The sequence below is a fragment of the Platichthys flesus genome, chromosome 1, assembly GCF_949316205.1.
Source record: "Platichthys flesus chromosome 1, fPlaFle2.1, whole genome shotgun sequence".
NCBI classification, from domain to species: domain Eukaryota; kingdom Metazoa; phylum Chordata; class Actinopteri; order Pleuronectiformes; family Pleuronectidae; genus Platichthys; species Platichthys flesus.
In genome coordinates this window covers 27,973,194-28,092,715 of record NC_084945.1, presented here as the reverse complement: position 1 = coordinate 28,092,715, position 119,522 = coordinate 27,973,194, and the positions used below count along the sequence as shown (strand labels likewise).

The window sequence follows — 119,522 nt, the reverse complement described above, 5'->3', positions numbered from 1 at the left end:
GTATAGCACTTAGTAGTTTTGCTCTATTTTTGAAGAAATTCTACTTTCTTGATTCTTGTTGTTCTTGGTTTGGACCCTCGGCTACCCTTGAATGGACTTATTATTAGTCGCTTTGGATAAAAGAGTCAGCTTAATGAAATGTAATGGAATGGAATATGGCCCACTGTATTGTACTTCTCAGTTTAGACACTAAGTGTCGCCCAACTCGACGCGATTGAGGCGCACTGTTAACAGTCTTCTCCAGGGCAGGGGGGCGTGGCGGCGTGAGTGGCCCAGACCTTCGTATTTTTTTCTGCATGTGGCCCTCGGGATAAAAAGTTTGGACACCCCTGGTATAAATCTTTCACTTTGCAACAGTCTAAAGACATCATAGGAATATGTGACCACTGACACTGCTACATTAAAACAAACTGACAAGGATGGGTGGAGTTAATTATTAAGTCACAAAGAAGTGCTTAAGCTTAACCCTTGGGTTGATCTGAAATTTCCGTGGAAATACAACACATGGAAATGGTCAGAAATTTCCAATTAATTAAAAATGGAGAACTTCCTGTTTGGTCTAGCATATCAATCCGGGAGTTTTACGTCCGTAATGAAATGAATGTGGTGATATGGCTGCTCTTTGGGGGACGCTATTCACTTATTTTGAATTTCTCCAAAATACGCAGCCGCATTTTGGTGAGTTTTCGAGCAGGTTCAAGCCATCAAAAATGGGATTAATTTTCCTGATTAACCAAACAAGCAATAGGGCAGACATTGGGCCCACAGCTTTGATATATCACTATAGGTCTATACCTTGACCTATAAGTAGCACATTATTCAGCAACATGATTGGATCTCAAGGCTATTTCGTGAAAATGGATAGACAGGTTGTATTTTAAGGTCAATGGTAAATGGGATGTGATCCTTCCTATTGAGAATATGTCAGGAATTTATGGCTTAAGTTCTTCTCTCAATCCAGTGCAATACCACATAAGTGAATTGCATTCAGCTTGGAACGTCAATGGCTGCCTAATCAAGAAAGTGATCCCAATTTGAATATTCAAAATTGTTTAATGGTCATTTTACAAAATAAAAAACCAGCCCTGGTAAATGTACGTTCAACAGAAGAAATTCACAACATAAAAAAAAACAAAAAAAATTTCTTTCATGGTTTTCAGGAGCCATTAACATGGGGCTCTTGAACCATATCTTCATCATCCTCCTCTGGATTTCTCTCAGTCATCTGCTCTCCAGCATCTCCTTCCACGTGTGTTTCCATCTGTTCAGTGTCTTCCTCTTCTTCCTCCTCCTCCTCTTCTTCCACAATTTCACCTGAACCTGATTTAACAAACAAAAATCAAAATGCAATGATAAACAAATCAAATCAATTGGGTAAGGCTGTAGTTATACCAGGTTTTAAACCAATGCTATTGTTTGCAGATACTAAAGTGACAAACCTATAATATCCAAATAACTTCTATGGTACTGCAGGTGAATCAATGACATTTGAAATTAAATGGCTTGGATGCGAGGCAATATTTCACTAATAAATCAAAAGCACACAGCTTCAAGCTGCTTGCAGTGGTCTGTATGCAACCCTGCCATGATGCTTTGTTATTAGAGGAGCAGTTGGTTAACGTCGCTGCTAAACGCAGGTTCAATCCAGTGCATTGGGTCTTCAAAGAGGGTGATGCCCTTTAAATCATGAGAAAATATGGGAATATCAAGCCACAAAAAAAATTAATTGCTAGCATGCTAACGGTGAAGTTTTTTTAAAACCGTTGTGTAAAAACAATTACCATAATACATTGAAATTATATTAATTACCGGACAGTACAGGAACGAGCTAAATGAAGGGGAAGGGCTAGGCCAAGGGGTGAAATGGGATTGGGCTTTACTCCACACTAGGTGTTGTAGTGATCAGTTCCTGCAGCAGGACATTTTGTGGAAATGAACCAGTTTCTTCATGGCAACAAAACATGTAAGCCAATGGAACTGAGCATCTCCGTGATGTTCTCTTAAAAGCTTAACAACAACAGAGCTCAATGACACAGAGGATTGATGCCGGGGTCAGACTATATGATATCATCTTGGAAACAAATGCATTTTTTATCCCATGTAATGAATCATGTTTAAATCGGAAGTCAGTTGCAAGCACTTCCCAACTGGCAACGAAAGTATGCAAACATATGACTAGCAGTATGTAGTCCGTCATACCATTCGGGCACGACACAGAAAAATGTATGTCAATAATCTCCTTATCTGACACAGTGATCATTGAAACAGGTACAAGTATCTGTCCCCAGTCGTCTTGTTTAAATTTTACACTGACCTTGTCTTAGATCTCGGCCCGGGATCTGTCCCGCCTGAAGCATCCCTTTCAACCTCTCCACCTCGGCCAGTGATGAGGCATTGGCGATGGCGTTCTGAAATACAAACAGATTCATGTTAAGCTTGAAATTAGCCGACAAATACTGTTCACCCCTTTAAATCCTGGAATTTCCCTGTAGAATATTTATTCTATGACAGGGTCAGGCCAATAATACATTTGTTCAATCAATAAAAATCTGCTTTTGATATCTTGACAACCCAAAAACTCGTCAACAGTTTCAAATGAACAAAGTGAACCTTGACAGCTTCCACATCTGCTTGAGAAGGCCCCGTCTTCTTCTTCTCAGGTTGCACAGCCACTCCAGGAGTGAATCTGAAAGTAACACACCTCGTTTAGACAATGTGCACAAACACAGCATCTCTGACCTCTCAACCAGTGTAGTCAATCTGAAGTGTAGTGTCTTTTCTTAAGTCAAATAAACTGATACATTGTCCAAAGACAGCAGTCCTGAGCAGCACTGTGGTAAACGCTACTGGCTTAAGGTTTATATGGTCGGGCCAATTAATATATTTAATCACCACCGCAGAGGGGTTTGTGTTTGGTCCACTTGCTGGAGCAAATTTTGTTTAAAGTTAGCCTGAACAGCTTAACATAGCCAGAGGGGAACAAATTAAGCAGATTCCTCCAATTCCTGTATGTTTGTCAATCACTATGTATTCTGAAGTACACAGACATCCAAGTTGTGACAGTGTTTTTTATTGATAAGTTAACCAATTCCACCTGCCAGGATCCAGCGGTTCTGAGGAGCTGCTGTCTTATGTGGACTTTTATCTTACGTTTTCGTTCGCTTGGCAATATCCTTTGCAAGCTGAGCACCTCGTTTGCCTTTGAACATTTTCTCCGCCTCCTGGCGCTCCTATGATGATATCACACAGTTTAAGTGAAAACCCTTGTTAATCACACACTGAGCTTTGATCCAAGGGGGGACAAGGCCAGGCAAGAAAAAACACCATTCACCACAAGTCATTATTTTTATCCAGTGCGAAGTTTAACAGTTAACCAGTCTGTACTTTTTAGCCTCCATCCCCATTACTGTAATAGTCACTGAGGACTGGTCAACAGCTTAATGTCCCACATTACATAACATTTACAATCTGGACTTTTAAGAATATGCACAATATACCCGCTCACTTGCACTTACCTTAAGCTTTACCTTCTGGAAGTCAAGCACACGGATTTGGGGAATTTTGCTGATAACATAGAGCCTGTAATGCTTCTTGTTGGTCACTGGATTCCTTAACAGGCTGGAATTTCAGTGATTATTAACATGTACAATGATAAGGCAGTGCACAAAAAGTATAAGAGTTGAGTACTTATGGTTCATACCTGAGGAGGGACAAGGTCTTCACTGAGGCTAGAGGGTCCAAGTCACCCTTAAAAAGTAAATAATGACATTACAACAAACAAAAAACACCACAGGTATGTCTCAGCCCTGCCTCCCAGCACTTCATTTTTATTTCACTTCACCTAAAAATTGAGGCAGAGTTAACAAATTAATTAGAAAACGTATAAAAGGAGAGATTCATTTTAGGCCATTGGTCCAGACGAGTGACATTTTACACGAAATACCACTTAAACAAAAAAAACTAAGCCCTTTAACCCATTAAAACATCATTAAAATACATCTACACTTTGGAGCCTGTGGTTTTGTTGAATAACTTTAGCTTTCAGAAAAATGATCCCCATGGAAGTAACAAAATACAAGAATATCAAAATGTGGAAGAGTTCAAATTTTTCTAGCATTTCAGCGTATATGTTGCAATCAACGTTTTAATTTCAAATACAAAAGGTTGAGTTGGTTCGGTTGCAGTAAATGCTGTTGAAATGTACTTACCAGCTCCTGAATGTTGTTATTTGTGAGAACCAGTTCAGACAGACTCGGCAGCGCATGCTCGAGATTCTCCCCTACACGACTGGAGAAAGCATTGTATAAAGGGTATACAAGGAGAGTGGTCAATATGATTATTCAAGATTAACATGTTTTGTTTTATACAAGGATTCAACCGTAACTTACCAAATCCTGTTGTTGTTCATTAACAGTGTTTTCAGTCTTTTGAGCAGAGGGAAACCATCCATTTTTCTGACTTCATTGTCAGAGAAGTCAATAGTGTCAAACTGGTCCAGAGTTGCCCCGAGATTTTCGAGCACTGGGATTTTATAACCTATAGAGAAAAAGAAAATGGCATCAAATTGTATCCATAAAGATCAAAGATCAATGAGCTATGATAAATGTCGACTGCATCGATACAGTGATAGAACAATTGATTTAGGACTTCTGCTATGTTCATTGTTTTAGCAATGTCCCACCGCTGCATCATTATATTCAGCGCTGCTTCAGAATCAGGACAAAAGTAACTACTATACATTTTAAAGAACTTTCTAAATAAATACAGAGTTCATGTATGTCTGAGTGTGTTAACTGATGAAAAAGCAGCCATTTGGAGTAACATAGAAAATTGTGGATGTGATACATTGAAATGCATCAATACATTGTTATGAATCGATTCATGAGGCTAGTTAAGATGCACACCTCTAATTCAAATGCTCAACACATTTTAAAGTTTGCACAGGACTGTTTTGAGTATAACATGTTCACTCTCAAGCCCGAATATAAGTGGGTGTGTCTAAACCAGGGTCACATTAATAGGAAGTCTGAAAACAGTGTTTATATAATATATTCTAAAAAACGTATAGTATCCTCTCATGGCAAGTGTTTGTAATGAGAACCCTTGGAAACGTTTCAATGAGACAGTGCTTTACAGACGGTCCCTGGCGTCAGCACTCATTCCAACATTTCCCCACAAGCTCCATGCATTTGGTGGAGGCCATGTAGGAGAGCTATGCTAACACTAGCAGGCCCAGTACCGCGATAACGTTACACGGACCACCTGATGGAAACCTCATGTAACTTAGCTGCTTCATAGAACTCCCCGTGGATACCGGTGCTAGATTTTACCGGTGCTTTAGCTCACAGACCCGATTATCTGCTTTAGTGGAGGAGTTGCTCTCAGTCACTGAGCAATTGCTATGCTACTGCTAACAGTCACACGGTAAACAGTAACGTAACTCAGCCGAACAGTAAATACTCTGCTGCTCACGTCACACAGTGCAAACCCCAACCAACTCAGTTTTTGAATGGAGCGCGGGCCTGCATTTAGCCAAACGAAGCTAAGCTAACTAGGTAGCGATGAAGAAAGTTTAGCTAACCTCGTAAATCCAGCTCTCTGTCTCTCACAGGGTTGGTATACTGAGCGGCCTGCTCAATCAGCTCCGCGGATAACTTCACCATGTCGAGGGATGCAACGCACGTTAAGAACTTCGGATTTCTGCAACCAAACTGCGCACACGCTGTTGACCGGAACAAAGCCTGGGAGCTTTTCTTAATAGTGATTTGTCCTTCCGGTTCGAGGCTTCGAAGCGCGTATCGAGGGTGACTGATACAGGAAATGGTTCGCGGGTTTGGCGTGCGAATCCAAATATAAGGGGCAGCGAAACGCCCCCACCTCACATTTTGTGTACTTGGGACTTTATTCCTTTTTGGTTCGAAAAAACAAAAGCACCCGTCCCGTATTGAGCTGAAAAGGGGCGCTCTTTGACCTGTATTACTCTGAGATTAAATTATGACTGAATCTATTTTAACTTTCGGTGACAAGACGAGACGAAAATGATGGTGGTTGACTCAGTCACAATTTTTTTTTAAAACATCATCGTATTAGGCCGTCATGAAGTACCAGGAGCGGGCGAGTGAGTGAGTGTGTGTGTGTGTGTTACAACTTTATTAACATCACACACACTGTATCAGCAAACAAACACAACCATGGACAAGTTTCTGATTGTAAAAGTCAGGCAACCGATGCGCCAGTTGCGAAGAAGCCAAAGCTTTGCAAATATGACGAGAGCTATTTGCAGTTTGGTTTCACCGTCACTGGCACGACTGAGCAACGTCCTCAGTGTGTCTTGTGTGTCTAGATGCTGGCAAATGACAGCACCTCATGAGTCATTGAGTTCAGTCTCTTCATCGATGCAGAGTCCACATCGTGATGCATCTAAGAATCGAGACATTTTCAGACCTCTAGTGTGGAACGTGGTGAAACTGAACCCTTTCAGGACCCTAAAAAAAAAGTAGAAAACTTGCTCTGCCAGAGTGTCTCTTTTGGCTCAATTTGCTGGTCCCAAGCCCGGATAAAGGAGGAGGGTTGGACGTAGAGCTAGCAATGCCGCCCCACTTAACAGTGCGACGCACATGATCCTGCAGCGTATGGGGTGCCGTAAAGCAGCTCACGCTGAAAATAACAGCAACATTTTGTCACATTTAGCTTCAAACCATGTTTAAAAAACTGGTGTGAATTTTTGAGAGTCACTTTTTTGCACATTTACAACAATATTTGTCAACTTAGAGATATTTTAAATATTTAAATCCAAATGTTAAATGTTACACTTAAATGTTAAATGTTGAATCTAAATACTAAATTTAAATCTAAATCTAAATGTTAAATCTAAATTTAAATGTTAAATTTAAATTTAAAACTAAATGTTAAATCTAAATGTTAAATCTAAATCTAAATGTTAAATCTAAATCTAAATCTAAATGTTAAATCTAAATCTAAATGTTAAATCTAAATCTAAATGTTAAATCTAAATGTTTCGGGTGAAACTTAATATTTAACTAATATGCAAATTCAAATGCCGGAAACAGGAAGTAACAAAATAAAAGCTTGAAGAGGTCAGAGTTGCCTCTTCAAGAGCCTCATCTTTCTCCAGATAAACAGGGCTGAGCAAACAAAGATAAACAGGGACAACAAAAAATTCAGCAGAAAGCCCATAGAGAGCGAGAGAGCGAGAGAGACTTATATCAGAGGTTCATAATGTAAATAGACCAACATCTACACTGTATTTCTATGAAGCCAAAACAAAATCTTACACAAATTCTGCCACATTATAAGGAAACAATTGTCTCGGGTCCCCTGCCTGGCCTTGATTACACTCTCTCGAGTGCTACTCTCTGTCTCCTGACATCTGGCCTCACCGTCTTTCGGTGGTGAAGGCACTGTACTTCCCACTGCATAAAGAGAGGAGGTCAAAGGGAAATATTTTTGTAATGATGTTAATCTCATTTTATCTAAGTGCAACTTAACCCTTATTCCATCTTTCTAAGTGTGTTTCCTTTAAAAGGCAGCCTTTAGGATTTAGGGTGAAGCAAAACTGAATGAGATGAGCTAGGTTTGAGAGTTGCCTCTCCCTTTCAGTACAAATGACTGAATTGTGCTACTAAGCTCAGTCTACACCTCTTATTGTGACTTGTAGGTAGATGAATCAAGACATCTAATCCAAAAACAGTTTAGAGGTTGCTTACAGTGATCCAATTTAGGCTGACAAAACAAGAAAAAAACAACAACTGGTGCTTAAATTCTGTCAGGTTGGAATTTAACCTTAAACTTTGGTCACACTACATGACTTTCAAAGTCTTAAGATCACTGTACTGTTCACACTACACGACTGTCTTGTATTCAGGGGTGTTGTGAGCAGAGGAGCAGAGGGCAACCATAGCACAGTGCCCGGGAGCCAAGTACAGATTTGACAAGTGTTTTAACCTACTTCTTCTTTGACGCGGTCAGTATTAATTACGTTGACGAAAAAACTATGACGAAATATATTCGTTAACGACCCTTTTTCCATGAGGAAGAAGAGACGAAGACGTAACGAAAACGAATCTCTGAAAATAAAAAATTATGACTAAATTTATTTTAACTTTCGTTGACGAGACGAGACGAGACGAAAATGTTGGTGGTTGACTAAGTCACAATAAATTTTAAAACATCATCGTATCAGGCCGTCACGAAGTATCAGGAGCGGGCGAGTGAGTGTGTGTGTCTGTGTGTGTGTGTGTGTGTGTGTGTGTGTGTGTGCCCTCCCAGATAGCGCTCCGGTCCCTAGCTCCGCCCCCCGCCCCGCGCACTCGCTCAGAGAGACACAGTGAAAGCAGAGCTTGTTCACGTGGAGCAGCCTCTCAGTGACTGACTGCTTCTTAACTATGACTTGTTAACTAACCCTGGTCTCAGCTGATGAGAGATCAGCATCAGCTTCTTGATCAGCGCAGAAGCTGCAGTTGGTTTCTACCAAGCTGCAGTTTCAGTGTTCGCCTGGAGTCTGACCTGCTCTCCCTTTTTGTTTTCACATTAAAATTAAATATATATTTTTAAGCTATTAGGCTGCAGCTATATGTTTTTATAGAAAAGGAGTTTAATGTGGCTATTAAATGTGACTAAAACTAGACTAGAATGGAATTAGTTTTCGTCGACTAAAACTAGACTAAAACTAAGAAGGATAAAAATTACTAAATGTGACTAAAAGTAATATGCATTTTCGTCAAAAGACTAAGACTAAATCAAAAATAGCTGCCAAAATTAACACTTGACGCGGTGGACTTTCTTGCAGTCTGTCATTTTCATTCCCTTGACTGATGAGCTCACTTTCACTAAATTACATGATGTTATGGACAAAAGAGGGGAAAATATATATATATCAGTAATTGGAAACAAAGTACTTAACATTTCTAATTACCCATATCTGAATTTTGGGATGAGCTGAATTAGAACAGATACTTTTTTTAATAAATAAAATATAAAGTCATTGCAGTGAGAAAAACATGACAGATCAGTCAAAGTGCGCCCCCTTGTGGCTGGCTATAGTGGCTACAGGTCATAAGTCCTTCATAAAAGTGACACTAAAAACTCAAAGTTCTCTTCAAATAAAGTTTCTCCAAACATGTATTTTATGTAGTTAATATCACGATAATCCATGTCCAAGAGTCCATTTCCCCGGATAAGATTTATTCGTTATTTGCCACTATAAACACAGTCTGACCTCCTCCAGCTTTTATTTTGTTACTTCCTGTTACCGGCATTTGAATTTGCATGTTAGCAAAATATTTAGTTTCACCCGAAACATTTAGATTTAACATTTAGATTTAGATTTAGATTTAACATATAGATTTAGATTTAACATTTAGATCTAACATTTAGATTTAAATTTAAATTTAACATTTAAATTTAGATTTAACATTTAGATTTAACATTTAGATTTCAATTTAAATTTAACATTTAAATTTAGATTTAACATTTAGATTTAAATTTAAATTTAACATTTAAGTGTAACATTTAATATTTGGATTTAAATATTTAAAATATCTCTAAGTTGACAAATATTGTTGTAAATGTGCTAAAAAGTGACTCTCAAAAATTCACACCAGTTTTTTAAACATGGTTTGATGCTAAATGTGACAAAATGTTGCTGTTATTTTCAGCGTGACCTGCTATACAAACGGCACCCCATAGCAGCGCACATATTCCTGCGGCGCAGATCATCCTGTGCTGCAGATCATCGTGCAGCTCACATTATCCTGCGGCGCACATCGTCCTGCGGCGCACATCATCACCGCACATCATTGTTCAGCATATCATCCTGCGGCAGATATCATCATCACAGCACATCGTCCTCCGGCGCACATCATCGTGCAGAGCACATCATCCTACAGCGCGCATCATCCTGCGGTGCACATGTACATCATCCTGCGGCGCACATCATCCTGCAGCATATCATCATCACCGCACATCATCTTCCGGCGCACATCATCCTGCAGCGCACATCATCACCGCACATCATCCTGCGCACATCATCACCGCACATCATCCTGCGCACATCATCTTGCGGCACATCATCACCGCACATCATCGTGCTGCGCACATCATCCTGCGGTGCACATCATCACCGAACATCATCCTGCAGCGCATATCATCCTGGGGCGCACATTGGTGCACATTGTCCTGCGGTGCACATCTTCCTGCGGCGCACATCGTCATGCGGCGCACATCATGCTGCTGCGCATATCTTCATCACCACACATCATGGTGGGGCGTGCATCATCCTGCACCGAGCATCATCCTGCAGCGCACATCATCTTGTGGTGCACCTCATCCTGCTGCGCACATCATCAGCGCACATCATCGTGTGGTGCACATCATCCTGCGGTGCAAATCTTGCGGCGCACATCATCCTGCTGCGAACATCATCCTGCACCGCACATCCTCACTGCACCGCACATCATCGTGGGGCGCACATAATCGTGGGGTGGAGATCATCCTGCAGCGCACGACATTAACCTGCGGTGCACATCATCTTGGGCACACATCATTACCGCACATCATCCTGGGGCGTACATCAGCGCACATCATCTTGTGGCGCACTTCATCTTGCAGCGCACTTCATCTTGCAGCGCACGTCATCGTGCGGCGCACATAAAAGGAGGAGGGTTGGGCCTAGAGCTAGAAGTTCCACCCCACATAACAGCCTTTTGATTAAATTAGATATTCTAACATTTAACAATACAGGAAAAAATCGATTTATGTATGTTGGTCTAGAAACAGCATTAAAGTCATTTTAAAGTTATTTTGAGAAGTGATGGCTTATTTCAATGGCAAGATAAAAAAAAAGAATTAACAGAAGAATACCGAAGAGTATTGCATTCACTTTTATTTTTTATTTTTTGGGGCTTTTGTCTCGGAATTTCCGGGAAAAAAATATCCCAGAAAAACAGAAAAAATCTTCCTGCGGTGCACATCGTCATGCGGCGCACATCATCCTGCTGCGCATATCTTCATCACCACACATCATGGTGGGGCGCACATCATCCTGCACCGAACATCATCCTGCAGCGCACATCATCTTGTGGCGCACTTCATCCTGCCGCGCACATCATCAGCGCACATCATCGTGTGGTGCACATCATCCTGCGGTGCAAATCTTGCGGCGCACATCATCCTGCTGCGAACATCATCCTGCAGCGCACATCCTCACTGCACCGCACATCATCGTGGGGCGCACATAATCGTGGGGTGTTGATCATCCTGCAGTGCACAGCACATCATCCTGCGGTGCACATCATCTTGGGCACACATAATCACCGCACATCATCCTGGGGCGTACATCAGCGCACATCATCTTGTGGCGCACTTCATCTTGCAGCGCACGTCATCTTGGCGCACGTCATCGTGCGGCGCACATAAAAGGAGGAGGGTTGGGCCTAGAGCTAGAAGTTCCACCCCACATAACAGCCTTTTGATTAAATTAGATATTCTAACATTTAACAATACAGGAAAAAATCGATTTAAGTATGTGGGTCTAGATACAGCATTAAATTCATTTTAAAGTTATTTTGAGAAGTGATGGCCTATTTTAATGGCAAGATAAAAAAAAAGAATTAACAGAAGAATACCGAAGAGTATTGCGTTCACTTTTATTTTTTATTTTTTGGGGCTTTTGTCTCGGAATTTCCGGGAAAAAAATATCCCAGAAAAACAGAAAAAATCTTCCTGCGGCGCACATCGTCATGCGGCGCACATCATCCTGCTGCGCATATCATCATCACCACACATCATGGTGGGGCGCACATCATCCTGCACCGAACATCATCCTGCAGCGCACATCATCTTGTGGCGCACTTCATCCTGCCGCGCACATCATCAGCGCACATTATCGTGTGGTGCACATCATCGTGGGGCGCAGATCATCCTGCAGCGCACAGCACATCATCCTGCGGTGCACATCATCCTGTGGTGCACATAATCCTGGGGCGCACATCATCTTGTGGTGCACATCATCTTGGGCACACATCATCACCGCACATCATCCTGGGGCGTACATCAGCGCACATCATCTTGTGGCGCACTTCATCTTGCAGCGCACGTCATCTTGGCGCACGTCATCGTGCGGCGCACATAAAAAGAGGAGGGTTGGGCCTAGAGCTAGAAGTTCCACCCCACATAACAGCCTTTTGATTAAATTAGATATTCTAACATTTAACAATACAGGAAAAAATCGATTTATGTATGTGGGTCTAGATACAGCATTAAAGTCATTTTACAGTTATTTTGAGAAGTGATGGCCTATTTCAATGGCAAGATAAAAATCTATCTATTGTTTTATATTAATGTATACAGTTTTATGTTAAGCAAGACAGGTTTCTGTTTAAGAAAGATTCTTATTTTATTCAGCTAATGAATTAGTTTATTATTAAAGTGTATTGCTGGATAATAATTTGTTATCCACGTGTTCATGTCACTCAAAAATATGAATCTAATTCAATTCAGGGTCAAATAGTTAAAAAATTGTTTCACTCACAAAAAAAGGGGCTAAAAGAATTTTCCACGCCAGGAAGGGTAAAGGCAATGGGGTCGGCTGGCCCTGTCAATGAGGTGTCCCTTATTTATTTTAAAGGGAGTTGGCAACCCTAAAAACATCATTCATTCATTTATTCAATTCAAAGCTAAACAGACCAAAGCAATGGTGTCATTATAATAACTCTGACTGTTTTATATTTATTGTCCACTTTATGGCGCAGTAGCGGAATTGAAGCACCATGATACTGCCATGAGTGAACCAATTGGATGGAAAGCTTCATTTCGCCATCCAACATGGTCTCAAGAAACGGTTCGCACCGGTGTGATACGAACCACTGCGAGGGCTGTGTGGCGCCACCTATCGCACTGGAGTGTATAACACCAAGAGTGCTAGTGGAGTTTATGCTCGAAAGAAAGAAAGAAAGAAAGAAAGAAAGAAAGAAAGAAAGAAAGATCCTAATTTTGTGGTTAGGTGCACTGGAATTGAGACCCATCACTTCTTGAACTGGTTTGACCTGCTCTACCCAATGCACAAAATATATAACCCTTTACCTCTTCTGTGTGCACTGATCAACTGTTTGAAGTTAATTTAAGAACGACTTTGTCAGAATTTTTCGATGTATAATCCTACTACTACATGCTCATTGTTTTGGTCTTCTGATCCATCTGTGAAAATATTTAGGGAACTAGATGTAGCTGGAGGTCATTGGCCACCACTCACTGGATTGCTCTGCTGTTTTGGCTCTTGGTTCTTTTGATTTCGATGATGAAACTTTGAAAGACACTGTTTTTAAATAGTTAGCTGTATCTATTTACCTTCAATTACTTTTTCCCTTGGTTTGTATAATTTTGAATGATCTTGTTTTGATTTTTATTATACATTTTCACGTTATTAATTTGCTTATTTGCATTTTCTTGGATTTGGTTTCTATTGTTATGTAATTTTAATTTATGTTGATTTTGGCTGCACCAATTAAGGCCAGCACCTTGGCCAGTTTTGAAATCTCTCTTCTCCTTGTCGAACCGGTGCTGTGTGCCTAAGGCGACGACCAATCCATGGTGGTGGTGTTTTCCTCACGATCCCTTTTTCTGTTGGTCTGCAGTGTCAAGGGTTCATTTATGGGCCGCTCACATTTTTGGTTCCCTGCCACCCTGGTAAGCCCCAGCCCTGTTCTCATTACCCTGCCTAAGTGCTAATTTTATTTCACTAATTTTATCTGTAATTAATCCTGGTGTTACATTTAAGAGGTTAAGCTACTGTTGAATTGGTAAATATTTTGATAAATAAAGTTATTTTATTTTTCAGCTTAAGCCACGCCCCAGTTAGCGTTGTTGCAACAAATGGTCATCCTTACTAACGCTACATATAGTTCTTTAAATAATCTTGTCTGTCGACATCTTTCCTCTCTCTTAAACCTCCACCAGAGAATAGTGTTTGCTCCCTGCAGAACAAACCATCTTCCGGAGTATAGTCTTCTGAACAGGTAAGTCAAGTATAATGTTTGTTTCCACCTGTGCTTTTCCAGAATTCTATTTGAAATAAGTTCAGACTTACTCTGGTTTCTCACTCTTAGAGTCATCCTCCCTGCTCAGCACCCCTCCTTCTAATCAAATAGCAGCACCCAGCATCGCCCAGAGCTATCACTCAAACCTGATACACACTGATAACACCTCATACTCAGCCTTATCTCTGCTGCACGCCAACTTCAACCATACCTGTTGCTTCTGTGTACTGTGCAAACACAATAATCTGTTGGTATTAAACCGTTGGGTTAGTGGGGTGGCTTACAAACACGTTTTTTCCTGGTTTCTGCATTTCTTCTTGTCGTCACCACTGAACAACAAAACAATTTTTGGTGAGGCAAACAATTAATTGATTTGAAGCAGTTCTGCTCTAAGTTGGTAGGCACCACTGAGTCACACCTCTAAAACAACTGAAACCACATACAGTGTTATCTCTGCCACGGTGCTGAATGGAAAGTGTTACTCATACAACAACTGCAGCAAAGGGAAGATTCTTGCTCATATGGATGGACAGTAACTAAGAACTTACTAAGTATTGTCCTCAATGGCAATTCTGAAATACTTGTATAGTACTTGAGAATTTTGTTTCGTCGTTTCCATATAATGTCATTCAGTTATATTAATATTTCTTGGCTGTAGCTCAACAACATGTTTTGTTTGCCTCTTCCACTAACATGTCCAATCCCATGGCGCAAAATTTCGTTCTGCTCTCCGTAATGCTCCATGGCTGAAACCAGTAAAGCACGCATAACACTCTTTAAATACTACTGCCTCTATATGTTTGCACCTGTTATCATTTACGCAATAATTTTTAGTAGACCACCTGCAAAACGCCCACAAACCAAACTTGTAATCTGTTATAATGCAAATGTGATTTAGTATTTTTATTTGGGATCTTAGGTGATCAGGCCCTTAGAGATCACTTTTTTGGTATCAGGTTCAACTGTCAGAAGGGACTGAAGTTCATCATGAGAATTATAAGTTCAAAGTGTAAAATATTTCCTGTGACATAGATCCTGAATTGCCGATATCTGAAAAAATCCGTTCTTTGATGGTATAGCAAGACCTTTCCTCCTATAAATTGAAAAACAACAGCATCTCATTGTGGAGGGAGAAACGCATGATTTTAACAAATGGGGCATAAAGTAGAGGTGTTTGGTAAATTGAACACTTTCTTTATTTGATACCATAACTTTGGTATTATAACAATTTTTTTTTTTTTTTTGTTATAAATCCAAACTCTTCAAATGACCTGAGAGTTTATTCGCAGCATGCAGTAGCGCTGGAAGGGTATTGCCACTAATGTTTATATCTAAGGCTATATATCTGACCCAAACTGTTCATGCCCCAAACTCCTATCTTTATTGTTAAGAGTTCTGTCAGACACAGAGAGAAACTCAAATTTAAAATCCCAACACCAACCATGGTAGGGAATTGACCTCAGGTAAACACAGTCCCCATAAATCTTTAGATTTACAAAGATAAAAAACATGATGATTGAATCCAATTCTTTAAAGAAGCCTTTGGCCAAATAATAGGTATTAACAGGGAAAGTATTCGCCGGTATTCAGAATCAAGTTTATTAATCATAACTCTATGGTTCAGTTTTTAAAGAATGTCTGATTGCATAGGAATAGTTCTTCCCAGGTAATTTACATAGTCAGTATTTGAAGCGGAAGTATAAAGAGAAACTCAGGATCTCATTCAGAGGCATGAATTCACTTTTCTGCCAATTTATAGTATGACCTGATAGCTTCCAATATTTTTGTTAAGGTCTAGAAGTGGTGGGACAGATTCCTCAGACCATGAGAGAAATAAAACTGATTCGGTGAACTCAGTCTACTTTATTTCATTGGCCAAAGTGATCAGCTCCCGAAAGTTTAGGCAACAGATCTTATGCGGTGGGGGAGGCCTTCTCGATCTTGTCTGGTAGACTTTAACAAATTATTCGCCGACGCCTTTACGGATACAAAAGCGATCATTTCCTATCTAAATCCAGCAGATTGGAGGAGCTTTGTTACAAGCATGACCTAGCACATGGCCCTCTCAGTAGTGCCCACCATCACATTTTTTTGTGACCGGATATCTTTCTATACACGTTTTCATCATCTGTATCATGATCCCTGCTTATCCCTTATTCACCTGCTGCAATGCTCCTCTCCCTTTCATCAATCCTTGGTCATGCATGTTATGTGTTTGAAAAGCCAATTCAAAAAACATTTATCAGTTGATATGGCAAATTCAGGTTTCTTTCTCACATTTTCACAACATTTAACCATTATCTCAGTGCAAAAAGCCAATTGTAACCTGAAGTACCCGGTTTGTTCCATCCAACACCTCACACCAAACCTTAACTCACACAATGAGTTTATACTTTTCCGTTTACCTGACCAGTTAAAGTCTCTAACTATTTTATCATGAAAGATAAGTCTGGATGATATAAAGGGCTGTTTCCTCTGGAACTTAATATGTACAAATGATTTAGGCTTAAGCGCTGTATATTAATTTTAGCAAATATTTGCTGTGTCACCTCAGACAGATTAAAAATTACATACAAGTGCCTCCAAAATGATCCAGGTCAAACCACAGGAGCAGGTTACTTGTGATTGAGCCCAAATCACCCGAGTCTCAGGCCAGTTATCACTGTTGGTTAAGGGAGGCGAGCACAGTCCAAACACACTCTGTCTTCTATGTGTTGTCAGGCTGACTCAGAAAATCTAAATATTGAGCAATTTCTTCACATTACACTCAAGTCGGAGCCGACTCGACCTCTGAACACACAGAGGTTTTGATCACATGCCTTTTTCCAAAAGCCCCATGAGATGATACGGTTCTCTCATCATATTATCTGTTACCAGATTCACTCAACATGACCTTATATTCATTACATTTCAAAAGTGCATGGAGGTGTATCCTACACACCCAAGACTATCCCTTCATGAAAAAGGACAAACTGTGTTAGTTGTCCTTGAACGACTCCAAGTTTAACAGAGAACAACAGAGACTGTTATCCCTCTGGAATGAAATGTTTCATTCCATGCAATTACAAGTGCTTTTCACACCTACTGAATGTATGTCAGTAAAATCAGTTAAAGCCATAGGGATTTATGTAATATATCATAGCAGAGAGTAACAGTGATACACTCACTTGCTCTTCTGGTCAAAACATTTTTAGCTCATATGATTTACTTATAAGCAGGCCACCCGCTGGAAAATGTGACCACAGTGTATATCACCTCTTGCCCAAATATAAAGCTGTGAAAAGAGAGAAACCACATCACCAAGCAAATACAGGTGTGGTCTGACATTTCAAGAGAATATCTCAGGCTTTGAGGAAACGGATCGAGACCTTTTGTCTAAAACATGAAAATATGTCTGAAATATGAAAATACACGTCTGAACCATGAAAATATTCCATAATAATAACTCATGGGTTTCAAAACATTTGAAGTCTGCTTTCTGCTCTGGTAACATGGAGTGACTGTATAGAAAAAGAAGAGAGTTTAGGGGGAAATTATTTGAGGCAAAAACTGATTTAAAGAACAGAATAGAGGATGAACTTTTAACTGGTAATATAACTAGACAGCTACACACACACAAATGCAGACGAATGTCCTGTGTGTGACTGTGCCTTTAGGAGGGTGTGGGACACTCATGGGCAGAACCAACATTGACTGATAAGTCAGTAAATAACATTCAAACCTTTTTTGATGACATGAATCACTGCCATAGATTTGACAGCATTGATGATAGGACAGAATGTTGACGAATTGTTTAAAAACCTCCCCGTAGAGACATTAGTAGTTATTACAGAAGACAAAAGTCTTCTTAAACCAAAACCAAATAAGACCACGGGCTAAGACAACCTTAAATTGTGTTACTCAATTAAAAGAGATGAGACATGTCCTTGGTGGGCCTTCTTCATAAAACCCACTCTGTCTGTGAAGCTGCCTGTGAAGTCCACAAAACGTATGTAGATGGATAAACTCCCATGAACAGTCATCTTGGAAAAGAATGGAGTTGGTCTAGTGTTCATCATTCAGCTCCTGGTGGCTCTGCATCCGCTATGTTCATTTTATTGTGAATATATCAATAATTTGATAAACTTCCTTGAGCAGTTTCAGTTTACAGTAAGTTTGTGGTGGTTTTAGAGAGAGGATTTTTAAAACATCGGCGCTGGTCCTTATGCAAAACTTAGACACTTCTAGTGTTTAGTTGTAGAGGTAACTCTGTCAGTCTCTCCTGGAAACAGTTTATAAGAGAGATCCCATCCCTTGGGCAAGATACTGAACCCTGAATTGTCCCTCATAAAATAATTGCTACCAGTACAGCGGTCATCAAGAGCAGAAAAGCTCTATATACAAACAGACTATTTACCATTTACCATCTTGCTTAAAGACACTGTCTGTAACATGAGGATCCAGAGCTGCATTTGCCTTTCAGTTTTACTCTGTCACAGTCTCCGTCAGAAAACTTGTAGAATAGAGGAATCATCAAGATCCATGTCTCTCATCACAGAGCTCAGCTCATCTGTCATCCTGCTCACACTTCTGCTATGATCGCCTATATCACCTAGTTCACAGATTGATGTTGATGCCCCCTGAACTTTCCTCTAGCAAAACCACCAGGCCAATGTTTCCACTAGTACGCCACAGGCTTGCTCCTGCTCTTTGTTATGGGGGCCCTCTCCCACATGTTTCTAAGTCAGCTCTCACTGTTCTCATATTTTGTTCATGTTTTGTGCTCTGAAGCATTTTGAACCTGTGGTGCAGTGTTTTCAAATGCCAGAGCGTCCCAACTATGGTTTGTTTTAAGGTTTTAACTTTATTCCACTCAATCAGCCCCTCAGTCATTTCCTTAAATGGCTTTTCTAGTCTTGATGACCACTCAAGTGCTTTACAGCACAGTTAGCCATTTACCCATTCTCACGCACAATCATACAGTGCATCTATTAGCACCACTTTTTTTGCTATGAGGGGCAATTCGGGGTTCAGCATCTTGCCCGAGGACACTCGATACTCAATACCATATTGCTACTATATATCATTTTATACAATAATATTGTCTTTTGCACACTCTGTCTACATATTCTTACACTCATAGTATATTATATTATCTATTGTATAGTCAAATACTTATATTTATACCTCTACTATATATCATATCATATTATATCATACTCTTTGTATATTCTTTGTATATATAAGTCTATATACACATATTTATACATGGGTACATGTTATTATTATTATTATATTTACTATTATTATTATATATACTGTTGCTGCCATTACTACTATATACTGCTATTATATTGGTATAATTACTATCATATATAAATATAATATGTTATATTATATGATATACTATATATTTTGTACTATTTTTATATACTGTCTAACAATAACATTACCATCATATCATCAGTACGATTACCATCATCTTGCCACTGCACCTTATCTACCTATTTATCTTGTGTTTCTGTTTTTATTCTTTCTACCTACCTCAATATTTTTTATTTTTTTATTTTATTCTACTGTATTGTATTTTATTGTATTCAAATATACCGGCTGCTATGACGACTTAATTTACCTTCGGGGATGAATAAAGTAATCTATCTATCTATCTATCTATCTTATGAACTGTTGTCATGCGTGTGATTTCTCTGCTTTGAAATCCACAGGACTTTTGTGGCTAATGACGGCTTATGATTAGTGCTGCGGTGTCTATGGCTACACCCAATGAGCGTTACGCACACTGCAGACTCACGTCGGCTGGCCCACTATCTCATTTTGGTGGACGTTAAACAATACTAATGGATCTGTTATGAAGTGAAGTGAATTTAAGAAATGTCTGCTCACCATTCATGTGAGTCACTGTTAATTTGAGCTATCGTTAGAGATGACTGCTGGTGATAAGAGAACAAAAGACCTGAACACACCTTGGATCGTTTAAAGCTTTTATCGATTGAGTCAAAATATAACAAAGCAAAGCTAACAAAAACACTCCAATTATATGTAATTGTTTGCTAGTTTGCTTTCTTTTGTATTTTGTGAAGCACTTTGTAACTGTGTTTTGCAAGGTTCCATTTAAATAAAGCTTTTAACTAGATATAAATAAAGAAAATTGTTATTATTATTACTGGTCAATGTAGTATGAGGTATTTTTTCTTTATTTTGCAGAAAATTTAAAGGACCAAATTAAAGCATGGTTAATGTTTCACAAAACAAATATATAAAACAAACAGTAATATTTAGGGATATATTTTGGAAGACCCACAAATTGTAAAATATAAATACAGTTTCTGTAAATTGATAATCAAACCCTTGCTTTTGGATTTGATCACATAAATTAAGTATTTGAAACTGCATTTGTGCAGAATTTTTTATTTTATTTTCCGTTTCATTATGTATTATGAATGTAAACAAAACGTTATGCATCTGTACGATCAACAACACATCAGAAGTAACAAGAGAGAAAAAACACCAATGTAGCGTGTCATCATTGACCTTCAGGAGCCTATTTGTGTGCATCACAGACGTGAGGTGAGCGTCTCTTTTCACGCTCAGTTACCTTCATACCAGGTGTGAGTGAAGGAATGGTCCGCAGCCAAAGGGCAGGACCAGCCTTCATGAATCACCAAGTAAAGCTAAGAAGAGGCCACTCCCTCACCTGCCTCACAAAGATCCCAACCCACGGTATAAAGACCTGGACCTCCCTCCCATCAGCCTCAGTGTTCCTGTGGAGAAGCAAATGGCTATAACGAACAAGTGGTTGCTATGGCTGACGCTGTCTGCCATCGCCGCCGCCTTGCACAGCGGTACTTACATTACACTCCATTAGGAAGCCTGGGAAATACAACACATTGGACGGATCAACAATTTAATTGTTCAAATATTGTTAGAGTAAAGTGTTTTAATGGTGTTTTATATTTGATCATTGATTACTGAACAAATATTTTTTTTCTCTCAACAGAGGCAGAGTCTAGGGTGAACGTGTTCTCTTCCATGTCCCAGATGCCTGGAAAAATAAAAGGTGAACTTGTTGCTGTGAACTATTTCAAATTGTGAGCATTCCATCACATTAAGACAAAGATCTTACTTAGTATTTGTGGCATCACGTCCTGATTTTTCATTCTAGGTGTGAGTCCCATCCACAATGGCCAGGTTTGCAGTACATGGGGAAACTTCCACTTCAAGACCTTTGATGGGGACGTGTTCCAGTTGCCCACCACCTGCAACTACGTCCTGACCTCATCATGCAGGAGCAGCTACAGCGACTTCAACATCCAGATAAGAAGAGAGGAGATTGCCAGCTATCCCGTCATCAAGCACATCATGATGAAGCTGGAAGGTTCAGTGGTGGAGCTCTCAAACGGTTCAGTTGTCGTTGATGGGAAAGAGTGAGTTAAAAACACTATGTCTGCATAAATTAATGCATCAGACTGCATTGTAAATATTTGATAGTATATCATAATCTATTCAATGGGGGGAAAAAACAGTACGTTATCTGATCAATCTGTTAAGTAGTTTATTAAACCGTATTATTATTTGGAATATTGGAAGCAAACATCTTTATGCTTTGTGATTCATCCTGAACTTGAGACCTGCCTCAAGCCTGAAGTGATAATAATTAGAACAGTATAGCCAGAAACTAAACTATATTTCTCTAGAGGATGTCTACTACCACTTAATGCGTTTACAGTATACCTTCCCACACAGTTGCTGTAGATACAACTAATAGATCCACACACTCTCCATATGGCTCTTTGAATAAAAGAGCCAAAAGACGCTTAGAAAAACCTAAGGTCCAAAATAATCGATGTTTCTTCTTTTCTTACTTCCTGCAGAGCCAGTTTACCGTTCAGTCACTCAGGAGTGTTTATTGAAAAAACACCTACCCACATCAAAATCAAAGCAAATTTGGGATTGTTTGCTACCTGGAATGAGGAGGACTCTTTTCTGGTAAGATTATTTGACTGCACAGAAATAACTCTATGTGTAAAAACAGATCAGTTACAACATTTAAACCATATGCCTGATATTATGGAAATCTATATTTATAAAATCAACAACTAGTATTATAAACAACTCGTTGCTTCTATGTGCAGCACATTTTTTAGTGATACAAAGCCATTGGGGAGAGTTTTGGGTTCATCTGCAGGCCAAGTTGTCTTGAAGTCTATTGTCATGTTCCCCAAACCATTCCTGAATCAGTTCTTGCAGAGTGACAGGACCCAAGGGATACATCACATGTCAAAGTAACATCCCAATCAATAACAGATTCCAAGGTTTCCAAGCAGAACTTTGCCCAGAGCTTCACATTACCTCAGCAGGCTTTCCTTCTTCCCATGGAGCACCCAGCTGCCATTTCTTCCCATGCTAAAGGCTGCACATGCACCCAGCCGTGTATACTCGACCACACCAGCCAGCCATTGATCCCTGTGCACATCAGGTGCCCAGGACCTTGTTGCTGGTTAACTGGCTCTGGTCCCTTGGACCAGTTTTGGTTGAGACTGACCACTGTACACCAGGAACTTTCCACAAGATACATCCTTTTGGAGATGCTCTGATCCAGCTGTCCAACCGACACATCTAGCTTCTTGTCGACTTGCTCAGATCATTGCTCATCTATCCTGCTTCCAACGCAACAACTTAAAGAAATTACTGCCCACACTGCCCAATAAAGCCCAACCCTTAACAGGTGCCATTGTAAGATCAACTAATCATCAGGTATTATTTTTGCGGGTTTCAGTGTGTTTGCGTGTGTGTATCTGTGTTTGTATTATTTACTTGTATTTTATTTGTGTATGTTTTAATCTGTACTGGTGTGTGTGTTTGCTTTTGTCCTCTCAGGTGGAGCTAGAAGAGAAATACAGGAACCAAACGTGTGGTCTCTGTGGAGACTTTAATGGGATCCAGCTATACAACGAGTTCTACAGTCACGGTACGCTCTGACACATTTGAACATGTTGGCCAGTGTAGTCGTGGCCACAATCGTAAACTGTGATATTCTCCTGACAGATGTAAAAATTTCCCCTATGGATTTTGCCAACTTCTGGAAAATGGACGGTCCAACTGAGAGCTGCTCCGACTACTCACAGGAACCAATAAAGAGCTGCAAGGACATGGTGAGGAAAAAATATATATTTATGGCAATCAAGTCATTCTAAACAAAATTAGACTTTTATCACTGTTGTACCATGGCCTTGCCCCTTCATTGCTTTGCCTCCTCTGCGTCCTTCCCTGTCTGTCCTGCAGAAACCTCTGTGTGAGCAGATCCTCACGGGGCCAGCCTTCAACAGCTGTCACAGTCTGCTGGACGTTGACGCCTTCACCTCGGCCTGCACCACTGACCTCTGCCAATGCGGCAACGGCACAGATGAACGCGCAGACCCTTTCTGCCTGTGTAACACCGTGTCAGAGTTCTCCAGACAGTGCGTCCATGCTGGTGGAAAGCCCAACAACTGGAGGGCCAAAGAGCTCTGCTGTGAGTGCACTCATCACACACACACACACACACACATCCAGACACACACACATACACACACACATACACACACATACACACACATACACACACTTTGATTGCACTTTCAGTTAGTGAGGATTGTACATCACGCATATTTTAAACAACGCAATCCAAAATGTTGCTCAATATGAAAGCAACACACCCTGAACGTTCAAAGCCTAAAATGCATCATCTTGGGTTTGAATATAACATCCACATAGTACATTTTTAAAATATAGATATAAAACACTGTGTAAATTTTTGATATATTGTTCAGTTCATTCAAAACCTGTTTTTTTCCAATGTATGTATCTATGTATGTAGTGTCTTTGAGCCTAATAAAATGTAATACGAATAATGACAATAATAAGGATAATGGTATATAGTCTGTATCTAAGACAAATGTATTCAACACCAGGCAGCAACTACAAAACATCTTACTGATGGGATCTACTTCTTGTCACTGTTAGACTGTGGAATACTGGGAAAAAAACAGTGTCTACACATTTATTTCACATTCACTTCCTAGCAGCTCATTCATGGAACACTGGGGTCAGAAAGGGTGTACTGATTCATGAGGTCAACCCCAGCCCTGCTTAAAGTTGAGGAGAGCATACCTCAGACATGTGGGCAGGTCGTTTAAGGGCAGGAACAAGGCTGCAGCCATGTGAATGTTATCTGAGAGGTTATGTAAATCAAGTGGTGAGAAAGAATCTGGTGTATTCACAGGGAAGTCATGTCCTCTCAATATGGAGTACAAGGAGTGTGGCAGTCCCTGTGCTGATACCTGCTCCAACCCAGAGGCCAGCCACACCTGTGACAACCACTGTGTCGATGGATGCTTCTGCCCTGCAGGTACAGCAGAGTGACACATGATCACACACACACTCACATACACAAACACACTCAATTTGCTTTAACAAAGTAATGCATTGATCACTTTCAGGCATGGTGCTGGATGATTTAAACAAAAAAGGTTGTGTTCAACTGAGCAAGTGCTCCTGCAGCTACAACAACAAAATCTACGGACCTGGAGAGTCCTACTCCAGTAACTGCAAAAAATGGTATGATACAATATGCATGTGTGTGTGTGTGTGTGTTTTTAAAGGCCTTATAGACTGTATTCCAGGGTAGTGCCAACTAGTTTAGCAAATTAATTATTTCTAACTTTACACCAGCAGTTAAGATTAAGCTATGTTGTTCTGACAGTGTTTGTGCGAGTGGTGAGTGGACGTGTAAGGAGGAGAACTGCCCAGGAACCTGCTCTGTGGAGGGCGGAGCTCACGTCAACACCTTCGATGGAAAAGTCTACACCTTCCATGGGGACTGCTCCTACACTCTGGCTAAGGTAGTATTCACACACAAACACACACATACAAAAGCCTAAACAGCTGAAATCGTCATAGGCAGATGGTTCCATAAAGAGATGTAAATATTAAAATCAAGAGAGCGCAGGTTCATATGTCAACTCTGTACCATCCCATTTAATCACTTAATTTAAATATTAAAAAAGGCAAAGGGATTGACCACATTTATTGAAAGGGCTATAACAACTAATACAACTAAATTTAGATTAGGTGGCATGGTGGTTAGCACTGTTCACACCTTGTTTGTGTGGGTCTTCTCTGGCTTCCTCCCACGTGCAAAGACATGCAGATTGGGGCTAGGTTAACTGTCTAAATTGACTATAGGTGTAACTGTGAGTGTGACATTTTTTTTTGTCTCCGTATGTTGACCCTGTCGTTTCCGAACAAGAAGTTTGCCGGTTCAAATCCCACTCTTCCCAATCTACACTTATCTTGCCAAGTGTCCTTGGCAAGATACTCAACCCTTAGAAAATGGCCCCTCATAAATGTTGAGTGTACTAATTGTAAGTCGCTTTGGACAATAGCGTCAGCCAAATGACATGTAATGTAATGTGTTATTAAATAAGAGGAAGTTAATAAGCTTGTGTTTGTGTTTAACAATGAGACAAATTAGTCAAAGGAATTGTAGATGGTTTTACTTTGAACTACTAGGCTAATTGAAACAGTGAAATACAGAGGAACCACTTACTTCATAAATATTACCCACTTTTCTTCTGATCATAATCCTTTCCCTACCTCCTATTATTACTAAAAGTAATATTTATACATATACTAATAGTATCACAACTTTTACTATTATTACCACAACTACTACTATTAATTGTATACGGTATCAAAATCAAATCAAATCAAAGTTTATTGTCACATGCACCAATGACAGCGTCATCGGAGCAGTGAAATTCTTATGACATGGCAGGCAAACATCTACGCAGTAGGCGACTTTACAAAATGAAAAATAACATACTATGTAACATGACATATAACATAATATTGTAACATATAACATATAACACAGTCAAGTGAATATTAAATTAAGTAATATGAATATATGTATAACATATAACATAGTCAAATTAAAGTCAAAGTCAAATGAAGCAGCAGTTTACAGGGTGAAGGAGTGGGGAATATTAAATAAAATAATATAAATATATGTATAACATATAACATTATAGGTATATTAATGTTGCTGGTATTGCTGGCACAAATACATCCACCATCACTTTTCTTTAATGGCATTTGGTTTCCTTTGCATGTTGTTTGAGTTCAGAAGTTGAACAGCAGCTTTTTATCTGTTCAGGACTGCAATGGAACCCAGTTTGTGGTACAGGGAGAACTGGCACAGTGCGGACTGACTGACAGTGAAACCTGCCTCAAGTCTGTTACTCTAGGACTGTCCGGAGCGACAAATGTGAGTATGACACACACACACACACACACACACAAACACACACTCACACAATCTTGTAACAAGGTTGAGTTTGATCACTCATCAGTCAATGTCATGTTTACATGAATTATATTTATCAAAGTTGTGTATTGTTGCATGACTTGTTTGTTTTGTTGTTTTTAATAGCCTGTAGACAGACCCAAAATATGAATGTTTTCATAACATTTTGTTTCCTTTCATATTAAGGTGATCACCATCCAGCCCAGTGGCAAGGTCTTTGTGAACGGCATCTACGCTCAGTTACCATTTTCTGCTGGTGAGAGACTCCTCTGATCTGTAACCACCTCCGACATGTTTAAATAACACACAGCATCACTTAGTGTGGTGTATATAGAGCTTAGTTATTTGATTCTTTAAAGTAAAGCAGTTCGTGAGAACACTAAATCTGCCACACAGTGGTTGGAGCTGTCATTATAATTTTGTTTATGTGCTGCTTGTTTACTCACACACACTGTACAGAGCTAAAGTCACTGGGTGCTGCAGGGCCCTGCTGGGGACAGAGATGACATGATAGGACACACACACAATAGTGTATGTGTGTCCTATCAGTCTTTACTCTCCAAGAAAAGTCTATCTATTGTAAATTTAATATTTAGAAAATAATTGTAATGAAATTAATTTACAATCATATTATTCCCGTTTCTGCAGTATCTGATTTCAATAATCATCCAGTGGCTGTTTCTACACAGTTGCCCCAAACAGCTTGATTGTTTTATATTCAGATATAATGAGAGAATGAAAAAAACAATATTTTGAATATCTAATATTCTCTAACTGCAAATTGTATTTGTCACTAGCCAAATTGGCATACGCATATGGCAGTTTTCCACCCTTATAACTGATCCTGTCCCTTTCTCTGTACATGTAGTCGGAATCTCGGCCTTCAGAGCATCTTCTTTCTACCTGCTGATCCAAACTTCTGTGGGCATTCTGCTGGAAGTGCAGCTCCAGCCAATCATGCAGCTCTACATTAGAGTGGGCAGTGACTACATGGACAAGACCTGTGGTATGTGCATCGAAACAATCAGAATGTGATCTCAGACTGGAAACACTCTACAGAAATGAGTTATGTCTTTAATGAATCCTGTTATTGCATATGTATAAATGTAAAAGGAAAAACACAAGACAAGTAACACAAGCAGCTCGTTCAGCCTTTAAAGTTTGTATTACAACATAAGCAGCAACAGATATATCCATTAGGGGAAAAAAGGAAGGCATACATGCACATTCTCTACTTCTAATAAAAATGCAATCAAGAGTGGGTGTAAAGACAGAAAGGATTGTGACATAGGTTATTCAACCCTGTAGAGCTAGTTTCCTTAATAAATTCATTCAGTATTTCTCTTCTCCAAAAGGTTAGGGGAGCTTATTTACTGTTAAAACCTTAGACTGTGTGTTCAATCAGTTTAATATAAAGTCTTATTTATGGTGGCAGTTACATTTGGAAACTTTGATCTTATTAGTTGAATTCATTACTCCCTCTGGGTTGTGATGAACAAAACTCTTTTATTAGGACATACAACTCTAAATATCCTAATATGCAGGTCTATATGCTTCCTTTTATTATCGGACCATAGTTGATATGGTGCGACATATAAATATAAATATATATATATAAGACTGCTATATATATATATATATATATATATTTATATATATATATACAGATATCAGCCTAATTGTCATCTAATTGTCATCTTTAATGATAAGGATCAGTGGTATCAGAGCTGCAAGTTATCGATGATGTTTCTACTGTTGTTGCTTTAAATGAATTGGTTTTAATGCCAAAACGGCTTATTGCTTTTATTGTGAAGAAGTTCATTGGAATGTAATGTGTTGACCACTGAGTTAGCAGAGCTTCTTTGATGGTTCAGGTGAACAAATTTTACTATTTTAGATATTTACATTTATAATTTTTTTTTAATCACTCTGTGAGAAAGAAGAGGAATCTTCGACAGTAAGGCATACAAATTATGAAGCTGTAGTGACTTGATCACATAAATAATTGTATCATAAAATGAAGGCTTAGGTGATGTAGTTAACATGATAGTGTCTGCCTGCAGGTCTGTGTGGGAACTTCAACAATAACCAAGCTGATGACTTCCTGAAGCTCAGTGGTGTTCCAGAATCCACAGCAGCTGGATTTGTCAACAGCTGGAAGACACATGGCAGTTGTAAAGATATTAAGAGGAGCTTTGACAACCCCTGCAGTCTTAGTCTGGAAAATGGTAGGTCTGACTCTTTTTGATTGTCTGTCAGCACGTTGGTTTCATCAGGATGACTTATTTTTGTCTTGTTTGTCGCTGACAGAGAAATACGCTGTGTACTGGTGCTCCATGCTGAGTGATCCTCAGGGAGTGTTTGCCCCATGCCACCAAGAGATCAGTCCTGACTCTTACAAAGAGGTCAGGTCTCACAGCTACGACTTTTACTCATGTCTGTCTTCCTCGACCAGACCAGTCACCTCACACTGCTCTTTCTTTATTTTGTCCTCTCACAGAACTGCATGTATGACAGCTGTAACTGTGAGAAAAGCGAAGAGTGCATGTGTGCTGCAGTCTCTTCTTATGTGCATGCCTGTGCATCTGCAGGGATCAAGATCAATGGCTGGAGGAAGACCATCTGTGGTGAGGAGTGGGGAGCGATGAACTGACCTATAGGGCTGCACAATTCTGGTTGAAAGGAGAATCACTGTTTGTTTTTCCACTCATACCTGATCTCACCACGCTTTCCTCCATTAGAGTCCATTTTATGTTCACATGCTTTGTTTCTTTACTATTACCTATTTTAAAGGACACAATGCTTTTTCAGTACATGCAGCTCAAATAAAGCTGTCTGTATAAAGCTGTCTGTACAAAGTTGCTCACGAGGACATGATTGAATAAATGTCTTTTTGTTTGTGCGGAATTGAAAATATCAGGGTCTAGTCTATTTGCAGAAGGAGCTTTAAAGACTCCTTCTACGTTGCTATGCAAATCATTTTTTAAACCCTGTACAGACCTGGCATCAACATCTGTCCTGAGAGGTCTGATCACATATAGACAGCTTTGAAAAGGTGTGATGGCACAACATGATCTGAAGTGTATTCACTTGTGTACACTTTGGATCAGATCACAGATCACACAGATGTTAATAGCAGGTGGGAGCATGGTAAGACAGTCAGGCATATTGTTGTATTGATCAGAGGATGGGGCATAACATTTTCCTTCTTTATAGCATGTCACACCAGATAGCCCTTGAGAAGTTTTCTTCTGTTCTTCAAACCTCTGTTAAAGCAGTCTGATTATCTGCAGGGTTCCTGTCTTAATTTTATAAATGTTGAAACATTCAGTAAGTTATAATATCAAAAGCAAGCAGAAGTTGAACCAGCAACCAAATAATTAAATTAAATTCCTCTAAACTCTGGTCCAGAGTGATTACAGGCAGTAAGAAAAGCACTGAAAGTACTCTGTAAGTCCACTAGAGAGCAGCATGCTATCATTGTTGATCAAAGGGCTTACGTCTTATTATCTCTCACACACAGATACACACAGACACACACACACACACACACACACACACACACACACAGATAAGTACACACCCACACACAAACAGTATGTTTATACATAAAAACACTCCATAGTTGCCGATGTGTTTAATTTACACCAAATCGGTCTTGTTGAATCTGCAGCACATACCAGTGCAGACTAAATCAAAAACACAGGGCCACATTTTGATAACAAAAGTGTACAGGAAAGTGTGGAGTGCTGATACCCGATGTTGATATTTATAGAAGTAAACACATAAAAATCATCTCCTGTAGGAAATCATGCTGTTGCCTTGGTCCTGCAGGGTGGCCCCACATGAAACCACAAATACAAATAAAATGCTGCTGTACCACTATACCAAAAATACTTTGTTTTTCACTGATCCTGTGCTTTGTCCTCCTCAGGGAAATACGCCAGCTCCTGCCCGAGCAGCATGGTCTACTCCTACAACATCACGGCCAGCAGTCGCACCTGCCGCTGCCTCAGCACCACAGATCTCAGCTGCCACATCTCCTTCCCCCCCATTGACGGCTGTATCTGTGCAGAGGGAACCTACCTGGATGACTTTGGGAAATGTGTCCCATCTAAGGCCTGTCCCTGTTACGACCAAGGCTCGGTGGTGTCTCCTGGAGAGGTGGTCAGCAAGGATGGAGTCATGTGGTATGAAAATTACATATTTCACTAGTTTTTCCCAGATAAGCAAAAATAGCAGGTTCAGGAAGTGTCAGTGACAGACATAGTGATGAAATTACAACATTGGTCAAGAAATTTCATATAACTGCATGATGAAGGTTCCGCATTGGAGGTTGCTCGATCAAAAATAATTGGTGTGAGGTATTCAGAGGTGGTGTTTTAACCAGTTTTACTGACTTTACAGACCCCTTCAGTTATCTTCTCTTTATCAGAAAAGCATCTGCTGATTTGCTCTCTGAGTGAAGTGATCAATGTTGAAGTGCCTGCTGTTAAAAATATCATCTTAATGATCACAGAGAGGAGGTGAGAAGAAAACAGATAAAAGTCTGAAAGCTGCTGACACTAGGCTGAAAACTGACTTAATGACGGACTTTTTGAGCAGATTTAGGCTATTTTGCATTGAAAATAGTTGTTTTTAAAGCAGTTGCACAATAGCTTTGTATTACCTCAAATTCCCTAATTGGTCATACATGGTCGAATCGCACACAATGTGAGTATTAACATATATGTATATTTGTTGTAATTTCTACACTAGCACCTGTAAGAAGGGCAAACTCAGCTGCATTGGAGAAATACAATCAGGTAAGTTACATGAAAGGAATCAGGGTTAGGGTTAGAAATGCACTTCACTTTAGAAATACAGTAAATTAATTTCAGACTTGTCTTTTCTCAGGAACCTGTGCTCCTCCCATGGTGTTCTTCAACTGCTCTGCTAATGGTCCCGCTGCAAAAGGAACTGAGTGTGAGATGAGCTGCAACACATTAGACATGGCCTGTGTGAGTCACCTGTTCCCCACCATAAAGGATTTATTTACATGCGAGCACAGATAAATAGTTTATACTGGTTGTAAGACATTGTCTCTGCTGGAGCAGAAATGAAAGCTGACTGTGGACTGTACATTTGAACTTTCCTTTCCAGATGACCACAGGATGTGTCTCTGGCTGCATGTGTCCACCTGGGTTGGTATCTGATGGTAAAGGACACTGCATCAAGCCAGAGGCCTGTCTCTGTGATCACAATGGGATCTCCTACCAGCCTGGAGAGACCACCAGGGTGGACTGCAACACCTGGTAAGTGAATCACAAGTAGATTGAGACACTGACGCTAGAAAGCCGTGACAGGTTTCCCCCTGTGACATGTAAACACAAAAAGGCCATTTATAATCGTGATTCCATCTGTTGTGTATCTGCTCACAGCACTTGTAAAGACAGAAAGTGGATCTGTACAACCGATCAGTGTGATGGGACTTGCTCTGTGTATGGTGCTGGACACTACATGACCTTCGATCAGAAGCGCTTCACCTTTGATGGCAACTGTGAATACGTTCTCACTCAGGTATGACTGTGCCAGAAAAACAGCTGAAAATCAGAAAGATAGATGTATGACGAATGAGCTGTCACTAAAGGGGATTAGTATGTTGAGCAGAATCAAAGGGAAGACATTCTCTCAAATGTCCTTGCTTGATTTTGTGTGTGTATAGTAATACATCATTATTATCAACTCCAAAATCCAAAACAAACATTCATTCAACTTGGTTGCCACTGGCGTGGAGCAGGTATGCTCTGTCAGAAACGTTATCCTTGCTTTATGTACATATGTACAGCTAGAGGCTGATAATATTCTTTGGCTTGAAGCAGTTATTACCTCCGCCAGGGAGGTTGTAGCCTGTCATTCTGTTTGCAGCATTACGCAAACATTAGGGCCCAGATTAATAGAAATCATTAAACATCAGTGGGCGAATCCAGGAATTGACTGTTGGGCATTGGCAGTCGATGCACTCTTCAAAGTGCCCATGTAGATTTTATATACATTTTATTAAAAATGAAAATGAAATATAAGGGTGAACATCAGGAATAAAGAGATAATGTACTTATTTGTGTGTGTGCCTGTGTGGGTGTCCCCTTCCTCAGGACTACTGTGGAAGCGCTCAGAGTAATGGAACTTTCAGAGTGATCACTGAGAATGTTCCGTGTGGAACCACAGGAACCACCTGCTCTAAGACCATCAAGATCTTTCTGGAGGTAAACAATAAGAAAAAAAAACATTAAAAAGCTCTGTTGTTCTCCGCCACTTTCAGTTGTGGGTCCCATCAGCACTTATAGGCTCTCCTGATGTTCCTGTACACATTCCCATGCAGCCACTTTGTTAAGTCTCTCAGTCGCATTGTAGAAAATTTCATTTTACACCCAGCTACTGTGTGCTGGACAGTCTCAGTGTTATCTTTGCACAGCTTGCCCTTTGAGTCTTGTCTCCTGTAGCAGCCTTTATTGATTTAGTTCTTAGGAGTTCTTGAGCTGCCTCTATGATGTCGTTCATGTCACCCACTTCCTCTATCTGTCAACAGTGTTTCCCAATATTTATCTCGACTATGGCTGCCCGCCATATTCTAATTTGTCTTGCCACAGTTTCATAATAAATCGAAAAATGTTTAATGTCTTGTCATAATAATGTGGAGCCTGCTCTTTTTTTGCAACATTAGGTTTTTCTTCTCCTATACTTCTCATAATAGCATATAACATATCTAACTTGGTGCTGAACTTTGGGTGGAACCCTCCATGCAATTTGATTTTTGTGTCTTGAGCTTGGAGTCATCTACCTTCTCCTGTGGCCTGCTTACTATTCCAAGTGGGTAACAGATGACTAAACAGGCTTACAGGTTGAGACATTGGGTCATATTCCTATCATTGAGCTGGCTTCTTAGCACCTGTCTTTCCCTTTGGAGGTGTTTAGTTTTGACTGATCTTGTGTTCTCATGTGGGACACCCAGATACTTGTAGATGTATATATTATCCTCTATGTTATCCGAACCTATTGTAACTTCAGCACTTCACTCCTGGTCACATCCTACTGCTTTATACTTTATGTATTATGTAATACATAATATGCTACTACTTGATGTTACGGTTGCCTAGGAATCGCTATGTCTATCACAACTGCCTTTGTCTGCTGTTTGATGAACCACCAGAACGTCCAGTAGGTTAGACATCACCAGTTTATCAGTCTTGATCTGGAAGTTATAGCCCATACTCAGCAGGGATGTTCCGGTACAGCCACTCCCTGTCTCCATCTTACACTACAAAATATTGTGTTGATTTAATTCTACAAGGATAAAATGTCAACACACACACACACACACACTTACCAATAATCCTTGCCTTATATTTTGTGCAGAGTGCAGAACTGATTCTTACAGAAGGAAACTACAGGTTGCTTTCAAGTGGAAATGAAGAGGCCACTCCATTCCGTTATAGCACTATGGGTAACTACCTCGTAATTGAAGCCAACAATGGACTCATTCTCATGTGGGACAGGAAAACCACCTTGTTCATCAAGCTCAGCCCAAAATATAAGGTAACCTCGGTGTAAATGAACCAAGGCTATGGTCGAAATGTGAAAAAACATGAGCTTTGTTTGTGTTTAACAACATGAGATAATGAGCTCTTCTTTTTTCAGGGTCGGGTGTGTGGGCTTTGTGGCAGCTATGACAACAATGCAAATAACGACTTCACTACAAGGTGCCATGCAATGGTTGTCAGCCCACTGGTGTTTGGCAACAGCTGGAAGGATTTACCAAGCTGCCCAGATGCTCCGAGTATTAACAGCCCCTGCACAGACAACCCATACAGACAGTCGTGGGCCAAGAAACAGTGCAGCATCATACAGAGTGACGTCTTCTCCACCTGCCATTCTATTGTAAGTTGTTGTTTACATAATCTTTGGCAATCCATAGCACAACTTCTCTGAGCCACATGATATTCTAACACTAAAGAAGGCTTTGCACCCCCATGTGGCAGAACACGTGCATAGGAGAGCGAGGAGTAGATCAAAATCTATGAAAAGAGCTCCCGCACACTGTTCAATTTGCAATCAGTGATTAATTAGATACTAGACCTTCATCAGGCAAATATCTTGTGCTAATGAACAGCCATTCTAAATAGGGAGTGGCCACAGGTCAGCCACCAAATCACATTCATTATAAATGGGTAAAACTGCAAAGATGTATTTATGGCAAGTACAAAATTAACTGTAATAAAACACATAACGCATCATCATCTCAATGAATATGATCAGGCCTCACAAAATAACCATTGTCATAGAAAAACAGAAAATATTCAACATTTATACATCAAACCAGAGTCCTCCTTCATGCCCATCTCAACATGTCAAAGCAATCAAACCATAAAAAAACACACCAAAAGACATCCCATGTGTCATCAATTCATACACATAAATGCATACAATATATTAAATGGACACAATGACAGATCTCATTTGTTTAAAAAACGCTGATAATATGTGTACATATTCATAGGCATCCACAAATGTCTGAAGCTGTGCAAGGAAATGCACAGATTAATCCAAAGCACCTGGTACACTTTTTTACGTTATATGCTAATATAGTGTCGCACAGGAAAGTTAGAGAGGTTTTAGTAGAGACCACCACTAAACTGAGAGAAGAAGAAAAAGAACAACATTAGGTAGCAGTATTCACCCTGGAGTTTACCAGCATTATGGATTAAAACAAAACTTATCATGACCAAACATCAGAGGAAAGATGTGAATTATGTTTGTTGCTCTCAGATGGGATCTTTGTTTTTTGCTGTTGTTTGCCTGCTGGTTTCATTGAGTGTTGGTCGTAGAAAGATGGCAAAGATACTGTTGCAATCTGTGTTGTCGGCTTGTATTTTAAGCAGTAGTATGTTCATTGGTACCCGCTTTGTGTGTTTGCTCGATGTGCATTATATTTGAATTGTGTCTGGTTTTGGGGGATATTGCTGTCATGGGCGCTCAGCTGAGCTCCCACATGTAAAAAAAAAAGGTCTGGCATGTCCATACTTCAAAACTTGATTTTGTATATTACCTTGTTGATTAGGGTTCCAAGAGAACTGGGCAAATTGTGAATGATAAACATAAACCACTTTGATCCAACTCTGTGTGAACTTGCACAACACTGACTAAACCAGCTACATACAGTAAATGCAGTAGAATAAAAACTAGATTATTTGCATGTCAACAAACGGAAGTGCAACCTTTCCTCCATTTTGTGTCGTAGAGTTACTCTTTACTAAACACTAAACTGAACTCACCAAATGTATCAACACACTTTGCAGGTGGATCCTACACCATACTATGAAGCATGTGTATTCGACTCATGTGCTTGTGACACTGGTGGAGACTGCGAGTGTTTCTGCACTGCTGTGGCTGCGTATGCTGAATCGTGTAATCAAGCTGGTGTCTGTCTACGATGGAGAACCCCTAAAATCTGCCGTAAGTAACGAGGATGAGAGATTTCTTGGTGAGCTAATTTTCAATTCGAATTATGTTTACTTTAGTTAATTTCACATAACACAAAACTAGCTAAATAATCACATCAAAATGATTGTCATGACATTTTCAATGTTGTGATTTCATACTAAAGTACCATGTCTGTCAAGTACAAAGGTAAATATAAGGCTATGTACACCAACACATCAAGGCCATCAGATCCAGCCTGACAAATGCGCAAACTGGATTCGTTGTTTCTCTTTTTCAGCTCTCTTCTGTGATTACTACAATCCCCCTGGTGAATGTGAATGGCACTATATGCCTTGTGGTTCTCCTTGTATGAAAACCTGCCGGAACCCTTCAGGCAGCTGCTCCACACAGATACCTCCTCTTGAAGGTACAAGATAAGGATTTTATAACTTGACCTCATCTGTTAATGAAATTTATTAGCAAGATTGACAATTGATAACATCAGTACATTTTACCGTTACATAACATAATTTCCTTAATAATATCAATCATTCCACCACAATTCAATGGGTAAATGAAATTCTAACCACTTTCAAATGGTGCTATTCCTGGTTTAAAAAAAATGCCATAAAGTACCCTCTCTTGCAATGTATGAATAGATGTTGTTTTTTTCAATTAGGTTGCTATCCCAAGTGTCCCACTGCTCAGCCATACTTTGATGAGGATACAATGACGTGTGTCGTAAAAGAACAATGTGGTTGCTATGATAAAGAGGGGAAACACTATGATAACGGTGACAAAGTTCCAACAACCAAAAACTGTTATACATGGTAGGTTTTGCATATCTTCCATGGGCTAACCGATGCAATGTAATGTTGTGGGATTTTCAAATACAAATTAAACACAATAATCTAATCTGACTTTATGTTTTTCTCTCTTTAAGTACATGCAGTTCAATGACCATCATATGTCGATACGATACTGAAGGTAAGCAAAGACTTGGAGTGATCATTGGTTTAAAAAACGTGTATGTGAGGTCAAAATGTCAATTAACGATCTCCTCTTTTCACAGCCTGTAGTTGCACATATCATGGAAACAAATATCCCTTTGGCAAAACAATCTATAACACAACAGATGGACATGGTAACTGCATGACAGCAGTATGTGGTACAAATGGCACCATTGACAAGGAGTCTTACCCATGCCCAGTACCAGCCATAACTACACAATTGCCCACTGTGACTTCAACTACAATTAGTCAGTCTCCAACCACATTTGTTTTTACATCAACCACACCAGGTATGTATGGTCCAGGTAAACATTTTTCGATTTTAAGACATACAGTAATCAGCTATATAACGCAAGATTTATTACTTAATCATTGTCCGTTTTATGTGTGTTTACAGAACCAGTTACAGTCACTTGTAATCCTTGTGTATGGTCGCCATGGTATGATTCCAGCTTCCCCACACTGGGAACTCCAGGAGGAGACGACGAAACTTATGAAAAGATTAGAAGGGCTGGAAACAAGATATGTGATAAGCCAAGTCAAATCGAATGCAGAGCTGAGAAATTTCCTAATGTCCCAATTAACAATGTGGGACAGATTGTGGAATGTAATATAGCTAAGGGGCTGATGTGTAGAAATGAAGACCAGTCTGGGCCATTGGCCCTGTGCTTTAACTACCAAGTCAGAGTTCTGTGTTGTGATTATAGTGTATGTCCAACAAAGCCTGCTCCACATCCAACCTCAACCGAAAATCCCACAACAAAACATGTTACAGGGGAACCTTGTCAGGAAACATGCTTCTGGTCAAAATGGATAAGCTCGGACTATCCTGATCATGGTCCACAGGGTGGGGACAATGAAACCATCAAGCACATCATCAAGAAGGGATACAACATCTGTGAGAATCCAGTGGAAGTGGAGTGTCGGGTATTTCACTATGAATCAATGCCCCTTGAGCAATTAGGGCAAAATGTAACTTGCAATAACAAAGTAGGACTCCTGTGTAAGAACAGCTTACAGTATCCCCCCATATGTTTAAATTATGAAATAAAAGTAAAATGTTGCAAGACAGTACAATGCGACACAACGCTGAATCCAACAAGTACTATGTTCCAAACCTTACCAACTGTAGCATCAACTACTACAACTAAAATGCCCCTAAAAACAACTAAAAAAACTACAACTCATCCACCTATAACTAATACTTTAAGAACAACACCTACTACCAAAACTGAAACCACAACAACCGAGAAACCTACAACCTCTACTAAATCCACCCCTACTACTACAACTGAAACCACAACTCAGCCAAAAACAACTACTACTACGACCACCAACCCTACCACTACAACTAAAACAACAACTCAGCCAAAAACAACTACTACTACGACCACCAACCCTACTACTACGACTGAAACAACAACTCAGCCAAAAACAACTACTACAACGACTACCAACCCTACTACTACAGCTGAAACAACTCAGCCAAAAACAACTACTACTACGACCACCACCCCTACTACTACAACTGAAACCACAACTCAGCCAATAACAACTACTACTACGACCACCACCCCTACAATTACAACTGAAACAACAACTCTGCCAATTACAACAACTCCTTCAAACACCACTGAAACAACTACCACCACCCAGGCACCTACAGCTGGACCATGCCCTGGGGGACATGATTTGAAATGTGGTTGGTCAAAGTGGATCAATCTTGGTGAGCCCACACCAGGCCCTAGTGGTGGGGATGATGAATCCATCCAGAAAATAATCTCTGCTGGTTATCACATTTGCTCAGCTCCAGAAGAAGTCCAGTGCAGAGCCATTATTTACCCACATCTTGCCATCTCCAATGTTGGGCAGGCTGTGACTTGCAATAAGAGTGTGGGTCTTATATGCAACAACAAACAACAAGGACTTCAGCAAGAGTGTTTTGATTATGAGATTAAATTCAAATGTTGTGAGTGTCAAACATCTTCTACTGTCAAACCAAGTACTATACCGGCTACTACTTCAACCACAACACCTACTACCACAACTGCGACAACAACTCACTCACCAACAACTACTACTGCAACCACAACCCCTACTACCACCACTGAAACGACAACAACAACTCAGCCAAAAACAAATACTTCAACCACAACAGAAACAACTACCACCACCCAGGCACCTACAGCTGGACCATGCCCTGGGGGACATGATATGGAATGTGGTTGGTCAAAGTGGATCAATCTTGGTGAGCCCACACCAGGCCCTAGTGGTGGGGATGATGAATCCATCCAGAAATTAATCTCTGCTGGTTATCACATTTGCTCAGCTCCAGAAGAAGTCCAGTGCAGAGCCATTATTTACCCACATCTTGCCATCTCCAATGTGGGACAGGCTGTGACTTGCAATAAGAAAGTGGGTCTTATATGCAATAACAAACAACAAGGACTTCAGCAAGAGTGTTTTGATTATGAGATTAAATTCAAATGTTGTGACTGTCCAACATCTTCTACTGTCAAACCAAGTACTATACCTGCTACTACTTCAACCACAACACCTACTACCACAACTGCGACAACGACTCACTCACCAACAACTACTACTACAACCACAACACCTACTACCACTACTGAAATGACAACAGCAACACAGCCACAAACAACTACTTCAACCACAACAGAAACAACTACCACCACCCAGGCACCTACAACTGGACCATGCCCTGGGGGACATGATATGAAATGTGTTTGGTCAAAGTGGATAAATCTTGGTGAGCCCACACCAGGCCCTAGTGGTGGGGATGATGAATCCATCCAGAAAATAATCTCTGCTGGTTATCACATTTGCTCAGCTCCAGAAGAAGTCCAGTGCAGAGCCATTATTTACCCACATCTTGCCATCTCCAATGTGGGACAGGCTGTGACTTGCAATAAGAATGTGGGTCTTATATGCAACAACAAACAACAAGGACTTCAGCAAGAGTGTTTTGATTATGAGATTAAATTCAAATGTTGTGACTGTCCAACATCTTCTACTGTCAAACCAAGTACTATACCTGCTACTACTTCCACCACAACACCTACTACCACAACTGCGACAACAACTCACTCACCAACAACTACTACTACAACCACAACCCCTACTACCACAACTGAAACAACAACAGCAACACAGCCACAAACAACTACTTCAACCACCACAGAAACAACTACCACCACCCTGGCACCTACAACTGGACCATGCCCTGGGGGACATGATATAAAATGTGTTTGGTCAAAGTGGATCAATCTTGGTGAGCCCACATCAGGCCCTAGTGGTGGGGATGATGAATCCATCCAGAAAATAATCTCTGCTGGTTATCACATTTGCTCAGCTCCAGAAGAAGTCCAGTGCAGAGCCATTATTTACCAACATCTTGCCATCTCCAATGTGGGACAGGCTGTAACTTGCAATAAGAGTGTGGGTCTTATATGCAACAACAAACAACAAGGACTTCAGCAAGAGTGTTTTGATTATGAGATTAAATTCAAATGTTGTGACTGTCCAACATCTTCTACTGTCAAACCAAGTACTATACCTGCTACTACTTCCACCACAACACCTACTACCACAACTGCGACAACAACTCACTCACCAACAACTACTACTACAACCACAACCCCTACTACCACCACTGAAACGACAACAACAACTAAGCCACAAACAACTACTTCAACCACAACAGAAACAACTACCACCACCCAGGCACCTACAGCTGGATCATGCCCTGGGGGACATGAAATGGAATGTGGTTGGTCAAAGTGGATCAATCTTGGTGAGCCCACATCAGGCCCTAGTGGTGGGGATGATGAATCCATCCAGAAAGTAATCTCTGCTGGTTATCACATTTGCTCAGCTCCAGAAGAAGTCCAGTGCCGGGCCATTATTTACCCACATCTTGACATATCTAATGTGGGACAGGCTGTGACTTGCAATAAGAATGTGGGTCTTATATGCAATAACAAACAACAAGGACTTCAGCAAGAGTGTTTTGATTATGTGATTAAATTCAAATGTTGTGAGTGTCCAACATCTTCTACTGTCCACCCAAGTACTATACCTGCTACTACTTCAACCACAACACCTATTACCACAACTGCGCCAACGACTCACTCACCAACAACTACTACTACAACCACAACCCCTACTACCATCACTGAAACAACAACAACAACTCAGCCACAAATAACTACTTCAACCACAACAGAAACAACTACCACCACCCAGGTACCTACAGCTGGACCATGCCCTGGGGGACATGATATGGAATGTGGTTGGTCAAAGTGGATCAATCTTGGTGAGCCCACACCAGGCCCTAGTGGTGGGGATGATGAATCCATCCAGAAATTAATCTCTGTTGGTTATCACATTTGCTCAGCTCCAGAAGAAGTCCAGTGCCGAGCCATTATTTACCCACATCTTGACATATCTAATGTGGGACAGGCTGTGACTTGCAATAAGAATGTGGGTCTTATATGCAATAACAAACAACAAGGACTTCAGCAAGAGTGTTTTGATTATGAGATTAAATTCAAATGTTGTGAGTGTCCAAAATCTTCTACTGTCAAACCAAGTACCATACCTGCTACTACATCAACCACAACACCTACTACCACAACAGCGACAACGACTCACTCACCAACAATTACTATTACAACCACAACCCCTACTACCACCACTGAAACGACAACAAAAACTCAGCCACAAACAACTACTTCAACCACAACAGAAACAACTACCACCACCCTGGCACCTACAGCTGGACCATGCCCTGGGGGACATGATATGGAATGTGGTTGGTCAAAGTGGATCAATCTTGGTGGGCCCACACCAGGCCCTAGTGGTGGGGATGATGAATCCATCCAGAAAATAATCTCTGCTGGTTATCACATTTGCTCAGCTCCAGAAGAAGTCCAGTGTCGAGCCATTATTTACCCACATCTTGCCATCTCCAATGTGGGACAGGCTGTGACTTGCAATAAGAATGTGGGTCTTATATGTAACAACAAACAACAAGGACTTCAGCAAGAGTGTTTTGATTATGAGATTAAATTCAAATGTTGTGAGTGTCCAACATCTTCTACTTTCAAACCAAGTACTATACCTGCTACTACTTCAACCACAACACCTACTACCACAACTGCGACAACAACTCACTCACCAACAACTACTACTACAACCACAATCCCTACTACCACTACTGAAACGACAACAGCAACACAGCCACAAATAACTACTTCAACCACAACAGAAACAACTCCCACCACCCAGGCACCTACAGCTGGACCATGCCCTGGGGGACATGATATGGAATGTGGTTGGTCAAAGTGGATCAATCTTGGTGAGCCCACACCAGGCCCTAGTGGTGGGGATGATGAATCCATCCAGAAAATAATCTCTGTTGGTTATCACATTTGCTCAGCTCCAGAAGAAGTCCAGTGCCGGGCCATTATTTACCCACATCTTGACATATCTAATGTGGGACAGGCTGTGACTTGCAATAAGAATGTGGGTCTTATATGCAATAACAAACAACAAGGACTTCAGCAAGAGTGTTTTGATTATGAGATTAAATTCAAATGTTGTGAGTGTCCAACATCTTCTACTGTCAAACCAAGTACTATACCTGCTACTACTTCAACCACAACACCTACTTCCACAACTGCGACAACGACTCACTCACCAACAACTACTACTACAACCACAACCCCTACTACCACCACTGAAATGACAACAACAACTCAGCCACAAACAACTACTTCAACCACAACAGAAACAACTACCACCACCCAGGCACCTACAGCTGGACCATGCCCTGGGGGACATGATATGGAATGCGGTTGGTCAAAGTGGATCAATCTTGGTGGGCCCACACCAGGCCCTAGTGGTGGGGATGATGAATCCATCCAGAAAGTAATCTCTGCTGGTTATCACATTTGCTCAGCTCCAGAAGAAGTCCAGTGCCGGGCCATTATTTACCCACATCTTGACATATCTAATGTGGGACAGGCTGTGATTTGCAATAAGAATGTGGGTCTTATATGCAATAACAAACAACAAGGACTTCAGCAAGAGTGTTTTGATTATGAGATTAAATTCAAATGTTGTGAGTGTCCAACATCTTCTACTGTCAAACCAAGTACTATACCTGCTACTACTTCAACCACAACACTTATTACCATAACTGCGCCAACGACTCACTCACCAACAACTACTACTACAACCACAACCCCTACTACCATCACTGAAACAACAACAAAAACTCAGCCACAAATAACTACTTCAACCACAACAGAAACAACTACCACCACCCAGGCACCTACAGCTGGACCATGCCCTGGGGGACATGATATGGAATGTGGTTGGTCAAAGTGGATCAATCTTGGTGAGCCCACACCAGGCCCTAGTGGTGGGGATGATGAATCCATCCAGAAAATAATCTCTGCTGGTTATCACATTTGCTCAGCTCCAGAAGAAGTTCAGTGCCGAGCCATTATTTACCCACATCTTGCCATCTCCAATGTGGGACAGGCTGTGACTTGCAATAAGAATGTGGGTCTTATATGTAACAACAAACAACAAGGACTTCAGCAAGAGTGTTTTGATTATGAGATTAAATTCAAATGTTGTGAGTGTCCAACATCTTCTACTTTCAAACCAAGTACTATACCTGCTACTACTTCAACCACAACACCTACTACCACAACTGCGACAACAACTCACTCACCAACAACTACTACTACAACCACAATCCCTACTACCACTACTGAAACGACAACAGCAACACAGCCACAAATAACTACTTCAACCACAACAGAAACAACTACCACCACCCTGGCACCTACAGCTGGACCATGCCCTGGGGGACATGATATGGAATGTGGTTGGTCAAAGTGGATCAATCTTGGTGGGCCCACACCAGGCCCTAGTGGTGGGGATGATGAATCCATCCAGAAAATAATCTCTGCTGGTTATCACATTTGCTCAGCTCCAGAAGAAGTCCAGTGCCGAGCCATTATTTACCCACATCTTGCCATCTCCAATGTGGGACAGGCTGTGACTTGCAATAAGAATGTGGGTCTTATATGTAACAACAAACAACAAGGACTTCAGCAAGAGTGTTTTGATTATGAGATTAAATTCAAATGTTGTGAGTGTCCAACATCTTCTACTTTCAAACCAAGTACTATACCTGCTACTACTTCAACCAAAACACCTACTACCACAACAGCGACAACGACTCACTCACCAACAATTACTATTACAACCACAACCCCTACTACCACCACTGAAACAACGACAAAAACTCAGCCACAAACAACTACTTCAACCACAACAGAAACAACTACCACCACCCTGGCACCTACAGCTGGACCATGCCCTGGGGGACATGATATGGAATGTGGTTGGTCAAAGTGGATCAATCTTGGTGAGCCCACACCAGGCCCTAGTGGTGGGGATGATGAATCCATCCAGAAAATAATCTCTGCTGGTTATCACATTTGCTCAGCTCCAGAAGAAGTCCAGTGCAGAGCCATCATTTACCCACATCTTGACATATCTAATGTGGGACAGGCTGTGACTTGCAATAAGAATGTGGGTCTTATATGCAATAACAAACAACAAGGACTTCAGCAAGAGTGTTTTGATTATGAGATTAAATTCAAATGTTGTGAGTGTCCAACATCTTCTACTGTCAAACCAAGTACTATACCTGCTACTACTTCAACCACAACACCTACTACCACAACTGCGACAATGACTCACTCACCAACAACTACTACTACAACCACAACCCCTACTACCACCACTGAAACGACAACAACAACTCAGCCACAAACAACTACTTCAACCACAACAGAAACAACTACCACCACCCAGGCACCTACAGCTGGACCATGCCCTGGGGGACATGATATGGAATGTGGTTGGTCAAAGTGGATCAATCTTGGTGGGCCCACACCAGGCCCTAGTGGTGGGGATGATGAATCCATCCAGAAAGTTATCTCTGCTGGTTATCACATTTGCTCAGCTCCAGAAGAAGTCCAGTGCCGGGCCATTATTTACCCACATCTTGACATATCTAATGTGGGACAGGCTTTGACTTGCAATAAGAATGTGGGTCTTATATGCAATAACAAACAACAAGGACTTCAGCAAGAGTGTTTTGATTATGAGATTAAATTCAAATGTTGTGAGTGTCCAACATCTTCTACTGTCAAACCAAGTACTATACCTGCTACTACTTCAACCACAACACCTACTACCACAACTGCGACAACGACTCACTCACCAACAACTACTACTACAACCACAACCCCTTCTACCATCACTGAAACAACAACAAAAACTCAGCCACAAATAACTACTTCAACCACAACAGAAACAACTACCACCACCCAGGCACCTACAGCTGGACCATGCCCTGGGGGACATGATATGGAATGTGGTTGGTCAAAGTGGATCAATCTTGGTGAGCCCACACCAGGCCCTAGTGGTGGGGATGATGAATCCATCCAGAAAATAATCTCTGCTGGTTATCACATTTGCTCAGCTCCAGAAGAAGTCCAGTGCCGAGCCATTATTTACCCACATCTTGCCATCTCCAATGTGGGACAGGCTGTGATTTGCAATAAGAATGTGGGTCTTATATGTAACAACAAACAACAAGGACTTCAGCAAGAGTGTTTTGATTATGAGATTAAATTCAAATGTTGTGAGTGTCCAACATCTTCTACTTTCAAACCAAGTACTATACCTGCTACTACTTCAACCACAACACCTACTACCACAACTGCGACAACAACTCACTCACCAACAACTACTACTACAACCACAATCCCTACTACCACTACTGAAACGACAACAGCAACACAGCCACAAATAACTACTTCAACCACAACAGAAACAACTACCACCACCCTGGCACCTACAGCTGGACCATGCCCTGGGGGACATGATATGGAATGTGGTTGGTCAAAGTGGATCAATCTTGAGGGGCCCACACCAGGCCCTAGTGGTGGGGATGATGAATCCATCCAGAAAATAATCTCTGCTGGTTATCACATTTGCTCAGCTCCAGAAGAAGTCCAGTGCCGAGCCATTATTTACCCACATCTTGCCATCTCCAATGTGGGACAGGCTGTGACTTGCAATAAGAATGTGGGTCTTATATGTAACAACAAACAACAAGGACTTCAGCAAGAGTGTTTTGATTATGAGATTAAATTCAAATGTTGTGAGTGTCCAACATCTTCTACTTTCAAACCAAGTACTATACCTGCTACTACTTCAACCACAACACCTACTACCACAACAGCGACAACGACTCACTCACCAACAATTACTATTACAACCACAACCCCTACTACCACCACTGAAACAACGACAAAAACTCAGCCACAAACAACTACTTCAACCACAACAGAAACAACTACCACCACCCTGGCACCTACAGCTGGACCATGCCCTGGGGGACATGATATGGAATGTGGTTGGTCAAAGTGGATCAATCTTGGTGGGCCCACACCAGGCCCTAGTGGTGGGGATGATGAATCCATCCAGAAAGTAATCTCTGCTGGTTATCACATTTGCTCAGCTCCAGAAGAAGTCCAGTGCCGGGCCATTATTTACCCACATCTTGACATATCTAATGTGGGACAGGCTGTGACTTGCAATAAGAATGTGGGTCTTATATGCAATAACAAACAACAAGGACTTCAGCAAGAGTGTTTTGATTATGAGATTAAATTCAAATGTTGTGAGTGTCCAACATCTTCTACTGTCAAACCAAGTACTATACCTCCTACTACTTCAACCACAACACCTACTACCACAACAGCGACAACGACTCATTCACCAACAACTACTATTACAACCACAACCCCTACTACCGCCACTGAAACGACGACAAAAACTCAGCCACAAACAACTACTTCAACCACAACAGAAACAACTACCACCACCCAGGCACCTACAGCTGGACCATGCCCTGGGGGACATGATATGGAATGTGGTTGGTCAAAGTGGATCAATCTTGGTGAGCCCACACCAGGCCCTAGTGGTGGGGATGATGAATCCATCCAAAAAATAATCTCTGCTGGTTATCACATTTGCTCAGCTCCAGAAGAAGTCCAGTGCCGAGCTATTATTTACCCACATCTTGCCATCTCCAATGTGGGACAGGCTGTGACTTGCAATAAGAAAGTGGGTCTTTTATGCAATAACAAACAACAAGGACTTCAGCAAGAGTGTTTTGATTATGAGATTAAATTAAAATGTTGTGAGTGTCCAACATCTTCTACTGTCAAACCAAGTACTATACCTGCTACTACTTCAACCACAACACCTACTACCACAACTGCGACAACAACTCACTCACCAACAACTACTACTACGACCACAACAGAAACAACTACCACCACCCAGGCACCTACAACAGGACCTACTTCAGAAACACCTACTCCAATTGCGTTGACAGGAAGAACTCAACCAGTTACACTACCAGTTACACTGCCACTGATTTGCCATTGCTTTCATAATGGTAAAAAGTTCAGCATAGGTAAGTTCTAACTACAGGCACACCTTTTCCAACTTTGTATTTCATTTGAGAAATATTGATCGTATACACCATTGTGATTTCTACCATACATTTTGGCTTATTGCTTTGATTTATTAACAAACCTAATTTTGGTATAAAGCTTTTTTCATAACCCTTAATCTTGAAGAAATGACTTGAACTAATACAAATCTATTTGGAAATTAATTAGACTGACTCTGGTCGTCCTGTTTAATAATGAAATCAAGACAATCTGAAAGATCTAAGATTTTATTTTGGGCATTTTTATGCTTTTTTTTTTATTGATAGTGTAGAGAGACAGAGTTGAAATGGGGCAGAGAGGGGAGTGACATGCAGAGAACGACCGCGGGCTGGAATCGAACCCGGGTCCGCTGCTGGCCTAGGCCCATGGGGGGGACGCCCTACCAACTGAGCTAAGGGCGCCCCCCTGAAAGATCTAAGATAAAAGGAAGTCGAGTGGCTTCTATGACCTGTCTTGATATGTAATAAACTGACTCTCTGGTTGAACTTGACCATGTAAAGGCATGAGACATACACTGAACATATTTCCCTGAAGAGAGAAGAAAATGCTAATTTCTGATTCAGTTGCTCTGGACTTTCCAGAGCCTTTCTTGCCAGCACCCTAGTAAAGTGTCAGAATGAGCCTGTATGAGAAAAACATAAGCAAAATGTCAAGAAAATCCACAGTTAGTGAGAGGGTGTGTTATACACAAGAAAAATGCCAATGTTGATTACTTCCACAACAGAATTTATATGTTATATCCTGCCTTTTGCATACTCTACCTAGACACACAGTCTGGTGTGTCAATGCCTTGAAACCATTGACAAGACATTTTCCACATTTTGGTCTGAAATTGTCATATGCAGGTTTTACTGTACTTTTTTCGCCTTTGGTGTTGGATACATATAAGTGCTTTTGGTTGATCTGGAAACACAATTGATCTTTTTACTATTTCAGACAGACAACTAACATCTGAAATGCTTATTAAAGCAGCAAAGCACAGTTAAGAGTTTTCGCATAGGCGGCGACCTCATCACTTCCCCGGATATGATTACATAGAGATGTGTAGTAAAGAGAAATGGTTTTTTACCCTCCTGTTAGTCTGTAGATGGATGCTAGGGTGGTGAATTGACTGGCAGCCACTTAAGGCAGCAGAGTTATTGAAAGGCCAAAGGAGAGATGGGAACATTTCCATATTGTGAGGGTGTATATGGTTGTGTATGGAAGATTTTGAAGAATGTCAAGCGTAAAGGAGTGCAGCTTAACTGCCTGAAGAAGCTTGACATTTGTGACATCCTGGAATCGCTTGTTTCTTGTCTTTGTATTTACTTTGTACTTAATCTTGAGGCACAATTTTTTCTTTTTTGGGAAGTGTTACTGTTATATTTGATCCCAGCTGTTCATTTACAAGGAGCATTTTAAAAGCACAAGTGTCTTCATATTAGTGATATATAAATAGTGTTAAGCTCCTTATCTGCCATTGTGCTGATATACAGTGTATGTTTACTGTATATCAGTATATTCAGTATATCCCTGTGTGTTATGCATGTTTAACTCTTGCTTTCAAATACCCGACAGACCGTTTTCAGGAATATTCTTGTGCCTCATTTGCAGGTTCTATAGTCTACAATGAGACAGACCATGATGGCTACTGTTACCTGGGGTACTGCGATGAGAACTGTCATGTAGTGCAGAAACATTACAAGTGTGATCCATCACCGAATTGCAATGACGAAACTCCGCCAAGACAGGTGATTCTTTATTTCCATTGTGTTCTTATACTTTTTTTAATGCATTTGTTGAACTGCTATAAGCATCAATACATTATTTTGTATTCTATAGGAATACCAGTCCCTCCTTTTTGTTTTAATTCCAACCTATAATTCTCCTCACAGAATGGTGAAACTTGGAACGGCAAGAACTGTAGTGTAGGAATATGTAATAATGGCTCTGTGACCTATCAACACATACAATGTCCAACTCCGGAGCCTCTAGTATGTGCAAATACCTTCCCTGCTATCAAAGTGAAGGATGATGATGAATGTTGCCCCCACTACGAATGCCAATGTAAGTCTGTCCTACAAACCATTTACTTCACATGTTCCCAGTTCGCAACATTTTCAAGTTCAACATATGATTTGAACTAGTGACGTAGTTATTTGATTTCACTTATACTATCTTATAATCTTATTTTTAGCAATGGATGTTGTGTATAAGATCATATTAGATTACTTGAAATCTTATTTTTAAAATGTAATATCTTCATCCTATTCAGGTATGTGCTATGGTTGGGGAGACCCCCATTATGTCACCTTCGATGGAACATACTATGCTTTTCAAGGCAACTGCTCCTACTGGCTGGTGAAAGAGATCCTGCCTAAATACAACTTTAGTGTTATGATCGATAACGTCTACTGTGATTCACTTGATGGCTTGTCCTGTCCTCAATCCATCACAGTCTTCTACAAAAGCTTCAAGATCTTTATTACACAGAAGGATATTAAGGGCATTTTCACAAACCAGGTAATCAAATTACATCATTAACATTACAAATTTATTATTCAAATCTTCAGTGCAAATGCAACCAGAGGTTTGGACTTGCTAAGTTGGCATAACTGACCTGATGGTAATTTTTAAAAGCATCCAAAGAGGGGCTTCCATACAATTTAGAGTAAATGCAGTGAACAAATGGTTGGGTTATTGAAGGGTTATTTGTGGCATTCACTTCTTTATGCATTTGTTTTAGATTTCTGTGAATGACAAGCCTGTAAGTCGTGCATATCAGAATGATGACTTCCGCGTAGCCACCACCGGTATTGAGACAGTGCTCATCATCCCGAAAATTCATGCCAAGGTCACCTTCTCTGGCCTCATATTCAGCATCTCCCTGCCCTACAGTGAATTTGGTGGCAACACTCAAGGACAATGTGGTAAGTCTAAATTAAACTAGATGACAGTTGTAGTTTTGTGATAATTTCAACAACCGATTCCACCTATTGGACACATCTTCAGTATGATTCATTCTTCGGGGGAAAAAAGAGCTTGTATTCAAATTATTATTACATAATCCTTGTGATTCAGCAGGAAGACAACACTTGAGTTTGAGTTTTATTAATGTTTGACCAAATACTAATTATGACGATTTCTCTAGGCACATGTGACAACAACCGGACAGATGACTGCATGTTGCCCAGTGGGAAAATCGATCCTTCGTGTCCTCATATGGCGCACAATTGGCACAGTAACAACAGTCACTGTGCACCTCCAGTTCAGCCCCTACCCACACCAACGCCAATTACCTGTAATACCACCATCTGTGAGATAATCAAGAGCAGGTAGGAAGAAAATGGAAACAAGTGTCAGAAATGCACCCGTCGTCTGTAACATCTGGTTAAATCGTCAGTTAATGTTAATTCTCTGTAGTAAATTTAAGAATTTACATATTCTCTAATTTACATGTTTTTGTATAGATGTATTATACGAGTAATTACAAACATCTCTGGATGGAAATATAAATGTCCTGTGTAAAGCCTTTCAAGCAAATTGAAATTAAATGAAAGTCCAAACTTTGACTGCTTGGCATGCCTGTGTAATGCCAAGAGGTGATGTATTCAGTTTGTGTCCTCTTTCTATAAATCTCCAGTGTGTTTGAAGCTTGCCACAAGATCCTTGACTACATGCCATTTGTTGAGGGCTGTGAATTTGATGTTTGCCACATGCACATTCATCACATTGGTTGCAGTAGCTTAAAAGCCTACGCTGAAGCCTGTGCCGATGCTGGACTATGTATCGACTGGAGGAGTGCCACGAAAGGACTCTGTGGTATGCAAATCAAATATGCTATATTTATGTCAAGCACAATTACACTCACCAATGACATCACAGCAATGACCTCTTCTTAAAAAACTCTTGTCTTGCCTTCTCTCCATAGAATATAAATGTCCAAGTCTCAAAGTGTATAAGGCCTGCGGCCCTCTTATAGAGCCTACCTGTGATTCCTGGTATATCAGTTTACTTCCAATTTATTTTTTCTCTATTGCAGTAATCACTTTTTATTGAATTATGAATGTGCTTCCTCACACTGTATACTGTTGTGTCTGCCAGGTACAACCAGAAATTCATTGATACTGCCGATGAGTTCAGTGCCATGACAGACGTGAAGCCGGAGGGTTGTTACTGCTCAAATGGCAGCATACTCCTCTCCTCCAACTCTAATGAATGTGTGCCAAGCTGTGGTAAGAAGAGATGGCACTGCTGTACAGCGAAAGGTTGTGTTGCACTAATGAATCTTGTGATCTGCTTGATGGCTTTTAGTGACTAAGTCAAAACCTCATAATTTTTTCATCAAAATCACTGGTTTGTAGATACAGCCATTTCCCTGTTGTGTCCAAGTAGACAAAATGGAAAAGATATCCATTCAGATGACCAGGCTGAGCTTACATAAACAAAACAAAAGGGACATGGCTTACCGTGGTGAGGCAGGGATATGACCACGGAGAGCAGTCCAAACAGACAACAAATCAAGATCCAGATAAACTGCCCAAAGTTCCAATTAAACCTGCAAAACACAGGGAGAGTGAAATTCCTGGTACAATTAAAAACTGAAAAATAGACTTAGGGTACACTTTTGTGAATTTAGGCAAATGACCCAGGTAAGGTAAGGGATAATGTATTGCTCCAAACGGAAACTTGTCTCGGGCTCCAGGCGAGTATACCCCTCCTCAGTTTCTTTCCACTATTGAAGTAACAAAAAACAATATGTTGTTTTACAATATGAAGAGATAGTATAGGAGGTAATATTATTTATCAAAATAAATGAATTCAAACTTGATTCCACAGAGGATATATTCATTATTTACGTATTAATCTGAGCCCTTGAGGTCTATGATGGAAATAACTGTATACCTACTTATTTTCCTCCAAACAGAAATTTGTCGGCTGCCAAATAAAAAATGGGTGAAGGTAAATTTTCTACAGTCACTCATAACATAATCTTTTGACCGTCCTGTGATTGTGCCATGTTCCCTGCCAGAATAGTTAAATAAACACTGTGTTCTCAGGCCAATGCAACATGGATAGAAGGCTGTGATGAGTGTATATGTGAAGAGGACACCATGCAGGTCACCTGCCGAAATGTGTCCTGTCCAACCCAGCCACCACTTACCTGTGCCCAAGAAGGTCAGGTCAAGGTCACTGACACTACCGGTTGCTGTCAGAAGGAGAAATGCGGTAAGTGAGAACCAAGATGGAAGCATCTCTTATCACTGTAGTCACAGTTTTCCTGCTCAAAACAGAGTGATTCCACTTATTTAACATATACATTTGTATTTGTGTTTAGCCTCTCTCAGTTTATTCTGAGAGAAACAGCCTGAGCAGCACTTTATTCTGGATTAATTTAGTTTTTATCAGATGTCCACTAACTTGTACTACAGGGGGAAAACCTCTGATGCAGCTGTTGTAAATGAATGTTTCACCAGTAGACTCTTTCCTGTTATTGATTGTGAAGGAGAAAAAACTAAAAGAATAGGTTCCATGTGATAGTATGAAGATGACTGATGACATACATACTGTACTCATAATGTACCACAAAAGTGCAGCAAATGAAAAAATGACAACATTGTCCTGTTTTCATTCCTGTATGAATTTTATAAGCACTCGTTTTTTAGTGTCAGATCTCCTGGATTGTTATTTGTTGGTGTGATCCGTCCTTTCTAAACTCATTCATCTGTGTCTTTGAACAGAGTGTGATGTGAGGCTCTGCCCTGATTCTGTGCCGTCTTGTCCTGCTGGTCACATTCTCGAAACCGTTAAGGGAGTCTGCTGTGTCCAATACTCCTGCAGTAAGTGTGTGAATATTATTTTGCCACTTTGATTGTTGCAGCCCATTCAAAATGAATTTAATGATTGTTCCTTTTCCTTCACAGGGATTAAACCTAATGTGTGTGTTGTCAACAACCAAGAATATGAGGTGAGACATATCACATCTACATCTGATTTGTTGTGTCTGTCTGTGTGTGTATGTCTTGAATTTACCACTCTGTTTTTAACATATCATAACAAATGATATTTGCTACTTAAATGTTCAGCGTTGAGGATTTAGTGGCATCCAGTGGTCACGTTGCAGTCTTACACTCCCTTTCCAAGTGTGTAGGAGCAGCTACAGTTGCCTTAGGGTATCAGAAAAACAAACAAAAGAAGCAGCATCAAAGCCAGCATTTGGTTTGTCTCTTCTGCTGTGGGAAATGCTGTGGGAAATCCCACAATAAATTTGTTAATGTTAATTTAACACTACTCTTTCATCTCTCTGCCATGAGTGTGTTGCATGATGGTATATATTGCTTGGTTAGTGACCATCAAATACTACTTTTCACAAATAATCCACTATATAGTGTTTAAAATGTTTTACTTAAATTCAGACAGCACTGCAAAATAGTGATCTCACTGTAGTTGTCAGGTCAGTATAAACTATTAAAACATCATTTTGAATATTGTATTCCATTTCTGCCAAACAGATTTCCCTAAATCCTTCACTCATAGATACACCTGCTACATATAGTGCAATCTAATGCAACTGCTCAGTGACAAATTCTCCTTTTAAAAAAATCAGTTTTAGACTGACACTGTGATAACCATATGTTTATAATTGAAGCTGTAGTTTACAGTGGTGTTGTATGTGACTGTACTATACTGCATAGTGTTTCTAATGTTTTACCCACCCACTTTACAAACATATGTATCTGTAACCGTGCCGACTCTCCGTCCATCCAGGTTGGAGGACCAGTGCTCATGAACCCATGTGATAACTGCACCTGTAGTGACCAGATAGACCCCAGCAGCCGTCTGCACTTGATAATATGTCAGCCTCTACCATGTGACAATCACTGCCCTCTGGTAAGACTGCTCTCTTCCTCCCCCTTTTATCAGTTCATTCTTACATATGAACGCACTGTGAATTTATGGATAAGCAGATTCACTAGCCGCATTCTCTTCTAGTAGTTTTTTTAAATCTTTCAACAGTAATGAACCAAGTCTTCTAGTTGCCATTAAAGACAGATTAATGGAGATTTATCTTTAAATCCAATCTGCCTTTATTGAATGAGTAAATCCATCGATAACTTCAAACATTTGATTTCTTACATATATGGAGGTTCACCAATAACAGAAAATCTGTTGATAAAGCCATACTGTGAATCCACTGAATACTAAGCACAACATTAAATTCAATTATTCTCATCTAGGCTTGATCTTCTGCTGGTTAAACATTTTGATGTTTCTTTGTATGGTGAGTTTTTTTGTTTGTGTGTCTCTCCTCAGGGTTATGAGTACCAGAGCGTCTCTGGCCGGTGCTGTGGAAAGTGTGTCCAAACAGGCTGCATTGTGACGCTGTCGAACAATGAAACACACATCTTAAAGGTTTGTCTATATTAGTGCACATGCAATGTATGTGTGTTTGGAGAGAGAAGAGTAGAAAACAAGATACAATATAATTTTTGGATACAATGATAAGGCTGCCAGATCACATTGTGTTGATTTGTGCAGCTGCACCTTAATCAGTGCCTCAGCACTGGTAAAGCCAATGGTCAGAGGCATTATGTTTTCAGGTTGTCCCTCCGTCACATTCTTATGAGCAAAATATCTCAAGAACGCCTTGAGGGAATATTTTCAAATGTGCCACAAACATTTTGTTTGACTGAAGGATGAACTGGTGAGATTTTGGTGATCAAGGTTCAAGGTTGCTTGGAACTCACAGAGGAGCCTTTTTGCCTTGTGAACACGATATCCCAAGAACAAGAAATCCTTTCAAATTTATTACAAATGTTTGCTTGAACTCACAAATGAACTAATTCGATTTTAGTGGTCAAGGGTCAAATGTTAACGTCAGGAAGGAATGTAAGTCCAGAAAGAAATGTATGTAGGCTGAAACAACCACAGGGCGGTAATTCTAGTTCCTGCGATTTCAGTATAACATAATATACAGTATAATGGCAGATTGAAATAGTTTAAAAAGGTCACTCTTGGTATAGTTCCAGGGATTGTGCCCTTTTCACAGGATGAATAAGAGAAGAGAATCAGTATCTTATTTTAGATTGAAAATCTTCAAGTTGATACCTGATTATCAAACAAACGCTTTCTGAAATAGAAGCAAACATAATAATAGACAAACTTCACTATTCTGCGTTTAGGAAAGTGATTCATAATTAACTAGTTGGAAGTGACATTGTTTCTTTATATTAAAATGTTTTTGACTCAGAGTCAGTGCTTTGATGTCTCAACAACATCAGTCCACAGAGTAGATATGAAGATGGTAGTGAAACTGATGCCGTGCTGCCTTATAATGTGCACTAACATTATGTTATATTATTCCTCAGCCTGGAACCACTTGGATCCCCGATGAGAACCCCTGTGTGAAGTTTGAGTGTGTAAAGATCGGTAATCAGTTCATCACCGTTGAGGCCAGGACCGTGTGTCCTTCCTACGATCCCAATGAATGCATACCGGTAGACTGAACACACACACACATACACACAAACACAAGCCATCGTCATTATGACTTTGCTTTTTAAATACGTGAACACAATGCCTCCTGTTGTCTAATGTGAATCTTTACTGAATGAAACATTCCCCAACAGAATGCTGATGTGAATCTGTTTATCTCCACACAGGGAACAGAGACCATAGCTTCAGATGGATGCTGTCATGTCTGTATGTATTAATTCCATCAGGTTTTCATAGCTGCATAAACAATGACATGACCACACTGTTCTTACACTGGTTAAACTAAGGGTTAGGGTTAGGGTTAGTCATACAAAAAAACACAGTCACACTTCTGGTCTTACAAGCTTGGGTCTTCATGACTGAGGATTAAGGCCTTATTACGTTTTAAAGCAACTCTTAAAATGCATTTAACCAAGCATTTAATTGCCAGCAACTACTTAATTTAATTGTTGTGCATACGACAATAAACTCTTGAATCCTGAATCTTAAAAAAGGTATCTGTTTGGTTCATGAGGCGAATAGATACGCATAATTGAGCCGCCTCTCATTTTCACAAATCTGCCCATGCGTTTTTAGACAGTTTAGAGTTGATCGAAAACAATTAACACACAACTCAGAGAGGTTCTTACTGCTTAGTTCCGTTAAACTGTAGAATTATTTGTTTAACTTGTAACAACAAATACAGATACGCCAAAATAAGTTCAGAGAAGATAAGAAAACAAAAGCCAAAGAAGTTATCATAGTGCTCTACCATAATCTTCACTGTTCAAACATGTAAAGATAAAACATGAGTAGAACAGGATAATTGAGATGTTATTCCCTTACAATATATGTCTTCTGGCTGCCTCAGGTGTGAAGAAGGTTCGTCCATGCAACGTGTCCACCACTGCTGTGCGGCTGGAGAGCAAGGGCTGTCAGTCCAAACACATGGTGAATGTCACATCGTGCAGTGGAGCGTGTGGTACCTCCAGCTTGTGAGTCCCCTTTGCATTCATTTTCTTGTTTTCAGGGTCATGCAGAACCCTTAATACAATGGAAACCGCTCCGGGCCAAATTTATCACTATAAGAGGTCGATTATTAAAACGTATTGTGTAGCTTCTGTATGATCGTCCCAGAACCTGAGAGAAAGGTAATATAAAATAAATAAGGGCAATGTCAAATATCACATTACTGATTAATACAAATAATAATAATAGCTTTATTCCTATAGCACTTATCTTACAAGGTTACAAAGTGCTTCACAAAAACAACCATGGCAAAAATAAGAATAAATTATAATAAAAGGTTTTCCATTGAGTCAAATTTTAAGGCCAAATCTTAACATAATAAGGTCAAGACCTTATCAGGGTTATTTTCACTCTCTTTATTATTTTCTCACTCTTCTGGATAACAACTCATTTCACCGGCTCAGTTCTACTAACCATGAACTGCTTTTTATGATTGAAAGTGCCAGAAAACTGAAATTACTGATTTAAATTGATTTCATTACACTCGTCCTTCCACTTTCCTCACACCAGCATTTCTCTCTTCTCTCAGCTACTCCACCAAAATGAGCTCCTTGCAACACATGTGTTCCTGCTGCCAGGAGTTGGCTACGTCTGAGAGGCAGGTCCAGCTCTTCTGCCGTGACAAATCGGAGGTCACCTACAGCTACATCCACATTGACACCTGTGGGTGCCTCCAGACAGACTGCTCTGTGCTCGGCCGCAGTGAAATGACGAACACTCCCTCCAGCACCAAGTCCCGTCGACGCAGGAGATGAGGCAAATATGAGGACTCAGCCCCTTGTAGTGCTCATGAATACGTAGGAGCGTGAATGAACAATCAGCTTTATCTGCATACCTGATTTCTCTATTTATGTTTTATGCATTAGCATACTAAGCTTATGTTTGACAAAATCGTAAACGTACACAATTTTCATTAATAAAGATCATGCTGTAGCTGCAGGCTAATAAAACCTAGTTTCTTACTGAATGTACAGTGTGTATGAGTCTGTACTTGTGAGTATGTAACTATTTAAATGTCACTATTAGTCATGCATTTCCTCTCAGGCTGTGTAACGACTAGCTAACTACCACAAATTAAATTGTAATCTCTGTTTACTGTGAATTTCATCACTGTTCTAAATGAAAGTTAATTAAACACACTATAATGGCATCTTGATTGCATTTTTCTGTCCATTAAGAATGCCATCAATCCCATTCACCTGATAGGATACATAGTTGCGCTGGCCAAAGCCGGGCTAATCACCAGCACTGTAGAAGAGCATCAAGTATCAAGAAGTCAAGAAGTCATTCTGTCCTCTCTTCCTGGAAGGTGACAGGAAATGACGCCTATTGCCTTAGCCGACCTGCGTAGGAGTGATCTTTATTTTATAAGGTCAATGTTAAAGTGAGTGTTTGTGTTCAGCTGCCTCCACCTCGATCTTTGTTAACACTCAGCTGCTCCCACATCCTGCTCTCAGTTTACTCCCAAACCCAATATGTAACATCAAGGTCTCACAGAAAGATCATGGAAAAGCTGAGATGACAGAGCAGTCAAACACAACACATGGGAGCAGACAACTGCACATAGTCCCATACAAATACTATCAGTGTGACACAGTGACTTTGGAAAAGGCGGTGCCACACAGTACACATCCCCAAGTCAGAGCACATGACAAGGGGTGGAGAAAACAGGTATTCATAGGAGTCATGGTGAACAAGGATGTTTACTTTATTTAACATACGTCAATGAAAGCAATTTTTTGTGACTGACCAACACTCTGATTTGAAGACCAAGCACTTAGAGAGTAGAGCCAACAGTGTATCTTGTGAAAAACGCAATCAACATATCTGAACAATTCCCACACTAACTGAAAAGGAGTCTGATAACAAGTTAGCAAACTGGTATAACACTCTGTAGGCTTGTACCTCTGCAAAGGCCCAATTGTCTCCTTAAATTAAATCAAGCCACAACGAACTACACACAATCATAGATATCATACCTTAAATATGCCTAATTTTCCACCAAAGTTCATGCTCCATGGGACACTGGGGAAAATAAACTTTTAAAAATGAAAATATAAATCACTTTAAAAGAAGATATGAAATTCAAATTCACACAGAATGAGCCGCCAAAGCAGTGCAGGGAAAACACAGGTACATCATCATCTGTCATTATATCCTGGCGATGTTTTACTGTTTATTGACAATAAGTGCAATATTTCCACAAAGGAGGCTATCTGGTTTTAAAGTAAACTAGCAGACATCGACTTTGTTACGCTGAAACATGGGATGAGACCTACCCCGCCCCCTGCCTCCATTCCAGTAAGTAAAACGTATTCACTTATTTGAGGTTAGAAATTTTCCCTCAATTCAGACAATAAACTAAACGTTTGCAATACACTTGACAAAGTTTATTCAGGATTAGAAATGTATTGTCCAAACAGCTGAACTCACTGTGACGCCATGATAATTAAAATAAACATCCTGCCCAGGCCAAATTTTGGAAGCTAAATGCTGCCTCCTTAACCATCAGCAGGGACAAAAATCCAACGGAAGGAGGCTGTTATTAGCAGCAGAGCTGTTATTTTGCGCCCGACTATTTAATAATGTCAGACTATTGATATAGATCGTTGCCAAACAAAAGACAAGAGCCTTCAAGGAGCTTCAGGCTTCTGTGACCAAGTTACTAATATTAAGATGTTGAAAGTCCTTTGGTCTGTAGCCAACCTCGATTTATCCGACTATAAGAAGAAAATGGTCCTCAGATTGAACAGAGGAATAGTTCAAATGTAAAAAGAAAACTTGAAACTAGAATCAAACTGACATCAAATATCAAGATACAACAGTGTCCAATCAAACCATTTATTGCTTTCTGAACTGAGGTGGCCTACATAGAAAAAAAAACAAATGATAGTTTTCTAAAATACTTCATGGAGACCGTCCTTTGGACAGATCAAGCACATTGAGAGCTTTTTCGTAAAGTCATATCAGATCTGTTTTCAGAGAAGAAAAATGAAGTTTTCAAAGAAAATACACCGTCTATTCGGTAAAACATTTGCTGCAATATCTGTGCAGGGCACAATGAAATTATTCTGCTCTACATAAATAAAAACGTCAAACCGCCATCTCACTCTATACTGAGACTGATAAACATATTATTTTCCTTATGATGGGGAGGAAGAGTTCTTTTTTATGCTTCCGCATCTGTGGCTTTTGACAAAGCTGTTGAAAAGTACTCTCAAGTCATATACAGACGAGGGCAAGAGTTTGAGAACAGGTTTTGTGACTTTGATCAACTTGAGCCATGTGTGTCATTCATTTCAAATCCTTTCATGCAAGTGGACATGACATGCATTGCTGAGCAACTAAGTGCTATGTTTAACTTGGATGCTGGACAGGTGGAGATTGAAATTGTAACATTGCAAAATAACCTCCACATCAAAACCCATCAGTCTGCTCCAAACTTATGGTGCCTTGTGGACACAGGAACTATGAAAGTTGCCAGCCTTTTAGGTTCAACCTATCCCTGTGAATCAGCCTTTTCTAACATGAACTTCACCAAGAACAAACACAGAACACGCCTTACTGATGCACATCTACAAGACTCACTCAGAATTGCAGTGTCAAATTATAAACAACTTACATAACTGATACTTTGTATAAACATGGGACAGAGTTCATGATTTGCTCAAAAATGTTACAATGGTAGTGGTTAGTACAAACGAGACATGATTTGAAGATATGATAGTTAATGATTTCCTAAACATTTTTAGAAGTGATAATTTGTAAAACAATACATAACAGGTGTGATTTTGAACAAAATGCTACAAATGTGCTTATTCATACAAAACTGTCAAGAAAGATATTTACAAAAATATCAGAGATGTGATACCTCTGACCTTCAAATGTTGAAACAGATTAACAGAAATAAATGTTGCATGTTTTAATATATCTGTTTCCTACCATCATTGTCACAATAATTTTTAATAATTATTGTGAGGAATAATTAATATTGACGTGATCAGACGGTCTCTTCACATATATTATTATTATTATTACTATTAAAACGGTGATCTGTGCAACTTGGTTATTCACGAAGTTTGTATCAAACAAGCAGCCCTTCGTTCTCCTTAGTACCTTTGAAGTAGCTCTCAGTTTAAAAAAAGGTTGGGTACCCCTGATATAGAATATACTGTACTTCTAAAAGCAGCTGAGACTGGAAGGGGCCTGATCTTAGTCCTGTCCTTAGTCCAACTGAACATTTATGGGACGAGCTCAACCCGTTGCTTTGGAGAGGACCCATCAAGATTCTTACACAATGGAAAGATGACAGAGCAGACCACCCCTTCTGATCACTTTACTAATTAGTCACAACATTAAAACCAGTAACTAGATGAATTGTTGTGTCTTATCAGTGTGTTTTAGTTTAAGTCTAGCCATGAAAACATGCAAGATCGCCGACTGAGCTCTTTCTCAACAGACGAAGGCTAATGCATATGCAAAAATTCAAAATATACATTTGAACTGTTTTGTAAAAACTTGCAAGACTACGTGACATTTAATGCACAGGCACAATTGAGTGACTGGCATTTGGAAGAAACCTTAGTAACACAACACAAACACTCTAGTTGGTAAACAGAGTAGGGTTTTATTAAAGATGCACTACAGGATGCATATCCTGGACTTAGGGAGCTTAGTCATTCATCAACAGAAGCCTAGCAAACCTTCTCCTCCTTAGAGCAACACAGCATCATGTTAACATTTGAACAATACTGTGTGCGATACTATCGCTGATGGAGTGGTGGGTGTGGGCCGCTGATAATGAAGGTGTCTTGAGTACTCAAAAAGCCATTGATATAGATATAGCCATAGGTATTTAATATCAATCAAATGTTTTATTTGGTGCATTTTCATTTACTGACATTGTAACATTGGTACATTTAAAAAGAGTTATATTACACACAACACAAGCATGCTTAACAGGTGGCTGTGGCTCAGGAGGTAGACTGGGTTGCTGATAACCAGAGGGTCAGTTGTTCTATCCTTGGCTCCTCCAGACGTATGCTTAAGGTTCCTTGAGCAGTACTGACTTTAAGACTAGAAAAAATCTATATAAATACTGTGCATATATCCTTCAAAAAGGCTAGGTTGGGTTTATTAACTTATGGGCATACAATCTGTTAAAGAAATTGAATTTACTTAACTTATTATATTTGGGTAAATTAACCAAGACAAATTTGGGGACAGGAGAATTATACAAACATGTAGCTGCTACAAATGATGTTCCGATTTGTCTGGTCTGTACATAAACAAGTCCCTGCCAAAATTAGTTTGTAACAGGTTTTTAGGGTTTCTAAATTTAAACTGTTTTTTCTTAGTACAAAAGCAAAAGTCAAAGCAATGTGCAGCATTATCCTCTATGAATGAAGCTCTAAGATATGAAAACTGAAAACTACGGTGGCCCTGAGGGTTTACACATGACATTTCGTAAAATACAACATTGCACAAAATACAAAAATTCTGAAAACATATATTAAGGAAGACAACATGACAAAACATCTGAAAACACAAGCAAATGTTTGACAGTGTGAAAACTTATTCCTACAAGTGTCTAAGTACAAGTTCTTATTAGGCTGCCCTAGTGTTTAAAATGTTGAGTTTGTAGCCTGGGCTCCGACATGTTGCTTGAAATGTCTTCAGTTGGGGGGACTTGCGCTGTTGATGCACTGCTTGTGGATGCCAAAGTAAAGTGCTGTTATAGGAGTTCTGTTATCTTTAGTGTAGTCTGTACAGATGGAAAGCCATTTTAACTGCAATTCTTCTTCCCAGCTGTGAAATAATCCAGTTAACGAGGTGGCTCCTTATCTGATAAAAGCTAAAAGTGTTGTGTGTCAAAGTGGCAACATTAATTTGTATCCATCTGAAGTGATCCAATCAGAAGTGGACTGCTTGAGGTTCAACTGAGAACACGCCCATGAATCATTGAGGACACAATTGAAATATGTTTATTTTTGGGATTAAACATCATTTGCCATACAGTTAAAATTCATCTCAAACTCATCCTAGCATCCAGCAGATGTGGCATCCATATAGTGCATAATGCATATAAAAAATGCCATTCTTTTACTCTTTAATTATTTTATCTATTTCTATTCTATAATTCTACAATACCCATGTATGCTGAAGTATAAAGTTAGGGGCAAGGGACATAAACGTCAGCATTGATTATTGTTTATAATGTGATCAAAGATATGAAGATTGAGAAAAGTTCCATCACCAACATTTCATGCCAAACATTTTGTGCAGAGAATCAGAGACCTGAACAACCTGCTTGGTGCAGTAATGGAGTTGATGACATGTTTGATGAAAAAACAAATAGTAACCATTTGCGCATTTCTATATTTATTTAAGAGGTCTCTCTCTCTCTCTCTCTCTCTCTCTCTCTCTCTCTCTCTCTCTCTCTCTCTCTCTCTCTCTCTCTCTCTCTCTCTCTCTCTCTCTCTCTCTCTCTCTCTCTCTCTCTCTCTCTCTCTCTCTCTCTCTCTCTCTCTCTCTCTCTCTCTCTCTCTCTCTTCCCTGAAGCGGAAGCGGTGTAGCTCCACCTTGACTGACAGGCTATAAATGGATCCATCCTTCAGGTGAGCTCTATCATTCTGGGTCAGTCATTGGGAGCAACATGGGGACTACAGGACTCCAATGCGCATTGGGGCTCATATACCTAATGCTGCTGGTCGGCTCCCTCACTCAGACTGGTGAGTGATTAAAATTTAAAAGACGATTGGAGCTAAACATTGACAAAGCAACCGACTGATTCTACTGAAGTTCATTTTGTTGAATGGTGAAAAAAGAGAAGTTAGCTATCCCATTTAAACGTGTAGCTACAGCTACACGTTTAAATGGTAATTGAACCTTGTTTGGATAACTTCTACATTTACTTTGTATTTGTCTTTTAAATAGGATGAGAAACTTTAGAAATATTTATATAAAAGACATCATGGTTTTTTCAAATTTATTTCAAATATTAACAATACATTTTAGATATGGAATATTAATGGATTGAAGATTAAAATGGTAAAATTCAAAATGAGTATCTCTTCTGTACCCTACAGTTAACATCATTGCTCCTACAGACAAGATAAGCATGAATTCAGGTAACTGTGCAAATATACAACATTTATGTCTTTGGAATTTTTTCAAAATGATGTTCTAATGTTAATGTTGTTGTAGCTAATGCATCTCACATCGACCGAGTCTGCACGACATGGGGACACTATCACTTCAAGACCTTCGATGGGCGTTTCTTCCAATTGGCCTCCACCTGTAACCATGTCCTGGCCTATCAGTGCCAGGACGACTTTGAAAATTTCAACATCCAGTTGAGGCGCAAGATAGACGGCACATCAGTCACCATCAGCAACATCGTCCTGAAGCTGGAGGGCACAGTGGTGGAGCTCTCTAATAATGCAGTGATTGTCAATGGCAAGATGTAAGTTCAGTCCAGACAAATGAAATGCATCCATCCGGGACACTCTATACCCAATATGTTTAGTCATACTTTGTGTTTAATTTCTGCTACAATCTAGTGATGCTCCAAAATTCAGGTGAAATTCATCATTCAAATTAAATGCACATGATGTATTAGTGTTTAAGAGGACAATATTTGAAGTGGGACTCTAATGGCTAGTTATTGATCACAGTAATCAATAAACTGGCCTGAGTCAGTGGGGATTAAAACTCAGCAGAATAGCCCGAAGAGGAGTAAAAGAAACCAATTTGAAATATCGACAATCAGCATGTCTTGTGTAAATTATGTTGTAATGATGTCATTTTTATATTATTGAAATAGTTTAGTATCAAAATAAACAATTTTGTTTATAAACCACTAAACTCAATCAATTGAATAATAATCATAGATCACTTCAAAGTAAAATTATTGCCAAAAATTCTTTTTTTTATTGTCATTGATCATCAAATAAAAGCGCTTTATAAATACAAAACCATTACCATTTACCATCAAGTTACAACCCACACGTCACTTGGGTGCACAAGTGTTTTATGTGATTGACATGATTTCAGTGCCTCCCAGTGGCACAGAAGCAACAGCAGTAGACTGTGGCACTGTCACTACTCATTTCAACATACAGGCGGATTTTCACACTGTGATAAGTAAAGTTTGCATAGAACTTCTCAGTTAATCTTCATTCATCATAATTTCAACCTGATTTGATTACTATTTTAGCAGTAACATTGAAATAAATGATAAAAGTAATTTAATGGGCATTGGCATTAATGACGGTTAAATTTAACATTTTACATTTACTGATATCCGCAATCATTAATACTTTGAGACTGTTCACTGCATGCAAATAGAAGTAAGAACTACAAAGTTGTTTACTTTTCAACATTTGTTTCTGACCTGAAGGATGGAGACCACTGTAGTGTTTAGCCTCTTCCCGCAACTGCTCTCTACAGTTTCCTCATAACAAATTATTTTGTTCTCATCCACATTTGAAGCGAGAAAGGTTTGCCTCTATGTTTCGGCTGCTGCTCATTGTCACACTAACTCTGTGCGTTTTGCTGCAGAGTGTCTCTGCCGTTCGTCACGTTCGGGGTGACTGTGAAGGGAACCGCATCTAGTATCACTGTCGAAGCCAGGCTGGGAATCATGGCCATCTGGAACTTGGATGACTCCCTGGATGTAGGGAGAACACCCTCGCACTTGCACACATGAACCTTTGCGCTCACATGTATTTTGATAACATTTTAAACACGGAGGTTACTCACTGTGACCCTTCTGTAAACAGCTTATCAGTATCTTAATGTTTGAACTGCATAAGCCTGGGGCATAAGTCAAGACCAATTTACTTGTTAGAGGGATAAAGTTGATGTTTTCTTTTCATGACCAATCTATCTCTCTAACAAGTGTTGTCTGGACCACCACAGTCTGATAAAGCTTATCTTTGCAACAGAAACTCTGCTCTTATCCAAAGGCTTCATACATAAGAGTCATTCAGCTCATTGAGCTATTGAGCGCTACCGCAGTTGTTCACAAACCAAGTTGGTAAAAGTAGACAATAAGATTAAGTGTGCACAGCAGCCTGCACTTTAAAAGAGTCTGAATGTTTACTTTATGTCAATAGGTTAGAACCTGTATTTACCAGTGTAGTGCTGTCTTATGAATGTAAAGACATATGAGAGCCATGACTAAGTCTTGAAGAATAATGTATTATATGAAACAGGCTCCAGGCCTAAGTGAAACATTTTACTTGCCCCTGTGGCAGAGCTCACTAAGGTCTGTTTTAACACAGACAAAGTTGGCTGAAAAAAACAACAACCCCGGTAGCTGAGGTAGCAGTGAAAAGTCTGACAAATATTGATCAAGGCTCACTCAGATTGTCACTAGGTGAGTTTGTGGAATACACATTGTCCTCAGCAGATCAACAAACAATAATTATCATTGCTCAATTGTTCTTGGTATTGTTGGTATTTGAAATAGTGACATTTACAGCTGACTCCTTTTATTTGCAGAGTAAATGTCGCACTAGCTACAAAAAAAATGTGTTTCTCCTCTATGACAGTCACCACACACTGCTAACCAAGAAGCTGCTGTGTGATATATACCAGTTTCTCTTCTTTTTCTGGTACATGAGCGGTTTGTTTAATTCCCAAGTGAATTACACAGACAAAATCACACAATTCAAACTGTTTTACATACTGTGTTGCAATCCTAAAAGACATCCATGAATCATAAACGTGTAAGTCTAAACTTGTGAACTTGGCATTCACTACTATATGTTTGGGCTCTGTTCACAGATCGAGATTGACGACAAATACAAGAACCAGGTCTGTGGACTCTGTGGAAACTTTGACGGCTTATCCAATGATGGTGAGAATGACGGTTCGATTCGTTGCAGGCTTATGGAGGGGAGCTCTATATTCCATTCTGTTTGTGTGTGTCTCTCTTGCCATGGCTTGGCTGTCACTTTCCTGTCCTTCTCCTCTGTCTGTCATACAGCCACAACATTAAGTGGACATCCGTGTGCAATGTTAAAAACGTTCATGTTAAAACATGTGACTTGAGTGCTGCGCCATCATCTGAATTGTCATAGCAGTTAGACGCAGCATTGTGTTAATTAGTGGTGACCCTTGGAGACATATATACTTGAAATTGGTATTTTAATGAAAACAAACAAAGACATATTTTTTACAAATATATATTTAATTTCCATTATACAGAAAAGTCTGTGGCTTGTTTCAGACCTCTGCCTGAAATTCTCAAATGATGCTTTCAGTGGAGCCTAGCTTCTCTTAACCCCCTTGTAATTCAAACCATACATATATATATATACACACACACTGTAGCTTAACCATGTCTCCAACTCTAAGAAGAGGGGAAAGAAATTCACATTTACACTACTCAGTCGAAAAACAACAACAACTTGCTTTGCATATAGAAAACTGTTCTTCCTAAAAATTTAAAAAAAGTAGCAATTCTCATAAAAATGGCAAAAAATTGAGTGAGATACAATTATTGACTGACTCTACTGTACTGTACTGTAGGATCTGATGAGTCTGAGGAAGACTCTGCTGAAAACTTCCAGGTGGATGATCCATCAGAGCCGTGTGAGGAGCCTGAGCTGAGTGCCGTGGAGAGCTGTGGAGATAAGGTATTATCCTGGATAGATGAGATGAGATAGATGAGAACGACTGGATGGAGCATGCTTTACAAAATATAACATGTTAATATTTAACTTGTCCAGTTAGACAGGTTCTTAATTTCCATAAAATGTTAACTAGTTCCGTCTTGCAACCAAGATCAGTCATTACACTTCCAATCAGTTGATTACCTGTTGTTCAACTTGTTATGTGTTAACACGTTACGAAGAAGTTGTATTTACCTGGTGTTTTTTGTTTTTATTTCAGGATTATTGTGACCAGATATTCACCACTGCTCCGTTCAGCGACTGCAAGGACCGGCTGGATGTGGAATCCTTCAGTAAAGCCTGCATGGCTGACTTGTGCAATTCTGCAAATGACAGCGCCTCCATCCTCTGCCAAACCATCTCAGAGTACTCCAGAGAGTGTATCCACGCTGGTGGCAAACCCCAGCAATGGAGGAATGAAAGTTTTTGCTGTAAGGGTGCTTATTTCTAATCTGCTAACTTGCTTACGGCTTGATTGTCTCTGGTACAGCAAGATTTACGTGTTTGTCTCTACAGACAAGGAGTGTCCGTATAAAATGACCTTCTTGGAGTGTAGCAGTGCATGTCCCGACACCTGCTCCACCCCTCAGGCCAGCCAGACATGTGACAGCCACTGCCATGATGGTTGCAGCTGCCCTGCCGGTATACACACACATTTCATACATACATGATAATACCATATGTAAGAAAATGCAATCTAACATGTCAAACACAAAATAAGCCTGACAATGAAGATTGTCATGTCCCTCCTCCCCCTCAGGAAAGGTGTTTGATGACATCAGTGACTCTGGCTGTATTGTACAGTCTGAATGTGCATGCCTGTACAACAACAAAGTGTACCAGTCAGGAGAGTCGTACAATCACAGCTGCAGATCCTGGTGAGAGAGACGAGAACTACATTTAACTTCATTTAGAAAAGCAATTTTCATTAAACCGCTTTCACTTCAAAATGCTGATCCCTCAATTGACCAAAGATTGATATGAACAAAATTTTGACAAAGAGTACAATTAGGGTCTTTTCGTTTATTTCCTTTAGTATAGATAAGCAAGAACAAAACATTTTTATTAAAAGTATGCCGCAACGTAAAACCTGTTGGACGTTCAATGGTCCTTCATTCGTAAGACAAAAAGTAGGTGATGTACAACATGATTTGGTCAAATGTGAGAGGCAGAAGCTTATTTGGACACTGAACATGTGAGGAAGAGGAATTAATTTCAGAATGTTTTGAAATATATGATTTACAACTAAAGTAAATAATAGCACTCTGACGATATCTAGAGTTTGTTCAAAGCATTAATGTCACACCTTTGTCAACTTACACCAACTGTTACTTTAATATAAAGTAAGCCCCTACATTTCCTCCCTATTCATTGTTAATGTGGATAAATGTTAATTTTAGGTTTTGGTCAATGTTAATTTGTTTGTCTTGTTTCTCTTACCATTCCATAATTAATTTTGGCTGTAATGAAGCTGGCTTAACTCTGATTACTATAAAAAAGTGGAGCATTGTAAAAATTGTTCACGATATATTTAAAAAACTGTTGCTTAATCATGTTGAGATTACTTCAGGGAATTTAATTGTCATGACATGATAACACCACTGAAATAATACTGAGTGTGTGTGTGTGTGTACCGACAGTGAGTGTCAGGGTGGTAAGTGGAACTGCATTGAAGAGAACTGCCCAGGAACCTGCTCAGTGGAGGGAGGAGCTCACATCAACACCTTTGATGGAAAAGTCTACACCTTCCATGGGGATTGCTCCTACATTCTGGTTAAGGTAGACACTGTCATGAGGAACAATGCTTCTCTTCTGCCACATACACAAGAGGGTTACACCTTATTCACACAACCCTCCCTACATGGCATGCACATTGCTGTACAGTAACAACAGAGAAATCTCAGTGTGTCCTGAACCAGATTGGTGTTTGTTGTTGGTGATGAGCTTTGTTTCTTATGTGTGTTGCAGCAAGCTGATGGTTCCCTATTCACTATGCTGGTGGACTTGCTCAAGTGTGGTATATCTGACAAACATACCTGCCTCAAGGCTGTGACACTGTCCTTATACAACAACTCTCTGGTAAGCTCCAGACACAAGCATACATTTACATACACACAGTCGTTTCTCCATGACTCCTGAAGACAATACATTGAATTACATTGATTTCCTCAAGACTTTCTCCAACCTTATCACAAGTTAATGTATAACCCCAAGTCTTACTCAACCCTAACCTAGAGTTCAGTCAGACAACTCATGTTTAAATGTTTTTTGTAACAGTAGAACAGGTTAGTGTTTGGTGTCTATGCTTCAACTTATTCACTCCCACAGATATGATGGGAGTGATGAGCAAATACTTGTAACCCCCCTCATCGGAGCCTACAGGTGGATGATGAGGTGGTGGAGGGGCTGAAGCAATCGGTTCAGCAATTCTCTCTGCTTAAAAAGACCACCTAGTAATGTGGATGTGTATTATAGATGGTTGTGGAGAGTGGGGTATATCACGTGGTCTGTGTCACATGATCGTAGCAGCGTAGCTCGAGTTGGCTGCTTGAACTAGCTCACAGGCGTCGCTCCACTGTGTACACACCCTTCCACAGATGCTAGTAATTATGCAGTCAGGAAACACACTGATGAACAGATCCAGGTTGAATGCAGGTACTTCAATAATATGTATACACAGTCTGAAAAGGGTAGGGATCACAGTTTTGCAATTGATGGCTTATCTGATATATCTCAGTTGTCCAATCCTCACCTACAAGGTACACCAAGCAAGTTTAACTTAGCAAAGCTTTAAACAGACACCATCATTACTGTTGGACTAATGTTTGATGTAAACTAAAATGTGTTTTTCCACAAACAGGTTGTTAAAATCCAGGAGTCCGGGCAGGTCTTTATAAACAACATCCCTTCTCAGCTTCCACTTTTCACACGTGAGTTACCTTAAATCATAACAGAGTTTTTTTTTTTTTTTTTTTGGGGGGACTCTAATCTCCTTTCTTGAGTGCGGGAAAAAACATTAACCAATTTAGGAGAAAAAGTAATTATGGTCAAATATCTTTCAATGACTGGACAAGATTTTCAATGTCTCTGAACAACTGCAGCGGATCTGGGTGTCTTCACGCCATCATCCTTCTACATGGTTATAAGCACTAAAGTGGGCTTTCAAATAATGGTCCAGCTGGTGCCTCTGATGCAGGTCTTCATTACAGCTAATCCTTCCCTCAAAGGAACAACCTCTGGTAGGACTTCATTTTATTATAAAAAGCTTCCTCCACATTTTTCTTTAAGGTTCTATGGGTACTTATAATGCCTCTCTTCGTTTTGTCATATATATATCTATATATATATATCTATATATATATATATAGATATAGATATATATAGATATATAGATGTCCACATTACATTTTCATATAATGAGGAAAACAATAGTAATGTGTGTAATTAATACTTAGCCATCACACTGCTCTGAACACCCATGGTTTCGATGTTTTATTTGGTCATACACTCAATGCAAAGGTTGTTCTTCCATAACAGTCTACTGAAGTATTTAGAAAGGTGTTTAATGCACTGAGGCCACACAAGACATCTGATCACTCACATCACTTTCTGGGGTGGCCACATTCTTCTTTCTGACACTAATGTGTTGTTAGCCACACTGAAGGCCCAGTTTACTCAGCTGATGTCTCTGACCTGCTACGGTTTTATAATCAACCAAAAGTATTTTTACACTTGGCAACCAACATTCTTTCTAAATTAACATGTATTGATTTTCTTTTACTTTCTAAATGAGTGAATCTTATTTTGGCGAGCTGCGTGCAGCACCTTAACGTATCCAGGATAAGTATAACCCCTTTAGTTAGCTTTTTTACCAGTATTTAACTATGTCAATCATTCTTCAATTTAGAAACAAACAGTGGAAAAGTGTATAGGTTTGTTATACTTCACCCATATTTTCATATGGGTAAATTTTGGGTTTGTGTTAAACTGTAATTTTGTCCGTTAGGATTGTGTGGGAACTTCAACGACAAGGTGACTGATGACTTCAAGGTGATGAGTGGGCTGGTGGAGGGCACCGCTGCGAGCTTTGCCAACACGTGGAAAACCAGAGCCAACTGCAAAGACATAATAACAGATTATGGACACCCTTGTAGCAATGGCATCAAAACGGGTATAGCTCTCTTTACATCATATATTGGTTATCACATCATATTTGAATAAGGCATGCCATGCCATACAATGCTATATTTTAGAGTAACTCATGTCATTTTCAGGAATATGATGTTATTTAACAACCTCTGGATATTTCTGTGTCTCAGAGGGTTACGCCCAGTACAGTTGCTCCAAACTGACGGATCCCGAGGGAGTGTTTGCTCCTTGCCATTCTGCCATTAGCCCCACCTCGTACAAAGATGTAGGTCTGCACATACAAAGCTGGAATGACAAATAAACTAAACGACCGTACCCTTGTTCATGTGTCTGTGCCCACAATGTCTCCTCACAGAACTGCATGTATGACAGCTGTAACTGTGACAAAAGTGAGGTCTGCATGTGTGCTGCAATCTCCTCATACGTCTATGCCTGTTCAGCGGCAGGAATCCACCTGACTGGCTGGAGGTCGACCATCTGTGGTGAGCGAAACCACGAGGGCTCCTTTATTTTACTGTGGCAATAACTTTTGTAATAATCTTTTGTGATGATCTTTTAATGTTGATAGGGACCATCTGAGACCTGGATGACTCAGCTGCACTTTATACTCTATGAGCCTTTGCTTTTGCCTATTTGCAACAATGAATTTGAACAATTTAATCTCTGACCTATTTTTCTCTCCTACCAGGCAAATTCAGTGAATCTTGTCCAGAAGAAACAGCGTATGCCTATAATATGACCAGCTGCATGCGTACGTGCCGCTCCCTGAGCCAGACTGATTACTCCTGCCAGTACGGCTTCCCCAGAGTGGACGGCTGTGGCTGTAATGAGGGAACCTATTTGAATGAGGAGAAGAAGTGTGTGGCCAGCTCAAGCTGTCCCTGTTATGATAAAGATTCCATTATTCCTGCTAAACAGACTTTCACCAAAGACGAACAAACATGGTAAGTACAGAGGGCAGCGGTGCCAACAGTTGAGCTTTAAGCAGCCACCAATAGTGTGCTTTATAGGTAAGGATTACCGGAGTCTAAGACTGAAAATAATATATATATATGTATATATAAAATGTGAACAATATATTTAGTGAGAAAAAATGTATAATGTGCAAATAAAAAATTAAAAAAAGGTTGTACATTGTCTGAGGTAAGGGATGGGTGACGTATTGTAGTTCGCTCCTCTTCAATACAAGAGATAGGAGCATTTGGGGCGCAGGAGAAATGCGCCCAGAGGGAAATAAAAAGAACTCTGAAAGTTTGTGCTGCGATGTGCTCAGTTTGACACTATTTGTCACGATGCGCTGTGGAATACGATAAGTCACCCATGCAGGGTAAAAAAAATAAAATGACACATTCGAACAGCAAGACAAAATGTATTATATAGTGGACTATATAGTGATCAGTGAGCGATTTCAAACACTAACTCTGTTTTCCACGTCCTCTCATACCTGTACTAACAGCTTCTGCAAACAAGGAATTCTCAGCTGCCCAGGAGGACCACCTCTATGTAGGTTTGCACATGTTGACCCTTCAATCCATGTAATTCAGATCACAGATATTAGCATTTATTGAATTCAGCGATTGACTCCCACAATCTATTTTAAAAGGCATACTTTTCAAGATCATGAAATCTCCATGCAATATTTAAGCTATTTATGCTGAATTACATGAAACTGTTGAAGGAATTACACACAAGACAACTGGAAATTAGTTTTAAGTCTGTTATAATGCAAATAAAGCTCAACTGAATTTGTTATTTACTACACAGCCGTATGTACTTCCCCTATGGTATATTTGAACTGCTCCGAGGCTCAACCCGGGACTACTGGCATTGAGTGTCAAAAGAGCTGCAGCACTCTGGACATGGCTTGTGTAAGTACAGCTCAACACATATACACACTCACACATTTAGGCACACATGGTGATTTGCAGATCCTGTTTGCTGACTCCCTCTAATTACTCTCTTATCTAAATATAGATCAGTACAGGCTGTCTGTCAGGCTGCATCTGCCCTGATGGCCAGGTATCAGATGGATTAGGTGGCTGTATCAATGAGACCAAATGTCCATGTGTGCACAACGGAAAGATCTACCAATCTGGAGACACACTGACAGTCGACTGCAACACCTGGTCTGTACCGTGCTTTACATACACAACATAATACTATGTACCTGTATGTGAATACACACATTACATATCTCTCTCCCAGAGCTTATGAACTACAGGGATTTGAGATTCATAAGAAATGACACCAGTCAGGATATGAAATACATTACATATATTATTCATATAGAAAATATGTGTCTGTAAAAAACAACAGACATAATATTGCAAATGAAAAGTGTGTACATAGCACACATACATAGATCTCCTGTATTATGTAAGAGTCATGAGTCATGTTAGGTTTTACGTAATAAAACCATGCCTTTTCTCTTTGGTTCAAACTTTCATTATTACTTAGTATAATAATAGAGCCTATAATATAACTAAATATATATACTTATATATCTTATACAGAAATTGGTATTTTAAAAAATACATTAATCACACCCTCTCTTAACATTTGATGTCACTTTTATTTTATTTTATATAACATTTAGCTTGTTGATTTGGATTGATAAAATAACACACATGTATGATATTGATGGTTTTATTGTTTACTAAATAATTACTGATTATTTACTGTAGATGTATTACTGTATCTTCTTCATCCTTTTTATCTTGGATATTTTCAAGATAGTTTTACCCAGTTCTTAAACGATATGTATTCCTTTAATTAAATTAGTTCAGGGTTGACCAGCTGTAGACATGTAACCCATGTGAGTATGGTTGTCCATATTTAAACTGTACACCCTCAAAGAAGTTAATTTTTTCAAATTATTAACCACAAAATAGTTTTTTAATTTTTTCAGACAATTTTTGGTCTTGAAACCAAAGTGATTCATCAGATCATTGTTCTTCTCTGGGGATCATGTGATGCATCAATTTTGAGAGGTTAAGAATGATAAAACATAGAGTGACAGGTTCCCTCTGGTGGGTTGTGATGGTTAGCTGATAACCTAGTTATGGTCTAGTCACATGCAGACCTAAATCTTAGTGAAATGTGTTGTTGTCCAGTATTAGTAGTCCTGTGAGGGAGATCTACTTAGAAAGGCAGCCCTATCTTTTTTTAACTGACTCCCCCTACAGCCAGATAGGAAGAACCTTGATCAAAGGTATGTGACAAAATAAGGATACCACACATGGTCTTTAGATAACAAAAAAAATAATTAATTAACTTAATAGCATTAATGCAGTAAGTTTGTGCGTGTGTCAGTCTGTCAGTGAAAGAGTGACAGAAACTTGCAAGTGTTCTTCATGGCCTTCTGAGGCCAGCATGATCAGTTGTGTTGAGCCCTAAAACAAAGAACACACATTGCGGTTAACAAGCTATTTTGGTCTGCTTTAATAGGATCTTAATGGAAAATAGTTTTGTAAATACATTAAAAATTAATTATGTTTTAAATAAATAGTCAATAGGTCTAAACATATTTTCCGCAATCTAATGTTCACATACATCAAAACAGTTGCTTGATTTGGTGCGTTCGAGAGGTGGTGAGAGTGCGTTTGTTGTCATTGTACTCAAATCTGCACCAAGATTTTTGTATTCTTAACTCAAGACAAATGAACTATGATAATGATAGATACATTATAATGATTCCTTGTAAAATAAGTTTACCTAAAACATGCCCTACATTGCTGTAAAAAAAATGCAGTTTCTGTAATTTTCCTCTGCAGGTTTACATGACTGAACGTTTGTCTCTGGTGTTTGTTTGTCTCCACAGCTATTGCAAAGAAAGGAAGTTCAAATGTACCGAAAAATTGTGTGATTCTGTATGTGGGATCTATGGAGATGGCCACTACGTCACATTTGATGATAAGAGGTTCGACTTCAGTGGACAGTGTGGATACACACTCCTCCAGGTAAAGTGGCAGATGGGTAGATAAGCAGAAGTTAAAGTTCAAATCCTTTAGGTGGTAGCTCTGTTGAATTTAGCATCAAACCTAATCACGGTAGCACCCAAATCTAATTTAATACAGCAGCAAAATGTTCATGGGCAACTATTATCTCTCAGACATACAAAATTTGAGCTGCTCAGTCCTTCTCATAAGTACCTGCAATACTTTAAACGGATGTGCCACTACTAATAACAACTACTATTTAGACAGATATGCAGTGAATCTAAATGCACTTAGAAGCTTTTGTAACTTTGTAACAATGGTTTCCAGTAATTGTATTAAACATCTTTGCTTTACTCAGGACTTCTGTGGTACTGGTCAGAGCAACGGAAGCTTCAGAATCATCACTGAGAATGTTCCATGTGGATCCACAGGAATTACCTGTTCCAAGACCATCAAGATCTTCCTGGGGGTAAACAACCTTAAAAAACATGTGCATGTGCATGTTCTGCCTCAAACACTAGATCACAACCTTAACCACTAGGGCTAAGCTAGGACTAAGGAGGACATTCTAGCAGGCAGTTTCTTTCCAGGTTTCAGGAATATGGGTCTGAGTTAAAGGGAAACATTTGTTTTTATTATCTATTAAGGTATGGTTGCAGTAATAACTGCATGTTTGATACCCACAGGACAATGAATTCCAACTTAAAGATGACAACTTCCATGTGATAAAGGGCAGCAGCAAAGTGTTCCCTGCACAGATACACAAGATGGGTATTTACCTAGTGGTAACGATCAAGGCAGGACTCGTGCTCATGTGGGACCAGAAGACCAGTCTTTTCATTAAACTCAGCCCAGATTTCAAGGTAAGTCAACAAATCTTCATGTACCTATCGGGTAATGTGATTTGAAAAAGCAACTTTTGCAATATATTTGTGAATTTTAAGAGGACATTATGGTAAGTAACTCAGTTAAAGTTTAAAGTTTTGAATGTGTACCTAGCCTCAAGAGAAAATTTATCACTTCAACTTTGAATGAGCTTAAATTATTTTTTATTAAGAATTGGGCTTAAATTGTCTATGTACATTTATAACGTTTTTACACAGATGATCTTGTGTAAACAAACTCTTTTACAGATAGCAAAAAACTGAATGGGGGCACAGTTGCCATGAGGTTGAAGGATATTTTGCACAAGAGTTCCAGCCCTTTATAAAGTGGACAGTAATGGCACCAAATGAAAATGTCACACACAGTGACAACAAACAGATCACATTCTATCATATAGGAGTAATTGTCATTGGTTCCTCCCTCCCAGGGTCAAGTCTGCGGTTTGTGTGGAAACTATGATGGCAACAGCATGAACGACTTCACCACACGCTCTCAGGGGACCGTGGCCGATGTTCTCGAATTTGGTAACAGTTGGAGGGTTTCCTCCAGCTGCCCCAGCGCCGAACTAATCGGTGATCCCTGTTCCTCAAACGGCTACCGGGCAAGCTGGTCACAGAAAAAATGTAGCGTCATCACCAGTGTCACCTTCCAGAACTGCCATTCACAGGTAACCAGGGTGATAAAAAACATATTTTATATCATAGATTTGCACATACACAAAACTATTATAATTTATGGGACAGTTTGAGTGGTCATCAAGTATCGAAAGAGTTGAATATAAAACCGAACCTTTATCATTTTACAAATTGTATTGTGCCTTTGCAGTATTGGGTCGAAATACTCTTTGCCTATTGTGTTGCTCAGGCAGGTGGTCTGCCAATCTAGCTACATATAATTTGTTCCATAGCACAGTATCTTAGAAAGTATATGCTGACTCTCAAGTATTGGACATTTACTGTCTCTAGTAGATGACTCCATACAATTTTGGTGATTTCTGACTTTCTACACCACTATCACCCCAGTATTTCTACTGGTAAGATACTGGTGACACTACTGCTAATAATAATGTTAGCATATTTTAATATTTAACATTTTTGTGACCTTGCACTTTTTTGCTTAACATTCAAGTATTGTGTATTCAAGGTTGACCCTGGACCATACTTTGATTCTTGTGTGAGAGACTCTTGTGCTTGTGACTCCGGTGGGGACTGTGAATGTCTCTGCACAGCTGTGGCGGCCTATGCCAAAGCTTGTAATGAAGCTGGAGCGTGTGTTAAATGGAGATCTCCAAAAATGTGCCGTAAGTTTGGTCACCATTACACTAGAACAATTTGAATTACAGGATTTAAGGATTTAGGGAATCTCTTGGGTGCTAAAAAGAAACCTTATATTGTGTGTTTATCCAAAAAATCACAAGCTAAGCTAATGCTCATTTTGTCTTTCAGCTATTTTCTGTGACTACTATAATGCTCCCGATGGTTGTGAGTGGCACTACAGGCCTTGTGGAGCTGCCTGCATGAAGACATGCCGAAATCCATCAGGAAACTGTTCCAACCTCATCACTGCCCTGGAAGGTGCATTAGACAGATCTCTTGGCATAAATCTTTACTTGACCCTTCTTGATTAGATTTTTTTGACTCTTCGATTGGGCAACTGTGGCTCAAGAGGACAGGCAAGTTTCATACTCAGTGGGCTGGTGTTGTGATCCCCAGCTCCTACTGTAATAACAGTTTATCCTAAGGTTAAGGTCTCCTTAGTAAAGAGACTGGGCCTACAGCTGTTCCCAACAGGTAAAGGGAGAAGTCAACTCAGCTGACTTCTCTGACCCACTACAGTTTAAACCACAATTTGTTTAAAATGACGCCACAATATCAACACTGATCAACAAATAATGAACACTTTCATTCATTAATTCAGCTCGTCTTTCACACACACACACACAGAAACAGTCTCATCAGACACATGTGTAAACCCTGACTGGATAAAATCAGCAGAATTCGTAAACTTAGTCAATGAATTGAGAGATGTTGATGGTGAAGATGCTCGGTTGGGCTGGATTCGGTTGGCAGTGTGCAGTGCAAATTATAAAGAAAGAGAGGAGCACTAAATTAGGAGCCAGGGACTGTTATGTTCATTTATCGCAAGTCATATCGTCATCGCAGCCTTCAACAATGTTATCGCATATAACATGTTTGCCTAATATCGAGCAGCCCTACTATACATGCCTGTTTCATGAAAATGTCCTTTAAAAACACCACTAGAACTACGTCTCAACTCAAGGGGATGTAAGTTGATGAAAAATAAACACTAGAAGGTGATCACTCAGAAGAATTTGAATTCAAAATGAACTGTAAGCAGACTACTTGATCACTATAACCAAATTATTTAAGAAGCATTTGTGTTAGAAGGATTCTGTCTCAAGCTTTTTGATCCACATAAATGGTTGATCACTTTATCCGTCGTCCCTATAACTACTGTAATTGCGTTGCAGGCTGCTATCCACATTGTCCTCCAAACCAGCCATACTTTGATGAAGACACCATGAAGTGTGTTGAATGGAGCCAGTGTGGATGCTATGATAGTAGAGGTACCCATTACAGCGTTGGAGATAAGGTTCCATCAAAGAACTGTTACACTTGGTAAGTCTCATACAATGAATTAATCTCTGTTGATGAAGCTTCTACGCAAAAATGAAAAACTGAAAGAAACGAATAGCTCCCGGGGAAAGACATCATAAATGTAGGAGACACTGAGGAAGATGTCAAGAGAGTTTGTGGTGCTGAGAGACAAGGACAGTGTTGGGGTGCTGTAAACGTGATCTCGGCAGCAGAGTTAATATGTCACTTCCTTTCTCTGTCTGCTGCATCTCTCACTCTCAATGCAGAGGATTTGTTGCTATTGTGAGTCTGTGCAGAGAACCTCTATGGGGCCATTATTGTAACAAAAGTATTTACAAATGTGAGTCTCAATTTGATCTGTGTGTAATCAGATTTGTGGGTGAGTAAAAGAATCTCTAAATCAGTAATGAGATTTGTGAATGTGTACACGGATCTGCAAATCTGTATTTAGAGTGTGTGTGTGTCTAAGCAGATTGGAAAATGGGTAAAACTAGCACCTAGTCATATGAAGGCTGCAGCTTCTGAAAACGCAGACAAATCTTCACAGGTCTTTGCAGATCGCTGCACACATTTGGGGATCTGCTACGGCAGACGACTTGATGTAAATAGGGTTAGGGTTATTTAAGTGTGTATTTACACTTTACAGATGTAAATTCACTTTCAAATCTGAATTCATATTTAAAGTTTTTTCTTTTACATATTTGCGAATCCAATTTAAAACACTTAAATACGGATTTGAAGATTTATTTAAACACATTTTGAGATATTTTTACACACAAACATTCTAAATACAGATTTGCAGAGCCATGTAAACATTTACAAATCTCATTAAACATTTGGAGATTATTTTTTGACATTCACAAAACTGATTATACACAGATGGATCGAGAGTCACTTTTAACAATAGTTTGCAACAAAAATGGCCCAACAAATCTCTGTGTGAAGGGGAGACTCTGGGTAAGCTCCATAGCTAAATGCCTGAGTAAGGCAATGATGGGTGTGGAGGAGGCCACTATTGTTAGGGTTTGCTGTTCTGTTGGACCCCAAACCAGGCACTGACTGATCAAAAGATGAGTTTTATTTGAACAAATAACGAAGACAGGCTGTGGCAGCAGGGTGCTGGCTGGCTCGGATATCCACAGGGAAACAAAGATGAGGAAGAGCGGCAAGGCACATGGGAATTCTGGGTACATGGAGGAAAAATACACGGTTTAGTAATTCTTTAACGTAGAGAAAACGAGGGCGAGAGAATCATGAGAGCGTGCTCTACTGTAGCAGACGGAATAATCTGGCAGCGTAGTTGAGAGAAGACCAGGCTTTTATTGTGAGGTGATTAGATGAAATGAGAGCAGGTGTGCCTCGTCAGATGCAGCGAGGAAGCCAGTCACGCCCCCTGCCACTCAAACAACCTGCAGAGGAAGAACAGAAAGGGGAGCGGGAGAGGGAGAACAACAAACAAACCAACAGAATCATCACAACTCTCACTTCAAATCAGTCAGGTCAGATTTTACTGACCGAAAGAAAACATAGAAAAAACAACCTGGAATGGCTATCAAGGATCAAATAAATATACTTTCTACCTTCTTTCAGTACACAGTTTAACAAAAATGTAGGAAGATATGAACAGAAAATTACTAAGAATGGTCCAAGTGGACAAATATGCCAGATGCATTTCAGACCTGTTGTAAAGAAATTTCACTGAACATGACTGAATTGTAATGGTGACTTTATGGATTTGTAGGTTTGTTAATAACTGAAATGTAATATTTTGCAGTTTGTGCATGATATGTCAAAAAGCAATGAAATGGGATCTGTTTCCTTCTGTTCCAAAGCTCCTGTGAGGTTTCCGGAATATCCTGCAGCTACAACATGAGCTGTAAGTACACACATTTTTTGATAAACACACACATGCACATTCAAAAAGACTAATTGAAATTTGCCTTAATAAGATGATACTCTTGCTTTGCAGCATGTACATGCTTCATGAATGGAAAATACTACAGATATGGGGAAACCATCTACAGCACGACAGATGGGCTAGGAAACTGCATTACAGCTGAGTGTGGGGCCAAAGGGAAAGTAAATAGGAAAGTCTACCCTTGCTTAACGACCACAACCCCTGGCCCTACATCAACTCCCTTTACGTTCAGCACAAGTGGAACAACGACAGGTATTACTATCTACACAGCTCAGCTACTACATCTAGCTGCTATCTAATTATTTTCTTTAGTATGTACAGGAAAAATAAACTTATAAAAAAAAAGTTGATATAGTATTAAATATTCTTTAATAGTCATACATTAAGTGTGCATATAAATACACCTTGTAAAAAAACTAAATTCCACTTAAAAAATTTCTTATTCTATCACAGTTGGATCAACAATATCAACTAAATCCACCACCAGTCCAACGACACTTTCTACCACTAGTATTGTTGAGACTACAACCACAGTGCCTGTTGTCAAAACAACAAGCCCAGAAACAACAGTCGGAACATCAAAACCAACTGTTACTACTACTACCAATACAGCAGCTCCAACAACAACGAAAGGAACTACAACCACAGCTGCAGAAACAACTGCTTCAAGTGGAACAACAGTAACAGCTGAGACAACCAAAACCCCTAAATCCACCACCGGTCCAACAACACTTTCTACCACAAGTATTGTTGAGACTACAACCACAGTGCCTGTTGTCAAAACCACAAGCCCAGGAACAACAGTTGTAACATCAAAACCAACCAGCCCAAAAACAACGGTGGTAACATCAAAACCAACTGTTAGTACCACTACCACTACAGCATCTCCAACAACAACGGAAGGAACTACAACAACAGCTGCAGAAACAACTGCTTCAAGTGGAACAACAGTAACAGCTGAGACGTCCAAAACCCCTAAATCAACCACTGGTCCAACAACACTTTCTACCACAAGTATTGTTGAAACTTCAACCACAGTGCCTGTTGTCAAAACAACAAGCCCAGAAACAACAGTTGTAACATCAAAACCAACAAGCCCAGAAACAACAGTCGTAACATCAAAACCAACTGTAAGTACCACTACCACTACAGCAACTCCAACAACAACGAAAGGAACTACAACCACAGCTGCAGAAACAACTGCTTCAAGTGGAACAACAGTAACAGCTGAGACGTCCAAAACTCCTAAATCCACCACCGGTCCAACAACGCTTTCTACCACAAGTATTGTTGAGACTTCAACCACAGTGCCTGTTGTCAAAACAACAAGCCCAGAAACAACAGTTGTAACATCAAAACCAACAAGCCCAGAAACAACAGTCGTAACATCAAAACCAACTGTAAGTACCACTACCACTACAGCAACTCCAACAACAACGAAAGGAACTACAACCACAGCTGCAGAAACAACTGCTTCAAGTGGAACAACAGTAACAGCTGAGACGTCCAAAACTCCTAAATCCACCACCGGTCCAACAACGCTTTCTACCACAAGTATTGTTGAGACTACAACCACAGTGCCTGTTGTCAAAACCACAAGCCCAGGAACAACAAATGTAACATCAAAACCAACCAGCCCAGAAACAACAGTTGTAACATCAAAACGAACTGTAAGTACCACTACCACTACAGCAGCCTCAACAACAACGGAAGGAACTACAACCACAGCTGCAGAAACAACTGCTTCAAGTGGAACAACAGTAACAGCTGAGACGACCAAAACCCCTAAATCCACCACCGTTCAAACGACACTTTCTACCACAAGTATTGTTGAGACTACAACCACAGTGCCTGTTGTCAAAACAACAAGCCCAGAAACAACAGTTGTAACATCAAAACCAACAAGCCCAGAAACAACAGTTGTAACATCAAAACCAACTGTAAGTACCACTACCACTACAGCAGCTCCAACAACAACGGAAGGAACTACAACCACAGCTGCAGAAACAACTGCTTCAAGTGGTACAACAGTAACAGCTGAGACGACCAAAACCCCTAAATCAACCACAGGTCCAACGACAATTTCTACCACAAGTATTGTTGAGACTTCAACCACAGTGCCTGTTGTCAAAACAACAAGCCCAGAAACAACAGTTGTAACATCAAAACCAACCAGCCCAGAAACAACAGTTGTAACATCAAAACCAACTGTAAGTACCACTACCACTACAGCAGCCTCAACAACAACGGAAGGAACTACAACCACAGCTGCAGAAACAACTGCTTCAAGTGGAACAACAGTAACAGCTGAGACGACCAAAACCCCTAAATCCACCACCGTTCCAACGACACTTTCTACCACAAGTATTGTTGAGACTACAACCACAGTGCCTGTTGTCAAAACAACAAGCCCAGAAACAACAGTTGTAACATCAAAACCAACTGTAAGTACCACTACCACTACAGCAGCTCCAACAACAACGGAAGGAACTACAACCACAGCTGCAGAAACAACTGCTTCAAGTGGTACAACAGTAACAGCTGAGACGACCAAAACCCCTAAATCAACCACAGGTCCAACGACAATTTCTACCACAAGTATTGTTGAGACTTCAACCACAGTGCCTGTTGTCAAAACAACAAGCCCAGAAACAACAGTTGTAACATCAAAACCAACAAGCCCAGAAACAACAGTCGTAACATCAAAACCAACTGTAAGTACCACTACCACTACAGCAGCTCCAACAACAACGAAAGGAACTACAACCACAGCTGCAGAAACAACTGCTTCAAGTGGAACAACAGTAACAGCTGAGACGTCCAAAACTCCTAAATCAACCACTGGTCCAACAACACTTTCTACCACAAGTATTGTTGAGACTTCAACCACAGTGCCTGTTGTCAAAACAACAAGCCCAGAAACAACAGTTGTAACATCAAAACCAACAAGCCCAGAAACAACAGTCGTAACATCAAAACCAACTGTAAGTACCACTACCACTACAGCAACTCCAACAACAACGAAAGGAACTACAACCACAGCTGCAGAAACAACTGCTTCAAGTGGAACAACAGTAACAGCTGAGACGACCAAAACCCCTAAATCCACCACCGGTCCAACAACGCTTTCTACCACAAGTATTGTTGAGACTACAACCACAGTGCCTGTTGTCAAAACAACAAGCCCAGAAACAACAGTTGTAACATCAAAACCAACAAGCCCAGAAACAACAGTCGTAACATCAAAACCAACTGTAAGTACCACTACCACTACAGCAGCTCCAACAACAACGAAAGGAACTACAACCACAGCTGCAGAAACAACTGCTTCAAGTGGAACAACAGTAACAGCTGAGACGTCCAAAACTCCTAAATCAACCACTGGTCCAACAACACTTTCTACCACAAGTATTGTTGAGACTTCAACCACAGTGCCTGTTGTCAAAACAACAAGCCCAGAAACAACAGTTGTAACATCAAAACCAACAAGCCCAGAAACAACAGTCGTAACATCAAAACCAACTGTAAGTACCACTACCACTACAGCAACTCCAACAACAACGAAAGGAACTACAACCACAGCTGCAGAAACAACTGCTTCAAGTGGAACAACAGTAACAGCTGAGACGACCAAAACCCCTAAATCCACCACCGGTCCAACAACGCTTTCTACCACAAGTATTGTTGAGACTACAACCACAGTGCCTGTTGTCGAAACAACAAGCTCAGAAACAACAGTTGTAACATCAAAACCAACCAGCCCGGAAACAACAGTTGTAACATCAAAACCAACTGTAAGTACCACTACCACTACAGCAGCTCCAACAACAACGGAAGGAACTACAACCACAGCTGCAGAAACAACTGCTTCAAGTGGTACAACAGTAACAGCTGAGACGACCAAAACCCCTAAATCAACCACAGGTCCAACGACAATTTCTACCACAAGTATTGTTGAGACTTCAACCACAGTGCCTGTTGTCAAAACAACAAGCCCAGAAACAACAGTTGTAACATCAAAACCAACAAGCCCAGAAACAACAGTCGTAACATCAAAACCAACTGTAAGTACCACTACCACTACAGCAGCTCCAACAACAACGAAAGGAACTACAACCACAGCTGCAGAAACAACTGCTTCAAGTGGAACAACAGTAACAGCTGAGACGTCCAAAACTCCTAAATCAACCACTGGTCCAACAACACTTTCTACCACAAGTATTGTTGAGACTTCAACCACAGTGCCTGTTGTCAAAACAACAAGCCCAGAAACAACAGTTGTAACATCAAAACCAACAAGCCCAGAAACAACAGTCGTAACATCAAAACCAACTGTAAGTACCACTACCACTACAGCAACTCCAACAACAACGAAAGGAACTACAACCACAGCTGCAGAAACAACTGCTTCAAGTGGAACAACAGTAACAGCTGAGACGTCCAAAACTCCTAAATCCACCACCGGTCCAACAACGCTTTCTACCACAAGTATTGTTGAGACTACAACCACAGTGCCTGTTGTCAAAACCACAAGCCCAGGAACAACAGTTGTAACATCAAAACCAACCAGCCCAGAAACAACAGTTGTAACATCAAAACCAACTGTAAGTACCACTACCACTACAGCAGCCTCAACAACAACGGAAGGAACTACAACCACAGCTGCAGAAACAACTGCTTCAAGTGGAACAACAGTAACAGCTGAGACGACCAAAACCCCTAAATCCACCACCGGTCCAACGACACTTTCTACCACAAGTATTGTTGAGACTACAACCACAGTGCCTGTTGTCAAATCAACAACCCCAGAAACAACAGTTGTAACATCAAAACCAACCAGCCCTGAAACAACAATCGTAACATCAAAACCAACTGTAAGTACCACTACCACTACAACAACTCCAACAACAACGAAAGGAACTACAACCACAGCTGCAGAAACAACTGCTTCAAATGGAACAACAGTAACAGCTGAGACGACCAAAACCCCCAAATCAACCACTGGTCCAACGACACTTTCTACCACAAGTATTGTTGAGACTTCAACCACAGTGCCTGTTGTCAAAACAACCAGCCCAGAAACAACAGTTGTAACATCAAAACCAACAAGCCCAGAAACAACAGTTGTAACATCAAAACCAACTGTAAGTACCACTACCACTACAGCAGCTCCAACAACAACAGAAGGAACTACAACCACAGCTGCAGAAACAACTGCTTCAAGTGGTACAACAGTAACAGCTGAGACGACCAAAACCCCTAAATCAACCACAGGTCCAACGACAATTTCTACCACAAGTATTGTTGAGACTTCAACCACAGTGCCTGTTGTCAAAACAACAAGCCCAGAAACAACAGTTGTAACATCAAAACCAACAAGCCCAGAAACAACAGTCGTAACATCAAAACCAACTGTAAGTACCACTACCACTACAGCAGCTCCAACAACAACGAAAGGAACTACAACCACAGCTGCAGAAACAACTGCTTCAAGTGGAACAACAGTAACAGCTGAGACGTCCAAAACTCCTAAATCCACCACCGGTCCAACAACGCTTTCTACCACAAGTATTGTTGAGACTACAACCACAGTGCCTGTTGTCAAAACCACAAGCCCAGGAACAACAGTTGTAACATCAAAACCAACCAGCCCAGAAACAACGGTCGTAACATCAAAACCAACTGTTAGTACCACTACCACTACAGCATCTCCAACAACAACGGAAGGAACTACAACAACAGCTGCAGAAACAACTGCTTCAAGTGGAACAACAGTAACAGCTGAGACGTCCAAAACTCCTAAATCCACCACCGGTCCAACAACGCTTTCTACCACAAGTATTGTTGAGACTACAACCACAGTGCCTGTTGTCGAAACAACAAGCCCAGAAACAACAGTTGTAACATCAAAACCAACCAGCCCGGAAACAACAGTTGTAACATCAAAACCAACTGTAAGTACCACTACCACTACAGCATCTCCAACAACAACGAAAGGAACTACAACCACAGCTGCAGAAACAACTGCTTCAAATGGAACAACAGTAACAGCTGAGACGACCAAAACCCCCAAATCAACCACTGGTCCAACGACACTTTCTACCACAAGTATTGTTGAGACTTCAACCACAGTGCCTGTTGTCAAAACAACCAGCCCAGAAACAACAGTTGTAACATCAAAACCAACAAGCCCAGAAACAACAGTTGTAACATCAAAACCAACTGTAAGTACCACTACCACTACAGCAGCTCCAACAACAACAGAAGGAACTACAACCACAGCTGCAGAAACAACTGCTTCAAGTGGTACAACAGTAACAGCTGAGACGACCAAAACCCCTAAATCAACCACAGGTCCAACGACAATTTCTACCACAAGTATTGTTGAGACTTCAACCACAGTGCCTGTTGTCAAAACAACAAGCCCAGAAACAACAGTTGTAACATCAAAACCAACAAGCCCAGAAACAACAGTCGTAACATCAAAACCAACTGTAAGTACCACTACCACTACAGCAGCTCCAACAACAACGAAAGGAACTACAACCACAGCTGCAGAAACAACTGCTTCAAGTGGAACAACAGTAACAGCTGAGACGTCCAAAACTCCTAAATCCACCACCGGTCCAACAACGCTTTCTACCACAAGTATTGTTGAGACTACAACCACAGTGCCTGTTGTCAAAACCACAAGCCCAGGAACAACAGTTGTAACATCAAAACCAACCAGCCCAGAAACAACGGTCGTAACATCAAAACCAACTGTTAGTACCACTACCACTACAGCAGCCTCAACAACAACGGAAGGAACTACAACCACAGCTGCAGAAACAACTGCTTCAAGTGGAACAACAGTAACAGCTGAGACGTCCAAAACTCCTAAATCCACCACCGGTCCAACAACGCTTTCTACCACAAGTATTGTTGAGACTACAACCACAGTGCCTGTTGTCGAAACAACAAGCCCAGAAACAACAGTTGTAACATCAAAACCAACCAGCCCGGAAACAACAGTTGTAACATCAAAACCAACTGTAAGTACCACTACCACTACAGCATCTCCAACAACAACGAAAGGAACTACAACCACAGCTGCAGAAACAACTGCTTCAAATGGAACAACAGTAACAGCTGAGACGACCAAAACCCCCAAATCAACCACTGGTCCAACGACACTTTCTACCACAAGTATTGTTGAGACTTCAACCACAGTGCATGTTGTCAAAACAACCAGCCCAGAAACAACAGTTGTAACATCAAAACCAACAAGCCCAGAAACAACAGTTGTAACATCAAAACCAACTGTAAGTACCACTACCACTACAGCATCTCCAACAACAACGAAAGGAACTACAACCACAGCTGCAGAAACAACTGCTTCAAATGGAACAACAGTAACAGCTGAGACGACCAAAACCCCCAAATCAACCACTGGTCCAACGACACTTTCTACCACAAGTATTGTTGAGACTTCAACCACAGTGCCTGTTGTCAAAACAACCAGCCCAGAAACAACAGTTGTAACATCAAAACCAACAAGCCCAGAAACAACAGTTGTAACATCAAAACCAACTGTAAGTACCACTACCACTACAGCAGCTCCAACAACAACAGAAGGAACTACAACCACAGCTGCAGAAACAACTGTTTCAAGTGGTACAACAGTAACAGCTGAGACGACCAAAACCCCTAAATCAACCACAGGTCCAACGACAATTTCTACCACAAGTATTGTTGAGACTTCAACCACAGTGCCTGTTGTCAAAACAACAAGCCCAGAAACAACAGTTGTAACATCAAAACCAACCAGCCCAGAAACAACAGTCGTAACATCAAAACCAACTGTAAGTACCACTACCACTACAGCAGCTCCAACAACAACGAAAGGAACTACAACCACAGCTGCAGAAACAACTGCTTCAAGTGGAACAACAGTAACAGCTGAGACGTCCAAAACTCCTAAATCCACCACCGGTCCAACAACGCTTTCTACCACAAGTATTGTTGAGACTACAACCACAGTGCCTGTTGTCGAAACAACAAGCCCAGAAACAACAGTTGTAACATCAAAACCAACCAGCCCGGAAACAACAGTTGTAACATCAAAACCAACTGTAAGTACCACTACCACTACAGCATCTCCAACAACAACGAAAGGAACTAACACCACAGCTGCAGAAACAACTGCTTCAAATGGAACAACAGTAACAGCTGAGACGACCAAAACCCCCAAATCAACCACTGGTCCAACGACACTTTCTACCACAAGTATTGTTGAGACTTCAACCACAGTGCCTGTTGTCAAAACAACCAGCCCAGAAACAACAGTTGTAACATCAAAACCAACAAGCCCAGAAACAACAGTTGTAACATCAAAACCAACTGTAAGTACCACTACCACTACAGCAGCTCCAACAACAACAGAAGGAACTACAACCACAGCTGCAGAAACAACTGCTTCAAGTGGTACAACAGTAACAGCTGAGACGACCAAAACCCCTAAATCAACCACAGGTCCAACGACAATTTCTACCACAAGTATTGTTGAGACTTCAACCACAGTGCCTGTTGTCAAAACAACAAGCCCAGAAACAACAGTTGTAACATCAAAACCAACAAGCCCAGAAACAACAGTCGTAACATCAAAACCAACTGTAAGTACCACTACCACTACAGCAGCTCCAACAACAACGAAAGGAACTACAACCACAGCTGCAGAAACAACTGCTTCAAGTGGAACAACAGTAACAGCTGAGACGTCCAAAACTCCTAAATCCACCACCGGTCCAACAACGCTTTCTACCACAAGTATTGTTGAGACTACAACCACAGTGCCTGTTGTCAAAACCACAAGCCCAGGAACAACAGTTGTAACATCAAAACCAACCAGCCCAGAAACAACGGTCGTAACATCAAAACCAACTGTTAGTACCACTACCACTACAGCAGCCTCAACAACAACGGAAGGAACTACAACCACAGCTGCAGAAACAACTGCTTCAAGTGGAACAACAGTAACAGCTGAGACGTCCAAAACTCCTAAATCCACCACCGGTCCAACAACGCTTTCTACCACAAGTATTGTTGAGACTACAACCACAGTGCCTGTTGTAGAAACAAAAAGCCCAGAAACAACAGTTTTAACATCAAAACCAACCAGCCCGGAAACAACAGTTGTAACATCAAAACCAACTGTAAGTACCACTACCACTACAGCATCTCCAACAACAACGAAAGGAACTACAACCACAGCTGCAGAAACAACTGCTTCAAATGGAACAACAGTAACAGCTGAGACGACCAAAACCCCCAAATCAACCACTGGTCCAACGACACTTTCTACCACAAGTATTGTTGAGACTTCAACCACAGTGCCTGTTGTCAAAACAACCAGCCCAGAAACAACAGTTGTAACATCAAAACCAACAAGCCCAGAAACAACAGTTGTAACATCAAAACCAACTGTAAGTACCACTACCACTACAGCAGCTCCAACAACAACAGAAGGAACTACAACCACAGCTGCAGAAACAACTGTTTCAAGTGGTACAACAATAACAGCTGAGACGACCAAAACCCCTAAATCAACCACAGGTCCAACGACAATTTCTACCACAAGTATTGTTGAGACTTCAACCACAGTGCCTGTTGTCAAAACAACAAGCCCAGAAACAACAGTTGTAACATCAAAACCAACCAGCCCAGAAACAACAGTCGTAACATCAAAACCAACTGTAAGTACCACTACCACTACAGCAGCTCCAACAACAACGAAAGGAACTACAACCACAGCTGCAGAAACAACTGCTTCAAGTGGAACAACAGTAACAGCTGAGACGTCCAAAACTCCTAAATCCACCACCGGTCCAACAACGCTTTCTACCACAAGTATTGTTGAGACTACAACCACAGTGCCTGTTGTCAAAACCACAAGCCCAGGAACAACAGTTGTAACATCAAAACCAACCAGCCCAGAAACAACGGTCGTAACATCAAAACCAACTGTTAGTACCACTACCACTACAACATCTCCAACAACAACGGAAGGAACTACAACAACAGCTGCAGAAACAACTGCTTCAAGTGGAACAACAGTAACAGCTGAGACGTCCAAAACTCCTAAATCCACCACCGGTCCAACAACGCTTTCTACCACAAGTATTGTTGAGACTACAACCACAGTGCCTGTTGTCGAAACAACAAGCCCAGAAACAACAGTTGTAACATCAAAACCAACCAGCCCGGAAACAACAATCGTAACATCAAAACCAACTGTAAGTACCACTACCACTACAGCAACTCCAACAACAACGATAGGAACTACAACCACAGCTGCAGAAACAACTGCTTCAAGTGGAACAACAGTAACAGCTGAGACGACCAAAACCCCTAAATCAACCACTGGTCCAACAACACTTTCTACCACAAGTATTGTTGAGACTTCAACCACAGTGCCTGTTGTCAAAACAACAAGCCCAGGAACAACAGTTGTAACATCAAAACCAACCAGCCCAGAAACAACGGTCGTAACATCAAAACCAACTGTTAGTACCACTACATCAGCTCCAACAACAATGAAAGGAACTACAACCACAGCTGCAGAAACAACTGCTTCAAGTGGAACAACAGTAACAGCTGAGACGACCAAAACCCCTAAATCCACCACCGGTCCAACAACGCTTTCTACCACAAGTATTGTTGAGACTACAACCACAGTGCCTGTTGTCGAAACAACAAGCCCAGAAACAACAGTTGTAACATCAAAACCAACCAGCCCGGAAACAACAATCGTAACATCAAAACCAACTGTAAGTACCACTACCACTACAGCAGCCTCAACAACAACGGAAGGAACTACAACAACAGCTGCAGAAACAACTGCTTCAAGTGGAACAACAGTAACAGCTGAGACGTCCAAAACTCCTAAATCCACCACCGGTCCAACAACGCTTTCTACCACAAGTATTGTTGAGACTACAACCACAGTGCCTGTTGTCGAAACAACAAGCCCAGAAACAACAGTTGTAACATCAAAACCAACCAGCCCAGAAACAACAGTCGTAACATCAAAACCAACTGTAAGTACCACTACCACTACAGCAACTCCAACAACAACGAAAGGAACTACAACCACAGCTGCAGAAACAACTGCTTCAAGTGGAACAACAGTAACAGCTGAGACGACCAAAACTCCTAAATCCACCACCCGTCCAACAACGCTTTCTACCACAAGTATTGTTGAGACTACAACCACAGTGCCTGTTGTAGAAACAACAAGCCCAGAAACAACAGTTGTAACATCAAAACCAACCAGCCCGGAAACAACAATCGTAACATCAAAACCAACTGTAAGTACCACTACCACTACAGCAACTCCAACAACAACGAAAGGAACTACAACCACAGCTGCAGAAACAACTGCTTCAAGTGGAACAACAGTTACAGCTGAGACGACCAAAACTCCCAAATCAACCACTGGTCCAACGACACTTTCTACCACAAGTATTGTTGAGACTTCAACCACAGTGCCTGTTGTCAAAACAACAAGCCCAGAAACAACAGTTGTAACATCAAAACCAACCAACCCGGAAACAACAATCGTAACATCAAAACCAACTGTAAGTACCACTACCACTACAGCAACTCCAACAACAACGAAAGGAACTACAACCACAGCTGCAGAAACAACTGCTTCAAGTGGAACAACAGTTACAGCTGAGACGACCAAAACCCCTAAATCAACCACTGGTCCAACGACACTTTCTACCACAAGTATTGTTGAGACTTCAACCACAGTGCCTGTTGTCAAAACAACAAGCCCAGAAACAACAGTTGTAACATCAAAACCAACAAGCCCAGAAACAACAGTCGTAACATCAAAACCAACTGTTAGTACCACTACCACTACAGCATCTCCAACAACAACAGAAGGAACTACAACCACAGCTGCAGAAACAACTACTTCAAGTGGAACAACAGTAACAGCTGAGACGACCAAAACCCCTAAATCCACCACCGGTCCAACGACACTTTCTACCACAAGTATTGTTGAGACTTCAACCACAGTGCCTGTTGTCAAAACAACAAGCCCAGAAACAACAGTTGTAACATCAAAACCAACAAGCACAGAAACAACAGTTGTAACATCAAAACCAACTGTAAGTACCACTACCACTACAGCAGCCTCAACAACAACGGAAGGAACTACAACCACAGCTGCAGAAACAACTGCTTCAAGTGGAACAACAGTAACAGCTGAGACGACCAAAACCCCCAAATCAACCACTGGTCCAACGACACTTTCTACCACAAGTATTGTTGAGACTTCAACCACAGTGCCTGTTGTCAAAACAACCAGCCCAGAAACAACAGTTGTAACATCAAAACCAACAAGCCCAGAAACAACAGTTGTAACATCAAAACCAACTGTAAGTACCACTACCACTACAGCAGCTCCAACAACAACAGAAGGAACTACAACCACAGCTGCAGAAACAACTGCTTCAAGTGGTACAACAGTAACAGCTGAGACGACCAAAACCCCTAAATCAACCACAGGTCCAACAACGCTTTCTACCACAAGTATTGTTGAGACTACAACCACAGTGCCTGTTGTCAAAACCACAAGCCCAGGAACAACAGTTGTAACATCAAAACCAACAAGCCCAGAAACAACAGTCGTAACATCAAAACCAACTGTAAGTACCACTACCACTACAGCAGCTCCAACAACAACGAAAGGAACTACAACCACAGCTGCAGAAACAACTGCTTCAAGTGGAACAACAGTAACAGCTGAGACGTCCAAAACTCCTAAATCCACCACCGGTCCAACAACGCTTTCTACCACAAGTATTGTTGAGACTACAACCACAGTGCCTGTTGTCAAAACCACAAGCCCAGGAACAACAGTTGTAACATTAAAACCAACCAGCCCAGAAACAACAGTCGTAACATCAAAACCAACTGTTAGTACCACTACCACTACAGCATCTCCAACAACAACGGAAGGAACTACAACAACAGCTGCAGAAACAACTGCTTCAAGTGGAACAACAGTAACAGCTGAGACGTCCAAAACTCCTAAATCCACCACCGGTCCAACAACGCTTTCTACCACAAGTATTGTTGAGACTACAACCACAGTGCCTGTTGTCAAAACCACAAGCCCAGGAACAACAGTTGTAACATTAAAACCAACCAGCCCAGAAACAACAGTCGTAACATCAAAACCAACTGTTAGTACCACTACCACTACAGCATCTCCAACAACAACGGAAGGAACTACAACAACAGCTGCAGAAACAACTGCTTCAAGTGGAACAACAGTAACAGCTGAGACGTCCAAAACTCCTAAATCCACCACCGGTCCAACAACGCTTTCTACCACAAGTATTGTTGAGACTACAACCACAGTGCCTGTTGTAGAAACAACAAGCCCAGAAACAACAGTTGTAACATCAAAACCAACCAGCCCGGAAACAACAATCGTAACATCAAAACCAACTGTAAGTACCACTACCACTACAGCAACTCCAACAACAACGAAAGGAACTACAACCACAGCTGCAGAAACAACTGCTTCAAGTGGAACAACAGTTACAGCTGAGACGACCAAAACCCCTAAATCAACCACTGGTCCAACGACACTTTCTACCACAAGTATTGTTGAGACTTCAACCACAGTGCCTGTTGTCAAAACAACAAGCCCAGAAACAACAGTTGTAACATCAAAACCAACAAGCCCAGAAACAACAGTCGTAACATCAAAACCAACTGTTAGTACCACTACCACTACAGCATCTCCAACAACAACAGAAGGAACTACAACCACAGCTGCAGAAACAACTACTTCAAGTGGAACAACAGTAACAGCTGAGACGACCAAAACCCCTAAATCCACCACCGGTCCAACGACACTTTCTACCACAAGTATTGTTGAGACTTCAACCACAGTGCCTGTTGTCAAAACAACAAGCCCAGAAACAACAGTTGTAACATCAAAACCAACAAGCACAGAAACAACAGTTGTAACATCAAAACCAACTGTAAGTACCACTACCACTACAGCAGCCTCAACAACAACGGAAGGAACTACAACCACAGCTGCAGAAACAACTGCTTCAAGTGGAACAACAGTAACAGCTGAGACGACCAAAACCCCCAAATCAACCACTGGTCCAACGACACTTTCTACCACAAGTATTGTTGAGACTTCAACCACAGTGCCTGTTTTCAAAACAACCAGCCCAGAAACAACAGTTGTAACATCAAAACCAACAAGCCCAGAAACAACAGTTGTAACATCAAAACCAACTGTAAGTACCACTACCACTACAGCAGCTCCAACAACAACAGAAGGAACTACAACCACAGCTGCAGAAACAACTGCTTCAAGTGGTACAACAGTAACAGCTGAGACGACCAAAACCCCTAAATCAACCACAGGTCCAACAACGCTTTCTACCACAAGTATTGTTGAGACTACAACCACAGTGCCTGTTGTCAAAACCACAAGCCCAGGAACAACAGTTGTAACATCAAAACCAACAAGCCCAGAAACAACAGTCGTAACATCAAAACCAACTGTAAGTACCACTACCACTACAGCAGCTCCAACAACAACGAAAGGAACTACAACCACAGCTGCAGAAACAACTGCTTCAAGTGGAACAACAGTAACAGCTGAGACGTCCAAAACTCCTAAATCCACCACCGGTCCAACAACGCTTTCTACCACAAGTATTGTTGAGACTACAACCACAGTGCCTGTTGTCAAAACCACAAGCCCAGGAACAACAGTTGTAACATTAAAACCAACCAGCCCAGAAACAACAGTCGTAACATCAAAACCAACTGTTAGTACCACTACCACTACAGCATCTCCAACAACAACGGAAGGAACTACAACAACAGCTGCAGAAACAACTGCTTCAAGTGGAACAACAGTAACAGCTGAGACGTCCAAAACTCCTAAATCCACCACCGGTCCAACAACGCTTTCTACCACAAGTATTGTTGAGACTACAACCACAGTGCCTGTTGTAGAAACAACAAGCCCAGAAACAACAGTTGTAACATCAAAACCAACCAGCCCGGAAACAACAATCGTAACATCAAAACCAACTGTAAGTACCACTACCACTACAGCAACTCCAACAACAACGAAAGGAACTACAACCACAGCTGCAGAAACAACTGCTTCAAGTGGAACAACAGTTACAGCTGAGACGACCAAAACCCCTAAATCAACCACTGGTCCAACGACACTTTCTACCACAAGTATTGTTGAGACTTCAACCACAGTGCCTGTTGTCAAAACAACAAGCCCAGAAACAACAGTTGTAACATCAAAACCAACAAGCCCAGAAACAACAGTCGTAACATCAAAACCAACTGTTAGTACCACTACCACTACAGCATCTCCAACAACAACAGAAGGAACTACAACCACAGCTGCAGAAACAACTACTTCAAGTGGAACAACAGTAACAGCTGAGACGACCAAAACCCCTAAATCCACCACCGGTCCAACGACACTTTCTACCACAAGTATTGTTGAGACTTCAACCACAGTGCCTGTTGTCAAAACAACAAGCCCAGAAACAACAGTTGTAACATCAAAACCAACAAGCACAGAAACAACAGTTGTAACATCAAAACCAACTGTAAGTACCACTACCACTACAGCAGCCTCAACAACAACGGAAGGAACTACAACCACAGCTGCAGAAACAACTGCTTCAAGTGGAACAACAGTAACAGCTGAGACGACCAAAACCCCTAAATCCACCACCGGTCCAACAACACTTTCTACCACAAGTATTGTTGAGACTACAACCACAGTGCCTGTTGTCAACACAACAAGCCCAGAAACAACAGTTGTAACATCAAAACCAACAAGCCCAGAAACAACAGTCGTAACATCAAAACCAACTGTTAGTACCAGTACCACTACAGCAGCTCCAACAACAACGGAAGGAACTACAACAACAGCTGCAGAAACAACTGCTTCAAGTAGAACAACGGTTACAGCTGAGACAACAGAAGCACCTACATCCACCACTCATGAAGTGATCACTTTACCGACAGAAACGACAACAGTAATTACAAAACCTGTTGTTGTCAACACTACCGCTTCACCTGGCACTACAGAAACAACAGGCACCGGTACAACCTCGATTAGCCCAATAACACAGACACTTCCACCCAGCACAACTGTCTACACAACTGTTCCAACCACTGCCCGACCAACAACTACAGTTGTTATCACTACTTCTCCCTTCACCACAACTACAACAGCATGTGTCTGCATTGTCAATGGAACTTCACTAAATCCTGGTAGGTGAATCTCCTTGTTAAGTTTCATACATGTTTTTTATTTGGTTCAAATGCAATATAGCAGGATACAATGGTCCTTTTTGCATTTGGTTTCTCTTTAATGAATTCCACATGTAGTCTCCATCCTACTATTTTTCACAATACTTCGACATTTTATGGTCTTACATTTAGTCTACGTTAATTTTTACAGTTTTGAACAGAAACAGTTTGAATGTTTTTTTGATTTAGTCCTCCAAAAATGCTGGGTTAGGAAAAGTTTTCAACTCAAAATGATTAAGCTTTTATTTTAAAGAACATTTACAATTTGTTCATATTATCCATAGCTCTACTCTTATCAATTAAACATTCAGGTTTAATTTGCATTTCATACTAATTCTATTTTCATCAAAAGATTTAGTTTCCACAAAGGGCACCTTTGCTTGTGATTAATTTCAGTAAAAGCAACATAGCCTACAGGAGACATTGTCAACACACATCTGCACTAAATGATCACACTCAAAAGAACTTAAGGTGATCAAACTTTACAATGTGATCAAACTTTACAATGCAGTACTCCACAAAGTGAGTGTTTATTAAAGAAAGACTGCGATCACAATGAAACAATCAATAATTACTCATCAAGGAGGAAAATGTAATAGATAATGAACTAAGAGGGCACTTACTAAGACATTATTTTTTAATGAGTCACTAGATACAATATTTGTTCATAAATATCTATGCTTAAAAGTTAGAGGCAGTAGATTCAAGCATACAGACCATCTGCAAAATTACAGAATACTCTTGTGTGTTCAGTTTAACATTGTAAAGAATGGGATGGGAAGGAGCACTGAATCTCATATTTCATAGATATGAAAAAGTAACAATCTCGCAAGGCAGTGTCTTTAGTACAACAAAATAGCAAATTTAAAATTGATTACACATACTGATTGAGTGAACTTGCCAAAGGATCCAGCTCTTTGGCTACTAAATGGCTAAAGCCATGTTTTGTCACTGGACCTTGAATTTAATTAAAACCAATCAATACACCTTGAGCTCTTTATTAAGAACATCAGAACACCTGTTTATTCATGTTATTGGCCAATTAGAAATAACATTTGGCAGCAGTACAATTAATATAAATTATGCAGTTATAATCCATAGAATGTGTAGAATAACTATACAAAAACATTTTGGCAAATGTAAGTAAAATGTATACAGTTAACTGAAAGACATCAGTCCCCTCATCTCCCTATATAATACAATATCCATGATATGGATTAAAATGAAAATAACATTTTTTTTATTTGATCAAGAAGGTTGTTGTGATTGCTTTGCTAACCATGCAATTTGTTAAAATGGCTAAAATCACTAATCCACACTCATGAGAGCAGTAATGGGAGTATTGGAAAGGTTCTTGTTGATACAGTGGACTGAACAAATGAAGAAAATGTTCCCTAAATGATCACGATTTTTAAACCTCTGATACATGATGATCAATACATGATGATGAGTCATTTCACAGATAGATACTGTATTAATAAATTATTAGTTCATTATGAATTTATACGTGTTTGAGAATCCTAGTAGATCATTCCTGATTTACTCTGAAGTAGCCAATGAGTATTAGACTTAGTTAGTACTACATTACATCATGAAGTAAAAAATTACACTCTCTTTATAAATGGATTTGTTAATGACATAGTATTCCTTTAATTTTGTTCACTAAATGTTTATCTGCACTTTTTTTTATAGGGGAACAGCTGTATAATGTCACTGATGGCAGTGGGTGGTGTTTTTATGCATTTTGTAATGCATCTTGTAAAACTGAGGTACGTTCCATGCCGTGTGCCACAACCACACTACCAACCACAACTCCCGGGTTGAGCACCCCTACAACGGCCCCACTTTCAACTTCAACTACTACTGCTCAATCAACAACCCCATCTACAACAACTTTGGACTGCACTGATGTGTATCCAAAAAGAAAGGTGTGATATTTATAAAATCTGCATTTTGTTCATCATTGTATAATGACATTTTACCAGTTGCTGATTATGGGCAGAACACACAAGTGAGGACTTTTCTATCAAAATTAGGATCTGCAGGCTCCATTTGATTTTGGCGCAGTGAGCTAAATGCAGCAAAATAAACGGCCATTTGTCCTGGTGCAACCTGAGCTTGTTTCCTCAATGGGCCATTTTTCATATCTTGGTGATCACCAAGTGGCCAAGGGGAGGAGAGGTGTGGTAGAGGGTGAGGGAATGCTGAATGTCTGTTAAACCAAAGAAACCTCTGTGCTTATATGCACCTGCAACCTCAATGCAAACCAACACATTGAAAACAGTTCACACAGATCCATGAAAACGTTTAGATCAAATAATTAGGGCTTTACTTAACTCAGAGCTTTGTCAGTCAAAAGTAATTTTGCGTCTTCAGTACGATTATTAAAAGAATTGCCATTTTTCTACATCGAGCATGCAATTCATTTTTTGTGGAACTGCAAGTTTTTGAATGGGGTTCAGCGGGATGTTCCTAGTGACAGCAACATTCACATAATATAGTAAAATAAAAATATCTATCCTTCAGAGCTAATGCATTCAAACTGTGTGAAATGTGCAACGTTTCTGTCAATATTAGAGGAAACAAATCCAACAGAGACTATAATCTCAGACTCTGAGATTAGGTCTGCAGTTGCTTTTACCATTTTAGACGTCACTGAGCAGCACTTGACATGGAATGATTTTACTCAACACAGTAGCATGAAAGTGAAGAACTTTCACTCTGCAGCTTCTCTGAGGGGGCAAAAATGTCCTCAGGAAAAAAAGGAAACATTGATATCGTCTGCAAGGAGATAGCTCTACGATAAAAGTTTTTGACGTCACTACATATTATTATGTTATGTTATTGTACTTTTAAATCGTATTGACGTTGGAAGGGTGGCCCTTGATGACGCAAAATACTAAAATAACTGATAATTCCCCTCAAATGCATTAAAGGTTCAGTGTGTGGAATTTAGTAACATCTAGTGGTTAAATTGCATGCTGCAGCTGAATACCCCTCACCTCACCCTCCCCTTCCAAACTTGAAAGATAACCTGTGGTAGCCTTCAGTTGTCATAAAACACAAAAGGTGTTGAGTTTGTCCAGTTTTGACTACTGTAAAAAAATGGCACCCTCCATAGAGAGGACCTGCTCCTGATGTAAATATAATGTTTTTAAATATAAAGGGCACATTCTAGATTAAAGTAAACAACAATTTGTACAATTTACATGAAAGACATTGTGGAAACATCACTGTGATTATTTTATATTCAATTTCTGCAAATATAAACTGTCAGCTAAATCTTACACAATCGTCCTCTAAAATAAAAGTAGCAAGCCTGTTTTGAAAATGTTTGAAAGTGAGTACAAAAACAAAATATTTGCGTTAAGATAAAGGGAGATAACGTAACAAGTTCTACTCATAATGTAATTAAGTATTTGTACTTTGTTGCTTCCCAACTCTGCCTATAATGTATGATGTATTTAGAGATCACAGAACTAGAGTGTTTGATTACTGCTTCTTAATCTCCTTCTAGAATGGAGAAACCTGGGATGCTGGCAACTGCACCACAGCTGAATGCATTAATGGTGTAGTGAAAACGAATTCTACTCCCTGTTCCACTGTACAAGAACCCATCTGTGCTAATGGACGCAAACCTGTTAAAATGGACAACAAAGATGGTTGCTGCTTCCACTACGAATGTGAATGTAAGTTGAAAACGTAGCCTTTCAATACAGGTTGTCTCTTTTAACTATTACATTACATTTCCTCTCCATCCACAAATCAAAATGTTCTTATGTTTTACAGTTTGCCTCAATGCTGTGTAACCTATTGCAATTTCTGTTTTAAAAACACAATTTTGTCCACTGTAATGTGATCTAAATAGTTGGTTAATTGGGTCTGAGTGAACCCATGTGGGGACTTTTCCTGTGTACTTTTCAAGCGAATGCACAAATAGTACTATAGTACAATCAATGCACACGGACCTGATGACCAAATTAACTTCACACAGTCCCATTCAGCCCTCAAGGCAAGCCCTCAAATATTCATGAAGTTCTATAATAGTCTATTTAATAACATCTAATTACTTATACATGAATTGATTGATGGCCAAGTTCAACTTCTCTTCATCCATAATTTGTTTGTATCACAGAGAAGTACCTGAAAACCCTTCTCAAGCCAAATTGCTGTTAATTACAAGAAGATTTATTCAAGTAGAAATTAAATGACAAAAATTGAAAGAAATTAAATCAGGTAGTTGCAACTAAACATGAGTGATTCTGTAGTAGACAATCTCCTAATAAACACAGCACTCTCGGTGGAGATGATATTTTTTTCTGCCTGTTACTGTTCTTACATATAACTTCTATACATGGCTCTTCCCCCTTCAGGTGTGTGCAGTGTCTGGAGTGGAACCCACTACAAGACATTTGATGGAAAAAACTACGATTTCAACAAGAACTGCACTTACTACCTGGTCAAAGAGATGGTCAATACAAATAATCTGACCATAACAGTGAACAACCATGTCTGTGAGCCTTCAGAGGATACATTCTGCCCACAGGATCTCACTGTTATGTACCAATCCAACAAGGTCGTCTTCACGCAAATAAAGACTTCAGAATCTACAGTTAATGCAGTAAGCAACAATTCAACTTGTTATTTTAGTGCCAGTATATAACCTTATCAATTATTTTCAGAGCTGAGACTGTTCTGGTTATCAATCTCTCAGTGGTGTGGGAGTTAAAATAAGAAATAATGCTGTGCTTGGTTCAAAGTCGTGTTTTGTCTCTTTGTCCCACAGGTGTATTTGAATGATGAACGAATCTATCCCGCCTACCAAAACTCTGACCTGCTCATCACCAGCACAGATATTGCGATCACACTGGAGATACCAGGGATCAGCACAGAAGTGGTCTACAGGGGCTCCTCAATCACCATTGACCTTGCCTTTTCGCTCTTTGAGGGCAACACTGAGGGACAGTGTGGTGAGTTACAACCACACATGACCCCTGATCCTCAACCTAACATGTTCAGTGGCGTTGTGTATTAGAAATCATGGGGTAAAATAACTTTTGATGTCACTTGAAACCAGAGTGCACCTGAGAGAGATGCTCTGTTGTCCCAACTGACGCCGCACGGTCACTGCAAGACTGCATCTAAGATATGACAACAAGTAACACTACTAAATATACTTAAAATGTGATTTGAAGAGTTCTAAACAAGCATTGAAGGTATAGTTGTCTATGAGCATTATGAGAGGCAGTCATGATGACGACACTCATGGAGATACAGTACATGAGAATATCAAAGCCTGTGAGAAGTGATATTACACTGTATGAGGATAATACTTAGAAACCTGAGCTGGCTGTTTATAAGATCTTCAACAACACTGAACTGTATTAGTTGAGGTGTCAAAATATCGAAGCAAAGTAAATTGATACAACATTTTTATGATCATTTTGATAGTACTATGTCAAATAGAGTACTGGAAACATAATGATGGAGAAAAACTCTTTATGTTGGTGCAACTACTTGTTGCTAATGGTGGGAATTCATCCTGCTCGCTCTCTTCTTGCAGGGACCTGTGACAACTCCCCGAACAACGACTGCCGTTCTCCCAACGGTCAGGTGGAAAGCTGCTCTGACTCTGCAGGCCAGTGGCTTGACCCAAAAAAACCATGTAACCCCCTTACTACTATTGAACCCCCTGTGACCTCAACAAGAGTACCACAGACAACAACACAGCCTCCTTGCAATACTGCCATCTGTGATCTCCTAAAATCGAGGTAAGGGGACAAAGTGAAGGGTATATGAGCGTATGTATGAACAAAATCAAGATAGACAACACTGTAATCAGTGAATGTATTTGTGATCACTGCAATTAAAAGACATGATTTCCAATCAAGACTAAGTGTAAGAGTACAGTTAAAAAAAACTACTGAGACCACAGCATCTTCAATCATTGAGTTGGTTGTGAGATAGTGAGACTTCATAAAGATGGAGTGGGTACAACAACATCAATAGAGTACTGATACACTTGCGGCAGTGTTAAGGAGGTGTAGGAAGCCATACTAAAATGTGTGCATCTGACTTGGCCCGAGGGTTTTCAGTTACAAATCTGATGGAGACTTTGATGCATTTTATTTAAACTGTGTTACCAGAAAAGTAACTATTATACATTGTTATTCAGTTCAATTCAAAACGCTACAAAATCTGATATGACTCACACCAAAGAAACTGAATCAGAAAACTGTAACAAACTAAGAAATTTTATAATAATCTGTGTTTCTAGCAGGTTCTTAGCATTACATCTTATAGTTGATGTTATTCTGCACATGTTGCAAGGCTAAATCGTCTGATAAAGCTCTCCTGTAACACAATCCTGTCTTGTATGTCCCCTTTAGTGTATTTGAACCATGCCACTCAGTCATACCGCCAGGATCATACTTGAAAACCTGTACTTCTGACATTTGTATCAATGGAAATAACACCTGCACCAGCCTGGAGGCCTATGCCGCAGAGTGCTCTAATGCAGGAGTCTGTATCAACTGGAGGAATGCCACCAACGGGCAGTGTGGTGAGATAAACAATCATCAGTGAAGAGTGTCACAGCTGCAGTGTGAAGTTCTTTAAAAATGGGTATGTGAGCATGTTCTCATCTTTCAGAGCACAAGTGTCAAGGCAACCAAGTGTACAGAGCTTGTGGCCCCAAAGTGGAGCAAACATGTAATGAAAGGTAAAAATTACTGTACATCAAAGCCATGGTGTTTTTATTTTTATGTCTGTTAACATTTACACACCGCTCACCCGATTCATTTGCCTGAAAGTCTATTGACTTTTGTGATCAACTAGTTTCTGATATATAAGAGAAATGTAATGGAAATGAAACCCTTCACTGATGGAAACCTTCCACTCCCAGAGCATTGTTGTGTGTCAACCTTTGAAACATTTCGCAACACTGTAATAACTGGTATTTCCATTTCTGACATCAGATACAATAAGAAGTTTGACGCTGGTAAGAACACATCCAACAACAGCTCTCAGGAGGGTTGTTTCTGTACTGATGGCACCACCTTATTCAACACAGTCTATGGCAAATGTGTTGCCTACTGCGGTAAGAGGAGAACGCTGACAGAGTAAAGAACTTTTCACAAAATCATTAGCTGTTTAATAAAAAATTCACAACATTTGAATTTCAGATTGTGTTGGACCTGATGGAAATCCGAAACAGGTGAGAACTCTGCCTAAAACAGACATATATTTGCTTTAGCAAAACATGAACTTTGAGAGTTAACTATCTCTCTCTCTCTCTCTCTCTCTCTCTCTCTCTCTCTCTCTCTCTCTCTCTCTCTCTCTCTCTCTCTCTCTCTCTCTCTCTCTCTCTCTCTCTCTCTCTCTCTCTCTCTCTCTCTCTCTCTCTCTCTCTCTCTCTCTCTCTCTCTCTCTCTCTCTCTCTCTCTCTCTCTCTCTCTCTCTCTCTCTCTCTCTCTCTCTCTCAGCCTGGTGACACATGGACGGCCAACTGCAAAAACTGTATGTGCAACAAGGATTCCATGAGCATCATTTGTGAGCCTGTTAATTGCACATCAGTTTCCACCCCCGACTGCACTGCACCTTACAAGCTAGTCAACAAGACCGAGGGCTGCTGCTACAATCAGACATGTGGTAGGTGTCACAGAGCTAGATGTGATTCTAACACTTAGTTCATAGCCTTAACACAGTTTTTTAACAGAAATTCAAGCAAACGTCATGTTCACGTTTCAAAGCTCAGTAGGGCAATGCTAGAAAGCAACGGTTTTCAAAAACATGACTCAGACATTTGAAACAGTGTGCTTTAAAATGTCAGCAATGACGTAAAGGCTTAAATATTGAGAGCCCCTCTCTCATTAACATCACTGAATAGCCCATGAGCAAGGCATTACCTGCTCCAGTGAAATCAGACGTGTGTGAATGTGGGGATCTGTGTCACCTAAAATTGAATAACTGCTGTTATGGTTCAAATCTCAACGTTAACATGCTTTTGTATGTAACAGAATGTGATAAGAGCCTGTGTCCTGCTCCCAAGCAATGCTTGCTGGGCTTCAAACGCGAAGTCACCCAGGGTGACTGCTGCGAATCCTACAAGTGTGGTATGTGACTCTATTTTAACATCACCTTATGCTAGTGAATGATATGTCATGCAGAAATAAAGAAACATACTGTGAGCTCATAAGACCTTTGTTTGAACAGAATGCCATAGCAGCTGAAGCATGTATCTGGCATTGCATTATAATATATTATATTTACCAGCGGCAAAAAAACAAAAAAGACAGTTTAAATATGGGAAGATGTTCATATTTCTTATCAAGCTTTTGCTTATGAGGATTCTCATGCTTGAGAATATTGAAGAGCTATAGTCCACTATAAAGGAAATATAACATGTAACACTTTATTTCAATGATAAATATTTATGCAATATCATATACTCATCTAAGCAATCATTTTTTATGTCAAGTCTCAAGTCTTGAGTGTGTGTGTGCCTTTGTGTGTGTGTGTGATAGGAAAATGATACGATTTTAAATGCTGCCAAAGTACATTCCATTTTCCACATATCTGCTTTACTTATCTAATACTGACTTGTCTCTACAGTTCCTAAAGGAGTATGTGTCTACAACATGACTGAGTACCAGGTAAGCACACTGTCTACACTCCAGATATAGACAGGCAGAGCAGAGCATTTACTTTACCCACATTTAAGTCAACAAGCAGACTGTGCAGTTAGTTGAGGCAAACAATTCCACCAGGGCAGGAAATAAGGAGGAGGCTTAAAAAAAATTATGGAGGAATCGTTTTTCCTGACAGATTTTGAACATCACAGTCCTGACAATGTAATTCTTTATTTGTTCAGTTGCACAAAACCTACCATAGATTATCTGAACTGCATGAAACATTGAGTGAAACTAATAGAGGACAGACAGCCCCCAGCAAAACTAACTTGTCATATACATGTTCAAACAAAGCATGGTACATTGGTTTTGCTCATTTGTATCGACGTGAGCGTTGCCATTTTAAAACTGGTGTGGACCTAAGCAACTGCACCGAGACCAGGTGAAAACGTGGCTTCTGAGCAAAAAAGTAGGTGCTGATAGGTTTATGGTAGCACTTCCCCAAAAGTAAAGAGTGCTCTTTCAAGCTGTTTGTCCTTATTTTTGATACATGAAGTTCAGTTGTCCTTTATACTAACAACTATCCACCTATTTCTTCTTCAACTCTTTGTGACCCCAATAAAACACAAAAGGTGGGGTGAAATGCAATATGTGCTGGTAGCAGATACCAGAATAATTTTTTGTATTACCATGGGGTCCACAAAAGCAATAGACACCATATTAGAGTGACCAAAACGTTACAACTTTACGTTAGATTGTACTAAAATAGTGAAAACAGGAAACTGGACAGAATTTAAAGGAAACAATGTTGTTTTTTTCTTAGTCCAGAGCAAATGAACTGAAATAGAGGTGTGAAAGCTTCCTTAATTGTTGTCTGAGAATAAAGCATTCATCAATTGTGTTTTATAGCCTGGTGAGAAGGTTCCAACACCAGAACCAGAACCAGAACCACCAATAGAAAAACCAGTCACAGAAAAAACATCAGCAACAACAGCTACACCCATAGGACCAGTAAAAACCTCTGGAACAACAGCGCAACAATCTGGACCAGAAAAAACATCAGCAACAACAGCATCACCAACAGGACCAGTAGAAACCTCTGGAACAATAGCGCAACCATCTGGATCAACAAAAACAACAGCAACAACAGCATCACCAACAGGACCAGTAGAAACATCTGGAACAACAGCGCCACAATCTGGAGGATCCACTCAGCAACCTAAACCAGATGTGGTTATCAATCCAGGGCCATGCCATGAGTGTTACTGTGGTCCCAATATGAATCCCAACACAAGTTTAAACATCATTACCTGTGAACCTATTGTCTGCAAAAAGAACTGCTCCGAGGTAAGTTCATTCCTAATCCCACTTACTCATACTGTCACTCCCAATGAAATACATTACAAACTGGCCACATAATAAACATTAACTTTCTTCACTTAGTTGCACTTTCTGAATACAACAGCTGTTGTAATGAATTGCATTAGTTTGTGCAAGTGTACTTAATAAAGTGAATTTTTAGTCTATATTAACTGAAATAATCCGATAACTAAAAATGACTCAAATGTCGTTGGTTTTCTTCGACTAAGACAATAGGAAAATCCCAGACTTTTAGTCAACAAAAAGAAAACACTACAAAATGAGCTTGCTATGACAATAACTTACAAGGACACCTTTATGTTCAAGCTTTTCATAAAGTTCCATAAATGCCCTATCCATCAATGGGCACTCTGTCTCCCTGTCCCTCACTTTCTCACTCTGTCTCCAGGATTCTGAATATCAGACCAAACCTGAGAAGTGCTGCGGGACCTGTGTTCAGACGAAGTGTACTTTACTCACAGCTAACAACACAAAGGTTTACATTGAGGTCAGTACTGCAGCTTTTTTAAATGAGAGTAACTGTATTTCAGAATATGAATGTTGTAAATATGATCTAACCAGAGCAAATTCCTTGTAGGTGTAAAGCTACTTGGCAATAAATACATTCTGATTCTGAAATAGGAACATAATTGTATGTTAGTCTTATTTGAACCTTATACTAATCTCTGCTCTTTTGATGCAGATCAACCAGACTTATACGTCGCCTGACGACAAGTGTATGCACTACACCTGTGAGAAAATCAATGGACAGCTTGTTACCAGCAAGATTGTTGTAACTTGTCCTTACTTTAACCCCCTGGATTGTGAACCTGTGAGTTTATTAAACCTCTGCAGATGATCTCCATCCAACTGCCTCACCACATACTGTCCATGTCTAACACACACCTTCCTCTTCCCAGGGCACCGAGACAACTGACGCCAATGGATGTTGCAAAAGCTGTAAGTTAGTGGAGTCCCAGTATTTGAAAGATGAAGGATGAAAAGTTGACTTTGGAGGAGAACGCTGTGTGTCATGTATTATTGTGATAGTCTAACGGTTTGCTACATGTTCCAGGCAAACCCAGGAGTGTCTGTGAGGTCCTGAGTAATAAGGTAGTCATCAAGGTGGGAAAATGTGAGAGCCCACAGCCTGTCAACATGACGTACTGCGCCGGGCACTGTGGAAGCATGTCAAAGTGAGTGTACTGAAGTACAGAGTCAAAGGTTCAGTGTGTAGAATTTAGTGACATCTAGTGGTTCAGTTCACCTCAACGTCCCCTTCCAAACATGACGGAGAACCTGTGGTAGCCTTGAGTTGTCATAAAAACTCAAAGAGTGTTTAGTTTGTCGAGTTTGGACTACTGTAAAAAAAAAACATGGCGGCATCTGTAGAGAGGACCCTCTCCTTATGTAAATATAATATATTTAAATAAAAACTCATTTCAGAGAAAAGAACAAAAAAATTACACACTAGCAAAAACATCACTATGATTAATTAACATTACATTTTTACCAATAGCTCTCTTTCACCCAAATCTCACACAATATACCTTTCAATGTTTCTGAAGCCCAGCACTGCTGCACAACACCTGTGGTTTCAGCATCAGCATCAGAGCTGGGCTACAATCTTTGCTTACAACAAAGAGCAAATGTTGACTTAACTGAACTGACATCATTAAACAACAGTTGTATTGAAATGTAAAATAACAAAAAAATATGTTGCCAAAAATAGTATTGAAAATGAAATATGACTAAAGCCAACATGGATGTAAGATTTAAATAAACAAGGCCACATGATTTGAGTAAAATGAAGATCCCTTTATATTAAAACGACTGTTGAATAAGCGGTAATCACTTGATGTGTGTCTGTGCAGGTATTCTGCAGAAGCCAACATGATGATGCACAAGTGTGAGTGTTGCCAAGAGTTCAAAACCAGTCAGAAACAGGTGGAACTGAACTGCGACAATGGCTCTAAGCTCCAGCACACCTACATGCTTGTTGAAGCGTGTCGGTGCCAACCAGCAGAGTGTGTGCCTGGGACGACTAACAAACCCCAGCGTCGCAGGAGGCGCTGATCACTGACTGGATCCTGCCGGACACTGGACAACTGACAAATCTTAACCTTAAATCTTCTCCATCTTTTTGTCGCACTTATTTGTATTTATAGCCTGAGAGGCTAATTTGCTGTTCACTTTCTTCATCTGAGGATTTCTTGGATGAGTTATTAAAATTATATTCCTGCAATATGACCACTCGTTTCGACATTTTCATTAACCCTTGTCAAATGATAAACAACGAAGAGCACACAAAACATCTGCATGTTCAAAGCAAATAGAAACATTGAGGGTACAAGTCAGGCTCAAGCTAACATCAACCTAAGGAAACATCGGAGAAAGACTTTCAGCTCCCACAGCTGACATGATATCATCCAACACTGTTCTCAGTCTGTCAAATAAAGACACCTGCACTATATTGTATGTCTTAAATAATTGGTTTTAAATATACAGTTTAAATGTGTCTTGAAAATAAGCAGAATGACAAGACACAAAACAATGACACCTTTAAGAATCTAAGCAGCGATCGTTTTGGAACCACAAGTGAAAAGTCACAAAGATGAAAACTTTGGCAGAGAACACATCAACAACAAGACCTTGAAAACCACAAGTGTGAATAGAAAGCTTTAAGAACACATACAAATACTGTGATCAAACTAAGCATTTGAAGCATGAGGCGTTACAAACTGCTGTTGTGCTTTAGTCGTGCAAGCTTTTACATGATGGGGGTGTTGGAGGGGGGTCATCAAAAACAACTAGGGTCAGGGTCTGTGGAACATGAAAATTGGGGGCAAAATTCATGAAAGTCTGGTCACATCATATTTGTCCACAATGGTTTGAATCCTTTCAGGTCTCTGAATCCTGCTGAGCTTCAAAGTGATGTCATTCTTCTCTTTATGCTCACACAGCATCTTTACACCGACTTAAAAAAAGGGACTCCACATTATATTAGTTTATAATATCAAGTGTTTATGGGTGACACCCAAACTTTACAAGGGAACCTTAAAAGATGACTCAGATTGATGTGGCGTTCAGTGGTTATATTCTTCGGTTCCTCAAATTTCTAAGGTCATCTGTTCATTTTCGATTCTCTCGTCACCATGGAGAATTCTAAATAATTAAATACTTTCATAATAATTTTATCAGATTTTAAATGCACCAAACATTTTACAGGTAAATATGATACAGAAGCATTTTTCTTAAGGTTACTACAAGCATGTTCTCCACACATTATTAGCGCCAAAATCAACATAAACATAAGATGGAATCTGTGCAAATCAACTGGGTTACTCTGGATACAGTGAGAGATTGTGACACTGAAACAAATGAGAAATACAAAATGATTAGGGTTGGTGGGATTTTCGATACCCATCAATTCACACTACTGCCGGTTCAATATTTAGTTCTCCGCTGTTATACAATCCTGTCTAAAGAATTTCCCAAATACACTGAATCGGATCTTTAAAGTAAAGGTGAAAACAGTTGTGATGGTATGCGGATCCAGTGACTCAGCAGTGCGTTAGCAGAGACAACCCAGGCTTCATGTACTCTCATGTCTAGAAGGAGTCGACGGAGGGAGAAACAAATCTCTGTGGCTACCAGCTGGTGGGAATTCAGATATGGCTGCGGTTTGTGGGTGAGCCTACGGGGTGATTGTGTGTGTGTGTGTGTGTGTGTTTGTGTGTTTACTTGTGTGTGAGGGCTGCATGCATGTATACGTGTATGTGTCTGTGGGATGTCCGTCGTGAGCTTGTGTTCTACTGTTAGAGTTCCTCAGCCATCTGCAGCAGGGAGTTGATGGCAGCGTCCTTGTTGCCCTGCTGTGCGTCAAGCACTGTGCGAACCACCTCCTTATCCAGGTTGGGAAACATGTCCTGCAGAGCCTTCAGGTCCTCCTCACTGCACACAGGCCCCTGGCCCCCAACGGCTGGCATGGCCCCTGGCATTGCCATGGGCACCATACCCTGGTTGTAGACTGTAGGCACTCCTAGCAACACAGGAAACACACTGCAGGTTTAAGAGTATTACAGATGAAAGGTTTACAAAATCATTTATTAATTGTAGTTTATTATTATTTTATGTCAGTGTAATTAATTAACTAAGTAGAAGTATTGTAACACGGTCTTTCTGTTTACAAATAGGAGCCTGATGTTGATGATATCACTGTGACATATAGGGTTTTCTCAAACAAGACAAAGCTCCTCCACAGATGGCATTACAGTTTGTGTGTGTGTGTGTGTGTGTGTGTGTGTGTGTGTGTGTGTTTGTGCTCTTGTACAGCTATCTTTTCGAGGATAAGTTTGAGCCTACAACCTACGGAGTCAATCGATAAGATAGAAGTACAAACAGTGTGTGTGGGTGTGTGTGTGTGTATGTGTGTGTGCGTCAAAACCTGCATCAACAATGGGGAAATGCATGTGACGTGTGTGTGTGTGTGTGTGTGTGTCTGACCTGCGATGGGCACATATCCCACTCCTTGCTGATACACAGAGGGCATCAGGACAACAGGCTGAGTCATCATCCCTGATGGTAACGACTAGCACAGACATAACATCATGTTACCACATGATATCCAACACCATCAAAACCTCTACGCTCTGCACCCTGAAATCTAGAGCTAGCATCCACACTCACAGAGGGAGGCAAAGGAAAAGTGTGCAGTGTAACATAAAAACTGAAAAGAGAAGTCCTCTGCTTTCAGTGTGATTATGGGCTCTTTGAAAAAAAGTTGTCTGTTATATCAGTAAGGTTATGAAATGTCGTAATATAATTTTATGTTCTTTATTATAATACATAATTTCATAACATATACTTCATTTTACCACTAAAAAGGGACACAACATCTCATACATCTGAATGCGGGTCAATAGATCATAAACATAAAGCAGCTTTTCCTTCATATGGACTTACTGTGCAACAAGCTAAAATCCACATTATTTTTGCAATAAGATAGATAGATAGATAGATAGATAGATAGATAGATCGATAGATCGATAGATCGATAGATAGATAGATCGATAGATAGATAGAACCCCTAAATCAAGATCATATCAAACACTTTTCAGACTCACAGCAAAAGACATCACGAGGTTGATCATGCCCTCCTTGTCGTCGCCCTGCCTGCCACTGAGGCTGAACCACTCATCCACCACGTTGCCCTCCCTCAGGCCTTCAGGGATAGTGACATGAGTCCATGCTATCCTGTCATCCATGGAGAATGCTCTCTGGACACAACATCAGCAATAATATGTTACCACAGACTAGAAACTACATCAGACCACTGACAGACAAGGGCCTATGACGGTTAGTTAGTCTGCTGCAGCTTTCCTTAAGGTCATGTTCAGGGGCCTATTGATAGTCTCATATCATTTCGATCTTTGCTTAAGCCTTACAATCTGGTTCCTTGCTCCTTGAGCACAATGCATTGTACACAATCCAGGCCAAACCTGAGAATGCTGTGGTTTTCTTTGGTGAGGTTTTATTTTATATATAAAAATATGATATATATAACTGTACCACAAAAGAATTATGTAATACATGCAATGCAATTAGCTTTAATTTGAAATTAGATGAGTGATCATTTTTGCTGCACAACTGTTGTATTTTCCCAATTTCACAAAGTAATACAATTGTTTGAATCAATTCACATTTTTATGATATTGCACATGGGTCTACTCAGTGGTGTATTTTGTGTTTAGCTGTTCAGATCATTCCCCCCATCTCCTCACCTCATCGAAGATCTCCAAATAGAAGGAGTCCACCCCAGGTGGCACTGTGCACTGGATCACTTTGTTCCAGCGTGGGTTCTTGGCTCCGTTGTGAGCGGTTGGTGTTTCATAGACTGCATATCCCAGTCGGACCCTGCAGTACGGATCCATCCGTGTCATACCATAGTTTTTAGCCAGTTTGGCCTGTGCAGCAAAACAAACATCGGGCTTCAATTAGTGATGAAGCTGGCTACAGTGACAACTCGGCTGGGTTTTCTCAAATATTCAGTATGTAGTGGCACAAATTTGTAATGGAGGGTTTGTGCATTACTTTGCAATTGTACATGGTTTCAGTTCTGATTTACTTAATTTACTTGTACTTAGAAAAAATGAATCACTAAAAACAAATATATACTTTTTTTTAAACATGGTTTACATGATGTCTACTGATAACTCCTCATTATAATCGGCTGAAAAGAGTGGATAAACTATTAGTGACTTGAAAGATGTCTGTGAATGTTCTCAGTCTTTCAGTCCATGGTTATCTAACAAGAAAACTACAACCAGTCCAGTAACCTACTGATTCAAGCCTTCTTTCATGACCAGACAATTGTTATACAGATGTTCGTTTGCAATTATACAAATAAATGCAGATGTTGATAACTGCGAGTAAGGACAGCAACATCAGGACTTGGGCTCAATCCCAGTTCAGACCTTGGCCTTTTTTAACAACAACCTTTAAAAAAAAGTTTGTAAGTACGTTAGCATTAGCATGCTAGCAATATTTTTTTTTGTGTGATAATCCTGTATTTTCACATAATTTCTGATCGCATCCCCCTCTTTGAAGACACATGAAGCACGTGTCGGGTTTTCATGACGACTACTGATGATGTAATGGCTTCTTGAAGGGCTGTCCAAATTCTTATGGTAAGATTTCAACCACTACCCCTTCTGACACCGATTCATGGGGCAAGATAACCCTGAAAAGCAAGAGGTAGGGGTAGGACCAAGGGGAGAAATGGGATTGGGCCTTGGCATAAGACCATGGAGCTGAATTTATTTTGGCCACCAGCTTTTCATCATAATGTCATAAAGTGCTTTAATATTTAAAAGGGTCCAGTGTGTAAGATTTAAGTGAAAGGGATCTATTGAATAATCCTAGTGATGTTTTCACGAGTGTGATTGATCTAAATTATGCAAATTGTTGTTTGCTTTACTCTAGAATGGGCCCCTTATAATGAAATACCTTATAATTACATCAGGGGTAGGGGGGGGGGGGGGGTCCTCTCTATGGAGGCCGCCATGTTTCTTGTAGTAGCCTAGACTGGAAAACAAATTCTACACACTGCAACTTTGCAGATCCACTGAGGCTGTAGCCTCCTTAGAGCCTCTAAAAGACCTTATTGGCTTCCACATCAAGAACAACGTACAACATTGTTGGCTATCATCATCCCTTACTTAATTTCTCAAGGTTGACAGCCAGCTAAAATTATGCTAGTTATTCTAATCGACGTAACACAGCTTGGAAATCTTTTTGCTAATCTTGGTTGAGGATAGATTATATAACTGAGTGCGACTAAATTATAAAAAAGTTTTCTCACAAGTCAAAATAAAGCACGAGGCAATGATGACACACTAGATGCATGTGTTAGCTGTTACCTTAGCATTGCAAAACTACACTTACATAACTGCGGTGGTAATGAACCTCTTAGAATTAGTTGCCATTTTTTCGCTGTCACAGATTCAACTACCACTTCGACATCTAGTGTCATTCATAATATGCAGTAAAATTATTAAAATACTGTATATCATCCACATTGAAACAAATATTCAAAGATGTCCAGTTGAATTCCTAACAGTCGTGCCGAGCTGTATTTACCTGAACCACAGTGATGCTGAGCCTCCCCACGGTGCTTATTGAGCCTCCATACTGCAACTGTCTGGCTGCCTGGGCGTCCAGCTGGACCTGCTGCTGTAGCTGGGTAGGGGTGATGCGCAGGAAATCCTGGGGGAGCTCACCAATATACACCTGAAAACATACATCCATACACAAATGTTAACATATCGGTTCAAAGACTGAGAATGTGAGTACACGTCCAGTAAAACAACAGATTATTTCCAATAAGAGTCAAATTAATTATTGTTTTTTAGAATTTGGTGAACCTATTTTTGTATTTGATCGACAGATTTAATTTTAGGATTAAATTGTGGTTTTAATCCTAAAAATTAACCGCGCAAAAATCCTGAGGAAACTGACTGTTGAAATCATCAATAACCCAAATCATTAAAATCTTGTGATCATGGTCAACAGTCGCCCTCTTGTGAACAAGTCATGTGGATGTCATCAAGGCTAGTTGACTAAATCACTGGATGCTCTTAGATGTCTGGTTTTATTTATTAAAAACTGGTCTGGAATAGATCAACTAACATAGTTTAACACCCAGTGAGCATTTTGTGGCTGCTGCTGTGACGGACTGCACAAAGGGAAGTGTGTGAGCTGTGTCTCTGCAGCACATCTGTGTTCAAAAGGAGTGAATTCCTGAATAGCATGGCCATTTATACAGCTTCATTCTCTTGTTGGATGACAACATATACTCAGTTGCCAGTGAATTCTTAACTAACATTATTGCACTGATACAACAACCCTGTAATGACTCACACGTTGAAGTTGTGTTTAAACTGTCGACTCTACTTTAGGGTCAGTTGTGAGACAGCAGTTGTGTAATACATGTTCATTATTAGGTTCAGCTAAATAACAGAAACCCTTGATTATATAATGCAATGTAGTTTCATCCTGTAACACAGATTTGAAACACTGTATTATAACCCTTACAAAAGGTAGTGCTGTTGTAATAGACTGCATTAGTTTGAATGGGTCAGTGTGTTGGATCTAGTGACATCTAGTTGTGAAATTGCATTTTGCAGCTGAATACCCCTCACCTCACCCTCCCTAACTAAACACCTAAAAGGACCAGTTTGGGCTACACTACAAAACATGGCGGCCACTGTAGAGAGGACACACTCCCGATGTAATTTCATTCAATTTAGTTGAAACACACTAGTGAAAACATCACTAGAAAAATGTTTAATTCAATTTCTGCCAATAGATTCCTTTCAACTAAAACGTACACACTGAACCTTTAACTGACAGATGAATTACATCAGTGATGATGATCTCAAAGTATTATCAAAGTATTGTTAAAGTGCGCTAACAATTTAAAAAAAAAAAACTGTTATATATCCAGAATTTAAAATAATATAGCACCAGATTATACCATGTCAAAAAGTTATCACATCAACTGGCTCGCTAGCCGTCTTTCCTTCCTTCCTTCCTTCCTTCTTTTCCTGCTGTTACATGGCCGGGGTCCTCAAGTCGCAAGGAATCAACATTTGCCTCAAACACTTAACACAAGATCAGTGCTTTAACACCAAGACAGGACATCATGTGACCGCTGTGAGGAACACTTCATCAGGGAAACCTCAAGGACCCTGAACAACAGGCCGAATAAACACTGGACACAGACAACTTCAGCTGTGAACGTCACCAAAACCTCTCTCTACACACATTTTAAAAATGAATCAGTCAATATTGATAATTGTCTAATTTTACATCCTGAGTGAAGGTTGCAGTTTTAAAATCTTCTTTATGAGCGGAGAATGACTAACAGCTGATAAACAAGACATTTTATAAATCTGACGTAGACCAATTATGCGTTATACCTCCTTGCTGTACTTATACAATGCATAAGCACCATATCAATAAAGGACTATTGTTATATTGCTACTGATGATAACTATACTGCAGCAATTATTGATATATTATAATAGCCCAGCTCTAGGCTAGTCACTGAAGTTCCACACAGTGATGGCAGCTAGTGGAGGTGTTGCTGTTCAGCCGTCCTGTGCCTTGATAAGAGATTGAACCGTTGCAGTTAGGTTTCAGAATTGTTAGAGATCTGGCAGACCATAAATACACCAGTGTGTGTTCTCTACCTCTACACCCTCACACGAGTAAGACACAGTGAATGAGATCATGTCAGGAAGCATTTTTTAAGAATGGGACTCAGATGTTAAACGTCACCAAAGCGTTACAGCAGCTTTAATCCGCCGCTAACTCCATTAGCTCGTTTCATATCGTCACTGACAGAGGAGGCTAACTCAAGGGATACAGGCCGCTGTGCTGTTCAATGATAGAAGTTAGCTAACTATCACAGATGTTGTTCAACTACAGCTTGGCTAGTTCCGCCCCGCTGTGTGTCGCTGTGTGTGTGTCTGTGTGTGTCAGCACAGCGCGCAGTGTCTACCTGTCCCCGTTGGGTGCTGATGGTTGTCGCCATGTTGTCTCTTCCGTGTCTGGAGAATTCAACTCTTCTTCTCTCACAGATGTGTAGAGTCAGCAAATTTAATAACAACAACACACCCCGCTCAGGATTGACTCAACCCGGAAGTGTACCGGTGTGGTGTGTGCGTGTGTGTGTGTGTGTGTGTGGGGGGGGGGGGGGGGGGGGGGGGGGGGGGCTTTATTTTCCTCAATGCAAGTTATATTGTGGAATTTGAAAGCGTTGAATCACATTTATGTAGAGCAGACTTCATATTATTATTGTCAAATTACTTTATTTTAAATAAATCAAAACAGATACTTAAATACATGAATTAATGAAAATACAACTACAGTTTCCTTCTTTATTTATTCCTAATGTATTAATTTATTTCCGTATATATTTATACATCAGAATCAGGTTTTATTGGCCAGGTAAGTTGCACAAACAAGGAATTTGACATGGTGAAGTGGCTCTCAGTGTGCTTACATAGAATACACATAACAAAACAAAACAAACAGTGCGATGGTCTAAGAAAAAGAAAGAAAAACTGTGCAGGGATAGATATTGAACGGTATGAGTATTACAGTTGTACATTGAGAGTGAAATAAATAATATAATTAAATATAATTACAAAAATAATTACAAAAATAATTACAATATAATTACAATATAATATAACTTCGGGAGTATTTGTAAAGTTGTTATTATAAAGATCCAGAGTTATTGCACAGTGTCAAAGTGGGTGGCTGTTCTGAATTGAGACGGCGAGGGGGAAGAAACAGTTTTTGTGTCTGGAGGTTTTGTTGAACAGAGATCTGTAGCGTCTCCCAGAGGAGAGGAGATGGAATAGGTTGTATCCAGGGTAAGAGGGGTCTGCAGTGGTCTTTCCCATATATATATATATATATATATATATATAGCTTTTATATATATATATAAAGAAAGAAAGACATCTCTACAAAACATGGGAATCCACACCACCTACGATACTGACGGACTGCTCTAGATGCGGAACATTTAAGAACGAAATAGATTCAGAGACACAATCTTTTTTGTTTTATACCACACATTCTTAGTGAGATTTCATGACGAAAAGACAAAAGCACACAGTGTTGTCCACTACAGTAAAAACACAAACCTTCAAAGACCACTAAAATGTGATAGAAGCCATTACAAAAATCCATCGGAACATGTGGAACTCAGTTCATTATATACAATATCCATCGGAGATATGAGCCCGCAATCGCCAACTTTTCTTCAACGTAAGATTCCGTTTGTTCGAGATTCATTCATTCATTTATGTATATATATAAAGGCTAGATGTCTCATCCGCGTTTCCGGTCAACGGAGTCGAACGTCCGTACATGGCGGCCATCTTGCCACAGGCAGTTCGCCCACCCATAACATTGTGTTGGTAGTGGTACATGTACTTTTTAAATTAAAAAAAACAAAATAAAGAAAAAAGTCTTTTGTATATTTGTAAAGGGAAATCTTGTACCTATATAGAACATTATAATTCTTTTTTTTTTCATTGGAGTCTGTTCTTGTCCAGTTTGGTGGCCGATCCAAACCAGACAGTTATTGATGTGCAAAAAACAGACTCGATGACTGCAGTGTAACCAGTGTTGCCACAGTTACTTTGAAAAAGTAACTTAGTTACTTTACAGATTAATTGATTTTAAAAAGTAACTTAGTTACTTTACAAGTTACGTGATTTGCTAAGTTATTAACTTAGATTATAAAGGAGGAGGGTTGGACCTAGAGCAGGGGTCGGCAACCTTTACTATCAAAGGAGCAATTTTCCCCCCTCTTCCCCCAAATAAAATTTGTCTGGAGCCGCAAAACATGTTTGATAACAAAACTAATAAAGTTTTATACATGCTTCAAAGT

General features: G+C 40.1%; 4 protein-coding genes across 4 annotated transcripts; 2 read left to right on the top strand and 2 right to left on the bottom strand.

Moving 5' to 3' along the window:
- Positions 1 to 1,033: 1,033 nt before the first annotated feature.
- Positions 1,034 to 5,782, bottom strand: snrpa1 (small nuclear ribonucleoprotein polypeptide A'). Its single transcript, XM_062390541.1, has 9 exons — positions 5,582 to 5,782; positions 4,389 to 4,536; positions 4,209 to 4,287; positions 3,701 to 3,747; positions 3,516 to 3,618; positions 3,151 to 3,230; positions 2,611 to 2,686; positions 2,315 to 2,408; positions 1,034 to 1,320 (listed from the first exon to the last, which is right to left on the bottom strand). Exons 1-9 carry the CDS (start codon positions 5,661 to 5,663, stop codon positions 1,157 to 1,159), a joined length of 873 nt encoding a protein of 290 aa, XP_062246525.1. The 5' UTR covers positions 5,664 to 5,782; the 3' UTR covers positions 1,034 to 1,156.
- A 15,044-nt stretch (positions 5,783 to 20,826) lies between these two features.
- LOC133957972 (mucin-5AC-like) lies at positions 20,827 to 57,886 on the top strand. The gene is made up of 57 exons (XM_062393010.1): positions 20,827 to 20,893; positions 21,055 to 21,108; positions 21,214 to 21,475; positions 21,923 to 22,037; positions 22,929 to 23,019; positions 23,097 to 23,203; positions 23,334 to 23,562; positions 24,313 to 24,438; positions 24,530 to 24,647; positions 24,793 to 24,931; positions 26,248 to 26,358; positions 26,584 to 26,653; positions 27,266 to 27,403; positions 28,461 to 28,625; positions 28,708 to 28,802; positions 28,898 to 29,024; positions 30,332 to 30,587; positions 31,156 to 31,202; positions 31,294 to 31,397; positions 31,540 to 31,691; positions 31,818 to 31,956; positions 32,532 to 32,642; positions 33,793 to 33,972; positions 34,075 to 34,314; positions 35,733 to 35,889; positions 36,155 to 36,283; positions 36,536 to 36,686; positions 36,800 to 36,843; positions 36,929 to 37,156; positions 37,270 to 38,304; positions 38,536 to 38,995; positions 39,045 to 39,114; positions 39,261 to 41,141; positions 41,451 to 42,185; positions 42,495 to 43,229; positions 43,539 to 44,264; positions 44,583 to 45,317; positions 45,627 to 46,361; positions 46,671 to 47,466; positions 49,100 to 49,236; positions 49,381 to 49,552; positions 49,761 to 50,008; positions 50,232 to 50,415; positions 50,637 to 50,820; positions 51,129 to 51,307; positions 51,417 to 51,486; positions 51,590 to 51,720; positions 52,413 to 52,447; positions 52,546 to 52,714; positions 53,227 to 53,325; positions 53,410 to 53,453; positions 54,254 to 54,376; positions 54,800 to 54,898; positions 55,855 to 55,983; positions 56,149 to 56,188; positions 56,832 to 56,955; positions 57,519 to 57,886. The coding sequence occupies exons 1-57, from the start codon at positions 20,827 to 20,829 to the stop codon at positions 57,742 to 57,744; spliced, it is 14,253 nt and encodes a 4,750-aa protein (XP_062248994.1). The 3' UTR covers positions 57,745 to 57,886.
- A 5,754-nt stretch (positions 57,887 to 63,640) lies between these two features.
- On the top strand, positions 63,641 to 109,798 carry LOC133957956 (mucin-2-like). Its single transcript, XM_062393009.1, has 56 exons — positions 63,641 to 63,720; positions 64,078 to 64,119; positions 64,196 to 64,454; positions 65,552 to 65,666; positions 66,782 to 66,866; positions 67,529 to 67,635; positions 67,892 to 68,102; positions 68,188 to 68,313; positions 68,432 to 68,549; positions 69,312 to 69,450; positions 69,640 to 69,750; positions 70,532 to 70,601; positions 70,773 to 70,910; positions 71,678 to 71,842; positions 71,991 to 72,085; positions 72,176 to 72,302; positions 72,509 to 72,764; positions 73,277 to 73,323; positions 73,585 to 73,688; positions 73,795 to 73,946; positions 75,641 to 75,779; positions 76,117 to 76,227; positions 76,445 to 76,621; positions 77,071 to 77,310; positions 77,787 to 77,943; positions 78,089 to 78,217; positions 79,135 to 79,282; positions 81,094 to 81,137; positions 81,231 to 81,416; positions 81,795 to 82,099; positions 83,492 to 83,635; positions 84,806 to 85,194; positions 85,501 to 86,777; positions 89,979 to 91,938; positions 92,785 to 95,200; positions 95,558 to 95,988; positions 96,295 to 96,731; positions 96,852 to 97,520; positions 99,252 to 99,487; positions 101,077 to 101,248; positions 101,933 to 102,180; positions 102,346 to 102,529; positions 103,123 to 103,330; positions 103,949 to 104,121; positions 104,211 to 104,280; positions 104,537 to 104,658; positions 104,744 to 104,775; positions 105,044 to 105,209; positions 105,578 to 105,673; positions 106,173 to 106,213; positions 107,099 to 107,536; positions 107,958 to 108,056; positions 108,252 to 108,380; positions 108,469 to 108,508; positions 108,624 to 108,744; positions 109,423 to 109,798. The coding sequence occupies exons 1-56, from the start codon at positions 63,645 to 63,647 to the stop codon at positions 109,622 to 109,624; spliced, it is 14,679 nt and encodes a 4,892-aa protein (XP_062248993.1). The 5' UTR covers positions 63,641 to 63,644; the 3' UTR covers positions 109,625 to 109,798.
- Positions 109,799 to 110,214: 416 nt separating this feature from the next.
- Positions 110,215 to 117,759, bottom strand: tollip (toll interacting protein). The gene is made up of 6 exons (XM_062390527.1): positions 117,615 to 117,759; positions 115,190 to 115,339; positions 113,332 to 113,514; positions 112,675 to 112,827; positions 112,055 to 112,139; positions 110,215 to 111,590 (listed from the first exon to the last, which is right to left on the bottom strand). Exons 1-6 carry the CDS (start codon positions 117,645 to 117,647, stop codon positions 111,367 to 111,369), a joined length of 828 nt encoding a protein of 275 aa, XP_062246511.1. The 5' UTR covers positions 117,648 to 117,759; the 3' UTR covers positions 110,215 to 111,366.
- Between the last annotated feature and the right edge of the window lie 1,763 nt (positions 117,760 to 119,522).

Bases quoted from the DNA above. Each gene is read 5' to 3' on its own strand.
- snrpa1 (XM_062390541.1), bottom strand. From the start codon at position 5,663: ATGGTGAAGTTATCCGCGGAGCTGATTGAGCAGGCCGCTCAGTATACC. The intron at 4,288-4,388 runs GTAAGTTACGGT...TGCTTTCTCCAG, and splicing joins ATGAACAACAACAGGATTTG to TCGTGTAGGGGAGAATCTCG. The intron at 1,321-2,314 runs GTCAGTGTAAAA...TTGTTAAATCAG, and splicing joins GGGCCGAGATCTAAGACAAG to GTTCAGGTGAAATTGTGGAA.
- LOC133957972 (XM_062393010.1), top strand. From the start codon at position 20,827: ATGGCTATAACGAACAAGTGGTTGCTATGGCTGACGCTGTCTGCCATC. The intron at 27,404-28,460 runs GTATGTGCATCG...GTCTGCCTGCAG, and splicing joins CTACATGGACAAGACCTGTG to GTCTGTGTGGGAACTTCAAC. The intron at 41,142-41,450 runs GCTGGACCATGC...AAATGTTGTGAG, and splicing joins CCACCACCCAGGTACCTACA to TGTCCAAAATCTTCTACTGT.
- LOC133957956 (XM_062393009.1), top strand. From the start codon at position 63,645: ATGGGGACTACAGGACTCCAATGCGCATTGGGGCTCATATACCTAATG. The intron at 69,751-70,531 runs GTAAGCTCCAGA...TTCCACAAACAG, and splicing joins CCTTATACAACAACTCTCTG to GTTGTTAAAATCCAGGAGTC. The intron at 108,381-108,468 runs GTGAGTTTATTA...TCCTCTTCCCAG, and splicing joins ACCCCCTGGATTGTGAACCT to GGCACCGAGACAACTGACGC.
- tollip (XM_062390527.1), bottom strand. From the start codon at position 117,647: ATGGCGACAACCATCAGCACCCAACGGGGACAG. The intron at 112,140-112,674 runs GTGAGTCTGAAA...TGTCTGTGCTAG, and splicing joins ACCTCGTGATGTCTTTTGCT to TCGTTACCATCAGGGATGAT. The intron at 111,591-112,054 runs GTCAGACACACA...CTGTGTTGCTAG, and splicing joins GGGATATGTGCCCATCGCAG to GAGTGCCTACAGTCTACAAC.